The sequence below is a fragment of the Buteo buteo genome, chromosome 12 (assembly GCF_964188355.1).
Source record: "Buteo buteo chromosome 12, bButBut1.hap1.1, whole genome shotgun sequence".
In the NCBI taxonomy this organism is placed as follows: domain Eukaryota; kingdom Metazoa; phylum Chordata; class Aves; order Accipitriformes; family Accipitridae; genus Buteo; species Buteo buteo.
The window spans coordinates 1,768,493-1,909,935 of NC_134182.1; the positions used below are offsets into that span (position 1 = coordinate 1,768,493).

At 49.9% G+C, this 141,443-nt stretch overlaps 3 protein-coding genes and 1 long non-coding RNA gene across 5 annotated transcripts; 1 reads left to right on the forward strand and 3 right to left on the reverse strand.

Moving 5' to 3' along the window:
* Positions 1-40,424: 40,424 nt before the first annotated feature.
* On the reverse strand, positions 40,425-42,942 carry LOC142037820 (cystatin-like). The gene is made up of 3 exons (XM_075042401.1): positions 42,655-42,942; positions 41,957-42,070; positions 40,425-40,830 (listed from the first exon to the last, which is right to left on the reverse strand). Exons 1-3 carry the CDS (start codon positions 42,925-42,927, stop codon positions 40,753-40,755), a joined length of 465 nt encoding a protein of 154 aa, XP_074898502.1. The 5' UTR covers positions 42,928-42,942; the 3' UTR covers positions 40,425-40,752.
* A 15,811-nt stretch (positions 42,943-58,753) lies between these two features.
* Positions 58,754-75,686, reverse strand: LOC142037821 (uncharacterized). Its single transcript, XR_012652439.1, has 5 exons — positions 71,832-75,686; positions 71,025-71,256; positions 67,775-67,859; positions 61,099-61,284; positions 58,754-59,519 (listed from the first exon to the last, which is right to left on the reverse strand). It is a non-coding gene; the product is annotated as an uncharacterized LOC142037821 (long non-coding RNA).
* Positions 75,687-76,494: 808 nt separating this feature from the next.
* On the forward strand, positions 76,495-88,780 carry DSTN (destrin, actin depolymerizing factor). Its single transcript, XM_075042399.1, has 4 exons — positions 76,495-76,652; positions 85,431-85,738; positions 85,979-86,055; positions 87,357-88,780. The coding sequence occupies exons 1-4, from the start codon at positions 76,650-76,652 to the stop codon at positions 87,464-87,466; spliced, it is 498 nt and encodes a 165-aa protein (XP_074898500.1). The 5' UTR covers positions 76,495-76,649; the 3' UTR covers positions 87,467-88,780.
* Positions 88,781-91,839: 3,059 nt separating this feature from the next.
* On the reverse strand, positions 91,840-119,537 carry RRBP1 (ribosome binding protein 1). 2 transcript variants are annotated; one of them, XM_075042402.1, is made up of 24 exons: positions 119,423-119,537; positions 112,113-112,814; positions 108,231-108,379; positions 107,873-107,995; positions 106,735-106,887; positions 106,287-106,405; positions 105,369-105,522; positions 103,347-103,485; positions 102,828-103,015; positions 102,614-102,651; positions 101,342-101,432; positions 100,696-100,788; positions 100,236-100,328; positions 100,053-100,133; positions 99,542-99,631; positions 99,028-99,120; positions 97,477-97,548; positions 97,196-97,291; positions 96,685-96,768; positions 95,340-95,432; positions 94,678-94,761; positions 94,083-94,181; positions 93,435-93,578; positions 91,840-93,195 (listed from the first exon to the last, which is right to left on the reverse strand). In XM_075042402.1, the coding sequence occupies exons 2-24, from the start codon at positions 112,792-112,794 to the stop codon at positions 93,157-93,159; spliced, it is 2,997 nt and encodes a 998-aa protein (XP_074898503.1). In that variant the 5' UTR covers positions 112,795-112,814; positions 119,423-119,537; the 3' UTR covers positions 91,840-93,156. The 2 variants fall into 2 exon arrangements, with proteins under 2 accessions (XP_074898503.1, XP_074898504.1); XM_075042403.1 differs by lacking the exon at positions 95,340-95,432.
* Between the last annotated feature and the right edge of the window lie 21,906 nt (positions 119,538-141,443).

The window sequence follows — 141,443 nt, forward strand, 5'->3', positions numbered from 1 at the left end:
ACAGGACGAGATGCTGCCCGCTTCCATTCTCATTCATCAGGACTTCTGAAACAGCGGCTGTGACAGGGCAGGTACTTTGGAAGGGCAACCTCTTTGCAACGCATTTGGGTACTGCTGAGCGTGTGATGGGAGTGGGAGCGGGAACGTGCTTCGTGCCTCTCCCTGGGAAGCGGTCTCCTTCCTTCAGCAGCACCCTGCATCCCACAGAACGGCTGCCTTCACGCCTTTTTGCTCTGCTTGCTGCCAGCACTGGCTGCAGAGGCACGACAGGCTCCTAAGTCGGGTGAGAGAAGAGAAGAAAAAGGGGAATGAAATTCCAAGTATGCTTACATCCAAGACAGCAAGGAGGTGACTCCAGACTTGAGCCCAGCAACGTTTCACTGACACGCCTGGGATCCAGGCTGTGAAAAAGGAGAGCGAGAAGAGGGTTTCTCCCTCATAGCATGACAGCAGAGCTGCAGAGTGACTCTTTGACCTGTAGAAGATGGTCGCGTGCCCAAAGCCCAGGGTTACGAGCACCAAAGGAGATGGTCTCCATGCTTCATTTACTCTGGACATGTGGTATTTATTGGAAAACGGTCCTCATTCGGGAGTGGACACTTGTGCCCTCTCAGGTAAGTTCTCTTGTCTAAAAAGGACTGAGTACCCACTTGCAGGTACGATTCCCAACAGTGGTACGGATGCTCCCTACGTTATATTAAAAAAAAAGAAAAATTGATCTGTGTGTGGCTCATCTTACTGCAACAGCAAAGACAGACATCCTTGCTGCTCCACCATCATCTCAGGGGCCACCTGGCAGAAGGGTCCCATGGAGCCCACAAATGTAAAAACACCGCCTAGTGATACCTACCGCAGTATCAACCCAGTCTAGCCCATACCTCTCTCCATCAACAGCTCAGAAATCCACCCAAGTGATATTTATCACTGGTGATGGAGACCGTCCCTGCAGGACATCTGCTCAGCCTGATGGAGACCCCAAGGGCTGAGGCTGAAGGGCAGATGAAGCTCGGGGTGGAACAGCTGGGGAGGTTTTGTTCCCTTGCTCAAATACCACCCTGCAAACCTCCTTGGCTTGACGACCCACGTGCCGTCGTGGGTGTCCGTGAAGCAGGGGCACACGGAGCTTTTCGAGTCAGAGCAACACCCTGCCAAGCCCCGTTTCTCTGCTGCCTGCTCCGGTCTCTTTGATTCACTGGCTCAGACCTTTCTCCACTCCTGTCCTCTCATGACAGAAATCACTGTGCTTTCATCTTCAGCCACAGACAGGCGAGAGGAGGAACGTGTTTCAGGGACTAGAGTTTGGAAAAATCCTTCCTTACCTCATCCCGTGCTGGACTGGACATTATAATGGCGTATGTTAAGAGCTTTACCGTGGTTCCTGTGGAAGGTGTTCACTGTTAGAGAGCGTTTGCTCTCTAGCAAGACGGTACTCATAGACCACAGTAAGCATAAATCATATCTGCATACGTTCCAAATCCTTACTGAGGATCGATTCGCTCTGCAGCGGTGACCTCTGTTCTGCTCATGCCAACTGATCTGTGAAAAATCTGTGCTGGGGGCAGAGCTGGTTATACTGCATTTTCAGCCTCAAAACCCAGAGGGCAAATAAAGAGGAACCTCTGATTTATCATCTTTTACAAGAGAATGAGCTTTGTGCCCATCTTACAAATTTGGGGCATTGTCTCCTGATCCTTGAACTCACAAGCTTGGCAGTGCTATGGTAAAAGAAAGTACATTTTAAAAACTCAATGGTATAAGCTCTTTCCAGCATCTGTCACTCATCCTTTCCCCAGAGAGCCAGGAAACTGAGACGAATGTCTCTGCTGGAGTCATCTCGCCTGGGTTAGTGAAGCAGGACTTTTCCCCTGTGCGCTGATTGACTTCGATTCGCCCTGGCTCTCTTTCAATGAGCCTTGTCCAAAGGCAGCCGCCAGCCATCCTCTGGGAAGAAGGAGGGGTAATTAGCTGATGCTTTGGGAACAGTCCTCCAATGAAGGCACAGAGAATGAGCCAAGGGCAAGGAGACATGGTGCCTTCATATATTCATATTGGTATGCCTCTGTGTTTTGGCAAGCAAAGTTCGAACAGTGGCTACCGTCAGTGCTTTGCAGAAGAAAGCCAAGAGCAGTAACAACCTCTAGGAAGCAGCTGTCTGACAACCTGTCTTCAGATGATGTTTCTTCCAGACCTGAGTCCAGCCCTGGACTTCCCAAAACCCAGGCTCCCCATCTGCCTAGCCTTGACTCCTAAATATGTCAAAAACACAGTAGGAGCTAAAAAAATACATGGTTTCGTTCAGATCCTATAGCAATGAATTGACTGTGCTTTTTAAGGAGGAAAAAAAAAGGGGATTAGTTAATTTGCTATCTGCCATCTCCTGCTTTTGATTTCTGCCCGTTGTTCCCATGCCCTGTGGGACAGGATAGGAGCCAGAGCTGATCTCCCACCTCCACCCTGCTGGAAACTTTCAAAGCCCCAATAGTGTCTGCCTCTGAAATAAAAGCTTCCCATGCTTATTTTTTTCTTTTGCATTATGGATGTCTCATTTGCAGCCAAAGGCAGATGTTTACCTCTGCACAACAGGTACCAAGATATATGCCTTCAAGCTGTGCGTGCACCCAGATTTGAGAAGAGACAAAGAATTTGACCTTCTGAGCGTTAGACTGGGCAAACTCGAGATGAAAGCAGTAACTGACAATTCACGTTCCTCTCGTGAAGGTTAAAAATGAATGAGGAACTGGGACAAAGCTCCACTCTGGGAAGGACATCACACACGGGTGTTTCTTCAGAGCCACAGCACATGGGGGGAAGTGCCAGAGGGCTGAACTCAATTTAACGAGCCCCTGGGCAGAGCCCTGCAAAGTGTCCCAGCCAAGACTGCGTGCGTTTGTCCACTGCTGGCAGAGGAATGACGACTGATGGAAAAAACAACGGGTGAGATCGGTGCTGTTAGAGCCACAGTGGGGCTTGTAGAGAAGATACAGAACCAAATATCTCAGCGGTCCTGATGCAAACGGGCACACTCCTGCAGGTCTTGCGGTCCGGCTCCGTGTCACTTTGTCACCCCAGCGCTCGAAGCAGCACACCGATGCCCCCAGCACCTAACTTACAGACCAGGGGTGAACATCCCCAACCGAATCCAAAGCATATCCCACTGGCGTTCTACCTTCTCCACCACAACTGCATTGCTAAGCTTCGTTTCTAAACCTCTTAACCCACTGCAGTTTGTCATTTAATTCTCTCCATCTGAAAAACAACCTCCCAAACCTCCAGTTTATTATGAACGCTAACGCAGAAAGTTCCTTGCCTGACTGCAACATTGGTCCATCTTTTATTCCTTGGAGTCCTGACATTCATTTTCTTGTTCTTCTACTCTAGAAGCCCTCCAGCGATCTACGGAACTTTTTTCCCCAGCACTCTCTGTAACAAATCCCAGGAGACAGGTAAATATTCTCTTACGTAATTTTGTTTGGCACCAGTTCTGATACTCAAGGTCTCTCTTCAGCATTTACCGGCAGGTTTTTGATATTACCCTTGTTCTTATGTACTTCTCTGCTGCATTTCAACTGCAAAAACAAGAAGCACTTTCTTGCCAGAAGGTCTTGGCAATGCAGAATTGAAAGGAATGAAATAAGGCTGGCTGGACAACTTTTATAAGACACAGATGTACTTCCAGAGAGGAGTTTGACATGGAAGCCATCTGTATAATTTGGCATATCTCCCTAATGAGAGGACCATAGATCAGAACAAGGTTTATGGTTTTTCTTAAAGCCAGGGGAAACCTTGGGAGATTTACCCAACTGGTTCCTTTAACAGATGTCGGACCTGGCCATCAGACTGTGGTGCTGTGCTATTCCAGCACCCCAACCCAGGTGCATCTTCCCAGGATCGTGAGGGACTCTCACGAGCTCTGCCAAAATCTAACCGTGCGGATCCAGATTTCTGCAGCTGGTCACAGCATCGACCACAAGCAGGCCAGCGATGCCTCGGTCTGCTCCCGCTGAACCCCCGCAAAAAGATCTTTTGCAGACTGATCTGTCCTTAGGAGAACTCCAAATCAGACCCCTGATGCCCAGCTCAAAGTCTTGTCCCCAGCATTGTCAACCCTTACAGCAGCATTTCAACCCCCAAACTTTTGTGACAGAAAATGGAATTGTGAAAAAACGGGCTTTTCTGAGTTTAAACTTTTCTGTTGTTTCCCTTGGACTTTTTCAAAGATCCTTTGATTCTCCTCTAGCTTTTATTTCAATGTGTTGTGCTTATGGCACAAAATCTTCTCTTCTGGTCTGGGCGAAATGTTTTACTTTGCCCAAAATCATTTCATTTGTATGTGGATACTTTTCAGTTTGCCAAATGCCTTGAGGGAAATCAGGTTCATGTGAAATTCTCTCACCCCACACCCATACTCAGTCCTTTCCAGCAAAATTAATATCAACAAATAATGACCGCACCAGACTTTGCCTTTGAAGGTTGAAGAGACTCTCTTCCAAATTATTTCTTAAGCAGTGCTTAATTTATGCTTGAAAACATGAAGTCTTGGAATAATACAGTACAAAAAAGTTGAATGCAACCTAGATGTTTGAGCAAACTGTGGAAATGAAGACATTTCCAGCGGGATCCAAGATCCCCCACAACTGAGACCCCCCCGGTGCCTCCAGCAGTTGTCTGGGACACCCCTGTCCTCTCCAGTAGCCAACTCCACCAGTCACCTCACCTCCGGGGACGTGCACACACGCCGGGCTCCGGGACCACTTACCCGACTCACCACCTTCAACATCCAGAGACACCCCACGCTCAGTGACGGACATGTTATACTGGAGGTAGCAAAAGCTATATGCCATGAAGACTTCATGGCCTTCTTGGGTTGTGCTGCCTAAGTTGTTCTGCCCAAATTGTCTCGCCATACCAAACGGGTGCCCGTTTTGAACACGCGCCGCAATTAATTGCAAGCAAAGGAGAAAGCTGTGTAAATCATTACTGTCTCCCTGGTACAAGATTTAACAGAAGTTCAGTGTCTTGGCAAAGCATCCTTCAGATGCCTCCACCTGCCAAGACAGCAAAAAGGAGAAAAACACAAACAAAATCTGCAATGTATTTCAATACATTAACTCTTAAGGGCCCAACTCTCTCCCAGAAAGCCAATTTGCAGCCCTAGGTTTCCTAAGCAGTTTTTTTCCATTTTAGCCAGGGGCCAGATTCTGTCTCTTCTCCCCATGCTGGCTACTTTTCTTGATGGAAAGCAGTGCTAAAAATAAAATGGGGGATTATTAGATAAGTTTTTAACACCTAAAAATGACTACATCTCAGAGGAACCCATGGCAGCGTTTTGCTCCCTTCATTGGTCCTGACCTCCCTTCACACTTACACACTTAATTCATGAGTTTACATGGCGTGGGCTGATCAGAAGCCAATGTCATTTTTATGCATCCCATTTATGCTTTATCTAAAGTACTTTCAGGCAAGAGGAAAATGCTTATTCAAATGCAGCCTCTACAACACTGTTCACAAAACCATCTGGACACCAATTAAATTGTATTGTGAGTCCAAGATATATCATCTTCTTTTAGCTGGGGACAATCAGAACAATGCCAGGATAAGGCATTCTGAAAGCACGCAGCTTCTGGTTACAACTTGAGGCTTTCATTAGGAAAAGATTTCACTTGGCCTTTCATTAGCGGTATTTTCAGCTTTTGCTGGAAATCCTCAAATCATTCTTTCTCCTGCCTAATACTGATGGCTCTTTTTAAAACATGATTGATGGCCCATTGTCAATAGCCATCATGCTCCTGCCGGAGAAGTGGGAGACATGAAATAATTTGGTTTTTAATAATTCAAGTGATGTTGCTAAATTTGAAAAACAGGCACTGGGAGGAATGGGGACAAGACAGAACCTTCTGGGGGAAAAAAATGAAGGTTTTTGTCACTGAGTTTTAATTTGATCAGGAGTGCAGTGGCATCGATAGACTTGTACTCCAAACATTACTCAACTACTAGTTTGAGTGTGGCAAATAATCACACAGAGAACACATAACCTATTTAATCTGATAGCTTTTCCAGAGGAGTTTTAGGCGTGTTTAGTCCTTTAGTTCACTTCTGCTGTTCTTGAGTCCACCTGGGACTGCCGTGTAGAGCAGCCACAGCCATCTTACCCAGAACATCAGCCCAGGAACACATCAGATGAAGCAAGTGACCTACCTCTGCCCACCCATGTCTACCAGGAGGTGGTAGGTAAGCGTCAAACTCCCCAATCCAACCCTAGGACCCCTTGGATCAGAGGAACCCCCTTGTTCCATGTGCCAGACCATGGCCAAGGAAGGGGAAAGACAGGAGCAGGAGCTGGCTGGCCTCCAGCCCTAGCTCTTACAGCTTGCTGTGGTCAGTAAGATGGGGATGCAAAGTTGGCTGCAATCCTTTCACAAAGTTCGCCTCAGGACCGATTCGCTCCCTGCACAGAGCCGTGCTTCTCCACCTGAGGGGCAATGGAAACAGACGTCATGCTGCAATTCTCTTCCCTGTCCGTCAGCAATATTTTACTTTCCAGCTGAGTCCTGTGCTGCAGGGCCAGGGCCAGTATTTGAACAGACTACTGATAGGTGTTTTAAAATCAGTGAAGATATGAAATTAACTTTAACAGATGGAGAAAGACCAAAAAAAAAAAAAAAAAAGTCTTTCTCAGCTGGATTTAATAGTCTCTTAGCAGCTGCCATTGTCTCTCCTGGAGGAGATTACACACTGTAGTCAAGCCACCAGTTGATCTCCCAGTGCACCATTCCCACCAGTCCTCAAGTAACGCTCCTACACAGCTCTCCCTTGCTCATCCTTTCCAACACCACAGACTCTGCCCCCAACGGAGGGCATGACACCATACCTCGAGCAAGCTACAAAGGACCAGAAAGGCAAACTCTCTCTCTTAAAATCTCCGTTGATTTTGAGCACCTAGAGAACCCCTTTCTCCATCTGAGACACTTTTTATCACTGGTGGAGAGCTACCCGGTATAGTCCCTGCAGTTCAGTGTGTAATCTTTCTGTGGAAATCAGCTGCATTGAAGACCCCGTGCTGATTCACTCTGACACAGTCATTCAACTCATGCTTCTGCATTTGGTCACCCAGTGTTGCCGCCGGCCCAAGACTTGGTGCACTCTTGTTCCCCTCTGCAGGGCCAATGCTATCTGGTGTCCTTGACTCCAAGCGACTTCTCAGGGACCGACCAACATCACCACTGGTAGCTATGCCTGGAGTGAAACTGCTCTGCGTAGGCATTGTTGTCTAGGCACTTCTACAGCACCCTTAATTTTACCCATGAGGAGCGAAAATTGGGCAGATCAACCATGCTGCCACATAGCACATGTCCCTCCATGGATCAAGGAGGCGTGCTGGGCTAGACGGATCCAGTGGAGGAAGCTATAAGACAAATGTCGACCTCAAGAGACAGCATCACCAGGTGATGAGATATGAGTAAGGCTTTAGACACCTACCATTACTTTTCCTCCCTGTAGAGCCTAAACAGCCTAGCGATGGGGCTTGTCACATCAGTATTGATGGGACGATACTCAAGCGCTGTGCTCTGAAAGGGCAGGAATGACTTGACTGATGACGGCCCTCATGCCACACCAGGTGTGCTGCAGCATTAGGACATAACCAATATTCCTGTAGCCCAAATACCCTCATATGAGCAGAGAGTATGCTATCTCCCATCATTTCTGGTCTTGCTCCCTTTCTCCCAGGGCAAGACCGATTCAAATTCTCCGACAAAGGCTGATCACTCTTGCTAGTTACTGACAAACAGAAGACAGCCTGGGCACCAGGTGCCTCATCTCCATCAGCTCTGTGTATTGTTTCTACAGGCATCAGAAAGGCTGTGTGGGACAATCCACCACGGAAGATTAACAGCTTTGGTTTGGAAGCTCCTTCCCACGGATACTTCTGTAACAACTCTCGCTTGTGCAATTTCTCTCTTCCCCAGTCACATGTTGCATCTTTTCCTTCAGATAACATCAGCAGGGTTGCACTTCTTTAACACCGTGAAAGTCCCTACTATTTTGTCAAATTCTGCTGAAATGAGGCTCAGAGTTACAGAGCTGAGACACACAGCTCTGCTTGTGCAAGTATACACACACGTGATCATCATGAGCTAACCCTCATTTCATAGGAAACTAAGCTAAAAACCTACTCACTAAAACACTAGAGCTGAATTCTGTCCTTGGCAGACAGATGCATAGAAGCTTGATCACAGTTTCATTAAGATCGTGTACACCTAGCTGATGTTCAGGTCCCTAAATGGATACCTTAGGAAAGGAACAAGCCATCTCCTGCTGACCTAACTGATGCAGGGTCATCTTAGCAAGAAGCAATCTGAGCAACGACCGTATAATTGGAAGCAAGCTATCCTCATCTACCACTGGGAGCCAAAGCAGGTGCATGATAGCTTCTCCATCACAGGTCGTGCCTATATATAAGAACCCCCCAAAAAAGAAAAAAAAAATCAATATAATAAATTTCCTCTTCATGGTTCTCTGATCCCATTCCACTTTGATGATGGACAGAAGCACCAGCAGGAAAGTGACTGGCATTTTAAGTGGAAATGGCAGAATTTAGCCAGCTCTCTCCTCTTCAGATACTTCTTGTCTCCCACTAATTCTCTTCTACCCCAGTTTTAGAAGTACCCTTCTTAAGAGGGTATTTCTCAGGAGCTTGAAAGACCCTCAGGCTAGGGTGCAACCTGCTGAGATACCCACGATGGAAGGTCCTCAGGCACCCCCCCTCGGTGCAGTCACCTCCTTCAAACCGGACTGGCAGCACGAAGAGCGAACAGGACCTTCTAGGTGGGAAGCAGGACAGAGCTTAGCTTCAAGATGCTGAGAAAAGCCCGTCTATACAGCCCCCCAAAGCACAGTGTCGATGCCCCTAATCTCTATCCCCAGCATGCTTGTTGGATCAGCGCTGGCAACATACAGAAATACGACATACCGCTTCCAACCCAAGCTGAACAGGGCAGAGAGAGTTTGCGATTTTGTGTGCCACGTGCCCCCTAACCTCTAACATCCAGAGCAAAAGAAGTGACTAAAAATGGAGCTAGCCCAATAACCTTCAGGTGCATACAGAAGATTATAAATCAGGACAAATGTACTCAGGCTCCCTGCCCTCAAGCCGCTCTCCTGACTGTCAGGGATTTTGGCTTCTGGAGAAGAGCATATCCATGTTTACTAGCCCACAATTAACTTTTCTTCTCTGACATGGTCTGAGCACTTTTTGAACGCAAGCAGACATCTGTTGGCTACCATACGAAGCAGCAACAGGTCCCACAGCATAACCATGCACGGTGCAGAGAAGCATCAGCACTTCACGTTTGGAGCCCATCTCCTTCAGGACTTCTGTCCAGCCACATTGTACCTAGGAACATTCAGGCATTTCCCTCACAGCAGAGGAGAGATGCTGCTCTAAAACAAGATGTTCTCTGAAACAAAACCTGACAACCCCCCCAAAAACATACATACCTGGTGTATTACCCCTCCTGCTGCAAATAAGGAAGTATTAATTTATTTGAACAGATTGCCTTGTTTTTTCAGTCTTCCTTCTACTGTAGCTTACTTGCTAAATCTCCCCTCTCCTCTGCTCAACCTTCTTTCACTGCGCAAACACATACTTCAACTTCCAGACAATCTTTCCCTCCCTTTGTGTCTCCCATCTCCCACATTACATTAAGCTCACCCATTCCACCTCTGGAAGAGCTGCTTCTGCCTTGCAGTGGAGGCTGAATTAGAGAGCTTGACTTTTATTCACTATTGCTCCTAAAAAACCAGAGTCCAGGAAAAAAAAAAGGTGATTTTTGAGAGATCTGGGACCACCAGATGGTACCTGGGAGTGACTGGCAAGAACTTCATCAGCACTTCCAGACTCCAACAGCTGTCCATCAGTAAGAAGATTTCTGCTCTGGGGGGCTTGGGCTGGTTTTAATCTGTGCTCACCACTCTGACGACATACTTCATTTAATAATGCAGCAGGGTAGTGGACAACACCCCAGCAATCATTTCGGCTGCCAAAGGTAAAACATCCTCGCTGAAGGTGAGCAGCCTTGAAGGGTGATTTGAGATATAAGAATGAGTAGACCATGATGCTTGCAGAGTACAAACACCTTCAACCTGCCCCAAGGGATGCTGTCAATTGGAAACTGGGAGTGCCCTGCCGGGAAGAAAGCCCAAATCTTTAGAAATTTGTTTTCATTCCATTTTGGAGTGAAATTATGAACGTCACTTTCACAACACAGAAAATTGCAAATAAATTTCGTGTTTAAGCTAATTGTTAAATGTCATTTGCTTTGGTCTGAGGAGGAAAAACTTCATTTTCATGGTGGTGTATTTTAATCCTGCTCAATCTTCCACACATTACGGAGCTGTTTCATTTTAACATCTGTGGAGAAGTCAAGGCCAGAATGTGCAGAATGTGCACACTGCATTGTTTAAAGAAAAACAGCAAATTCAAAATGACTCACTGCAACTTTTTTCCCATTAAAAATATAATCAAAACCACAATGTTCTCATAAAAGCATTTGCTTTCAAAAAAAAAAAAAAAAAAAAGGTAATTTCTGATGGCAAAATCTGCTCTCTGGAAAGCTTCCTGTTTTCCTACAGATGGAATTCACTGTGAGATGCTGTAGTCTGGAAGTGCTGACAGAAAATAACTTGATATCTGCTCCATTCCTCCCGTACGCATAGCATGCTGATCTGTGTTTGACCTCTTTCAAGAACCGTGGGATCATTTAGGAAAGAATTGCACAGATTCCTGTGATCATTTTTTTTATTGATTTTGCAAAGTAAGGCAGGGGGCCTTGCCTATTCTTTCAAGAATAGTAGAAGAGGTATGTGGTAATACAGTCGATACCACCAAGCAGTTTTAGCAGACACAGTAACACGTAGGATGCAGAGTCAATATCTTGCAGGAGAGGTTGGTGGAGTACATACTACTTTTCTCTGGGAAATTCTCTGCTCAGACCTAAGGGGCAGAAATATTACCAAAAAATATGCATGCTCCACTGTTCAGAGCATGTGTCATTTACCCTTGTGCTTGAACAAAAAATTTGCATTTCCTACTTTCTGGTTATAAATTTGCCCCCAGGTGTGAACACTGGAGGTTCACAATGAATAATAGAGGTGTTCGCTGGACCTTAAGGGACACTACTGTGCATTAATGGATGTGTATTGAGATGCTAGACCTGGAGCCCCAAGGCATATGCTGATAAATATTGCCCCTGAATCATGTTGGTACAAAGTATTACTAAACTGGTGGGATTTGCTGTACGAATTGCCTGTGTGTGTCCAGACGCACAATTTTTGTCCTTCATTGATGGGTATTCACCAAATAGGTCTTTTATCTTTTGACGGAAGGAAAAAGGGGGAAATTCAGCACAGTTATCTCTGGGTAGGTCAGTTATACAGATTTAATCAGCTCCCATCAACTGAGCAGCACAACTTCTACCAGGGACACAAATGGTGCGGACTGCAGCATTATGCTTATTAAAGAGCCTGGCTTGGCCTTCATTAGGATTAGTGGTAAGATTGTCAAAGACACCTAAATAATTTAGGAGCACAAGTCATTAAGGATAAGAAATGTCCTTCTAGTAAACCTGAGGCACTTCTGAAAATCCCAGTGAAGATTATTAAGTCTAATGTCCCAGCCAAAGATAGAGTAGCTCTGCTATGTCCCATGAAGAGCATCTTTTTTAAAACTGTGTATTCCTAAAGGCTATTCAGTGGTGCTGTCAAGTCACTTCTCCTTGCCTGTCTGAATGAAGTATTATTATTTTTTTAACAAAACATCTGCTTTCATAACAGTGCATTGCTCCATAAACATGGTGACGTGCACATAAAGGCTGGGTATGTCCCCAAATGCCGTAATAGGTCAGAAGATGTTTTCTAACATATGACCATGCAGTAGCATTGAAGTCAGTGCTCCCTAAACCATCCCATCAACCACGGGGAGCCACGGGATGAGGGACATATTTTTCTCAGGCTGCGGGACATATTTTTCTCAGGCTGCCCAGGGCACAGGTAGAAAAACAAGAACACTGAAGAAGAGACGCTAGATCCAGGATCTCCATCCTCTCCTCTTTCAGAACTCCTAATTTAGAGGCAACGAGGCACCATCCTTTTGTTGTCAGAGTGATGGGGTTTCAGGCAGAGATGTTCTGGCTGTAGGCAACTGAGTGTCTCATATAGCTAATTGACTTTTGCTGTGTTATTGGGTGCTGCTCAGTCCCCCGCTGGTGCCGATACAGGAAAAGCTCCACGAAGAATCTGTCAGCTGCTTAGCTGAGCATAAAAAGAAACGTTAGTGTGGCCTCAGGGATATGGAGGAAAATAACCTGAGAAAATAATTGTTGCAAAGGAAGCAATTCTGCCTGCTGCTAAACCAGCCCTAATAGTAGAGAGGAGTCTTGCTGCATTCAGGGACACATGAATTTCTTCTGGGGGAACCGATATATCCAGGTGTCTCGCAGCAGTGGTAATAGATGGAAGAACTGATCTGTGCCTAGCAGAATTATTTCCTTCCTGCTTGCTTTGCCAAGGCATAAATCTCTTCCCTGTTCCCTGGGGTGTGTTCTCCTCATCGAAGCAGGGAGCCCTCCAGTTCAACACCAACATTCATTTACTCTTCATTTCCATCCGTCTAACACCTCAGGAAGCAGAGTCAGCCTGCGGGTCCCTGCTCCAGCAGCAGTCCCGCATCACGGCGAGCTCTCCGTGTCTGCAGTCCCCTCTTCACAATCAGAGATTTGGGGTGCTGCCTGTTCTAAAAGCGACGATTGCCTCTCCCTTGGACCATTCTCTAGAGGTTTGGTTCAGGCCAGCCAGGCCAAAGAGCCAAAAAAAATAAATTCCTGTGCTGGAGTACTGTTTGGGGGAGACATCAGCTGCGATGGGGTAGCTGCCTGGGCAGATTTTGCAGTTTGCAAACCAGACTCCCCCACACTAACAGCACCAGCGGGGCCAATGGAACTCTTTATTTTTTGCTGGATCAGCCAGTTGATAAACTCAGTGGCATCCAAAACTTCCTAAGCAGCAGAGTCCTTTATAAATAAGTAATGCCAAAGAGATAAGGCTGGATTCTCAACTGATAAAGCTGTAATGATCTTCTTTAGTTGTCAGGGAGGTGGTCTGCACAGCCAGTGGCTGCCTGCCACTGCGTGGGGGGGCAAAGCATCCTCACCTTGCAGCCAGAGTTCTGCATCTTCACTTTGGGATTGCTCTTCAGCCAGCTCCTTGTGTCCTTTTCTGCACAAATATCTGCAAAACCCCTGAAAACCTTTGTATACCTGTTTTTAAAAAGGTAAATAAATGTAAGTGTTATGCAGCTTCCATTACAGAGTGCTTTCTAACAGCAAAGAAGACTTAAGTGCCTTGGGACAGTGCTTAGTACCCATCACTGCCAGGTTTAAGAGCAAGTTAGCTGGAATGGATGTAAAAGAGCTGATGCTGCCCAGAGGCAGGGGGACAGCGAGTGACCTCCTGGATCCCTGCCAGCCCGACTTTCCGTGATTTATCTGCTGCTGGCAATCGGCGCCAATATTAACGGCCATCTGCATGACAGTGATCTACCTGGTCACGAAAGGGACAGGCAGGAGGAAAAAAAGGCAAGAAAAGAAAAGTTGTGGTTAAATTGCCACGGGGTCTTTCTTTGACCTCCTCTGCAAATGTGGGCACAGAAGGGTTTGCCGGGAAGAGTCCTGCCAGGTACGTCCTTGGCAGATGGGACTGTGAACATGGGAAGGGATAATCCCCAGCCCAAAGGGGGGACTCAGGTGTTAGGTAGACCCGGTCTCCTTCTTCAGATGTTTTTCTATCCCCGTTGACTGCCAAGGTAACCCACAGCTACCCTCCTCCAAATGTAGCTTGCTGCCCTGTTTGCAGGGCTCAAGGATGTGCAGCTCTGAAAGGGGTAAAGCCACCACACGACGCTGGTTTCTGTTCCAGGGCTGGTTTGATCCTGCCTGCCCAGGACCACCATCGGTGAGCTGCAGCGATGGAAACTGAGCACCTGCTCTGCCAAGACACCCTCCTTCCACCTGGAGCAGAGGTAGCAGCTGAATATATTTAAAATTTCCTACAGTAAGCCCCCTGGGAACTGCTCCTGCCTTCCAGCCTCCTCACTTCTCACCTTTCAAGTGGGTTTTCAGGCCGGTGATGAAAGGAAACCAGACCACCTTTGGCCACCCCACCACAGCACAAGCCCTCAGGAGCACGTTCATCACCTTTGGACAGACCTTTTTGGTTTTTCAGACCTGGGGAAGAACGGGAAGGTAAGTCTGCTGCAGCGATGTTCCCGAGTCATCCCAATTCCCAAATCCCCCAGGTCCCAGAGGCAGGGTCCCCTCCTCCACTTTTCCCGAGTACAGGGCAGTTGTCATTTCTGAAGGGTGCAAGAACCACCAGTTGCCTGAATTACAGCCAATTACAGCACTTCTTTTTTCTTTTGGCACCTGGACCTACCGGTTTTCCAGTGAAGGTTAAATTATATTGCTGCCTGGGGACGGGTTTTCAAATTATCTGAAAGGTGCCAATAGAATACGGAGAAGCAAATCCTCCTCTCCCCCCTACTTTTTTTTATTTAGCATTTCCAAGTTTCAGCGCATGCCTTCCTCATATAACTGTATTAGGTGTTTCAGTTGCCCCCAGGGTGAAATCAGCTTCTCTTTTTATAAAACCTTCTAGATTGTCTGTGCAATTTCTTCCAAAGACAAAATGCAGTGAGTGAGGGTTTGTTGCTTGTCCTCTTCCCCAGTGATGCACTGATTGATCATCCTTCTCATAAACTTATTTCTGCCTTCAAATGAAGTGAAATAACGTGGGAAATAAGCTGGGATCTATACACTGTTCATAATTGATTTGATACAAATAATTGATAGTTCTGAAACTCAGCCGTTTGAGCAGATTGCAGAGTATTTCTCAATACTCACCCAGAAACTGCCTTTTTTTTTTTTTTCCTACAGAATTGTCCCTCTTGAGAGCCTTTACTTCTAAAGTTTCAGCGAATGGACACAAAACTTTCAGAAAGTAAATTAGCTGGGTTTTTTTTTTCATCTAGTCTGTCTTTCAAGACTTGAATTTCTTATTAAATGGTTTGGGGCTTTTGCCAAGATCTACTTTCTGAAGAAATGCTGCTCATTTGCTCTGTTCTGCTGAAGGGGTTTGTTGTCAGGTTTTTTGCGGGGGGAGAACTATATTAAACTGAGACTACAAAAGAAATATTTTTGTCAATGGTTTCCCAATAGAAATGATATGACAAAGGAGTCTGACTGATGTGGGAAATGAGAGGTGTTCTCCAAATGACAGCTCCCATGTGCCACTCTGGCAGTTTCACCAAATAATTGTATTTCCATATCCTACCAAAAAAAAAAAAAAAAAAAAAAAAAAAATTCATTTTACCAACACTCTCAATTTCTGGACAATTTTCATTATGACAGCTTCCATTCAAAAAAAAAAAAATCAACAATTTCTGTGGGCAAGGCAAACAGGAAATTTTTGAGCAGTCCCTGAGCAACACAGCTGACATGGAAGTAAGTCATGTGAAAACCTCCTGTGACAGGCAGGAATTATTGCCAGCTCCATGGACCTCCAGGTGGGAAATCACCACCTTCTTTCTCTTTAAGTCAAACGGAGAAATGATATCTTTCTGGAAGAACACGGTCTGCAGTGATCACATAAATTCGTAAGGTTACAATGCTCTATTAAAAAGAATAAGATATATGTACTGTAAAAGAACAATATGCGTGTATATATATATATATATAACAATCTTGAAATGAACTCTGTTGCTGGGGAATTACTTCAAATGCAGGAAAGCTAACAATTTATAGACACAGTTAGCAACGGTGTGTATTACTGCAGAGCCTGGAGTGGCTAGCAGTTGTTGTGAAGCTATGCCAGATGTTTCCTGCTCTGAAGACCTTACAGGCAAACAGGGCATTGAACTAGGAATATTGTATGAAGTGTCATCATTATTTAGAGATGAGAAACCTCAATACGGGGAGATGAAGTGATGTGACCAGGAGCACACCAAAAGTCAGTGGCAGAGTAGTGACCCTGGCCCAGAGATAAACGCCGACTTGCCAAAGACACAGCTTGGGTGTCATCAGGACTGATGATGCGGCAGGGTCGGATTCAATCATCAGAAACAGCCCCTTGGGTCTTTAACAATGTTGGAAAACTCAGCAAAGCCTCTGGACAATTTAAAGAGGAAAATATGAACCCTGCCTCATTGGGGTCAGCTTAATTATAGTTGGCCAGAGCAGGAGGGTGAAATTGCTAGTCTGGGGCTATTTCCTGCAATTCACACTTTCTCTTTGAAGAGTATATTCGCTCTTTTCCCTCTCAGTGTGGAGACAGGCAGCTTTTCCCAGCATACATCTAAGCCTGCCTCTCCACAGAGCAGCTCTTCAGCCCATCTGGAAACACATCGCAGCAAAAGGCGGGGAGGAATGGGTCCCCAAGCGCTGTAAATGACCTGCTCTCCTGCCCCGTAGCACCAGACCAGACAGCCTCCCCACCCAGGGTGATGGATAACACCTTCCAATCTGTAAATCAGAGTTGCAACACCCCTGGCTAGCTCTTGAGCAGCCCTCCTCCCTCCCATCCAGAGGATGATGGATGGGCTGGGGTGCTCTCGCGTACAGAAGCTTCTCATGGGAAGCCATGGGAAAACGCTAGTCGTTGTGGCATGGTGAGAAGCTAAGGCGCTCTTTTTTTCGGCAATGTGGAGGAGAAAAGGGAATCACAGCCGAGTGGGGACAGACTAGAGGTATGCACGCTCGGAGTAGAGAAGGGCAGCGTATTCAGAAATGTCCTGGAAAGGACACGGGCAGCGAGGTGATAAAGTTTGCTGGTAATTCTGCTTTCAAAATATTTTGGATGTTTGGCATTCGTGGCTAAAATTACACCTCGTTGCTGTTGAGAAACAAACACCAAGCAAGAGTATGGGCTCCTCCGCGGTGTCTACCGGCAGAGGGTGCAAGAAGGATGGGAGCCTGCCAGAGGCTTGTGCCAAATTCGGATCAGCTTGCTTAAACTCATGCAAAGGACTGTCTGTCATTGCCACTTGCACGGCAGGGGACTGGAGACGTTACCCCATCCCTGTGCCTTGGAAAGGGGCGGCATTTCCAAGGAACTGTGCTGAGGACTGGAAGCATTTCACCCCCAGCCCAGCCCCAAGGCACTGCATGGTTGTGGCTCTCTTAAAACATGATGCCTTTTTGTTTCTTAGGGTCAAGGTAAGTTAGGGGTGTAAGTGAGGAATCCAAGACTCTAGAGGAACAATTCTGAATTACAAACTGGGTGGCGAAACACAAAGAAAGAGGCAGCTGTCCTAGGAGAGAAAGCTGAAGATGTTCAGGATCAGATCCTCGACCCACCGAGACACTGACTTCCCAAAGCCTAGCTCAGCCTGTGCCAGCTGAAGGAGCTGTTATCAGGGTGAAAACCCCACGTGGACATTGCTTTTGCTGCTAAAAGACTCCCACCAGCTTTGACCTCAATGCAAAGAGACCAAACTCTTGCCACGGGTCTTGTTCCTCCAGCCTTCGAGTAGGAGGAATGTTCTCCATCCAGCTTTCCTCCAAGCTCCGTTTTCTACGTTATCACCTGGATGAGCTGTAGACGATTCGCAGTCAAGTTTGGCCCCACTTCTTTAAGAGATGTGTTACTAATCCTGTCTCTGGATCTCAGGGGTCTTCTGGGTCTTTCTTGCCTGTTGACCTGTTTGAGCTCCCTCACGATGCTGAACCCCTAAATATTTCACAGAGAGAGGTGGCTGAAGAGAGGAGACGGAAACCTGAATTACTGCGCCCACAGACAAAAAAGCTTCTGCCTGTCATTAAACATTAGGGAGACTGCCAGAGAGAGAGCCAATATGTGTAAAATCCATGGGAAGTCTATCTTCATAAGCCTAGTGGCTCACAGTTTTGCTTGTTGCTTTTTACAATTTACAAATTCATTTATAAACACATCTGACTTTAAGAATGAAATTCTTGAATTGCACTCAAGCCAACTCACCTGGAGAAAAAAAGGTGTGGCAGAAAGAAAGGTCAACCAAAAGCTACCATATCTGTGATAACCGAATAGATATTTCAGAGCCCACCTTTGCACTTCGAGTGCTGTGCCTGATGATTGCTGAAGGTGCAGAGAGTCCAGAAATTAGTCTGTAAATTACTAACGTGGGTTATAAAGAAAAAGGGTAGGAGAAAAATGTTTGGGAATAGCTGAGATAGGGTACAGGGGCTTTCAATTGTATCAGAACCGAACCCTAGGAAGTCCATCATCCTGCCTCCATCAGTCCCCTCACTCGGATGCAGGAGAAAGGCAGGAGAGACTCAGCAGATAATTCCAGCGTGCAGAGAGCACGGCTTCCCAGAGCTGGCATTATGCCGATAGCCAGGGTTGTTTGTATCCCTTCTTTATCTGTTGGCTTCGAAGCGAAGCAATTTTTCTGGAGAGTGTAATCAGCGTTCCGGGTGTCAGTGCACAACCACCTGCGGAATTTATCATTCTTGAAAGGAAAACTTTGCCTCCAATACCATGAGGGAAAAAAGCAAAAAATTGCCATTCTCCCTAGGGCAAAGTTTAAAAAGAAATGTAAGACAACCAGCTTCCTTTCCTATTTTCTAGTGCTTCTGAGAAATAATTTGTATTTTTAAAATTTGTATGTTTAAAATCCTCAGTATAAGCTAACACCAGTTCTCTCCTTTCTGTTTATGTATTTAGTGCCAGCTATTGGGAGCAAGAGAAGCAGTACTGGTATGGATATTGGTAGTACCCACACACTGCATGGTCGCAATGCACATACAGGCAATGACATGCCATACCGTCCCTTTTCAAAATGCATTTATTGGTAGTTGTCACAAATCAGTTATGTTGCGTAATGACTTTTAGCCATTACGTCCACATGTGCACAAAGTAAATCATATTGTGTTTTGTTGTGGGGTTTTTTTCCCAAAATCAACTCTTAAATCTTTCATGAACTGCTGGCACACCAGTATTATTGACCTACAGAGGTGAGAAAAGTCTGGCTGGATTTACCAAGGGATGGGCTCAAACAGGAACTGCGGGAAGTTTAAATATTTGTAGGAGGATTAAATTAAATGGAGTTTAAGATATTCAACCATTTCTGACAAAGTTTAAGAATTAGCAAAAAGAAAAAAATCTCTTCTTGCCCAATCCTTGGGGAAAGCAGGAATAAATCAATTATTGATAATTGATAATAGGATTTCCCCATATTTCTTCCTCTTAGAAAATCTCATATTATCTAAAAAGCACCAAACAAATCATAAAATCATAGAACAGTCCAGGTTGGAAGGGATCTCAAAAGATCATCTGGTCCAACCTCTTGCAGCCTAGATGAGATTACCTAGCACCCTGTCCAATTGCATCTTGAAAACCTCCAGCAATGCGGACTCTACCACATCCCTGGGGAGGTTGTTCCAGTGAATGATTGTTCTTACTGTAAAAAAATTCTTTCTTATGTTGAGATGTCTTTTCCTCCTTTACCACTGAGCCATCTGAAGTTGAATTATACTGAATAAGTTTTGCCCCTACCTCTAGTTTAGTAGACCTTTCTGCCTCAACTCCCCACCATATGAAATCTAATTTATTCCCAAAATATTTTTTTAAAAATCCACAACCCAGACTCATCACCCTTGGGCTGTATCTGGTTGCATAGTCCACTCTATTACAATACTACAAAGGGAAACGATGGGATCATGGATTACTTGCCAACTCTGTGTCCAGCTGTCAAAAACCATGCAGCAGTTCAGCAGCAGGACCAAGCAAAAAGCTGCTGTCTGCGCCTTCCTACCAACGCTCGTCCTGTGTCCCCAAAAATCTTGCTGGCATCGTTGAGACAAGAATGACACAGAGACCCCAAACGTACCAGGTATCGGTGACCTAGAGAGGAGAAAGTAGGAAATCTAGTAGAGCAGCAAGAGTGGATGCCAAAGCAAACCTGTGTCACTGGGAGAGTCAAGGCATTCAATCCCAACCAAGCCTGCAGCAAATTTGTAGCAATGAGTTTTTCTGACTGTATTTTCCTCCAGCCATTAAGACTGTCTGGGGCTGAAGCACTTGCCCTTTGAGGAGGCACTGAAGGAGCTGGGTTTGTTCAACCTGGCGAAGAGATGGCTTAAGGGTACCTAACAGCATGTCCTCGGTACCTTCGAGGAGGCTGTTGAGAAGACAGAGCCCAACTTCATGCTGGTTCATGGAGGCAACAGGAATAAGTTGATTTATCCAGATGGATTTAAGGAAAAAAGACTTTATTATAAGCATAGTCAAGCACTGGATTGGGTTGTGCAGAGAGTTGGTCAAATCTCCATCCATGGAGAATTTCAAGACCCAAAAGGACAAAGCCCAAAGCACTCTGATCTGAATTCACTGTTGACCCATTCTGCGCTCCAGACCTCCAGAGATCTCCGAACGATCTTCTGATCTTGTGCCATATGCTAACCTCACTGCTCTCCTGGATAAAAAGGTTTTTTTCCTGGTTTTGTTTGTGTCTGTGCTCTTGGGTATACAAACCTGTGAGCTGGTGAGCAAGTTGCTGTCAAATGGGTTTGCACCGTCAGGACTCAAATCCTCCAGCTACCTGCTGCAGGGGAGGGGGCACAGCACTGTTTAAAAGTTACATCACTTTAAAAGACATCACTCCAAAGTCAAGCAGAGAAAAATACCAATTTTAAAGCGTTGGGGGACTTTGTGTTGAACTATGGTGTAAATCCAGATAGGAACACTCCTGAAAGTCATAGCAGTAACTGCTTATTTCCCCCTAATAAAGTGATTATGGCTGTGATTGATGAGTTGATGAATTCTGCTCATAAAATTGAGACAGCTTTTACTAAGTACATGCATCACAGGCATCTCATCACCCTACGCATCGTCCAGGGCGTTATGAACTGCAGCAAAGGCAAGCTTTATACCACTGCTCGGCCAAAGTGCTTGACTTGCATGAAGCCAGGGAAAAGAAGGAAAATAATGCTCATTCTACTGGGACAAAACCGAAGAGGAGAGGTGGGAAAAGGCATCCCTTAACGATGGGTCTGCCAGGAGGGGATGGTCCCAGAGAGGTTCAGGGTGGGTTTGGTTGAAGGTGGCACATTAAGGAGATGCCCTTGTATTTTGAGGTGAGGGGGCTTTGCCACTCTTCATGCCAGGCGGTGCGCCCGGTGGGAGTGCTCAGCCGAGCTCTGCAAGGACAAGGCTATGCCTAGGAGGTTTCTGTTCCCTAATCAACGACCTGCAATTTCCCAGTGCAGCATACGCTGCAAATCTTGCAATCAAACCCATCGCTCGCAACAGGCTTTTTGCGAAATAGTCATGCTGAAGTTGACTTTCCGTGAATATTCAGCCCAGCGTGCTGGTGGCTTTTGCAATAAGTGAGCGAATGACTATGGCTGGTATGTTCAAATGAAATTCAGCTTTTGCACTTAGAACATTTGCAGGAAGAAACCAGAGGCGGCTGAACCGCTCGGGAGCACTCTAGCACGCTTGAATCCAGTCCCTGCGGTCCAGGTTGAAGGGACCTAAAGGTCCCTAAAGGGCATCAGGGGTAGGACTAAGTGGATCTGGGTAACTGCAGCTATGGAAATAACCGTAACGGCACGGATCAGCAATGCTCACCCATCCACGTGGAACCCATCATCTGCTGATGGGGAAAATCAACCAAACCCCAACCCTTTGCCATGTGAAGCTGGTGACTGCTGTAAGATTTTATCCTCCACAGATGGGACGTAGCGTATTGTTTACAGCTGCAGCTTCTGCTTTCAGTGCTACAAACACACGTTGGACAGTGGTAATGCCGTGGGTGTGAATATAGGAACGTGTCAGGAGCACATTGCACAGTCAGCTGTGGGAGGTGGGTTTATGATTCAAAGACCCTGGATAGCTGAGGCTATAAAATACCATGGGTTCATTGTTTCTAATCTGAAGATCCGTATCTGATCTTAAATGTCTTTTTAGACATGCTCCGTGGGTCCTTTCCAAAATAAGGAAGAAGCCTTTTTTATCTTCACAGAGAGGCTGCACGGCAAAGGAGCTGCTGCAAGACTGAGTTTGGGGCTGAAAGACAGAGATAAGCTGCATCCCCACAGAAGATGACCTGAAATACTCACAGCTTTTTTATCTACATCAGTCCTTCCCCTCCTTCTCCAGCCTTGGGGCTTTCCTGATGAGCTCTCCAGGAGGAAAACTTGGGTTTGAGTGTTATTGTTTCTGCCCTATTTCCCCCTGGGGAGGAGATGGAAATGGACATTTCTGGCTTGGCCTTTGGACTTTTTCTTACAGTAAGCTCAACAGAAGCCACGTCGTACCCTGTTCACCAGTGCTGCAGGAGGGATGCAAAAAGGAGGCACCCGTGGAAGCGAGGGGTGCAAAAAGCCGAAGCAGCGCCCAGCAGCAAACATTGCACGGGGAGAGAAATGGCAGCAGGGGGGTACACGAGGGGAGAAATGTTAGCAAGCAACGGGAGAGCGGCAAGGGAACGTGTAAAGGCACGGTGCAGATATTTGGCCGTGGGAGGAAAGTCGGAGGAAGCTCAGGGCTGTACGGAGAGCTGCAAGAGCAGAACAACTCACGCCTTCATTTAGCTGGGGAACACATCGGTGGCCTGCTAGTGGGAGGGTGGATGATACAATTTGCAGTGAGAATGTAATTCATTAGATGTAGGAAGAAAAAAGGACACATCATAAATTTGCTGGAAATGATGCAGTTTTGAAGCTGCTGGCATGAGTCACAAATTGCATGAAATTTGTTCAATAGAAATGGGTAGCTCAGAGTAGTTGAGATGTTTCATTTCACCTTTTCTTTGTGCATATGCTTCCATTCTTCTTTCTGAAGAGTGTCCTTTCAGGAGACTTTTATTTCATTTTCATATTTTAAAGGAATAGTAGAAAGAGTTAAATAACGTAAAAGTTATATGAACTGTTTTATCACAAGCCAGGTGTTGCAAAATGAGCGAAGCAGGATTTTCTTTCCTTATAGTTGTTAATTTTATCTGTGAACATGGGCACTTTTTCAAACCCAGATATCAGCTGGCCAAGGATACCCTTAGCTGACTTCTGCAGGACTCTGTGGGCCAAACTGACTCAAGTCAGCAGCATGCCTACAAATGACAAAAGCTTGTTATTTAGAAAAGAAAACCAAGGGGTCCAAGGTATAATGAGCACTTGAATAAGAGCACTGCTGAAGAAAATGGGTCTATGGTCTCTTCTACACCATATGCCCTCATGGAACAGCTACCACGGCTGCAAAGTTGATGCAAATTGTGTTTTCCACCAGAAAGGAAGGTCCTCAAGCAGTTAAGTCCTCTTGAAACACCAGAGTAGGAACCAAAAAGGTCAATGGCAGACTTTTCACAGGAGCACCCAAGAAGCCAAAACTGTTGCTCAAAACAGAAAGCACTTATTTAACCCCAGCACGCCAGGTTCCCCACAGCAACATGGAACATAGCCCTGAAGGACCCTGTGCTGCAAAAAAAGTCCTGGTTTGTGCCGATAAAATCTAAGCATTGATGCATAAAGTTTGCAGAGACAGAGAAAAAAAAAAAAAAACCTCAGAAGGATGAACGTTGCACGACTGCCAGAGGCAGGGCAAAATCTCATTCCCTGTTCATCAGTATGGGACTATTTTCTATGAGCTAATGCTGGTTCAGGTAATAATTGAAGGAAGTGGGAAGAACAGCAAAGCCAAGGCATCGTGGGGAGCGGAGCGCTGTGCTGTATTCAGCCTCATATCCTTCTTGTAGCCCAGCACTCAGGTGTAAAAGTCCAAGACTGGCTTTGGCACGACACTCTACGATTTTGTGAGCGTAATTTATACACGGAGAGGGCCAAAACTGAGGTGCCTTTGAGTTTGCTCCCAAATATCCTAACCAAAGCCAGTTTTTTGTCCAGGACTGTATTAGCCATATGGTACCTCCATATCCTCTGGATGTGAATTGTGAATTCTCACACACACACACACACACATACATCCCCCTCCTGGCCCCAAATCTGTGCACGGCATTAAACTGAGCATCTACTGCACCTCATGCCTGTGCTCCTGAGGGTATTACCTGGTGAGAGCAATCCTGGCCTTCTGTATGGGGCTTTTCTTTTTTTGAATGGAATAACTTTGGGCCTTTCAATAGAGGCACTTCTCCCTCCGCTCTACTCCTTAGAAATGTTTTAAAAGGAGTTTTTCCCCTCTACAATACTCAGCACATATAAAGGCTGAAAAGTGACAGCCCAGGCCAATAACAGAAGTGAACGGTCACAGCAGCTATTCTCTGAAAACATTAGCAGCACAGGTTATCGCTTCCTCCGTCTTAATTAACCAGAACTGGCCAAAAGTGGTTTTACTCCTTTCTGCCTCTTCTTTCCCTTCCCAAAGTAAAAAAGTTTATTAATTATGGGATGTCAGTTTGTAACAAAAGTGGCACCTTAGGTCTGTGATCCCCTGAAATCAGTATTTTGAAGGACAACACAATTTTCATTTTAAAATCTAATTAAACAGGAAACATTTATCATTGCAAATCATTCATGTGCAATTAAAATGTTGAAGTTATTTTTCACTTCGGTGTCTCACTTCAGAACAAAAAGCAATTGCAAGCCGCCTGCCTTCCACTCGCAACTCTTGGAAATAACTCCCTGAGGCCTGAAAGGAACAACGCTTTCAAACCCATCTCAGCTGATACCCTGACTGCCCTCTGCATTGGGGAGACTTAAGAACACCATAATCCAAAGGCCTATCGCTTTTATTAAGATGAAAATTAAATAACATTAAATCAATTCTGTAACATCAAACTTCTGCCTCCAAGAAGACTTCTGCCATTACCGAATTTCCATCCTGAACAACCCGAGAGGAACAGTTAGTTTTTCCCCAAGCCAGTGATCCATGATGGACATCTCTCCTGCCGGAGCTGCTCTGCTGTACGGGAGTGACGTGGAGACAACCAAGGAGCAGAGAGGGAAAAGCAAGAGCTGGGCAGGCTGCGAGTTCCTGCTCCCATCTACCACCCTGCGAGGGTGCAGGGGCATGGCCAGGTTGTATTTTCCAGGAATCCTGACGGAAAGGTCATTTCTCCCCATAAGCACGGCCGTTGTGCCGAGAAGGATGCGTTCGGGGAGCGGGGAAAGTCAATGTTAGAGAGCGGTGAAGCACGCTGCCATTTTTCAACAATTTCTTCATTCGATAGTCTCTGCTATCAACCAGAAAAAAACATTCCAACTACAGCTCTCCTCTGCACAAGCATCTTTAAGAATTCTGCCAACTGTCAGCATGTCTGGCTCGTCAAGGAGAAGCAGCAAAACTTCTAAGGAAAGAGATCAAGCGATCCAATCCCCTAAACATTTAACTTCTCTGATTAAACACTCGAGGCTGAGGTTCTGAAGGTTTATTTATCCTGGGGTGAAGCAGCCAATTAAACACCCGAACTTCTGCGGGCTGTCGGGGAGGTGTCACTGCCAGCCTGCCTTTGTTGCCAACATTTGGCGGCAACAAAAGGAATGAATAATGCGCTCTTTGAAAAGCAAGGCGGAAAATGATCGTCAGCTGGAGGGGAAATGACAGGCTGGCAGCAGCCTGTCCTCTCTACCTATCTGCGTGGGGCTGCGAAAAAATGGGGGTAGAGCGATACCGGCTTTGCTGTAAGGGGACAGCCAGCCCCATCGAGCAACAGGAGATCACAGCTCTTGGCTTTCCCCGATTTTCACTCCTGTTCGTTCATCCCATACGCAGCCAGGCTGGTGGCCTTTGCTGCCGCTGTCCCCTGGTCCCTTTGCCAGGCTGCAGCCTTAAATCCCAAATTCCCAGCTCCCGGCTCCTGGCCGAGCCTCAGCCGGGCAGCAGAAAGCAGACCTGCACCCCACGTCAAGGTCTTGCAGCGCCCAAGCCATATCCATCCCGGTGTCACCCCCCGCGGCCGTGCATTGCTCTGCCTCGAAATGTTTGCATTGGGTGCATTTTGCATACATTTTCTGTATGTCTGCCCTTCTCCGACATGCGTGTGCCGGGGCAGCTCTGGCCCGTCTGTCAGAGATCTGGGTGTACTCAGCACCCCTTGGTGGTGCTGCCAAGCGTACACGATCCAAAACATCTGCACGCACAGCAAAGCCAGCGTGGCCAAGCCTTGCTTTGCTGTCCTTATAACCCCTCCAACAGCATCTCTTGGCTGGAGGGACCTTCCCAAAATTGTACTAGCATCCAAACCAGATCAGGTGGAAGGCGAAGCCTCGCTAGCTCTTATTGCTTCCTCACTATTCGAACCTCTTTAGAGCAGGTTTTCAGAAGCACAGACTTACTTGGGGTAATGACATGCATGTTTTCATGTGCACAGCAGATGTTGGTAACTTGTTCAGTGGAAAACTTTGAAACAAAACAAAACTGCAATACAAAAAAAACAATTCTACATTCTTGCACCAGTTTATGGAAAATGGAGATCCTGCTCTGCCTGAAAGGATTCTTTTCCTTTAAGGGGAATGAATAAAGCCTATCTACTAATCATTTTTTAATTTACTGAGAACTGAGAAAGCTTAAACAGGAAAATTAGGCAAGCATCTCAGCAATTTATAGTCAAATATTCATTGAAAATTGTCCAAGCATCAGCAGCACTACCTAACAAAAATAATCCTAAAATTTCAACTCTACAGGTGGGTTTGCTTCAAGGGAAACTTAATATCATCATGTTCCAATGCTTCTTTCCAGAACTTCATACATAATCATAGCATTTTGTACATTAGCATGAAAGTGTGTAAGCAGAAAGATGCTGATGCTGTACAGCACAATTAATTTCTCCGAGTAGTAAACTGACCCATGTGTCATGAGGGTCAGATCGAGAGAGTTAGAAAATGTTCCTCTGCAAAAATTGAAAATTGCTTGTATTATGATGAGGCTGTTTATTCTGCGGGTGCCAAAACAAATTAAAAATTACATATTGAGAAAATTACCCCAACAAAAAAGAGCTCAGCTCCTGTGTAACCACAGCTGTGAATGTTTATATCTACTAGTAGGTCTCAAATGGGTTTGGAAATCTTTTTTTTTTTGCAGGGGGGGAGCGCCTCATTATTATCACCATTTTACAGACTAGGGAAACTGAGGCACAAAGAGGAAGCGACACGACAGCCCGAAGCCATGCAACAGAAAAACCACGAGACCGACGATCACATCCTTGGAAACATGGCATTCACAGCTGGAGACACAGATCTGTAGTACTGGGAATCTGCTTTAGGTCTCCTTGTACCGTCCCTTCTCCAGCCCGAACCTCACAGGGCAAGTGCTCCAGCCCAACCACCTCTCCGGTATGCGTGGCCTGGGGTCGTATCACAGCACCACAGAAATGTGCAAAAGACAAAATTCTTCCCCTGAAGCAAAAGGGCTGAGCCAGGATTTGTCCTGCGCCGTGAATATCACTGTGCATGCAATCCATTTTCTCCTGATTCGTCCACCACCCCACCGTCCCAGTTACTCTGCAGCAGCTAGATTAATGTGGAACGAGTTTCCCTTTAGGATCAGCAATTCATCTTTCCTTGGCAGTACCCCAGCTCCTGCCAAAACACTTTGTTCAGGCCTGCAGGGCTGGAAGATTTTACTCCAGCTCCAGCGCAGCCCAGTAAATGTGATTTGCGCCATTGCCAGTAAAAGGCCATGAGCTTTCTACTGCCCTGACAGTGCAAGATCTCAGGGCATGCCTCAGTCCAGGCTAATTTTGCCTTCTTTTAGCTGTGAGTTTAGATGCGAGGCCAAGTGCATGTAAGGATGATACCTGAGGGCTCAGTCCACAAACACAACCCACAGACAAAGAGCGGTCACTACTGGAGTGAGCATGTAAGTGCGTGTAAGCAGCCAATGTTAAGAAAATATATAAAAAATAAACCCACCACTACTCTCAGACTCCTCCGTGCCAAGATCTCAGGATAACTCGCTATGAACACCCAGTTTCTCGATGTGACTCAGACTGAAGTCCCAGTCGAAGGACCCAGAGGTGGAAGGGTGAGTGTGACACCCACGAAAAGGGACAAATACTGGAAACCTCTTGCATACAGTGTTAACTGTTTCATTGACAAGGCTTTTCTGATTGAATTAGGGCAAAGCCCATTAATACAAGTGGAAGTGCAATAATAATAATAATAATAATAATAATGTTTTGTGATACATGAATTAGTAGGGGTTTACGAAGGACTACAAATAAATAAAGTTCAGGCAACAGTTTGTGCATCCTTGCAGAAGTGGTGGCAGTCAGTCAGGGAGAAAAAATGGCACGGCCACCCCTGCTCTAACCTCTGCCAAATTTGTGTAAACGTCCCCAGAACCCCGCTGCCTCCTTTTCCATCCCTCACAGCACAATGGCAGGGTCTGAGCTTTAGTCACCTGTGGTGGCTGGGAGCATCCCAGTTTGCAAGAACAAATCCTCACGTAAAGTACCATCTGACGTGTCCCTCCAGATAAGGTGCTACTTTAATACACAGAGGGCTTCTGCCTTGGAAGCCACCGGTACCTGTGTTGGGTTCTACCTCGCAAGGGAAAGCCAAGAGCTTAGGAGAACCAAGTAACCATCCTTCATTCTCAAAACTGTTTGGTTTTGGGTGCAGTCTGAAGGTCCTACCCACTTTTTTATGGTACTTTATAATAATAAATAAAAACATATCAGTAAAACTGACCTATGATAACATTAAACACATTAAGAGGAAAACAGACGATTAAAGTCAAGTTACTTCTGAGATGAACTCAAATTAAGTGTTGTCTCAGATCTCCAAATCCTCCAAAATTGGCAGCTGGTAATCAAAGCTAAAAGGGGACAAAAACCTCCGTTTGCTGCTCCAGTCTTAGTCTCCAGATGGGTGTGAAAAGATGCTTTCCCTCTGCTCCAGCGATGGCCTCAGAGTACAGCGTTAGCTTGGACCAAGTGCCGAGCCATTCTGGTCTTAAGCAAGAGAAGTCGCCCACGTCAGGCACAAAACAAACCAGAAGGTTTCCTTCAATCTCACCGTATTGTTTTCTCCGTAAATCAAAGAGTAGCTAAAATAACCATCGGTCTGCCTGCTCTTATGGAAGTTTTCTTTCCAAACCCAGTAACTTAGGGTTGAGATGCAGCTGATGACAAGACAACCCTCGGTATAAACTTTCGGTAGCTGTTTAGTAGCTATTTTGCTGCCAGGGAAGTAAGCGATTTAAGCCTTCCACCTCCCCAAGTAGGTGCCAAAGAGAGCAGAACCTTGCGGCAGAGCTCTCCGGGGACTCCAAAAATGCAAATACTTTTCCCAAATGACCGTGGGAGGGCTCAGAGGGGACGTCCTGGCTCCCCCCGACACTGCCTTCATAGCACCGCAGCCGGCACCGTGTCATGCTACGAGAAGCCCCATGTCCCTTACCCAAAATCAGTCTCATTAAACTCTGGCTGGCCGTTAGGAGAAAACCGTGCCTGACCTGGGCACAGCCAAGACCATCCCCAGGACGCTGAACCAAGCACTCCCAATTAATATTTGTACCTTTGCAACCTTTTCCATTTGATACAAGACAATTTGCAGTTTTCCCAGTCTTGCCTCAAAGAGGGGTCTGTCACCCTCGCAGGGAAGAAATAAGCTCTTAATTGATGGCACAATATCCCAGGAGCAGGAAAGCAAGCAGCAAGAAAACAAAAAATGATCCTGATTTGAATTTCTTCCGTGCAATGATCCCAATTATACCATATATCACATCATTTGCATTGCCACAACACAGCCTTTTATATCTGCTTGAGTTGCAAGCCATTTAATCTCAGCCTACCTTTAAAGAAAAGGCTTGTAGAGAACAAGACACTTGCTTTATGCTGATGCAGTTAAGGGAGCTAATTTCAATTCCGAAGCAAACAAGATTTATGCAAGTTAATAGCCTGAGGGGTCCAGGATCCAACGAGGGTAAGGCTCTCGTCGTTCTGTTTTAATAATCCATGGGACAATCCCAGGTATTTACATAAATTGAATCCTCCAGTTCTCATCTAATTTCCAGGCAATAATTTCCTGGAGGGGAGGATATTTACCACTAATTTCAGAAGTGTGCATATGACTTTTGCTGGCTTTGCACGCGGCCCTGAAGCATATTTGGGGCAGCAAAAAGACAGTTTCCCACTTGGCGCTTATTTGCCAGGATGAAATTCCACCGGTATCGAAAAAAAGGTGGTTTCAGTGTCTGCAGAGTCAATGGTTACTCCCTGCCGTCGCAGGGTCTGCCGGTACAAGAAGCTGGTATTCAGCAGCTCCAATATTTACAAGCAATGCAGTGGTATGTGTCAGCGGCTGTTCTTGGGCAAGCGATGCAAAGTTCTACGAGAGCATAATAGACCGCATTTCGATTAGGCCACAGATCTGAAGAATCACTAAATTCATTTAATCTGTCATTAATATATTATAACTCCTGCAGTTTATTGAACATGCTGGAGAAACATCCAGTTTCTGCCTCTTTTCTTCCGTCAACATATTGAAAAACAGCCAATTGTTTCACCAACAGAAGGGAATATTTTCTTATGCAGAGCCTGGTTTTCCTGAGGAGCTAATCACAATGAAATATCTCCAGAGTAACACTTTTAGCAGAACTCAGGAAAGTTCATAGCCCTTCCCCACAAACATTTATGTTGGTATCTGTATAAAATTTGTAACAGCCGCAGATGCAATTTGTCAATCTTTGTGTTTGATTGCTTCTCCACGCACCTGCCAGGTATGAGGGTAGTGGAGGATCTGTGGTCGAGGATGCACGTATTTCAATATCCCAGTTCTCATGCTTGCTTACACAGCCTTAGGACCTGTGCTCGCAGAGGCATGATTGAAGCTCTGCCACTAGTTTCATCACATCTGGGCTATCTAGCAAAACACATTTTCCACTGCAAAATGAACAGAAATCACAAAGCAAAAAAAAAAAAAAAAAAAAATCCACGTACAATCACTCAACAATGCAGCACCAAAAAATGAGTGTACCAATCCTTCTGCCACTGAGCAATGGGGAGGTGGAGGACAAGACATTTCCCTGCTCCTTTTTTCCATCCCTCTGTCCCATCCAGCTACAGCATCAGTGTAAATCCGGTGGTTCACGGCACACAGCCCTTTGCCCAGTGCTGGCTCTGGCCACTGTCGCAGCCAAAGGTGCCGCTGCGGCAATCGGACGGGTTTTGGCAGAACGGGGAAGCCCTGTGTTTGCTCCTGGGCTGCTTCTGGAGTCTTAATGCATGCCAGGGAAGGAGTTTGCTGGCTGCGTTGGCATTTGGTGTCCCTCAGATAAACCATGGCTCTGAACCAGCAAGCGTGGCTGATTGTGCCTGCCTGGAATGTAAATGGGGAGATGTTTCCTCCTTGCTCCTGTCTGAGCGGACAAACAAGAACGTGCTTACAACACACCACGGGTTTTTGAGGGCTGCTCCATGCTAAGCCCAAGATCACAAGTGCAGAACATGTTTCGGGGCATACAGAGCAGCAGCGGTGGAAGACAAGCATGTTCACATCAGTGTTCCTCAAAAGGCAGGCAGAAAACTCAGAAGCACTGAAGAATCAAGAAATACCTTATCTAGATCTCAAGGAATGTGATAACTGCTCTTCCCCACCTAGGGGCAGATACATGTGGGTTTGCCCTTCACGCTTGCACAAACAGCTTAATTATCCTCCGAAGTATGACAAGATGATGGGGTGAAATTAAAAAAAATTCCTTCAGTCTAAGGACCACCTGGAACCAGATGCTGAGAGGTATCTGTTTGCAATAGAAAGATCCAGGCATCGAGCTGCAAAAAATGGGTGCTGACGGTGCAGGAGAGCATCTGTTTGGGACATCCAGGATTTTGAGGGCCTGCCCGAGGCAGCGTCAGTCCCTCTTGTGCCCTTGTGCCTGGATGATCAAAGCAAAATGTCTGATACAGGCTGTATCCGACCTTCCTCCAGGAGCACCTGGAAGGAGGTGACCGTGTTCCTGCTGGGATAAGGGACAGGGTTGGGGCAGATGCCTGGCTCTGCCTTGCTTGTCCTGAGGATAAGAAACCAGCCTTCTCGTGTCCCCAGCCCAGTCCTGCATCCCCTGTGAGATGGTGACCCCCTGTGGAAAGCTTTTAGCTTACACATACGAGGCTGCAAGAGGTGGGAGCGTTAGCTCAGCACTGGGGAAAGGAAGGCTTTACTTAGCCCCAGGTATCCGGGAGCACTTTTCCCTGCTGGAAATTCATCCATTACTTTCACTTGCCCTGCTCCTACCTGCTAACCATGGCAGGTCACCTTTCTGAAGATCAGTAGGGACACAAGAGTGGGTGAAGGACCCCAGCATCACCTTCCACTCATGACCCATCCCATACGGAGGCAAAAGCCACCAAACCAGTCCCATCCCAAGCTCCGTGTCTCCCCGGAGCTGACCTCTTCAGGGTAGACAACTCTGCAAGCGAGACCTTGCCGTGCTGTGCCTGCACAGGGGTCTGCTCGCAGGCAGCATCCCACCCCCAGGAGGAACCACAGATGGCCCTGGTGCAGAGCAGAGCCCAGGCTGGACCACCAAAAAAAAAAAAAAAAAAAGGAATGAGTGGGGTTTCCTCCAGTCTTTGGGCAGCAGTGGTGCCTTTGTCTCTTTTCCAGTCCTGGGAGACACAAGTGCGATGGTCAGACATCATCTGTCTTTCAGGAGGGCTTGTGAGATGGCATGTTCCACGAGACAACACGGACGCCCCAGGAAAATGCAGATGATGATGATGAAGCCCAGGAAAGAGCAGCCCAAATGTCAGCAGAGGGACGTTCTGGTCACATCTGCACCTTATGGGCTGGTTTCAGACCCCATCACACAGAACCTTCCCCAAGAGTAGCTATTCCCTCAACAATCCCTATAAAACAAAAATAAAATTTTAAAAAGTAAAAACAAAAATATAAACCTTGCTTGCCTGTGTCAGTATTTCGGACCAAGGTCCAGCCTATCCCTCTCTGTTGGCTAAAGCAGGGTTTGTGCAGTGCCCTGCTTCCCTCGCAGCAGGAACTTTGGCACCACGTGAAAGGTTCAGAGGTGCTTGAACAACCAAAATGCTTAGGGACAGCCCATCAGATGATGTACAGCCCCTCGTAGGGGGCATCGCCTGGCCCAGCGGTGGATACCAGACACAAGATTCAGTGAAGGGCCGAGAAACACTCTGTGACTTCAGGGGGATTTGGGAGCCCATCTCAGTGCGAGACCCTTTGCGATCTGCCCTGCCAGCCCCCATAGACAGCAAAGGCTGAAGACAAAAAGGCTAATTTCAGCACGCTCAGTATAAAATGTAGTCGGTATCTGAAATGTGCCCAAAACACATCAGTCTGGGGCCAATGTTTAATTTCTCACTCGCTACTTCCCGATCAAATTGGCTGTGTTGATAGCCAGAGGATGCTGGGCTTTTTCTAATTACCAGCACCGCAAACTCGGCGGAGGGTCCAAAAACCTGCCAGGCATTTTCCCTCCCGCCTTCCCCCCCTGCTATCAGCCGAGAAGCTCTGCGGTTAGTACTGAGCTGACAATCTTTGTGGAAAAAATTGGTTTATGGCAGCCACGGCTCTCCCCTGGCGAACCTTACCCCACCAGACCCAAGCACAGACCAGCCCTTTTTCCTACAAATCCTGCCTGCACGTCACAGTGTCCCACAAACCCCACTGGATCCCCCCGTGCAGCTCCAGGCACAGTGATCCCAATGACATCGGCTCGGTGGATTAAAAATCTAGCTCTACCCTCCCGTGCTGCAAACTGGGTTTCTCTACAGCAGCTGCTTCCCCCAGTGAGTGCAGGCTTTGGCTTTTCTTTATTCCCATTAGAGATGGGAATCAGGGGGTCAAACCGAGATTTTTCTGAGAGCTCTTGATTTGTGCTGGATTGCTGAAAGCGTGGCTGTGCTCCTTTTCCTCTAATGTCTGAACTCCGCTGCTTTTTGCCGTCCCAGTGCAAGCATCTGCAAGAAGTATTTGCTATATTTGGGAGCGAGTAGTTTAAAACGGCACAGAGCAAAAAAGCCTCTTGCCAGTTCTCCAACTTCCTATCAAACTGAGATCCCAGAGCCAGTTTTATTTGAAAGCCTCTGAGCAAGCCGGCTGGGCAAAAAGCATGTCAGAGCTGTGGAAACATTATGTTTCATTATTCTCTCAACATTTCGCAGAAGAAATAATTGTCACTGGGCCACCCGGGGCGTGCAGGAGACGGACAAAGTGTCAGATTGAATAGGAAAAACATTTCCAACTATGTTATCTGGCTAACACAGAAAGAAGTGAAAAGACCTACTATTCAGGGAGGAAGAATAGATCATTAAAAATCCGTAGCCGTCTTAACAAGTCCCATGAGTTTTAACAAGGGAAGGTCAGTGTAATTAGCCAACCTGCCCAGCCAAGCCATGCTCAGAGGTCCAAAGCTAATTTCATTTTATAAGCTACCGCTCTTCCTGAGGGGAGCCGGTTCCCGAGGAGTTCCCAGATATCCCTTCTGGGACCAGCCCTGCGACCCCCAAGTTCACCAAATCGCACTTCTGCACAACCGGTGCTTGGTCCCTCCAGCTTCAACGGGACAAGCTGCAACATGGTACGTGAAGAGCATCTTTTTGAACGGCTCTGGTGCCCCCTCTCCTCCAGAGAAGATGTGCTCAGAACTAGCACGGCTGCGTTTGCAAACCAAAGACACCCAAAAAGCTCAGCCAAACTTTTCTCTGGCCTCTTCCTCATCAGCACGGTTGGCTTCATCCAGCTTGGTTGACCAGCAACAAGCTAACGCCAGGCTTGCTAACCACAGATGTCTCCCGATGCTCCTGCGTGGGGAAAAATCACTGTGCTTTCCTCCTCGGCCCCATAAGGAGGGAAGAAAACCGCTGCTCACCTATACAGAGGGACTTAACCTAGGACAAGGGAGAGGGGTATGCTTAGCGTAAACATCGCTACTTCACCTGAAACCACTCTTTTCTTGCTAACTTTTATATTCAAGCTATAAAATCAATTCCCTGGCCAGGCCTGAGTCCCAGTTTCTTCTGCAGCTGGGGGTAGTGCCCTTTGTGGTACCTGAACTCCACGGGACAAGAGAGGATCCTGCTGGATTTGGCTTATCTATGGGATCATCTCGCATCTGAGTACACGCACACACTTCAGAAGAGTCCCTTAGGGAGAAAGTTTCACTTTTTAGCACTCATATTTGTTCCTATCTGCTTACGTGATTATTTTTTGAATTAACATGTACACGCCTAGATTTTATTTTAAGCTTCTTTTGGATTTTTCCCCCATCATTCTCCAGGTTAAGGGGAGAGGATGAAGTGATGTTGCCACACAGTGTCCCCTACGGACTGCGGCAGCAAACAGCCAGGATGCCTGTTTGCAAGGTGGGTGGCAAAAGCCACCTCCAGCCCTACCCGCCTGCGGAGATGGGCCAGGAGGTCAGTTCGGGGAGGAGATGACTTTTGCCTCACCCCAGCTACAGCCAGATCACCCCTGGGTGCTTAAAAGAAAAGGGGTGGAGACGGCATGACAAAAAGTATTGACGTTTCTCAGCTGGTGGGGAAGAGGGGACAGTGCCTCCCAGCAAGGCACGGTACAACGAGGACATGGTGATTCACTGGTGGGTTTTCTCCAGCTGGAAGCAGAGAAAGGTTTCCCCATCATCAGTCCTACGCACACATCTACCCACACCCACCTCCGGCAAGGTCAGAAATAGCACCCAGCACACCCCAACACTCACGCACCGGCTTATCGTGGAGACGAGCAGCTGAGCTTCTCCTTTCCTTCCCTGTTGCAAAATCCTACAGCAGGAGCCTACCGTCTCACAGAGGTTGAGCAATGCCATGTGAGAGAGTGACGACACAGAAGAGAAGCTTTAGCAAGTGTGGCCTCGAGCCCCCGGTCCTGGCCCAGGGTCCAGCGCCACGCTGAGCTGTGCCCCGTGTCAGAGGGGGACGGCAGGGACACGCTCGTGAGGGATTTGCACTGCGGAGCCTGCAGGTTGGCTGCTCTTCTCACTCAAGGCAGGTGGGGGCCAAGAGTCCTCTTCACCCCTCCTTGCCAAGCCTGGGATCATGGAGAGAAGAACCAGGCACCTGCCTTCCCACCTTCTCACCAGTGGGCCACCACCAAATCTGGGCGACGAGAGTCATGGTGGGGCCCAGCATCGTCAGCAGTGACCTAACTTAGGACACCTTCCCGCTCCGCTCTGCAGAAATTATTTCCAGATCACTGTTGCATCCCACGAGGAAAGGGATCTGAAAGTCTTGCCTCTCCGGTGTCGTCATCAAGAGATAAAGCACCAAGATTCAAAATGGGATGTGGGCTGGATCAGTAAATTTGATCTCCTGAAGGATCCACACTACAGTGATTCTAAGGCATTGCACGTTAACGATGAATACAAACAACGAAGCATCTTCAAACACTCACTAAGAGGTCTCCATGCCTTAGGCTAAGCAATATTGTACATCCCGAGCCCACGCACGCTGGCAACAGCACCGGGCAGCCCAGCCCTAGGGCTGCAGGGTGACCTGCGTCCTCACATGGTCATTTGCTTTCATAATTACAGGAAATTGCAATTTAGGCTGTGTGCAGAGGGAAGCATCCGCACCTGGCAGGAGTGCTGGTATAGCTTCAAGGATCTCAGAAAGACCCTGCCACAGGGAGCAGCACGAGGAGGGGATGAGCCAGGAGCCCCAGCGCTGGCCATGCCCTCCCCAACGGGGCACAGACCGGTGGGGTCTCAGCACGGCTGGTAGAGCCAAGGGGGGGACAGGGTCCATCAACAGCCCCAGACACAGCGAGGGGACGTACCAGGGCCAGGGTCCCTCCGGAGAGCCCGGTCCGGAGCAGGAGAAGGGGCTGGAGACAAAGCTACGAGGCAGGTCCGTGGTCCATGCAGCAGCCAGGGCTGGAGATAGGGACACATCTAACGCAGCTCGGACAGGGATGGGAGACCCATGCCTGAGCTTAAACAGTGACCTATACCATGTTTCTCAACACTGTCTGGGCTCTTCAGTTCTTATGGCAAAAGCTGCTTTTTATCACAAAATCTCACACGTATAAGGTGCCCTTCAAAAAAGCCAGATAGGTTGCCAGCCTGATCAGGTGGGATCAATACTTCTGCTTGTTGATGCTAAGGAGGATAACATAGTCCCGTTGTCTTCAGCTGAGCATGTCATAGTGGTGGCACACCAGGAACGCCCACTGGCTCCAAAAACATCATGACTTTCACAGTTCTGTGTCTCAGCTGTGCTTTGCAGAGCTGAGAGCTACAGGTCCAGGTGAGTCCGGGTCTGCAGGTGCAGGCACTGCTAAGGAGAGCTACACTTCTCAGCCGGTCAGCCCTAAATCTCTCCCTGAGTCCCAGAGCCAGGAAAAAGTTTTGGGTTCATGAACTGTAGCAGCAGCATCGCTCTGACCCCCGTGAGTTTGAGGAAGCGTGACCCCAGAATTGATCCGTCAGATGCAAGCAAACCATAACGAGAGATAAAATGAAATAAACACTTCCCCGGTCACTCGTTCACATCTGTCACTGACATTTGAAAAAGCCAGGCAGCGACTGCAGCTAAAAACAGGGGCTCAGTTTTCAGCTGACCAAGCTACAACGAGCCAGCCAAGGAGAAAGACCTGCCAAGCAAAATGCCCTTGGCAGGGGAACTTCCACTAATGCTCTTAGCCTGTTGCAAATGCAAAGTAACACAGGCCACAGTGGAAGGTGCTTAAATTAGGTCAGGCTTTTTTGGCATTTTCTCTGAGCGGAGAGCACGTAGGGACAATCACCAAGGCTGACACTCAGCAGCTTGTGAGGATGGGGTGATCTGTGCCATTCATTCGTGCCCTTAGTCATTGGCATTTCAACATGAAAATGTAATACCTTTGAATTCGGGAGCTCGTAACACTCAAACTGTCATTTTCTCTGGCACGGCCACTATTTTTCCTGCATGCTGTTCAGAGCTGCTGGCTAGTAAGTACAGCTAAAGTGGTGGAAATGCCTGGCTACGTCCATCTGCATCCTCATTTCTTGCCTAGTCTCCTTACTAAGGAGACCAGCGCAATCACCCACCCAGGCCTCAAGCCAAGACAATAAAAGGAAAACGCAGGCCAAACCCACCAAAAGCACGATGGAGCCCCTTCACCACTGCCTAGTGCTTGTATGGATAGACTGGAAAACCGGGAATAAGCATGTACAAAGGGAGTAGTTAGAAAAATGACCAGTGAAGGCACTTGAGCGGCTTGGCACCAGGATTTTCTCGGTCAGCAGGGTTACTGACCCAACGACACAGCTGATGGACACCTGGACGGTCACTGACCTGGCTGGCAAGAGAAATGGGCCATCTTCGTGTATGGCACTCAGAGGGAATGGGGCAATGATGGTGGGGAAGCAGGGGGAGTAATTCCTATCACATCTGAACACATCCTGGATGGAGATCCTTGGTGTTGGGCAACCAACTCATCCCCCTGACAACGTGAATTAAGGTTTGGCCTTGTGCTCACCGCAAGCTCATCAAACCCCAGCAATGATGGGAAGAGGCATTTCCCTTGGGAGCAAGAGCAACCCACAGAAGATGCACTCCTAGGGAGCTGTATTTCTCGCTAGAAGCTTGTTTTCTGGTTACTCCCTGGTTTTGCTCTCCTTCATCAGATCTGAGCCATCCCCCTCCCATGCCCAAAGATGTGGTTGCATTGGCTTTCGTCGAGATACCATTTTTTAGGCAAAGAATAACAGCATCCTTACACTTCTCACCTCAAGCTGCTTTCTCCAGCCATCAGATCACTTCTGCAGCTCTTCTCTGCACCTCTCCCACCTTCCTTTCAAAACAGGACCACCAGACCTGGACACAGGACTCCTGGGCTTGAGGATTAACACAGGGCACGACAGAACACCGGACTCACTTTATCCCTGGGTGAGATTTACACCAAAAGGAGTATGTTCATTCAAAACACAGAAAAGCAAAGACACAAGATAAAGTATGAACTGCACTATTAGGACTATGCAAAACAAGAAGCATCCCCATTGTTCACCTCAGCACCTTCACCCACTCCCAAGACTCATTCTCTTGACCTGGCACCTTCCCCTATTACCTGAAGATAAAATTTCTTTCAAGGGGATCCCGCTCCTTCCTTCCAGCCTTCCCCCAGGAGTAAAAACCAAAAGACCCCTCCTATGCACGATCCCAAGCTCCAGTCTCACTTGCCTTCTGCCCAGGGAAGCTTCCTTGCCTCTTTTGCTTGGGTTCTAAGACATCACATCACAAGAGATTTAAAAGCTACTGGGTTTTCCTGGATCTGGTTTTTCCTAGATCTGGAGCTGTCTTTCCCTGTGTTGCTCACACCAACCCCAAACATGGTGCCACATTTACCGAAACTAGCAGCAATGTGCCTGACTGAGCGAAAGACCCCACCAGGCTTGTACGTGCACTTGGATTTAGAGGGTTGCTTCTGGGGAACACTCACACTCGCAGAACAAAGCCAGGTTTTGTAGACAATACCCGTTTGCTATAAAACTACACTGGCTGATAACAGTTCCTTTCTTATCAGCTATCCACTTAACACCAATTACTAACTTTCCCATTCTTTTTGCACTAGGCTGCCCTCAGGCTAAATAGATTAGGGGTATCAGGGTCATCTGCCCTTTCCCATGCAGGCAGAGTATCCCCAATTTCCCTGCAATACAAATTCAGCACAGTTTAACAGGAAACACCTCAGCCAGTTCTCTTAAGAGTTCCTGCATGCTGATCCTCTCTGCCTGCTGATTTAAAGGTATTTGCCCAGATCAGGCAGCGTTCAAATTCCCCCCAGTTAATACGCAGCCAGAGTACAGTTCAGTCTCCCCCACAAGAAAGGCTTGTCACTGATCCGCCCCAGGCATCTCTGCACCCACCTCTGCTTTTAAGCAGAAGCTGTCACGGTTCAGGCACACATGCCAAAGCTGTTCCTCCAACAGTCATAGTTTAGGTTATAAATGATATAAGCCATGCTACCGCTTGGACTGGAAGGGAAGCCCTGGGACTTTCCGCTCAGAGCAAGCTGGGGATACAACCTGCGAAGACCAGATGCCGTAGGAAGCAAGAGCTCCTAAAACACCTCAAAGGCAGCGCAGGAAGACACTAGAGTGGTTAATCCTTACGCAACACAACTGCACAGATCTGTGTAGCCTTGCAACAGAAGAGCACAGCAGCCAGGACCTGAAACAATCCCAGCCTTAACACAAGCTTTGGCTCATCTTGCCACAGTCGGGTGTTGCATACTGCAGTGTTTTCAAAAGCAGAGTGTTTCTTCAGTGAAGACCGCTAAGGGCTTCCACCTCTTACTCAACACCAGAGGTCAGGTTAAGGGACAAGGAGGCAGGGTTTACCTCCCATAAGATCAGGGTCCCCCATTCCTTCTCACCCCGTTCTTTGGGCACAACAGACAAGGTCACAAATAAAAGCAGACCCTCCCTCTAAAACAGAAGCAGCTCAAAAAGAAAGCCACACACCACAGCAATTATGAATTAGGATTTTATGTTTACAGTAGACACTTAACAGGGATACCGAGGGGGTTTTTTTAATCAGAATTCTGATGTTGGAGTTGCTTTATTGGGAAAGCTGTAGGAAGACCAAAACAGCTGCTCTAAAATGGAATTGCAAAGAAGAAAAAGTTGAGATCATACTGTGGTTTAAAGGAAAGTTACATAGTTTAACTTGCATAGCACAAGCATACATAAGTAGTTAAAAGGCATTGATAAAGCCCATCACAATTTGTGTTATTGCTTGATTTTTTTCTTTTCAATCTGAGCAACTGGTTGCTGGTCTCTTCTGGAACCAAGGTAGGCTTATTTGCAGTTACTGGTCAGTAGTTTAATTACATTTTGCCAAGGAATGGTGTACACTACAAAGTCACAGGTGGTGTGCTAAGGAAAGAAAAAAAAAAGCAGTTATCAGATTAAGAGCATAAAACAGTGTCATTGACTACTGCTCTACACTGAATTACCACCCCACATGATCCAGAAACTATGCCAATTCCATGGCTGTCTAGATTTACCCTCTCCTGACAAGTATTCTGGAACACGACTCTTGTTAGTACCTGCTCAGGATGAATCTTTTTTTTTTTTCCAATAAACACTAACAGAGAAGCTGAGCAGTCAGCAGTTCTGAAGATCAGGTTACCTCCTTTACCCATTCACACAGAGGAAAGCTTTCAGCATGGGTAATACTCCAACATAAGCTCTCAGGCACAGGTAAGCACACCTGCACAGCTAATCTGTATGTGCATGTGTCAAATCACAGCAGCTTTCATAATGGTACACACAAGCTTCTAGCTAGGTGCTTAATGGATCACTTGCGTGCAGTTACACCTCTTGTACATGTAGGCAGAAAGGGCATGTACACAGAGAAGCTAAGCCTATCACTGTGATTAAGAGAAGTAATGAAGTACTATGAAAGATCTAGACTCAGACCAGATCAAGGCAGACGTATTTGGTGCTCTTATCTGAAAAGTTAAAGTACTCCTTAAAGAGCATTGTCATTAGACAAAACTCATGTGTAACAGCTTGGTAGACACAGAGAACAGGGGTAATCTGCCTCTTGTGATCAGTGCTTAGCCCAAAGTGCTATTCACAGTAATAAGTCCCCCAGGAAAGTGTGTCAAGTCAAGCATGTTTACATCAAAGGAGCAGAAAATGGTATGGGGACTCAGGACCCTGGACCAAGAGCCAGGAGACCTGTAGGCTTGGCAGAGTTTCCCCCATATATCCTTGTGATCCAGACCATGAGCACTTTTTAGGAGTATTGAGGCACACACAGTCCTCCACGTACTACAGCCTCAGATCCCCATTTACAAAACAGGCGAAAAGGCCCTGCCTTCTCCGTCACCATCACCTGGCAAGACAAGTTCTGCATGGGCAGTGTCTCGTTAAGTGTAAAGGCATGAAGTCTCTGATTCTGGCTGGGGCAGACAAGGGACACTGCCCATACCTCTCTGTACTAAGCCAGCCGGAGGGATGGGGTTGGAAACGCATGCCGTGCTCCGAAGCCTACCTTAGCCATCTGCGGCGCGTCATGGAAAGCACAGCTCTGGAGATCAGTTGCCGGCTTTGGGCAAGTTGTCCGGCCAATCTCAACTGTCATTATGTACTTGATTCCAGACACAATCTGCAACAAGACAAGTGGGCAGAAGCAGCTTTATTTGGAGCCCATACAGAAGGGCTCTCTGATGAAAGAAGCCCAGCAGAAAGGCAGTTTTCTGGTTACGCAATGGCCCAGAAGTACAGAGGGGATTGCGTGCGGCAACCTCCACGGAAGAGGCACTTGGCACCCTTTCAAAAACAGGAAACAAAATCCAAATAAACAAGCCTCACAGTGCAGCTTCCTTGGTCAGTAAACAGAGACGTGTGTTAACTCAGCACCGTAAGGAAGTTACAGCTTCTTCAATAACACACAGCGCCCAAGGGCATTCAGACTGACAAGACCCAAGCCTCGGAGAAAAAAAAAACAAAACCAACCAAACAAAAACAACAACAAGGAGAGGCTTTTATTCACCTTCTGAGGAAAAAACCAGCTTGAACAACCCCCTCAAGCGTGAGGCCTGCTCTTTCTCCACAGAAATCCCACAGGCCTCCTTTTCAGCTGCTCCCCGGAGGGTGCCGGGACCGACCCCAACACCCCCCACCCTCCCCGGCCCAGGGAAGGGACGGCCACCCGGCCGCCGCCGTTCCCGAGCCCGTCCCGTCACCCACCTGCCTCTTGGCGCTGAGGATCCGCACCACCCGGCTGGAGTACATATCGTTGCTGGCCTTGTTGTACTCCGTCACGGCGAACTGCAGGGCCCGCTGCAGCCCCTCATCGTTGTCGGTGTTATCGATGTCCACCGGGGCTCCCAAAAGCCGCGGGCGGTCTTCACGGGCCAGCACGGCGCCGGCCAACATCAGCGCCGCGACGAGCAGCGTCAGGCAAACCCTCGCTCCCGCCATCACTCCGCGCTCTGCCGCCCTCCTTCCAGCCGCCGCCATTTTAAGGGCGGCGGGGCGGGTCGCCTCCCCAAACACACCGCCCCGGCCCGCCTTCTCCCTCCGGCACGGAGCCGTCCCGCAGCGGTAGAGCTGCCCGGTGACTCCCCTCCTCGCCTCGGCAGGCGTCTGCCGTGGGGATGGGCAGTGTCAGACACCCCGACGGGGGGGCTTCTCTGTGAGGGAACTCGGGGTGCCCTGGGACAGAAGCTTCCCCCTCCGAAACCTCTCTTGGCGCTGCTCCTTTTTCTCTTCAGAAAGGCCAGCGCTGGGAGGGGGAAAGGGTTTTGGTAACCCCTGAAGTCTCTCTGTGCTGGGGAAAGGCTTGTGCCCTAAAGCCATGTTGCTTGTGGAAACACACCTGTGTCCCCTGTCCCTCGGGGAAGGGACAGGAGGAAGGCGAGGGGGTGGCACTGCCATTTTGCTGCCCGTGACCCTCCACAGGGGCACGGGTGGAGGAGGATGTTTTCCCACACGGGTCCGGGAAGTCGGAGACTTTTTCCAGGCTCTGCCTCCTCACGGGTTATTCTAGCACTTCTTTGCCTCTGCTGCGGAGGGAAAATAAAAACCACAGAGCGTTTTAGGCTACAAGCGTGGCTCCCAGCACAAAACACCATGTATCATTTCCTATAGCTGCCTCCGCAGCATCGGTGTTACCTCATCCACACTAATTGCTCTGCTGAAGGCCAGAGGGGCATCTGCGGCCGGGGCGGCTTCCCAGACAGATCGCTTCACTTCCAGTCTCCTCTCGTAACCACAAGCCTATCTCCCCCATCCCGTCAGGAATCCTAAGTTTGGAAAGACGGGACCCAATATAGCATGAGGGAGCTAGCTCCAGTGGGATTTAAGGCCTCGTGGAGTTGTTAGGCTAAGGGAGGGCAAAGTTTTCCGCCTGAATATCCGCAGCACGCCTTGTAATGAAAAGGAAAGGGCATGGGCGCTGACTGGAAAGGCCGCCTGCATGCCAGCAATACCCAGCATGAGAGTTATCGCTGGAAAAATCCCCGCAGTTGGCAACAAGCTGTGCGACTAATTCAACAACGACAGGGCGTTGGGGTAGTTTTTACAGCTAGAGAAAGGCACGAGCACCACCGAAAGCACCAGAGAGGGGACCGGGGTGTGCGTATTGGGACGCGAGCCAAAGCTGCTAGCGGCCGCAGGAGTCTGTCTCCATTTATCTTTTCCCTAACTGGCCTTGGATCCAGACTGGATCAGTTTAAAACTCAAGGTTAGAGCTCGCCTTCGTGTCTTCGGAGGCGAAGGCTCTCTTTTGCACTGTCAGTGACTGCTGCCAGCGGGAACAGCCGGCTCTGGCCTCAATCAGTCACTGCACCTCCAACGTACCTGCCAGCTCTCTCCCCACCGCCCTGTGCAGACCCTGCCAGCTCAGGCCTCCATCGAGCAGTGCCCCGGCTCCCAGCCGCTGGAGATGCTCACCAGCCCCACGCGGCACACGCAGGGATCTGTGCCTCACGCTATCACACGAGGGAAGCGCCGTGAGAGGGAAAACCAGTGCCTTTGGGATTCAGGGAGCTTTCACCTTGCAGGCAAACAAGCAAGCAAAGTCTTAGCTCTGCTTGGGTCACCTCATGGGAGTGAAGGTATTCAGTGTGGCTTAAATTCACACTGGCAGGCAGTAAGTCAGCTCTCGGTACAGTCCTGGTGATCTCATGGTTATTTCTGCAAGCGGACATCGTGCGTGGTACAGCATGACACAGCTGCGTTCCCTCTTCACCTCTGCTTCAGCACCACAGCATGCCCATTCAGCCGGCCTTGTTCTGCCTCAGAAACCCAGGGTTTCAGTGTCTTCTCACATGCTAGTCTGTCACTGGCCCAATGAATAATTGATGCCACAAAGCCACTCAAGCAGAAAAGGCTGAGGAAGCAAAGGAGACTTGCTTCAGTAATGTGAGGGGTGGTGACACTTTTTTGGAGGAAAAGGTTCATTCTCCTCCTCAGGCAGATAATCATTCACACAGTATGGAAGAGGCTCAACACAAAGCGGAACCATCCTCTCCAAGACAGAGACCATCTTGCCCCCAGAGAGGCAACAGCCTGGGCACAGATGTGGAAAAGTTTCTGTCTTGAGTTTTATGAAGCAGAGCCTTCAGGCTGGGTTTCCTCTCTCCCTGGGAATTACCCTATGTACTGGCTTCTCACAGGTGGAGAAGTATCTCTATGAAGTTTCAACCAAAAGTTTCCTCCTCATCAAACCACTGCCTACAGCTTCCCCAAGCTGCAGCTGAGGCAAAAGAATGTTTTCCAAGGAGTAATTCCTAACCCCTTCCCGCACACTGCAGACAGGCTTTCCAGAAACACTCTCTGCCCTCCTGCTCACACCACCAACTTTCGAACCTAGAGGCAAAGTTTACATTTGGTTTCAGAAAGCGGGAGAGGTCTCAAAGACCGGAGCTTGCCTGCCACAAGCACTGCATGGTAGGGGAGAGCAATCCCATTGCCAGCAGCGGCCGTGCCCAGTCTGCCACATCCTGCTTTTTCCCCCCAAAAAGTGCACAGGGCACTTCAACATTCTATCACAGTGATAATTAAGGTTTCCTCCCCACGTACACAAGCAGAGGAGTCTGCTGGATTTGCAGCTCAGAAGTCAGCTTGGCCCCTTTCTGCCAAGTGACTTAAGCCAGGTGCTAGAGGTCCCCAGCACTGATGGTCCTCGAGCATCAAATATCAAAATTTCCTGTTCTCTTCCCTGGTCCTTCGGCATTCCTGCTCCCTCCCACAGAAAACAGAGACATATCTGGATTCCTGTTGGATGCCTGACAGCTTTTCTAAATGTCTGAAAGGAGTTGCACATTGGTCAATGTCATGTTGTCCTCTTCCTTGGTCAGCAACACTTCAATCAGTTGAACACATATAACTGCAGAAAGCAAAGCTGCTCAGCAGTGTCAGTCCCTGGAGTTTCTTTGGTGCCAGGATTTCACTTTGTCTTTCCTAATTGATGCACCAACATTTATTCTGCAAAAGGGTAGCTGACAGAGTCCCTCTTTGACACAGTTCATGCCTTGCTTCACTGTGCAGAATGGCTAAAAAGGTAAACTTGCCCTTCAGAGTTCCTGGTTCTCCAGCTTGGGCAGTGCCAGACGGACCCTGCAGACCCACAATGAAAACAGAAGGAAGCTGCATTTGTTGACTATTGCCCGTTCAAACCTCACAAAATCAGGACTTGAACCAAGGCAATTTGGGGAAAGAAAAGGCTTAGCAAAAAAAATTATGCTCTACAATCAATGAATAAAGGGGACCTTGTTCATGAAATAAAACTGCATTTTGTGCTTTTGTTTCTGAAAGGCACAACCATTTTTCTCTATCAGAGGTGCTTTTTTTAACATAAATAAAACATAAATTCTCAAATAACCAGATGCCCAAAGGAGCCAGTAATTTAAGGAATGTACCAAGCAGCAGGAAACTCATGATAACATTGCAAAAGTTTGTAATACTGTGTGCTATCAGTATGACTGGAAGAAATAAGAGTTTTAGGGTCTTCTTACATGGTTGGTTCAACAGCATTTGTGCAATATCCAGTATATTTTCATCTACCTTTTTGCCTATGTTTCCATTTCACTCAGGACTGGTGAGCTTTTTATGTTACCAGGCATACTTGTTTCTCCAGATAACTGCTGCATTCCTTGTCCTTGCTGTTGACATCCCTCATCTCTCTTTTAACATCCAAAGGAACAATTATAGATGTCTCTACTCGGTAGCTAACTGAAAAGCTCTGCAATACTGTGACATGTCTTTCAAAGTACAATTAGACAAGGATGTTTGAAAAAGCAGCTAGTCCTTTAATCAAGAACAACAGTTTCTCCACAAAGCTGAACTCTGAACGACCCTCAAGAGAGAGTAATTACTGTGATAGAGGCAGGAACAATGGGAAAAGCATGATATAACACTAAACATCTGGTTTCAATTTCTCTTAACCGAGGGACAGCAGGCCAAATCTATGCTGGGGTCAGGGCTTTGCATCCTGCTAAGTCAATCTAGAGCAGCAAAGGGTGGGGTGCTGGCATGGCTCCCCGTTTTCCTCCCACCACGCTGCGTAACTAACACAAGGTAATGGAAGGGAGGCGTTTCGTAAAAGGATTGCTTTCAAAAAGCTGAAAGCCTCTTGAGCAAGATAGTCAGCAGTTTATGAGATGGGGCTGAAAGTGATTCAATACCAAAGGCAAAGCCGTTTCACTGCTGTTGAAGAGTGCCCTCTGCTTACGGAAATGAACCCATCCCATACCAGCTCACATTCAGTGATGGTGGGAGAAGTAGGGATCCTCTGCCTTCCTTCGAAACTCATGACCACCTCTGTCCACTCCCTGCTCTGGCATGCAGAGGCATTTATTTTTTCAGGAGAGGAACGGAGGCAATGCCATGACTTGTCCACACAAGGAAAATCAGGGCCCTATCTTCGCTCTCAGCTTCAAAAGGGGGGTCTCTGAAATCTAGGCAGCTGATTTCAAAGTGCCCAGGCTACATCTCTTCTGCATGTACATATGCCTTCACATGCTGGCAAGCTCTTGCCACAAGCAGCCAGGGGTGGCTTTTCTGGATAGACTGCAAGGCGATTCTTCAGCTGAAAAACACTATGTACCAGGACAGGCTTCAAAAGCACCGAAGGGCTGCTCTGAACATACTTCAGTCCTGGCAGTACAACTGGATTAGTAGAGACCCTCCCTCCAGTCCCTCTGACATAACCACGCTTCCTTTGCTCTTCAGAGTAGCCTGGAAGGAGCTAATGACTGTCTACTTTAAATAAGCTTAGTACTCAGCACTGAGCGCACCTTGCAGGCAATTCAGTGGGAACAGAGCTATTAGGAAACATAGGGCCCCAATCTAGGTGCTGAGCTCTCTTGAAAGCACAGCTCTAGATTTCTTGGGAACAGGAAAAAAAAACCAAAACAAACCAACAGGAAGCAAGTGCAAGTAGCACTGAGCCCTGTTCAGTCACTGGCAGTCACTTTTAGGAATCAAATGCCAACAACTCCCAGGACTGATCTCAATAAGGTCAACAATTATCACCTGGCAGAGAGCAATTCCTGCGAGATGGACGCGAGGCGGGGGGAGCTACCCAGCTCTCTCTGCTGAGTCCCACGCTGCTCCCATCACTTGTGGGATGACAGCATCGCCCGATTTGAATCCCTTTCCCTTATGCTAGTGCAGAAGACACTCTGCCTCTAAGAAATGGGTATTCGCATACAAACATCTGCTTTAGTAATTACTGATGTTAATCTGCCTTTGTGCCCACAAGGGAAGGCATTATTGTTTTACAGGCAAGCAGTAAATAAAGTAATTGCCAGCAGAAAAGCTGCATTTCAAATAACTGCAAGCAATCAGTTATGGTCAGATTGTGCAACTGAAGCAATGAAGCCACAGTATTGGTAGTGAATGCTGATTTAAGTGAAGTACTGGTGCACTTGGGATGTTAGCAAAAAAAACCCCTACACCAGCATCCTTTTTTACTCTGAGAAACATAAATGCTGGCATAGCGATAGCATATATTCAAAATTATCGCCAGAGATTTTATGCAATCTGGTGCCTTTGACAGCTGCATTAGCTTGTATTTACTAAGAATAATTCGGCCATTCCCTTTGCTTCAGTATTCTTCTTCTTATGTGTTTGTTCACCTCAGCCTGCAGGAGAAATAGCTTTACTGCTTAAGATTTATCCTTACTAGATGTTTTTTTTTATTTCCCCAGGAATTGTTTGGTTCAGAGCTGGCAAGAAAATGAGTTCTGTCCTCAGTCTCCAATCCAATCAGAAGCACAAAGCGCATGTTTAAGCTTAGCGTGTTTATACCAGCGACTTCGCATGGCTAAAAATAAGCCTAAAATTAAGTGTGTGTTCACGTGCTGTGCTGAAACTCGCCCTCCAGCAGCCTGCCAAGGTACTGTCCACTCCTGTCCCTTGCAGCAGCAAGCTCTAAAGTTGAAGTGAAGCGGTCAGATGTTTCAGCAGAAGTTTGCTTAGTGGAGAAGAAAAGCCAGGCGATAAAGGAGTATTTCTTCAAGTTTGGGCCACAGTCTGCACACAGCAGAGAAACAAAGTGTAGTGGAGAAGCCTGCAAAGACTAGAGCTCATGCTCTGAGGCTTCACAGGTCCCAGGAAGCCCAGAGGGGAAAGAGTTTCCCCTATGGTAGCATCGTGTCTGTGCAGAGTTCCTCCAAGCTCCCCAGGAGAAGGTGGTTCACTAGCCACACCACTTTTGTCCTCTCTATAAATCAAATCACTCCTGTCCTCCCTTGACAACAGCTCATAGCCATAACTTCACTACTGCTAAGTCCAAGGGGTTTAGGACATAGCACAAATTTGGGTGTTCACTAAGCATGATACCACCCCTTAACTATATGTACACATGTTTATGATGAAGGCCCTTTGTGTGGAGCAAGACTACAAATCCCTAATGCTTGCAAGAACCCACAATCAAAGGGCCATCCAGAACCTCAAGTTTTTGTCCGTTTAAGTGAGCCCCTCTGCTATGTTCCTAGGAGAGCCAAGCCAGCTGGCAGCCAGATGCCAGACTGCTTTGGGTTGCATGGCACTGCGCAGACACAACAGTCACAACTGGTTTTGGGGGTTTGGGTTGGGTTTTTTTGAAGAGACAACTGTTGTGCTGTCAAGTAATTGCATTGATTTCTTGTTGAAAGAGAAACCAATGGTGCACAGCCTGGATGTATTCACAGTCCCCATATATGTACAACCTCTGTGCTAAGTTTTGAAGTGGTTACGGCCTCTGTCTGCTCAGCATTTCAGAGCCACAAATTCTGCCTGGTTAAGGCTTTTTTTTGGTATGGGGAAGCAAAACTCAGGTCCATGAAACATCTGAGTGCAGAGAACAGCCTGTTCTCAAGGGGTTGATTTGCCAGCATGACTCCCGGCTGCTTCTCATTAGAAAGGATTTAAGCTCTTTTCTACATCGTGCTTGTTGGATTTGAAGCACTGGGAAGGGACAGGGACATTTGTTACGTTTAACAACTGCAAAAGCAAAATCCTTAGGTAGCCAAGGTAGCTTGCAAACAAAACCAGACAGTCACCCATATCAGACAAACTGGTATACTTGGCCACTGAGATTTTCCCCTCAAGAGGGAAGTGAAATTGTGAGCAACCCCAAAATTCACCCAGCTAGCTGTTCACACGCTGCTCTACGCGCATACATTCAGCAAAAAGACCAGCCCACTCCAAAACATGAAAGTATCTTTCAGAAGAGTACATATTGTTATACATAGAGTACCACATCTATTATCATTAATTAAACTAATACATAGAAAGTCCCCACAGTTAATCCTTAGGCCATGCTGCATCCCACATTTATAGCTAGCCATCCTTCACGTTTCAGTAAGGTCAAGCGCACAAGCAAAGACTCACTTTCAGAGCAGTACTTTTACACAAACAAGAATATGGTTATTTGTGAGTGAGCAAGACTGCTTCATATCCAGTGGCTGGCAGTCAGTTCGCTCCAGTTCAAAAGTTTCAGTCATCCAAGCCAGTAGACAGAAAGCCAGATCACAGCACGCAATGCAGCTGATGACACAGAGCTGTAAAATGCCACAGCACGAACCTTGAAGAGGAACCTTAGAAGGGTGCAGGGAATAGCAAAGAATGGGGCTCAGCACCAAGGAGGCCAACACCTACCTGTGAAGTTGTTAACAACAAAAACTTGCACAACCTTTTCCCAGCAATCTGCGTAACACTTACTTCTGTAAAAATGGGACCAAACACACTTGACTGCTTAGCTTCCAAGGATTCATTTGAGCAGGAAGAATTAAACTGTGTGAACATATCCCTTCTCAGATTGCCAGCTGGATAATAATTAGGCTTTTATGAACATGACAGCAGGGCAGGGACAAGGATGCTTTAGTTTCATCGCAATTTATTGGGGGGTCAAGTGGTTCCTGTAGGAAGAGCTGCATGGATCAGGCCTTCCACTTAAGATTTTAAGAGCTCAGCCACAATGCTACGGTGTTGGTGGACCCCAGTTCCACCCTGGCTGGATATTTTGGCCTCCTCACAAACTCCAGTGCACAGATTTGACACAGTCGCAGTTCTTTGTTCAGCAAATGCCTTCCACTAAAATAAGTAAGATCAGGATTAAGGAGCTTTGGCATAGCTTTGCAAGGATACGTGCAGAGACCCGCTGCAGGATCCTCTCCATTGTCTCTGGCATGCTGCTGGTTTTATGAGTATTAAGTCTTTCACAAGCATTCAGTAATAAATTAGGTAACATTTTCTTCATCCCCTACCACTCAAAAAATGTATTTCTCAAACATGAAAGCTTTGCTTTCACAAGTCCAGCTATTAGAATATGTTCATATTTGCAAAAAATCCTTCAAATAAATGTCCTTTAGCCTCTAGCCAAAGTCTCTTGCCATCTGTATGGGCACAGAGAATCCTGTGAAATACAGTCAGCCAGACCATTTTCCAGCTACATAGTTATATGGGCAGCTCTGTCTCAGTTGGACTGAAAGATAAAATCCCCAGTTTAATTCAACAGTAAGATTCATAGGATCAAGCTCATAAAGACATGGACACTAGAAATGGCAGGTGAAAGTATGATGGCACACGGCAATAGGTAGTGCTGCTATGGGCCACGTTCCTTAGTTTGTTTTCACAGTATGAAAATAAATACAGAGGCATGTGTTCTTTTGGGAAGGAATATATTTAAGTGTGGGAGATTTTGTCATCTGCTCTCAGCTTTGGCAATTCCTAACGTGTACGCAGAGCTATTCTCTGGGCACAGAGTTTTAGAGTTTGGCTGCACTTCCCAGAAAAATCACCATTATTGCAGTCCCTTGCACGTTATCTAAGTACCTCCACTCCAGGCCTGCTATCTGCATTTGTCTAAAGATAATTACATTTAGCACAGCCCCACACTGGTTCCTGCAGGATTGGAACGCCAGCCGGCAAATCTCTAATCTCTGCACAGCACTCAGGACAGAAACCAGGGCCTGCAAGAGGGACAACGGGTTTTGCCGTCACTAAGCAACGAGATAGCAAACCTCAGATGTTGAAAAATGAGTAATCATGCTCCCTAAAGCTAGGAGATTACCTCTGAAAGATCTCAAAACCAATACAATCTAAATGCCTTTTTTTTTTAGTCTGCTTTCTGATTGCTTTTTTAAATATATCAGTCATAAATCAGGGTTAGATTTCCCTGTTTTCCTCTGCCAACCTGGCAGCCAGAACCAAATGCAATGTAATGAATAACAAGGTTTGCATACGTTCACGTGAGTCCAGGGGCTGGAACTTGTAAAAAAATCTGCAAATTACTGTGAGATCTCTGAGAGGAAACCAAAACCATAAGGGTTAGCAAGGCTGTGATGATACATCATTGCACCAAACCAGCAGCAACATGTAGTACTCAGAGATATTTATTAGGGAAAAGATGTTTCTTACTAGACTAAGAATAAACTAATAAAACCACTCACATATGAACACACACACACAGAGACACCTACCCAATAAACAAATAACTACCTGAATAACTGAGAGCAGCACAGGGAATAAAAATGATGCATGAGCCTATATTCTTGAGAAATCACTGTTTTTAAAAGCTAAATTGCCACTCAGATGTTTGAACAATTACATCCCGATCAGGCAGGCAGTCTCATTTGGAGAATGCACTGCCATTATACGTTCAACCCTTCCTCTTTTTAAATGCCAGGGACCTCTAAAATCAGCGGGGACAGAATAAAGAGAAGTTAGGCAGCTGGATGTGGAATTAATTAACCACACTGACACTTGATATTTTCTTTCCAGTTATTCTGAATCATTTTGTGTCAGGTCAAAGTATTCCACCAGGCACTTAGATACTGGCCATTAAACTTCAGGACTCCATCTGAACAGATTTTTACCTAGTAGGAAATCACTCGACAACAAAAAGGCCTTATTTACCACGGCTGCACTTCACTACGAAAATAGAGAGCAACTGAGCATGCCTTAAGGCAGTCATCACAAATAAGCCACGGCCACTTCAGCATCAAGCAGCATTATCTACCTAGAAGTCCCACTGTGCTGAGCAAAGCAAGGACAGTCCCACTGTGCCGAGTCTGCACGAAGCAAGAAGCCTGGAGGGTTTACAGTCTGGCACTCCAATTCTGGGCTTGAGAACACACCGGCAACCAAATAATAATGTCACTCTGCCCGGTGGGGTGATGCTTTCTTGATGCAAACAGCAGAAGCAGGACTAACGCCTTAGCTATCCCTAACTTTTAAAGATGAGGACATATCTCCTGAACCCTTTGTTGGCTTCCCAAGGAAAAATGCAATTCTCCTCCAAAAGTATTCATCTAAACTACTCCCAAATTCCTTCAAATTCCAGAATAAAACTTTGCTTTGATGGGGGGGGGGACAGCGGACAAGAAGGTAGCGCATTAAAGTCTTGTCATTCTGCTGCTTGCCACTGGCTCCCTCTGCCTAGATCTCGCTGTTCATGTTACACAGTAGTTCAAAGCTCTGAGGGGTAGGAGCTGCTTTCCTTCTCCTGTACTACTGGTACAGCATCTGCAGACACAAGCATGGAGTTCAGTGCTTAAGCGCCACAATACCACAAATCATTTGGAGTTCACTGGACTGAAGTCAGCTTGCACAGGGTGAAGACCTGTCCTGTATGACCTTTCTGCATCTTTCTTGAAGGTCAGATCTTTCCTGGAGAAGTAAACCGTGAATTTGGGGAGCTGTCAATATGGCTATTAATTGAACTTCTAGTACAACTGATGGCTTGCAAAACCAGCACAAGCAAGGTTGTTGCTCAAGAACACACAACATAGCTGAATACATTGAATGAGATTTAAATCAAGGCCCAGAATCAGGAGTGGGAGATCGAAAACATGCCTTAATACCTCTCATTTAATTGCATTATTATTTTTTTCTTTCTTCCCTCAGCATATTTCCTTTCAACCATAGAGGGAAAGTCCCTCCAGGAGGTCATTATTAATAAAGAAAAAGGCATATTCCTTGTACTTCTGATTGATTAACATTAATGACTCGTTGCATGGCACGCAGTAATCCACCCTCAAACATAATTAACAATGTCCACTTTAATAATGTCAGGAATGCAGGCTCTCTTCCCCCCACCCCAAAGGATTTTGGCTGTAAAAGGGTCCAATATTTCAAGGTCACCCCAGCAGTCTTAGTTTTGGACGTAATTCACCCCTTTGCTTATATAGACTTGCACAAGGAAAAGAGGTGGTTCTAACCTAGGCCAAAACCAGGACATCCTCTCCCCACTGCCAGATGAAGGCACCTGCTAGGGGCCTAGTTTCCAGAATCACAAAAGAAACTAAAACAGTCTCAACTTTCCTATTATGAATGCTAGTTCGCAGGCTGCTTTAGGAGAGAAAAAGAAGGTTGCAGACCTCTTACCATGATATAGATTATAGCAGAAAAGATGCAGAGAACATCTACATAGTACCTCAGCTGTCTGAAACCCACGGGCTCTAAAATCAGCTTCTAAAAGTCCACTAAGAGACAATTTAGGCTTCTTAGAAACCCCATCTGCTTCACCATGAGCAACACTGGGGGCCTTCTAAGGGGGTTTCCTTAGCCAATATGGGTGAGGGAACATCATGTCAAGGGCAGGTGGAACAATGTGGATGATCAGTGAATTAAAGCAAGAGGCTGTCCATAAGACACTGTGTCTGTGTAATTGGCCATTCCCTCGCAGAGGGTACAGGGAAGAAAGAGCACAGAGGGTTCTCACTATGAGAGCAACAGTACCGGTGGAAGCTCAGCCCTTCGCACGAGGCAGAAGCTGGGGTTTGCAGGGAATCCACAGAACAGAGGAGGCTGAGAGAGTGGTCATGGGAAAAAGGAAACGCGAGGGACCTCTAAGCTGCCCCTGTTCTGCTTCCCTCCTGACTCCAGCCTGGGGATCAGGCAGGGTCTGGAGATGCCTCCAGCTCTGATCCCTTGCTGTTCTCCCTTCCCTGCCTGTGCCTAACCAGCTCAGTCACAAGGTGTGACTCACTGCTGGGGTGAGACAAGTTGAAGCCTGTGGGAAGCGGGGCTGATCCCACTGAAGACAGGGTAATTGCCTCTGCAGTCCTCTCTGACCCTGACCCCACATGAAAGCTGCTTTCCCAAAACCCTCTCACCCATGCGCAAGAGAACAACAGCCCAACCGGTCCCCACAAGAAGCCATCCTCTGCTGTGAAGCCCACGCTGTTGGATTTAAGTGGTGAAACTGTCCTGCCACTCTAGGAGTCATTCAGTCGCCAGACAGTTGAGATTAGAGATTAGAGATTCCGGAAAGAAAAAAACAAGCAGAAGTAAACCAAGGGTTGGTCTCAGGATCAGAGAGGAGTTCCAGGCCATGTGGGCATTTGGGGACATGGCCCATAAGATGAGGGTGGTTAGCTAGCTCTCAACTTCATGAGACAATCCTTGGCTCAGGGAGCTCCCAGTAAAAGCAAATGGAGAGAACAAGTAGAAAGAAGTGAGGTGATTTACCTAGGGCTCTCAGTCAACCGTTAGCAGGGCTGAGACCTGGAACCCAACTGCTGAATCCCAGCCTCATGCATTTTCTTCGTCTTGGGTGTACCACGGTCTTGATAAACAAGTAACACTTGTTTCTGCAGCTGCTGCTTCTGGGCTGGCAGCAGTTCTCATCTATCTCTCCCCATGTGTCTATTCCCATTAATATCAATTTAAAAAGAACCTCACTGCTTTTTCATTGACATCCTCGCTGCCAGCCATACTCAATTAAACAGAAGAAATAAGAGGCTTTAGCTGTAATTATGGTTTTGCCTATTTTGTAGAGAAGTCATCCTGTGAAGACTGACACAGCTGAATACCTGCCCTGGTCACCAACCTCACCAATTCTCAGTGGGAGTTTTAAGAGGGAAAAATTAAATTGGAGCTGTATAATACATAAAGCACTCAGAGGCAGGCAATACCAGTGATTATCCAGCAAAATGACATCAAAAAGCAGAGGCACCAACAGTGATAACTTCCGAGGGGGCATAAAGTATTCTGAAGAGTTACCCTGCAAAGGACAACAAGGCCCTTCAAGAACATTGTCCAAATCTAACCACTGTCCTTATGCCAGTCAGCAAAATCTGCCAAGCCACTGAAACAAAACAGTACCTACCACAAGCTCTGTGCTTCATATGCAGGAGTACTGCGCTTCCAGTAGACAGAGAAGTGGCGAGGGTGTGTACAGAACCACACATACATTTCATTCCCTTTACTCTTTGGCTTCTCTGTGAGACCTATAGGACCTATAAAACTTTGCAGACACATTTGCTTGCAGGTTACACATACTCGACACAAGCTGGCAAGTCCCTCCTTTTCCTCTCTTTCCCAAGCCATGAAAACACACTGGCCAACCTCGCAGTTCAGTCCCTGCCTTAATTCTGTTCACCCCAGTGCACACGCACCAATCCTACCCTTCCTCTGGCTGCATAACAAGGGAGCAGTCCTTGGAACTCCACTGCCCGAGCGTCTCACTGAATGGAAGCTTGTCACCCCCCCTTCCCAAAGCCCCACATATGTATCTTTTCTCTAAAATTTACAGCATGGCCAGGAAATTGCCTTCTTCCCTTCCTGCCCACCCTAGCAATCAGGCAACCCTCCTCACTGTTGCAAGCAGCCAGGTGTGAGATGATATGTAAGCCGTGTGGCTCAGCTAAACTCAGTGCACCTCCTCAGCTGGGATCAGGCTGAGCAACGTCCCAGGGAGGCTTGTTATTTATGTGGAGCTGCAAGCCCACGGCAAAGAGTGTGATGTGAAGCAATGCTAGAAGGCAGCAATGGATCTACAGCAACAAACGCAAACCAGGAAACGTGAAGCTGGTCTGGTAACCAGCCACACCTTGACTTGGGGCATGGCTGTGAGGAAGTGCAGAAATGTTCTCCAGTGAGATATCTTTGCAATACAATATCCCCAATGCCAAGTACAGAGGAGTCAAGATGAACCAGGCACAGAAGGGGAGGTAGTGCAGGGAGATACCAGATTCTGTAAAGGCATCTGGGGTCATGGGTGAGATCACATTGCTTGCAAACCCCCCACAACCACAGTCCTGTCCGCGGTTGTGCCAAGGTCAACGTTTTCTCAGTCTCTCCTTGGCACCTGTGGGAAAACGAGGGAACATAAGACCCATATGATTATCCTATGGCAGAAGTCCAGGCGTGAGGATGCTTCAAAAGCATGTCCCACAGCAAGTAAACGACCCAGCCAGTGCAGACGCCAGAGCACTACGCACTAATCTCCATTGCAAGAATCCACTGCCTGTTTAATCAAAGGCCCTGGCTTATAAAAGAAGGGTCTTCACCACCACCACCACCAGCCCCCACTCTTAAATAATAAGCTTTTATCATCCATTTGCCATATACACTTTGCCAAAGGCAGAGGCCTAGCCTGGAAGTTCCCCAGATGCTGACAGGTCACATCCAGCCAGTGTCCGAGACACAGTTGAGGAAATAAGCAGAGCCAATTCTCCTTCATCTGGGGAGTATCTTCTTGACGCTCCTGGATGCTTCAGGGATATACCTCCAAAAATACATGTGCACTGGAGGGGCTACCAGGAGATATAAAAGCTAGGGAGCCATCTGCTCTTTCCAAGCTTCCTTCCCATCTGGCCTGACACATCTCCTGGCCCAAAGTTCAGCACTGTTCCTGTGTTCCTACTTGGCTCCATCCATTTCAGCTGTCGAGTTCACAGACTTCCCAGGATGCATATTACCCCAAAGACTTTTATGGGAGGTGAGAGGTGGAAATAGATTTCTAACAGTTACGTCTTCCCCACTTTTTCCTTTCCTGGTACAAATCAAACCATCTGCCTGTTTTTCGCAGGCTCCTTAGACTTCAGAAGATTCAGAACAATCTTCATATCCACTGATGCATACCGAAGGACAACAGAAACACCCTGGAATGCAAAAATCATTGCATTACATCTCATTTAGCAGAGGACAGGAAGCCGAAAGCCCTGGCTTCACCTCCCTCAACTACTTTCTGCCTCTGCCCAGGGTCACGGGCCCTTCGCACCAACTCTCCACACCAGGTGACACACAGTCTCCAGGTCTATAGCAACCCAAAACTGCGGTCTTCCAGCTCATCAGCCTCCTGATGTTTCAGTGTCAAAGTTTCTCCCCACCTGCTGTCCCTAGGACAAAGTCAGCACCTAGCTCCAAAAGCACATCAGTAAGTAAGCCTACCAGTTAGGACTCATTTCTTAGGCCCAGGGCACACTGCATATGAAGTACATGGGCCAACTCTAAGCTTAATGAACTGAAGAGGGGCTTATAAAGATAGCAGAGGGGGGTGCGGGGGACAGGTAGAAGGATGGTGGAGACATCATGAAGAACAAGGCAATGCCTTAGCTATGCGTGTATTTTGTAGGACAGGAAGCCTTCTCCTAGCTTTAGGAAGGAGAAGGCTAACCTTCCCTCCTTTTGCACAGCACAAAACTTGCAAAAACTAGGGCTTACAAAAGCAATCTAGACAAGGAATGGGGACATAAATGTAAATTTTCCCAGTATTATACTGGGAAAATAAATCATGAGTTTTCACCTGAGCATCTTTGCAGTAAAAAAACCCTGCCAAACCATTCAGTAACTCTCCAAAAGTGTTCTGCAGCTCTTACTGCATTCCCAGGTCAGACAAACTTTCCCTCAGCTCATTAGGACAGAGATGTAGTGCCCCAAAGAACAATTGCTCACAAACCCAAAAATTCTAGGAATGCAGAGAAAGGAGGGCAGCACCACGAGGCAATCGCTCAAGCAAGGTTTTGGAAGCACAAACATGCACACAAATAAACCAGATGCATGCTCAGTTTATTCTGGAATGAATTAATGCCTTTCAGCATGCAATGAAACAACAGATCCAGATTCCCTACAAACACAGCAGGAATAGGCACATCTAATTTATCCTGTTCAGATGTGTAGCCGTTTGCCAGAAGAGGGGACAGACTCCATGCCACTGGACAGACAAATGGCTATTATGAAATTTTACTCAAGTTAACTGTGCATGTAGACAGGGATATGGACAAAATGGACACTCAGGGGCTCTTCTACCTCTGATATCTAGGAGCTGTATTTTATCTGTTCTGTCCCACCCATATTCTAACAAGAAACTAGACATTTTCGTAGATCCTACCCCAATGCTGAAAAATTTTCTTACTATACCACACAACAGAGCTTCGCTCTCTCTGTTGATACTCTCAAGTTTATTGGCAAGAGTATTTACAGGATCAGACAATTTCAAGCAAATTACAGAACATGGCCAAAATACAAATCTTCTGCATGCTCTTACATGGCAAACCTGTTTTTAAAAGAAAAGGAAAATCCAAACTCCTCTCAGAGAACAAATATCCGACAGAAAATGTTTCTCAGATAAGAGAATTCCAGCTAGCCACTCCCAAACACATCCAGCAACCAGGCACAGGCATTACTGGCAAATATAAGAAACACTGCTGAGCAACATCACAGACACCTTGCAACAATACCCTGGCTGGGCAAGGAGAAGGAAGGAGAAATACGCACTGAAGGCATCAGATCTCTCCGAAACCACTTTTCTTAGATCTACCACAGCTCATGGATTTGGGCTCCGATGGTCAAAATCCAACACACTTTGGAGTTTGAGGAGGGGCTTAGAAAGCCTGTAGAGAAAAATAAAATTTGGGATTTTTTTCACTTGTTCTGCTACTGCATCTTGTTCCAGCAAGCATGCTGATTCCCACCAGCCCCATTCTAAGGTCATGCTTTCTGCAAAGTCCTCACTTAGGAATTTTAAGTAGCAGTTCAGGAATGAGTGTTTTGAGAAGTGGGTAACCAGTTGCTCTGGAGACCAGCAGTGCCACTGTATCTTCATAGACCTGACCATGCCACTTCTAATTTTCTCTACCTCTCTGTGCCTGCTCAAGCGCTTCTAATCACTATATGCTATCCAACAGCTTCCTCTGAAATGTGTGTACACACCACTTATTAAAGGCTGGCAAACACAGATAAGTCAGTCCATGCTATGAGGCACGACCTGATGTGTGGCTCAAAGGAATGCCTCTCCCCACTTCTCTCTCCTCCCAGCTATGCCACTCTTGCTTTTATTGATTCGAGCTGGGATACCCTGGGGCCTGCCACAGCCTCACTCGGTGGCAGGATGCAGGGACTGTTACCAGATGCACTGGTTCTGTTACAGATTTCCTACATGGTCTCTAGCAAATCCCCTGCAATATAACACTGCTGAATTTATCAGAGTAATATAGGTTGGAAGAGATTTCTGCAGGTCATCAAGTCCAGCTCCCTGCTCAAAGCAGATCCGGCTTGATCAAGTTACTCAGGGTCTTGTCCAGTCCATGGCAGCTAAACCTTACAGGCACCTCTCTTTGTTGGTTTAAAATGGGAGTAAAGCTACCCCTACCTTCTGGTAGCCTGTTGTATACATTGCTTAATGTATGGATTGGCTCTTGCCTTGCACCCAGCACATACAGGGCCATCTGGGGTTAATAATACTGGGAAAGGCCTGAATTAGATGGAATATAAGAGCTTGACTGCTAATTACCCATAAGGCCTCGAAGCCCTGGACAGCCATGGGTCTACTACAGGATAAACTGCAGGATGATAGATACAAATGCTTAAGCTCTGAGGACAAGGACTCTGACAAATAAGCTCTAGCAAGCCTGTCTATGGTTAAGACATTTCTATCTCATATATATGATGCTCAGAGCTGCAGATCTTATTCTGTGGATTTCTAACCTTAACAAAATAACGAAAGACATCTGGAAAAGAAAAATGACACCAGGGATAGCACTTCGTCTTATCCTAAACACTGGATGGTCCAGGTCTAAAAACATCATTTCACCTAGATGAAATTTCCCCAGAGGGGAAATGGTTCCAAAAGCTGGGAGCCTGACTGCCGGAGAAGCTGAGATCACAGTCTGCAAGGGTTGTTGCAGAGTTCAACACTGTGTGGAAGCACTAATGCCCACCCTAAATACATTTCTTCCCTAAATGCAGACACATGGGAAGTAATCTGCCTCCCACGATCTAGGAGAGAAACCATACCCTTTCCAAAACAGTCCAGGACAGGTTTAGAGCTGGATAATTGCCTCTGGAAAAGAGCCGCTAGCTGCACTGGCTCCAAAGAAACTATTTCATCTGCAGCTGGGTCACGCAGAGATATACTAAGTTCACACCATCATGCCTTTCTTTCATTCATGCACCCACACCTGTCACACATACCTCAGGACCCTCTTCAGATGGGCTGTCAGCCTTGGACAGTGCTATATGATGGTTCCTCGCCTTCCCTGGACCAGGACTTCCCCAATATACACTCCTGCCATGAGCTTCCCACGTAGGTCATACTCATCCTGCTGCTGTTCCTTGGGACTCCAATAACCAGGGCTTTGCAGACCCTTTATTTTCATTCTGCAAACAGGGAATACAGTTCACAACATAAAACCTGGAGTCAGTCAGTCAGGTCAGAAAAGGGAACTCTTCCGCAAGACAAAGGGCAGGGTTAAGCCCTGGGATACAACAGGGTTTCTGTTCTCATTGACGGCTGCTATCTTGAGTTCTCATTATTCATGCTGGAAGGACTAAGCTCAGGCTAGCTGCTGTGGATGGGGCTGTGCCCAATCCAGCCAGCTCCTATGAACAAGATCTTAGGCCCACAGCAATTGCGTTTAGACCGCCATCTTCCAACTTTCAGAAAGTACCACAGTTTGGGCCAAGGCAGCATCTGAGCTGGAATTTGCCTGTTATCTCCAGGAAGCGGAGTGCAAGAACAACCTGATCTGAAGGCAGCAGCATGGATGAAGATACACTATCATCACTCCCATGTCACACAAGTGGGGGATAGGAGAGAGAAGGACCTCTTTGTTTTTCATCCTCCAACTTTTCTCACACCACCCAACAGCTTCACCAGCAGTACGGACACAAAGTTTGCCACTGCAGACCCTCAGGGCCAGTTCTGCTTGGAGAACTGAAATTCCCTCTCCATGAATTCCTGCATTGTGCATGTTTTTCACCAAAAATTCAGTCACCTCCTCTGGAAAAACAAAACGAGCCAACATCTTCCCCAGTCATGAGAAGATGAGCTCAAATGTGACTTTGAGTGGCTGCATTGAGCCACTTGGAAACACCACGCGCTCAGCCGATAAAAGGCAATATCCAGGTGCAGCCTTACCCACCACCCAAGGTGGAATTTTCCAGCACCAGCTCAAAACAAAGTTGGATAGCAAAGAACAAGATGAAGAAGCCAAAATGAGGAAAGGAAGAAAACACCAAATCCAAGGTCAATATCAAAACCTAAGCAAATGGAAACCTCCAGATAGAAGCATTAAAGTCAAGAGGGAAAGAAGCTTGAACCAAAAGAGATTCAGGATGAAATTCTCAACTCGGAACAAAACAAAATTAGTTGAGAAACAAAACAAGAGCCAAAAGGAGACTCAGGCAATGCTAAAGAAAGTTTTGAAAAAGAAGTGTTCTCACCAGAGGAATATTAAAAAAATATTTTATTTTACAGAAATATTTACTTTTTATAAAAATCAGTATTGCCTAACCAAAAAGAGACTAAATTCTGATTCCAAAATCACATGTGCCCTCATGCCAGCAGTCAGGTCCCAAATGTCAAATATTGATACATTTCCACACTGCAGAATTTCTAAGCCAACCTAAGGCTGTTTATTTGCCGTCTAGATTTTAAAGCTATGAATGATGTTTTCCATTGTGTTTGGTTTTGATTTCAACATCCTATCTGGAACATTCAGCTCATGTTTTCATGTTTTTCTAAGCAACAACGAGGGTTAGAAACCTCCTTTTTTAAAATGAGAAAACGGAGATTCTTATGCAATATCTTCCTTCCAGCATCTGGGACTTTAAGAAAAAGAAATATATACAACATCCTGAGACTGCTGACAAAACCATAAGGCTTGGTAACCACTGCACTATGCCATAAAAAAATGCCGTCCATTTCCCCTCCACACATAACTCTCTTATTTGTATAATTCGGTCTCTCTTCCAAAGAGTTTACTGCAGTGTTTGCTGAACCAGTGTACTAAAATGAACTATTTGTAACTTCTTTAAAGAATTTCCATTAAAGCATGACTTGGATGGCTCAATGAGCAAATATTGATAGTACACCTGTCACAGACAAACAAACCACATCTGTGCTTAGATGTGATCAAGACATTGTTTTATGGAGAAGCAGTGCTCCCAAGACCATCACAAATCCACATGGCGCCTGTGAGTGCCAGAGTTTATGTTCACGTCTCCAAGTAAACTCAAAGAAGTGCAAAATCACTAGTAGACATGGAGCTCCTTAATGATTTCATCAACAGCTTAGAAGAGTCCTGTGCTGTGTTTGTTCTGGCAAATACAAGAAATATCTAAGCCTCATAAAAATGCAAGTGTTGGAGCATGTAAATAAATGATGAAACAAGTTCTCCAACTCTGGAAGAGCCCTGGCTCTTTTTTGCCTGTGGATATTCACACACAGATGCACGCTAGCATACGCTGATCTTCCAATATGTATGCCCCCAAACTCACCCTAAGTTTTGAAACATTTCTCCTGACCTGCACAGGGTTTACAACTGCAGGAGTCTTGCTGCGTTGAAGCACGCTTACAGGTCAGACAGCCTTCCAGGATGCGTATGTACATCCAGGGTTTTGGTGATGTGACGCAGTTGTGCTGCAGCTCTGTTACAAAAGCAGGATTCCTCCAGGATAAGAAGCTGTTCTCATGATCACTGAAGATATACATTTTTTACATATAAGTTTTAAGTTAAAATCTGGATAGCAAAAATGCTTCAGTCAAAATGCAACCTTATTTCAGCTAAAAGTGGAACTCGCTTCGCAGCTGCTGCGACATTGGAGCCAATTCTCATTCATACTAAAAATCCTTTACGCTGCTCAGGAGAAAGACAGGACACTTCATATGGCACCTGCATTAATTCACACCCCATTTAAAATCCCTGCATGCTGGAGTGAGAATCAGGCTCTGCACCCAGAGCAGGGAGCTCAGCAGGAGGGAGAGGGTGTTTTGCGGATGAGATCTCTGTCTCTGAGCTGGCCGTTCAGTTCTGCTGGTTTGCTTCTCAGCAAGACAGAGCTCACTGCATATGTCAGAAAGCACAAGCAGAGCTTCTGGCTGGCCTTGGCAATTCTGTCTAACCCAGCACTCCCAGGAATGAAACCAATGCCCTGGGGGCCTCCTGCAAACTACCTAGAGCTGCTGCAGTCTCTTGTTGCAAACAGGGACAGATCTGTACTTAGGACTGCTACAAACTTCTATTTCTAGCTTGGGGCAATCTTGTTTGATCTAACACTACTGCCCAGTGCAGCCAGAGCTGGTCGTGACCAGAGAAGGGATAATGTTACAGAACAGGCTTGTCTCCCCAGGCTAGGATAATATTTCTGGACCGCTAACTCCAGCCAGTGTAAGAAAGAAGCCACATTAGACTGAAAAGTGCCAGAGATGTGTCCTGAGTTTCCTGGGGTAAAATTATTATCCTGGTAATAAGTTTGGGTTTTGAAGGACTTCATTCTCCTCTTCCCTGGCACTATGTGACTCAGTTTCCAACAAACACTGCACACAACCTTTCTGGATCCACTACAGGAAAGATCCTAGGCCTAAGAAGAGGGGACCTGCCAGGCATGCCTCTGGTGGTGTGCTTCCACTCTCCTCTCTCTATGCTGCAGAAACTTTTGCTGAGGAGGTCCTTTGCTCTGACAGACCAGCTGAGGACATGGACAGAACTTATGCTGTTCTTGATACTGCTTTTTAAGAACCTCCAAGAAAGGACATTCATTTCTCTCCCAAGTAACCTAGTCCACAGGTTTGCTATCCTTACCCTTGGAAAGATTTTTCTGATCCCAAATGCTGATGTCCCTTGCTATGATCTAAGACTAATCAGCTTGTCTTCAGCTAGCGGGAACACAAAGAACACATTACCCTTCCGCAGCTGACCTCACATATGTTTGGAGAATGCTATAACCTCTTAAGTCCTCTCTTCCTTAAACTAAGCAGCCTTCCAATTCCCTCTATCTTCCCTTGAAGATCATGCTTTCTGGACTAACACGAGCTTTTACCTTTACCTATGGCCCCATTTGTCCCCTATCCTGTGACTGCATGTCAGCGCTCAGCATAACAAAACCTGCAGGTAACCTACCTCCCAAGACAACCTGCAGGACTCCAAGCAAGAAGAAAAGACAAGCAGTGAAAAACAAGCCTACGTCTCCACCAGACCCTTTTCAGAGCACAATAAACTGCAATAAGAACTCCCACAACACTCAGCTGTGGCACAATATGCTGCTCCAGGAAGCAGGGAGCCTGGTGATTCTGCACTGTCTTCCTCAAGAGAACACCCTGGCTTTGAACAGGATTGCCCCTCAGCCACAGCTACAGCCAAGCGTGGCCCTCACTCACCATCTCCAGCCAACAAGGCGAGGAGGCGAGGGAGCCAATCTTTGAGGCACACTTGCACAGCTAACACCCACTGGTCTGAAGCTTTAGGGGTAAGGGCTTTTTAAATATCAGGCTACTGCTGCTTTTTTGAGGTATGGACTTTAGGTACTGCTGGCAGATAGGTCCTTTGTTGAAGTGGCTCTAAAGCAGGACAAGATGTGATTGTTTTGACCTCTAGTGCCTTATGCTCCCCAACCCTCAATTCCTTTAGAATTTCTGTCAGGTATAGGGCACCACAGAAAAGGGGTGTCTAAACAAAAATGGAGGAGATTGAGCAAATTGAGAGCAGTTGCAAGGATGGGGCCTTCAATCTCTGCTGGATCCAGGAGCTGAGACTATTAGTTTGCAGATTCATCTCTGCCAAGATGCCACAGGGGTGGAGACAAAGGGAAGAACTGCTCCTTGGCTGATGTCTCACAGGCTCCAGGTGAGCCAGGGCTTCCTCAGGCTCTCAGCACAGGTAAGGGGCAGGGAGGAGAGGCACAGAAGGAAGGCAAGACATCACTTTGGCCCCCAAAAAAGGGAGCACAGTCATTTTTCCAAACTCACTGTAGCGTTCAGACTGCTCATCCAGGACTAATTTTTCAGTTATCAGTTTCACATACTCAATGAACTAAACCAATTACCCATCTTTTCCTCCAAGTGTGGAAGACTTGTCTCCTCAACAAAGCAGAAATGTGGGAGGATGGAATATGTGTTTGTGAAAGTGCCAGGTAAGAGCGGGGAAAGGAGCCAGGCATTGGAAGGGAGGAGAGTGGATAGAAAAGGCCAGAATTACATTGTTCTGGGGAGTTAATGCTTCAAGCCTGTAATTAAACAGGAAAAGTGATATCACTAGTGATTACAAACTCAGACTAGTACAAAAATAAACCTACTGCATGTGCCAACACTCTTTCTAGAACCGTAAGTCACAGATGCAAGCAGAAGTGCCGTGTTCTGCAGGACTACTAGCAGCAAGGCTAGTGCTTCAGGCAGACCCTCTCAAGCCCTACTATTCCATCAACAAGACTGTCCAAACCACCAGAGACAGGAAAACTGTACGCTGCCACGAGATTTCCACCTGCTCACTGTGTTTTCTCTGGTTAGCCAGCCTCAATACTCCCTCTTTCATAAGAAACCTGCAATGAAGGGGCAAAACTCATCCAAGCACTAAAAGAATAATAATTTTTTTTGAAACGCAGAGCAAGCACCACAGAGTTTGGCTCTTACAATGAAAGCTGGGATGCAGTGGAGACTGAGGGACTTTTTTGCCATGCTGACCATTACTTCCTCGCCCTTGAACTGGTGTGAAGGATGGGAGCTCTCTGGTGGCAAAATGTGAATTTGCAAAGATGGACTTTCCGTGGCCTCACTGCTTTTCCCTGCTTATGTGGAAGGCACAAGAGCATAACAGAAAACCAGTCCTGTGCTGCCCTCTCCTAGAGCACCGAGAGCAGTCAGATCTAAACACTGGACAAGATGCTTTTTTAGTGCAGGGGTGCCTGTTTCAGAGCCTGGCACAACTCCAAGCTCGCAGCCTGCTCCTCACTACCCTGCAGCCCTTTCTCCAGCCCAGGCAGGCAAGCTGTGCTGGGACACACATTCACAGGCCAGGAGGTACTTGCATTTGGTTACATGACAAAAGCAACAGCAACCAGCCAGATGAGTGTTTTCTAGGGGCTGCTGTGGCTCCAGTCCAAAGAAAACAGGGGACAGCACTGCTCTGGAAATCCAGGACACTAGTGAGAAAACAGGAAAGCTGATGGGATGTCTCTCAGGGGAGACCTGAAAGGAGGTTGTAGCAAGGTGGGTTACTTCTCCCAAGTAACAAGCAATAGGACAAGAGGAGATAGCCTCAAGTTGCGCCAGGGGAGGCTTAGACTGGTTATTAGGAAAAATTTCTTCATTCAAAGAATTATCAAGCATTAGAACAGGCTGCCCAGGGAAGTGGTTGAGTCACTATCACTGGAGGTATTTAAAAGACATGTAGATGTGGTGCATAGGGACATGGTTTAGTGGTGGACTTGGCAGTGTTAGGTTTACAGTTGGACTCAATGATCTTAAGGGTCTTTTCCAACCTAAACGATTCTATGGGAAGCAAACAGCAAAATGAAAGGGAAGTGCGTGAAATTGGTCTGCTTGGAGAAACACCAGCAGCTGGCTAACCTGCCAGCCAAGGGGAGAAATACCTCAATCCTCACCATCGAGGTTTCAGGAGACCCCAAAGCAGAAGCAAAACCCAGCCAAAAACCAGGAGAATGAGTCAGAAAGAGCTTGGATTGCCATGATTTTCACAAAACAACAGGCCTCCACTCTTCTCTAACTGATTTTTGGCACTGCCTTCTTAGTGAACACTCAAGCTCAAGTGTCCAGTAGCCCTCAGACAGTTGGGGTCTCAGGGGATCTGGAGGAGCCAAACCACCCCATCTCATACAGACAGCTTACGTACAAGGCTTGCTCCTTAGGGCCCACCTTGACATCTGGTTCTCAGCTGTGTGCCAGGGCTCCTCTCTGCTTGAAGATCAGCAGACCCACAATCTGGATGCATCTGGCGTATCTGGAAAAGAGAGACAGGAGGGACATACCACCAATCCTTTCTGGTATGTGCTCTGAGCCACAAGCCCCCGCACGCAGATGAACAACGCCCATGCAACCTCAAGACAGCTGTTCCCACCTCCTGGCCCAGGGCAGAAGCCTCCTGCCCAGCTGCCCCTCCACAAGGTGTAGCGAACACTAGGAGGTTCAAATGGTGATGAGTGAAAATCAGGAAGGATGAAAGCCACAGAAGGTTATTCAAAATAGAGGCACAATGTCAAACTCAAGACATTCCTGCCTACACATTGGAGGCTGGCAGACCATCTAGCTGATCTCCTGCTGCCAGCTCACTGCCTTCATCTGTCCTTCCCCAGGCATCTGCTGTCAGGAAGAGGACAGTAGGTTAGACAGAGCCCTGATCCAACCTAGGACAGCTCTAGTGGGAATGGAGCTCTCACATCTCAGGCCCTAGCAGAGCCTGTCCTCAGGCAGTTCCCTCTGCAGCTGTGTAACGCTCCTTCCCAGAGTGAGAAACTGTGGGAACTCCAGGAACAACCCAGAGCTGGCCAAGTTTGTCAGCTTAAGCGTCTCTGCAAGAGGTGGTTGCAGCAGCTGGGAGAAACAAGAGCATCAGGCAGGTAGGGAAAGCCACAGAGGGACTTAAGGCCACAGAAGAGAAAAAAAAAGGGGGGGGGGGAAGTTGGAAACTACTAGTTTGTGTATGGCTGAGAAAGTCAGGACTGCTCTCCTACAGACAGGCGGACAAATTCCTTTCATGCCACCAGATGGTGCCCTGCCTTCAGTCACCAGCAGGCAGCTGGCCTGGCAGGGGACAACAGCCCTCCACTCTCCAGCTCCACCTGCGTTTGATGGGTGGGCACTGTCCTCAAAACTGCAGGGAGAGGGAAACACCAGCCTTGCTTTGCCCTAGGGCCATCTCATGGTTGCAGGGCCACCTCCACCCTGAACTGGGGTGAAGCTGACTTTGAATCCAGGACTGAGAGACTTGGGAACAAGGAGAGGAGGGTAAATCAACCGCCTGCCTGGAGGTGAGGCTCCTGGAGCTGGAACGAAGGTCAGAAGTGCCTTTTTGAGCACTGCAAGAGCAAAGCATTCTATGTTGGCAGAAAGACTTCCGTGACAGGGGATCTGACAGGGGAAGCACTGCCCAGGAGTTGTGTTTTGGCTACATTCAAGTCTTTTTGAACCAGCAGAAGCATCAGAGCCCTGGGGAAGGATTGCAGGGCAGCCTGCACAAGGAAGAAGTTGTTCTGGCAGGCCACATTCAGCCCATACACCACCGACTGGCAACCCATGCTTCCTGGTCTCCTTCAGAAATGCAGCTGCAGTCATGCTCCTTGCCAGCACCCACGTACGTCTTGTTGGGTGACTTCCCATCAAGAGATCTGAGCTGTGCTACTCTGGCATCGCAATGGCTCAGAAAGATACCATTGGCTGCTGAAGACTGGAAACACATGGGCTCACCAAGCTGGTTTGTCCCACTAGACCAGCTAGCCTTCCTCCAGGCAGTGTGCCCGAGGAGAGCCAGCACACCGAGCACAGGCCACTGTCACAGATCCAAGCGCAGAACAGATCTAAAGAGAGGGGTGGGAAAGGGCTGCTTTTCCTGTTTGTCAGTGCAGTCTTCCCCACTTCCTTGGACAAGACCAACCGCAGCAGGAATATATAGCTCACTGTGGCCCAGCTATCAGCCCAGTGGCTAGCAGAGCCACTCTTGACTCCATTATTGATCTACGCCTAAAGACCACATCCTGCTGAGATCGCACCCACAACACAGATAGGAGAGAGGTCGGGATACTGTCAGAGGTTCCCATCTATAGCTGTGTCTGCTGTCTGCCTGCACACTTACAGGAAACACAGCGAGACCCTCCTCTTTTCCAGTTTGCCTCTCTGCAATATCCTCCTACTCCTCCACCTCACCTCACACAGTCCACGTGGCAGAAGCGGTAGTGGTGTTGCCTATATGCATGAGGCAGGTTCACCAGGAAAGCAACACCCTTTTTTGTACTACCAGATACATTGGAAGGCAAAAAAATAAGCGAGCACAACCTGGCGTGCTTGCTCTCCCTAGCAGCCATTTGTAATGCCGTCCAGTCCCAGGCTGTGGGCAGGTTTGTCCTGCTGCCCGCCCCAGTTGTGCTCCACAGGCACAGTGCTGTGCAGTCTGTGGCTTCTCACTAGTGTCAGGCCAGGACTGTGCCAGTTTTGAAGGGGCTTTCACTACCGTCTAGCAAATCCTTCACAACCATCAGGCTGCTGTTGATGAACACCTGTCATGCTGACTAATACAGTCTCATTGATTCCTTTTTTACTACGCCAAGCATTTCCTATCTTATGGTTAGACAGTAAGCAGATTAGGGTGGGATTTTCCAGTCTATGCCTGGACAGCACCTTGCACAATTGGTGGTATGTGTGGTAGGGCTAATGCACACGCTATCTAATCTTACCCTTGGAAGCCCTCCTTATAATGAACTCCCAATTTTAACCACCCCAGTAACAAGAGCCAAGCTCGCTCCATTCCTGAGAGCTAAACCTAGACAGGTTCAACAAGTGGTCACAGCCCCACCAAACACAAACAGGCCTGCAGTTCCCAAGCCAGAAGAACGAGCCATCCTGCAGAAGTAACACACCACCAAGGGGTTTCTTCATTATTCTGATGCAGCTAAGCGCAAACCCTATCATAAAAAAACCAACCTGCTACAACAACCTTCTGTCTGGGTCGCAGTGTGAGAGGAGTGGGGGTTAATTTAGTCAGGAAATAAAAAGTTATTAACAGCATTGCAGATAGATAGATCTCAGCAGCAACCACCTCCACACCTGGAACAAAGCCCACATAAGGCACAAGTGCTTATTCTCCAAGAAATTCATGCAGCCATGCTGCATTCAATGTAGTAGTGTTATCATCTTACATGCGCAGAGAAGAGATGGCCTAAAGGTTAGGGTGTTACCCTGTAAAGGCAGCGAAGACTTCATTAAGACTTACCACAGATTTCCTGCCTGAGGCTGGGAGAGTCATGCAGCCTCTCTCCCTTCAGCCCTCCCCCTCTATAGAAAGGGTTGCTCACACAGCCCTGTCTCACAGCAAAAGCTCAGGAGCCTAACCAAACTAAACACTGCAAAGCATTTGAGTAATACAGCCAGAGATGCTGCTTAAAGCTTTACTCACTGCTTAAAAGGAGTTCAAGGTCCCAGTGTGCTCTACATGAGCCTCCCTTCTCAGACTGACCAGGATTTAAGATCCAATTCACGTGTACGCAAGGAAATCAACACATCATTGTAAGTTTTGCTCGTTGCCTGTTTTGAGGATTTAAGCCAGAGTTGAGCAGTGGCTAGTCTTTAAGCTGATTCTGGGGCAAGATGCATTTCATTCTCATCATACAAAGTACTTCGGAAAGGCACTTTAGTGGCAACAAAAGCGAAGAAAAAAAAAGGGGGGGGAATTAAACAAGCCAGGTAGGAGAGTAGCTTGATGACATTCTTGCATATTTAAATTAACATGGGGCTGTTCCATTCCCGAGCTGCCGCCCTCGCCTGGTGTCACTTCCTCCTTCGTCCTTCTAGTGGTGAACATGCCCTAGGGGTAATGGAAGCATCGGGGCTACCTTCCCCATCCCACTCAATCCAGAATGGTTCTGATGAGGCTGATAAAATTAGCCTGGTTTTACAGCAGCAAGCAGGGTCAGATTTTGGTCCAGTTGTTCATAGCCTGCAGAGTTTTTACCGTATGGAAATTAAAAGGACTGCAACCTGCAGCAATCGTGGAAGTTGAGAGCAAATTAAAAATAATACAAGTTCTGGCATTCATCCCCTAGCAATTTAGGACAGCCTTTTCATTACTGTAAAAATAGCAAGTATTTATAAGCAACATCCAGCTCTGATCTCTACCAAATCTCAAATTGCATTATAGAAAAGACAGTAACAATGTTAACACTTCACAAGGTAAAGGGGAAAAAAAGAGCTTGCCCAGCCTCACCTCACAGGCTAGGGCAGGGGTTTGGACTGGACTCTGGGGTCTTGGTTCCTGCAGGCTGCCTCCTGTGCCACACGACCTCCTCGGAAAAGGAACAGAGCATCACAGCAGTTTCTGGAAATCACCTTTAGGTTCTCCATCTCCCCCCAAATTTCCCTTTAAATTTTTACTCCAGTGCATCTACTAAGCAGAATGTTTCAGCAATGCACAGCAATGGCTTTGTTTCTGCCAGTGAAATAGCTATGACTGTATGGTTTACAGAGACTTTCTGTTCCTGGCTAAAATTATCTTTGCTGAGCCTTGCGACGCCAAGAGCACAGAGCCAATATTCCGTAAACCCTGAGAAAAACGGACTACATTTCAGGCACACTCAGCTAGTGTGGTTACAGTAGCATCCATCAGCCATGACCAAAGCTCAGGGCCACCACCACATCAGGCCTCGCACAAGGGGACACCACCTGTTCTTCTTTGCTGCATGAGACAGCACATAAAGTCAGGGCCTGATCCTGCCATCAGAGTGCTCCGTGTTTGGGGGGGGGTTGTCCAGGCAAAGAGGAGTCTCTGCAATCCCTGCTCAACTGCGAGATCAGGGTGAAAGAGTATGAAAAGACAGCAGGTGGATGCAGACAGATGGGGGTAGCGGGGGCTAAGAGGGAGACAACAGCAATTAGCATAAGCAGCGGCAGTCTCAGCTCACCAGCTGCTTCACCGATTGTCTGCCTCCCTGATTTCCAACAGCAAAGAAGCAATTTGCTCAAGCGCACAGTCAGTAGCTAAAACTGCCCCTCAGAACTGAAAGTATCGGGGAAAAAAACACAATTTCTGTGGTACAAAAGCAAGGCTCGCAGGGCTGTCATGTAGGAGTTTGCCTAAGTAAGGCATGGAGCAGGCAGCTCAAAACAGCCACCAAATACTTCAGAGTGAAAGGCTAAAAAAGGAAGGTTTTAGAGGAGGAAATGAGTCAGTAGCTTGGAGGACGGGAGAGGGAGTTCAAATAGCTGAGGCATATAAAGTAAGCAAGTAGTCACCATCTCAAATGCTAGAAAGTCAGTGAGGTGGATGTATTGATCTTTGGTTTCTGTTGATGCAGAGTCTCATTCGCAAACTGGAGTCCATGGGCGACTTTTTATATTGACCATGCTGAGTTTTGAAGCAGTCCTTCACTGGGCAGACGCTTGTCGGCTGCAATTCATGCTGGTGTTTCAAACAGGAGCCAAAGCAGTCACCATCAGCTACAGGACTGCTGAAATTTCTTGGGCTCCCCCATAGCTGGGGGACAGATTTTGGGGGGGGGAATTTTGAGGTTAATTGCAAATGCCATTTGCCTTAAGAGAGGGAGGGGGATTCACCTTTTGAGATGGTTCATCCAAACATCCAGCTTGAGCTTTCAGCCTAGCTTATTTATAGCACTGACAAGAGGAAAAAAAGGACAAAGCTTATTCAGTGTTGAAAAGCAGCAAAGCTAGTAAAAAAACCCTCCATCTCCACAATGCTGTAGCTATCCACAGCGTTCATTTTTTTCTTCCTAACAACCCTGTATTGCACTTAAACCCTGGGGGCAAAGGGGTAAGTCTCACCCTGAGCAGCTTTTAACCCTGCTCGCTCGTACACCACCACAGCAGCTGGCCACAGCAGTTGGCCCTAACGGAGTATGCATTAGCAGAGCAGTAAGCCACGAGAGGGTTAATGTCAGTGTAGCAATAAGCCACAAGGCACAACTTCCTCACCTCTGCCCCAGGTCCCTGGCTGTCAAAAGGACAGGACTGATGGAAAGGGAGCTCGTAAAAAGAAGCACCAACTTTCCCTCCTGCCCTGCCCAAAGCAGGGAGCTTCCCCTCTGTTCAGGCACCGAGATGACAGCTACGTAGCTGCCACACGAGGACCCTGCTGCAAGCCTTCTCTGAGGGAAACCGCAGCACTGCAAACGGTTGGGGTGATGCTTTAGGTCACAGGCACGTGAGGAGCGGGCTGTCGAGTCAGGGAGCAGCACAGGACTGGAAAAAGACCCCCTTTCCCCTACAGAAGCAGCAGCACAGTATTTACATACAGTAGGGATTCCCTAACCGTGACATACGCACTGCTAATCACCATCAGGCAGCCCCCAGTGCGGAGATGGAGCTCCCAGTGCCCACGCTGATACAGCACGCAGAGTCCATGGAGCCCTATGCTAAGGCAGGCTGGTCCCACACCATAAGCCATGCACTTGTCAGTGCATCTTGGTGCACAGCTCCTGCCTCTAGCTTCCGCAAAACAGCACAGGTGCTGTGTTTATGCCTCACCTGGCTATGCTGTTTTGCCTTTGGGGGAATGAAACCTTTCAAAAAGCCATCGTGGTGCTCAGTCGGTGCCCTTCCCAGAGCAAGCACATCTTTCCCATGAGACAGAAACAAGTGAGAGAGATATCCCCTACTTTGCTGGTGAAGGAGCTCCTGTCCTTGCTGAGGTTCCTTTAACTAGTTACATACCTACTCAACCCACTGCAGTGTTTCCAAAAACACAAGGCCTCTTAAAACAGGCTGAGCCAACAGGCCAGTTCCAACTCATTTTCCCTTATAAGTATACAACATGAAACAGCCCCAGCCCTGTTCTCATGGTCTTACATCATCCCTTCCCCTCCTCCCCAGGATGTCTTACTTCTGTACCCCACTTTCATAGCGAAACCGATCTATGAAGAGCAAGCTTGGAACAATAACAGACAAATTACCACATCAATTCAGACTAAAAAGCACAGCTGCCCCAGGTCTCCGTTACATGCCACTGGAGATGGAGGTCTGCTACAGCACCACGCAGGGAGGCCCCCATCGCCAAACAGTGCCCGCCTTGAGTTCTCTCCCAGCCATGCAGCACGCACTGGCACCAGGCTAACGATTACAGCAGACAGACAGGACCACAAGTTGTCCAGAGAGATATATATGTAGGACCGAAGCTCTACTATTACACAGGCATTTTATCTGACTTGTTTTAGAACAATATGTTTAAAAACCAAAAACCAAACATGTACCCACTCAATTCTTGTTATTACTTCCAAAGTCAGTTAAGACTTTGGTCCAAATTTAGGCATTCCTTGATTAAATACATCAGAAAACAGCCTAGGGAAGAACTACCCACCCACCCCAATTTAAGTCTAAGTCGTACTGGTAGGTCTTTTGGTAGTGTCACCCCAAATCTGATGCAAATGCTCTTGCAGGAGGGACCCCTGGCCAACATAAGGCACCCAACACATGTGCCTAACGCAATAGGACTCCTTTTTCAATACAAGCATCTTCAATATGGGGTCTTTTGGGAAATTCTATCTAATGTGAACAGGCCTAACAGCATCTAAGGAGGGCATTTACTGGGGTATGCTGCAAGAAGGGGAAAAAACATCAAAAGGTAACACCCTTATTTAGAAGAGCAATATGGATAAAAACTGTAAGGTATGGCTCACACCTTTAGTATTGAGGCTTCATACTAGCTGTAACCTGGTATGAAGTATTGCTGCCTCATACCCCAGCCCTGAAAACACGCAATCAAGCCTTGGTTTTGTTTTCTGCTTTACAAGCAGGCACAGAGACTTGACAAATAAGCTTTATGTCAGGGACTTTTTGCTCATCGATTCATGCAGAAAACATCACTGCAGTCAGGACCCAGTAATGAAACCTAACTGTCTATACATTTTTTAACGTTAGCAGGTGCTTCTGTAATCTGATCACAAAAAGCCCAAGCTTCACTGCCCAGAAACATTAAGGAAATAGTATTTTCGCAGCATTTCGGAGTGAGCGGTACTGCAACAAACACGAAACCAGCAGCTTTTCCGAGCCCCCCGGTCTCAGCAGCAGCGCTTTCTCAGCGGCCAGCTTTGTGCCGAGGACAAACCGTTCATTGTTTCAGCCACCTGAAACAGACGCCGCTCTGATTCACGGGGGGACGCTGCTGCTGCTGTGTGGTGGTGATGGTGGTGCTGGGAAGCAATGCACAGGGTTTCCTGCAGCACGCAGCCGGCCTGAGCCAATCAGGAGTGCCTGACTGAGATCGCACCAAAGTAGGTATTAAAAAAAACCCTCAAAAAAAAAAAAAAAAAAGAGAGAGAGAGAAAGAAAGGAAAGCCCCGCACTTCCTCCTCGCCAGCTCTTCCGACGGACCGCCCCCATCTGCTCCCTTTCGGGCCGCCTCCCCTCCTGCTTGCCTCAGGGCCATGACCGCCCCACAGCCGCCCCCCCCTCGGATGCCTCCCGGCCGCGGTACCCCCCCAAACCGCTCCCCTACCCCCTCACGACTGCCTCAATCCCATTCAACCCCCCCCTCCCAGCAGCCCCAATCCTCTCATTTTTTTGCCCGGCGGCCGCCCTCCCGCCTTTTTCCCCTCACAGCCCCCGACTCTCCCCTCAGCGCCTCCCCTACCCTCACCCCCCGCGGCACACCTTGGGGCAGGTAATCCCGCCCCACCTAGCAGAAGGGATGCTGCCATTGGCCGACCGCCGTCCATCAGCCGGGGGCTCCCCCTGTGATTGGGCAGCCCACCCAAGCCGGGGTGGGGTGGGGGGGGGGGGGGGAGAAAAACTGCGGGGTGCATGGGTTCCCCCCCCCACACACACCCGTAGGGCGGGGACGCGCATGCGCACTGGAGCCGGGGGTCCGGGGCGTTGCCACGCAGGGCTCCCACCATAGCAACCGCTTCCTCCTCCGGGCACGGCGGACCGTGACGTCGGCAGCGTTTCCGCCCGGCTCGCGCCCTCGCCGCTTCCCTTCCTGCTGCCGGAGCCCGCGCCGCGCCCAGCATCCGAGGGGAGAAGCCGCTGCTCCCGCACCGCGTTCCGCCACCCGCCGTGCCCCGCCGACGCCATGGTAGGGAGCCGGGAGCTGCCCCGGGGGGGAGCGGGCCGTTACGCTTCCCCTCCCCCCTCTGCCTCTTCTTCCTCCTCCCCCGCCTTCATCCCCGGGGAAAGGGGGGGATGGGGGGCGGGAGGTACCGCCCGCCCGCCGGCCGCATCCCGGCCTGCGCCGCCGCTGTGCCCGGCGGCATCGCGCCCCTCTTTTCCTTCTCCTTCCCTCCCCTCGGTCCTTTCCGCTCGCCTTTGAACTTGAGGCGGCGGATCCGTTCTCCTCCCTTTTTGCCCCCCCCCCCCGCCCCCATCCCGCCATGAGGCGGCGGAAGGTTACTCCCCCCCCCCTTGAGGCGATGGAACTGTCCTCTCCTTCGTCCTCCCCCCCCCGGGAGGCGATGGTACGTTCCGCGCCGCACACAGGCGCTAGGGGCAGGCGCGTCCATTTCGCCCCTGGGGGGGGGAAGCGGTGAGGAGAGCGAGGCGGGAAGAGCCGGGGGGGGCAGCGGCCCCTCCCCGTGCCGCAGGGCGCGGCCGGGGGGGGGGAGGGGCGGCATCCCCCCACCCCACCCGAGGGGCTGCGTGGGGAGTGGGAACCCCCCCACACACCCCCCCCCTTCACGGGGGGCTGCCCCGCTCGGGAGGAAACGCGGCCTCAGCCGCATCCGCCCCCGACGAGCGGCCCAGGGCGGGAGCCATCTTCCCCAAAACTGAGGGGTTTTCGGGCCTGGCCTAGAAAAAAAGGCGACGGCTCTTCGGTCGAGGGTGATGGGGGGGGGGGAACCCGTCCTACCGCCAGCCCGGGGGCCCCAGTTCCAACCATCCCCGGTGCGCAGTCGCCGGGGACCGGGCCGGCCTTGCATCAGGCCCGGCTGGAGTCAGCAGTCCTGGGAGCAGACAAAAGGGAGGGGGGGATGGGATGGGGGATGGGGGGGGGTTGGAGCAAAACCCGCGGAAGGAAGACGGTATTCGTAACAAACACGTTTTTGCAGCGACTGCTCGAAGAAGCTTGAATTTTGAAGGTGCTTGCCGCAAGGGCTTGGGAGATTTTTGTGTTGCTTCTCCGCACAGGGAAGGTCTAATGCTGGAAAGGGAGGGAATACGGAAAAGTATTCACCATAACACACCGATTTGCCCGTTTTCTCTGGCTTTCAGAAAAGCGCCAGGGGACTCCTTTCACAAATGGGGCGGAATAGACCAAACGGCTGTCATGCTTCATGGTGGTTCGTTTTCAATTGGTTTGCCTACACTAAAAGTTTGCATCCCCGTTTAACTCGGGCTACTGCAACTGACAAATTCACTTGAATTACTAGCTCACACAGTTTTAACTGCTGTCCCGTTTTTGCTTGAGTCATGCACAAGCACTTGTCCAGCAACAAACGCTTGTGTGTTTTGATGCACTTGCCTAGGTTATTTGCCGTTAGTAGAGGGGTTACATCTTGAGGCCTCCCCATGGTGTTTACCATTAGTTTCTTAAGCATGTGGTATATCCAGTAAATAAACTTTTAGCCTGTATAGACCTGGCAGACAGGATGTGCTACTAATCTCCCTGCTTCCTATAACACCCGAGTTGAAGCATCTATGGCTGGTCTGCAGCATGGAGCAGAGCTAATGGGAGTTGCAGATGAAGCTGCTAAAAGTCTGACGAGACTTGCAGCTCTTGTTTAAAATAGGCTTGTCTGAACAAGCTAGCTACCACCTCTGCAGTACGCAAACCTAGTTTAGAATGACTACTCAGTGTGTCAGGCTTCACCTTGCTTCAGAACCAGAGAATTCCCCAGTCAGTCAAAACTAGTATTTCTCATAATGATCTCCTTTTTGGAACAGGGTCTGGGTTGGCTTTTTTAAGATGCTTTCCAGTTGCTGCAAATCAGCTTGCCTTTGGGCAAAGAGTGTAGGCCTTCTGGCAAAGCACAGTAATGCCAGCAGGAGGGCATCATTTGGTATCAAAAGAGCATTGGATTTTCTGCTTTTGTGTCTTGCCACAAGGTTCAGTTTCTTTGCTACTGGATTAAATGAGTCCATGGTCTTTGGAGGACCGTGCAAATTATTTTTCTTGGTTGTTAGTCAATACTATTTCCAAATCTGTGTAATTACAAGGTACATATGCCTCATATACTAGATGACAGCCTCATGACAATTGGTAGTGTGGGTGTCTGGCATGTTCCTACTTGTCTTGTCAGAATATCGCTATCAAGAGGCTCCTGCTGGGAGCAAGGGCTGACCTAAGCGATCTCATGTGGGAGAGCCTGCGGACAGCCAGAACTTGCATGTAAAGCTGTTCAGAGCCTTTCGCTTGCCTGACTGTTCAGCATTCACAGCGATCTCCAGGACGGATACTTCAGTAACAAGTATCTGGGATGTCCAGAGCAGGCCTTCAAAGCCTGTTTTTAAGGGTGAAGTTTAAGCTTTAGGTTGCCATAGGCGCCTGGAGAGCCACAAGAAAATTCTTACAGACACTTGGGCTCACAATAGCTGATTTCTGTGCTGGATGTGTTTCTAAGAGGCTTTGCTTTCCTGTAAGATTTCTGCTGCATACCAGCTTACACCCACATTACCTTAAAAACATGTGTTTCAACACAGGAACGGGTACTGCTCAAAACTTCTGTCCTGCTACTGGCTACCACAGTTCCTGTTTTTCAGCAGCATTGCTGGGATTGCCTTTTGTGGGTATTGCTTGTTATACCTACCTTGATAATTATATCAGGAGTGAAATTCATGGTAGCTTGGACAAGGTGATGATTTCCTCTTTGGCTGAAAGCTGAGGAAATGACCTCCAGGAATTCAGGGGATACTTTTTTCCTTCTCCCCCCCCCCCCCCCCCAGTAATTGCTTTCTTACTCATCTCTCCTTGTCTAGTCGATAACCTTTCTTATTGGTAGCAGGAAAAAAAAAGCTGAATAGAGTTTTGATTCCTTCCCCCATGCCTTCTCCCCCAAAAAGAGACCAACTAATGCAAAATAAAAAACTTGAGTCTACCTGGTAAGATCTGCCTACAAGTGATATGCAAATAACTATGTACTTCTTGCTGGTTTATGGTTTGCAAATAATGGCCTCTTGCACAACAGCAGTAAAAAGGCAGTTAGTTATGTTTCCTATCATGCTTCAGATCTGAACTGAAGCTTTGGACTTTCACATGCGTGGGCTGCCTGGTGCAAATGGAGGTGTCTGTCTGTCCGGCTGTAGGTAGTAGCAGAGGACATGGGCCTATTGGGACTTGGGAAGTCACTGGTGTTCCCACACTGGTGCTGGTCTTTGGAGCGAAGTTAAACTAGTCACTCCATGCATTGCCTTCTTTCCTTCTCAGTAAAGTGTGGATGGTCATATCAGATAGGGGTTTTTGAGTGCTCGAATAACAGATTAAAAGCAAAGCAGTATTTAAGATCCTTATATTTTTAACCACCTACATTTTCAGTCCGCTTGTCGGCCGTAGCTGGTATCTTTTCAGAGGCCTGATTTGGTAAAATCTTCTCGCAGTCTGTTAGCTGCAGCCAGGCTGTGTGACCCTCCCTTGCTGCTAGGTGCTCTCCCAACCAACTTGGCTTAGTTTTCCCTTGAAGGTCTCCGTGCTGATGGTGTCCCAGGGTATTGTGTGGCAATGTAAGGGACAGCTTCGTGAAGGCTGCTGTCCCAGAAGAGTTGGGTGGTAATAGGTTTAATTGAAAAAATATTTGTCGCAGAGATGTACTATGACACATTACTGAGTCAGATGGAAATGCCACATAATTACACAGGCAGTTCTGGCAGTGGTAGGGGATTTTGAAGGTAGATAGGAGCAATGGTATGCCAAGCATAGGGGAAACAAGGTGCTAGCTGAAGAAACTGAGAACCAGATGTGTGGCAGTAGTGTGACTAGCAAACATGGGAGCACAGTGTTCTCAAATCTGCCTTTGCAATTAAACAAGGCATACTTCAGTAAGTTCTTGGTGTCAAATTCTGGAAAAATCGATGACGGTTTTCCAAGGAGCAAAAGTTTCCACTTGAGTAGCTGTGGATAGTCCACACTGGTGTATACAATGTGTGTGCATGATTCCCAAACTAAACAGGTCGAGAACTGGTTCTTGAAATGTCTCTGTAGGTAACACATGCACAGGCACCACTATGGAGGGTTCTTAGGTTCTGATCACGGGGAAGAAAACCCACGCTGTAAAATTGTCAATACATAAAAACAAATTTTGTCCTTCAAACTTGTCTTGAGGCAAACTAAGTCGTTAGTTAAAGTTGTCTTGGCTGTCTTACAGTTGAGGAGGGAACAAAGACTTTTCTTAGGTAAAATACTTTAAATAATTGAGGAAAATGCTGGAGTTCACAGCTCTTCCTAACAAAAGAGAAGGCAAATTTCATTGTGTCAGAGTTGCATTTCAGTGCATGCTTGCTACAAATCCAGTTTACCAGGCGTCTGGCATGTGTGTCGCTCCTGAAATGGCTTTCTGTATATGGGGATTTTCTTGAGAAAGCTCTGGATTATTCTTTAGTCTTCCCCCATTTAGATTAAATTTCAGTTGTAGAGTACTTGGCGATGGAGGCAAAATGTTGGAAGCTATTAGTGGAGGCAGCTGGGGACAGCTCTTGCAGTTGGAAGCCTGCTAGACAGAAGGCTCTCTCTTTGGACTGCCCTGTGTAGGGACGGCATTCTGCTCTCACAAGACTTCTGCAGTGCTTTGCACTTAAGGCAGGAACGATGGCTTTGTGTAGGGAATAAGAGCTGCTGTGTTACTGCAGCGCATGCTGACAAGGCATTTAATGCAACCATTACCTCATGTGCCTACAGCAGTCTATATGAAAATACAATGGGGATACTGGTATAAGTGCCCCAGAATAATGTATGAGGCAATGCTGCCCACAAGACATGCCGCCTTTGCAATAGTTGCATGGAGGTACTGGGGGAGAACTCATTTTTGCTGATTCCCTCAGAGAAACTTACTCTGTCCATTCTCGCCTGAACGTCTCCCTGAGTATGCTGTACTGGTGTCATTTGTCATTTTTCTATCTGATGATTAGGTGGCTTGCCTCCTGGCTGCTGCCTTGTTTCAGTGAGGTTAACAGGCCCCACAGTTAAGGTTCTCGACACCTATAGAAACAGGCTGGCTACTTGAATGTAGTCTTTCCTCTGTAGCTGAGTCCCGAGAATGGTTTTAAGTTGGCATTGCCTGTGTTACAGCGTTGATCTGTCCCCTGCAACAAAATGTCACCAGCTGATGGTCGTGTATCCCACAAGTACCTGCAACATGCACTGCTCAATGAACAGCCAGCCACCTGTGTACCGGTCCAGAGTTGGATAACTGCTTTCATACTGAAAAAGGAACAGAACCAGGCTAGCTGTTGTAGCCCTGCAGCGTTCAAGCCAGAATGCACAAAATAATAATGAGTGTGCTGTATTGAATCCTCTGAGCAGAGCGGTTTTGGGCCAAAGAGAGAAAATCCAGACTAACAAATAAACGTTTATTCTGTCATTACTGATGGGGTGGAGGCTTCTCACCAGCTATGCTTCTGGACAAATCAGAAGAGACACAGTTAAAATGTCAATTGAGGACATGTATTTAGGAGTGTGCTCTTAACAGTCATGCTGTTGCTGCCCTACACAGAATGGTTGCAACCACCTTACAACAAAAGCTGCCTTGGGTTTGGGGGTTTTTTTATTATTTTTTAAGTATGTTTGTGAAGCCAGTTGTGGCTGGTACAAGCCCAGGGTTGAAGAGGGAGTCCTACAGTTACAGAAGTAGATCCTCTCTTTGGAAGCAGTTAGTTGCACCGGGAGTTTATGGGTTCATTTCAGCCCATACTGTGACACAGCTATAGGGTTTTCTCAGATGGAACAAATCTGTGTTGTGCCTAGCAATATAGTGGCTGCTAATGTCAGCCTGTGTGATGAATCCAGGGGTTGAGAAGTAGCACCAGCTACTAACAGCCTTTTGGTTTGGAAAGCTAGAAAATCCAGTTCTTACTATTGTCTCTTCAGCTTCTGATCAGTGCCAGTTATCAGCTGCAGTTTAACAGTGAATTTTGAGTTTCCAGACTAAATACTCTCAACATTTGTGGAATCTGAACTGACTTGCCAGCAGTGCTCAGTTTCTTTATAAGGAAACAACTTGTCTCCCGACTTGGAGACATGTTTCTGGCGGTGCAGTAGCACAAGCATATGCTCTTTAACTGCACAGTTTGCATTAACCTGCAGCTCTGTTGCTGCTGCTTGCTTATGGCTCTCTGCTGAGCATTAACCTCTTCTTTCAAAGTTAACTTCTTGCCAACAGGAATTGGTGGGTGTGGGTGATTGAGAATTGACAAAGGCTGAGCTAGGTGACATGAACCACTTTTATGCTATTAGTAGACTCATTCCCATGTTAGTTCAGGCTTTCTGAGGATTTTCTACTTAGAATCTTGAGGTTTTTGTGACTAAAACCTGAGTCTTAACACCTGTTGTCAGCTACTGAAGTGCCATTAGTTAGAAGACAAACCTCAGGGGAAAAAACAATTGTCATGAGTTCACTGTGGATTTGTCCTTAGTGAATGATGCAATAGTTCTAGTCGCTGTACTGTTTGCTTTATTAGGGCGACCTTGTATTATTTAGAGTCTTCCCAGAGAGTTCTTGCCTACACCAACCGCAGGGATGGGAGGAGAAAGACCTTTATTCCTCATTAGTTCTCCATCACACTCTGACAAAGTGCAGCCTCTCCATATGGAGGAGGTGACATAGGAATGAGTCAGTTTGAGTCGATGTTTGCACTTTTGCTCGAATTTATCCTGGAATAGGCTTTCTCCACTTACTTTCCTTGCCTTATTGGTGATATGCAGAAGGGTGGCTGCCTGCCAGGCAGCTGAGGCACAGTGACTTACTCCCTGTTCTTCTATCCCAAAGTGGGTGCAAGGGATTCTGGGTAGATTACCCCTAATAGATAAGCCATGCATTGCAAATCTTGAGGGAGGTCCCCTTGTATTTGAGTAAACCCCTAAAGAGCATTGTTCTTCACGCTAGAGAAAAGCTTCTGTCTCGGATTCACTGCTGTATGAGATTGCCCTGGTTTTGCATGACCAGCACTTGGGAGATCTAGGTGCCAGACTCCATGGTAATAGATTCTGCCAGCTGTGCCACCTTTCTTCACTGGGTTAGCAAAGCTATGCCAGCTGCTAGAAGTTACAGAAGGAGAGATGTTGGTAGAAAAAGGAGAGTCTGGGCTCATCTGAGGTCCTGCGTGGTAGGCGTTGGTCAGGGCTTTAAAAAAAATACACGTTAAGTAGTTGTTCAATGAATAACCATCTCAAGGACAGCCTGTTTGAAAGCTAGCACTAAGCAGTTCTCCTTCACCACTGATACCCCAGGTTTTGCAGCTGAACTCTGCTGTTTCTCTAGAACACTGCCACTCTGACAAGGTACAGTGTCCCCCACAAAATGAATCCGTCAAGCACATGTTTTGGGGCTGAGCTTAAGGAAAAACAAAATGAAGAACAACCTTTAGTCTTTCTCAGTTGGTATATCTCACCTCATGGTTTACCTGACTGTTAGTACTGCTGACTGTGCTTATAACAGTGATGTGTGGCAGTTTACACAGAGGGAGGAGGGCAGTTTTCCTTCTGAGATATGAATTGCCATATCTGAGGATATGTCATTTGAATTTGGAAGGCCAAAAACCAACAGGGGGAGAAGCAGCATTAGAAAGGAATCTCGCTGTTTACACTGCATGCAGCATTTTGAACAGATAGATGAGTGTTGGACAGGCTTCAATTTGGTCTTCACTGCTCTGGCCATGATGTCCTTCCGGCAGTGTCTGCTGGCCAGTATGTCTTCCCATATTTGCAATATTCGCTATTGCACTGCTGCTTTTAAGCTCTCCAACTTTGCTGCACTCTGAGAACAAAAGTCAGATACAAATGCTTCTACCTTGCCACCTCTTTTTTTTTTTTTTTTTTTTGTCTCATTCCCAAAAAAGCAGCAGACTGAAAATGCAGTTCAGCCTCTTGTCATTCTTGCTAGGTCTTGTCCTCTTTATTCTGTGCAGCTGCCTTTAACATTAGATTGGTAATGCTGCATCTGCACCTCCTATTACAGCTAGTGCAGGGCGATACCACTAAGTAACTAGAATTTCCCATCAGACTTAAAGGGGAAAACAAAAAAAAAAGTTGATGAGGCAGGCAGCTTGCTTTAAAAAGTGATGGAGGAGCTGCTGGGAGGTAGATACTTTAACTGTTAGACTTGCGAGTTCTCCCTTTAAAACGCTGCATTCAGAGCAACTTCTGAAAGTTGGCTTGTTCAGCTAAAAACTGTACCACTACAGTCCCAGTACCCCACTACATGTCTCTTGATCTCTAAACCAAATCCATGTGACAAGCATGGAATTTGGCCATGTTTTACGTCTGGTCCTAAAGCTGCTAGCAAGCATGGTAGAAATGGCTAGGAAACTTTGAACAGAAGATCCTCGTGGACTTGATTGTCTAGCCAGCCTGAAATGGGTAACAAAATTAAGCTGCTGTAATGCCAAAGGATCTGCCGCAACTGAATCTCGGAGGACAAGGGGTGGACATACATGTAAAACTACCTCAAAACAGTTTTCTAATATAAGAAGGATTGCGCCTTCTTCAGAATAGTTTTGGTTTGGCAGCTGGCTGTGGGCAGCATCAAGACTCCAGATTCTTTATTTGGCCTGGAAAAAGAGGGCCTGCAGCCTTTTCTGACAAGACTCTCAGGCCGCTGGTGACTATTGCCAGTAGTGGTTGTCTTCTAGCCTCACGTTTCAGGCAGTGCAGTAATGTAGTTGTGAAAATTTGCGGCGGTAGCCCTAAGGGTCTTTGCTCTTGTCTTTGCAGGCATCTGGAGTACAAGTTGCCGATGAGGTATGCCGTATCTTCTACGACATGAAAGTGCGGAAGTGCTCTACGCCCGAGGAAATTAAGAAGAGGAAGAAGGCTGTCATCTTCTGCCTCAGTCCAGACAAAAAGTGCATTATTGTGGAAGAAGGCAAAGAGATTCTGGTGGGAGATGTCGGTGTGACAGTTACCGACCCTTTCAAGCACTTTGTGCAGATGCTTCCCGAGAAGGATTGCCGTTATGCCTTGTATGATGCAAGCTTTGAGACCAAGGAATCCAAAAAAGAAGAGCTGATGTTTTTCTTGTGGTAAGCTGTCTTCCCAACTCACTCATTCCTAATATGCAGTCCAAGTGCTGTGGGTGAGGTCTCCGAGTGTTTGTGTTGCCCAGGCTGGCAAGATGGCAGGCTTAAAGTGAGCCAGACAGCCTGATGCCTGTCGTCTGAGCCATGAGACATTTCACTTGTTCGTAATCGGTAGGATACTGCTTCTGTCTGTGCTGGATAATAAATGTCACTAATTGCACTCTTTTTGGTGTGTCCCATTAGGGCACCAGAACAAGCACCTCTCAAAAGTAAGATGATCTACGCAAGCTCCAAGGATGCAATCAAAAAGAAGTTTCAAGGTACGTAATACAGCTAACGCTCCTAGCTGTGCCATGTCCCTAAGATGCTTACGCAGCAAGGCTTAACCTTTGGCTAATTGGTTTGGTTTGGGGTGGTTTTTTTTTGAGATACCAGTGAGACATGAGAACTTCACAGGTGAAATGCCCTGTGACAGAGCTAAAATGAGCTCTGGCTAAAACTTACACTGTCTGACTTTGAATTTTAGAGGCACTAGAACTGTGCTCAGGACAAGAGCAGGCTTTGCGATCTGACACCATAGCTGTACTGTACAGAGCAGCACATCTGCACAATACAGGCTAGAAACCATTAGATTCATAACACGGAGCTGGATTTTGTGCAGAGCTGCTCCTGTGGCAGAGGACTTTCAGCCCTGTGTCTGTTGAAATACACAATCTCATAAGCTTACTGTGGTGTAATAATAGTAATTAATTCACTTGGTTTAGAGATGCAGTTGTGATTACTCATTTTAAAAGGCATTGCATCTCCAAGTGGAGAAGCGGAGTACTGTTCAGCCTGTCGGGCACCATTAACCAAGGAGTAAACACCTTGCTGCAGCATTCAGAAATTTCATGCTAAGTCGGTCATTACGATGGCTCGTAGCCAGATAGCACTGCCTCCCCCCCCCGCCGCCCCCCTTCAGTTCCTCATGCCTCGCTGGGCCAAAATCTTGCAGCATGCAAGACTGACAGGATCATTGTGCAGCAGTGCCAGCCTTCACAGGACAACTCTCCAGTGGATTGGAACTATGCAGGGAGACTGTTCTGTGCTGCACATGTCAAAGTTGAAAAAAAGAAATCCTGAAAAAATTCTGCTTTTCTCCGCATAAGACAGGCTCCCCCGCCCTCAAAAAAAAGAAACCACTGTTGATTCCTTAGACCAGCGAAGTCTTTCTGGTCTCTACATCTCAGGTTCTCACTCTGATTCTTTCACCCACCTCTCCAGAGGGGGAGCTGAGTCAGCCATCTTAGTGTGCTTGCATGTAGCTCCCTCATCTGCCACATCCAGGGTAGCACTAGAAACGAGAGATTTGCTTGTAAGATAGCCTGCAATGAAAAGGCTAACAGTCTGAGCACTGATCTAGTGAAAACTTTCTCCCTGATATTTCTATGTTGATATTTGGCGTGTAGCCAGGTGTCTCCTCTGACACATCAGGGGAAAACCATCCAAATTCCTAAGCTAAAGCAGGACTTACCTGCTTGACTGACCGGATTGCCTCTTCTAATGTTACTACCAAGTATGTTTCTTTGATTACTAGCATGTTGAAATACTGCATTATTGAGTGTTTTGCCTCTTCTTTTAGGCATAAAGCATGAATGCCAAGCAAATGGGCCAGAGGACCTCAACCGAGCTTGCATTGCTGAGAAGCTAGGAGGCTCCCTAGTCGTAGCTTTTGAAGGAAGTCCCGTGTAGATGTCATACAGTGCCACAACTCTACAAGCATTCCATGTTTTAATATATCAGTTATGTAAAGCAACCATTCTAGGCAAGGGTTTCACTAACTGTAGGGAAGCTGTCTTGTAGAATAAAGTAGATTTTGGAGATGTAGCTCGTATGTACAAATGACCCTAAATAAATCGAATCTAAGGATTTATCTTGGTGTATTAATATTTGCATTGGTTGTCCAGCCCAATACTGTCCCCAATGGATTAACACTAAAGGTCTCCAAAAATTTTGGTCCAATGCAGCAGTGTATCATGGGATGAAAGGGGGGGGAGGTGAGAACAATCTGGTTCCTGTTCTTACTTTTCTAAATTGTAACAAGCAAAATTCAGTCAGTCTTTTTGAGGCTACTGGCCAAATTGCCAAACTCAAAATCTTTTCCCCTGTAACTGTTTAATGCAAAACTTAAAACCTGTAGTTAAAGTTAGGCTAAAGCAGCCTGTTGGCACCAAAACGGGGTTAAATTCTTAGTGCTTGCAGTTGCAGAGCAGTACTAATAAGGCTAATTCTGAAGTTAAATAGAGATAAAATAGACACACTTTTCTGGAGAAATAGTCCTAATCCACTCTCTTGTAAACTCACGGTGCAGTAATAATATTTAAAGGTTCACTTGTTCTGTAGGTTCAATTTTCTTGTTATGAAGTGTCTTGAGGTCTCTTCCAGCCTGAGTGATTCTATAAAAATTGCTTTTCTGTTGATATAGTTTAATTTAGAACTACCTTAGTTTCTCTAATACACACGTGCTAGCGGATCGGATGCTTCTGAGGCTTTTACAAATGCAGATTCTTATATTGGAGCTCTCCAGTTATGGGTAGTACAATGAGAAACAACCACATCTTAAAAAGTGGTGGTTTTCAGCCCCAGTCTTTGGTCACTTGGTCCATTTGTCCATAATTACTATTGATTTAACTTAGTAGAACCAATCAGCCTGACTAATATGGCTTGATCTGGGCTTTTTGTCTGTTAGCTTCTTTAATTCTGTAGAAATGCATGGAAATATCACCTACTAGAAAGTTTGACCTGAAATGCCTTTTGTATGGGGGGTAGAGAACATTCCTGTGCCAGCTACAGAGATCTTAAAAGCTTCCATGTTTCACCAGTGGTTGATTAAAGCTGTTTCCTTTGTGTAATGTGTACATGGGAGTTGCATAGAGTTTTCCTGTATGTCTGTAGAGAAAAAGAAAAAAAAAAAAACAAAACCCTTAGCCTCCAGTGCGTTACTGTGATATGTTCTGTGCGTGCCAAATTCAAATAGCCTAAATAAATGGGGTTTCCCTCCCCTGGGTCAGTGACTGATTCCTCTCCAGCCTCCGGATTAGCCCTCCTGCAGCAGAGCCGGTGCTGCTGGCTGAGAACGCCGGAGCCCTGCGTAAGCGCCTTCCGCAGCTACTGCCCTGTGCTGTTCGTGGGGGAGAAAGGATCGGGGGGGGGAGAAATAGGCTGGAAGGAGGAGCTGGTGGAGGCAGAGGGAGTTGGGGGGAAAGCTAGAGCCAGCCTGCTGCAGGCTCTAGCTCCCTAACAGTACCTGCTCTCTACCTTTTAGGCTTCGGACCCAAATTTCCGTGGGTTGGGGAGCTTCCTGGGAAATATATTTGCAGTCTGAGCAAGAGAAGCCCAGCGCGTGTGGGTTATTTTGTGCTGCTTTCCCTGTAAGAACTGAGGGAGCTTTCTCCGGCCAGCCCGATGAAGCCCAGGCAGTTACAGGCTGCCCCTTCCTCTGCGAGCTCTTGCCAGCTGTGCAGGGACAGAAGGCTGTACTGTCCCCGCAGCCTCTCGGCAAAGCGGTGCGCTGGTTTATCTGCGGGGCCAGGGACATAATGGTCCATTACCTAACTCAGCATGTGCCCTCTCTGGCCACGCTGCATGGTTAAAACCTTTAATTAAAAGGCGGGCATTGACCACTTGCTCTAACTTGGCACCCGCACGGGTCACAGGGTTGGGAGCACAAGGTTTTCTGATGTAAAGAGATCCACCGGAGCGAAGCTTTCTGATTTGGAGAAAAGCGAACCGGCCTGGTTTCTGCTGGTGCTTTTTAGCCTGTGTTTCGGTCAACTCTGAGCCTGCCCAAGTGGGTAATCGTCCTCATCAACAGCTCCTCCTCGCCGAGGTGTCTGCAGTACTGGTCTCCGTCCAAAGTCCAGGTTGAGATAAAGAAACCAGAGTGACACAGCGGGAGTGGTGCTGCCTGACAAACAAAGGGAACTCCCAGCCGAGATCCAGCTGATAACTAATGCCTCCAGACTTCAGGCATCTTTGAAGAGATATCCAGCCCACGTGACACCGTGGTGGACTTCTGCCTGGGATGTCCTTCCTTGGTTAGAAAATGGAGCAGGAGTCCCTGCAACGGGGGAAGGATGTCAGCCCTGGAAGGTAGGAGGGCACCTCCCACAGCGTGAAAGCCCTCGGGTCGGGGACTTGGGTACAAAATGCCTTAGTCCCAGGACTCTGAGGGACGGGAGGTCTGAGGTGGCACTTCGGGCCTTGGCTAGGTGCGATCCCACAGCTTCAGCTGATCTAAGAGGCTTTGGCTGCTTTTAGGACCCTCGCAGTAAGTCCTGAGGTGTTATACTGGCCTCTCTGGAACAGTACTCCTGCGCTCCAGGGCTGGCAGTAACTCCTGACCTTCGCAGCTATAACGCTTCAGGCTTGTCCACATCGTGGAGTTAGTGGGCCAAACTTCACCACCTCCCTAGGCTGGTTGTCCTTCTGCGGTCGGAGGGGATGAAAAAGCACGGGAAGATGTTTCCTCTTCTGACTGTTTCAAGTCCTTTCAGTTAAGGTTTCTCCCAAATCACCCAGACCTTCTGAAAAGGCAAGGCGACCAGGGAGAGACAACACGAGGAATGCTTCTATAACAGGACCGCATGAAGAGAAGAAAAAGGTGAAGGGGGTTCGGCTGGACACAGCTCAGAGACACGCAAGCTCAGCAGGACCGCAGCCCAGGTACTGCACCTTGGCTGCCGCAAGAGCAGAGCTACTAGAAACCTTTTCAACTCCACGTGCAGGCAAGGGTTTCCCAAAAGCCGTTTTTTTGTCCGTTACACTGGGGAGAAGATGGGGATGGGAGATGGGGACTGGTAATTCAGGCCTGAGCTTGAGCAGCAGGTGGTGTAAATGTAATTTAGCTGCTCCAGCAAAGGCAAACTTAGTGTCTAAGCTGCGGCTTGATAAACCCAGGCTGAAAAGTAACTCCAGCCATGACTGAAATCAGCCAAAGGCTCCAGCCTTCCCATCAAAAATCACTCCAGCCGGGTGATTGCTTGATCTTTATCAATAAAGTGCCTGCCTGCAGCACCCGGGCGCCTGCCTGTCGATCGTACCTGCCCAGTCACAGGCTGACAAGTTAGAAGCCGACAGCGTGGCTTACCTGGAGGAAAGGAGATGATAACCCTCGGCAAAGCCCACGTTGTGAAATCCCACCAGCTCCTGGGAGAGCAGGGGCTGGCCGGTCCTCAGCCCTGCGTGCTGGTGGGCAAGGCTTGGGTTTCTCCTCGGGATGTCCTTCCCTTTCCACCAAGGAGGGAAGAAAAAAATCCCAGCCGTACCACTCCAGGTATCGAAAATTAAGCTAAATGTCTTTTCCCCTAAAAGATGTGGGTTTTTTTCAGCTTTGCTTAACAAGATCAGCTCCTCTCTTTCTTTCTAAAACAGCCAGCTCGGTGATGTGTCCTGGAAGGACACCATGTCCTCCGACTCTGGGGACATCGAATTTACTCTTGGGTGACTTTGGGAGCCCCATCAGAGCCCCCCTGCCCGGGATGCCGGCTGCTCTCCTTGCGTTGTGCTGGTTTTGGGGAAGGGCTTTGTTACTGCTCCTGCGTTAACGCCTGGGTATCCGCTCTGTTTTGCGCAAGAGCTGACAATAAAGGAAATCGTTGTTGCAAAAGCAAAAAAAAAACAAAAAACCACCAAACCTGAAAAAACGATGGATTGCACTCACTTCGCTGTACCTGCTGCTCTGGGGCTCTTCCTACCGGATGGCTCTCGGGGGGGTCACCCCTGATACACTCAATGGGTTGGTTTTTTTTTTGCAATCCTGGTAAAATTCCTCACTTTTGGGGATCTTTAAAAGCCAGAATGTGACAGGCCAGGTCTGCTGCTCTGCGGCAGGAGGTGATGGGGGGGGCATCAGGGCTTGTAATGAGTGTGTGAGGTCTCAGCTTGGTCAAAGATGGGGGACAGACACACACACCCCCTTGTGTGATTTGCACATCCCTTCTCCACCACGGCCCTAAAAGCCACAGTGCTGGGGGTGGGGACAGGACACGTGTCTGCCCAGTTCTGCCTGCCTGGATTCTCTGGTGTCTAATATAGAGGTTGAGCGCACACTGCCTTCCCCAGTAACAAAATGGAGGCAGGTCTGACCCTCATCCCTCTTCCTGGGCTTGACTTTTTGGACACTCTGGAGGGAACAAGTGCTTCGGGGGCCTTTTTCCAGCCCCCTTAAATCCTGCTGATGTCAGCATTGGGCTCAGCAGCTTTATTGTGGGGAGACAGGCACCGAGCTGTCACGTGGCCTCTGCCATTTCCTAAGAAACCAGCTTAAAAAAAGAAAAACAAAGAAAAAAAAAAGAAAAAAAAGAGGAAGAAAAAGAGAGAAAAAAAAGAGAACAAAAAAAGGAAAAAAAATTAAAACAGAAACCCACAAGAAGGGGAGAGCAGAGGGCTGGAGAGCCCGGCAGTGACTGAGCACGACCACCACACAACAAACACCCAGAGGGACGAAATTCCTGGGGAGCGCGGAGGTTAAAGCAAGCAGGAGGAACGGTCCCCACTGGGCTGGCGTGGGTCACCCCACTGTGCCCCGTCCCCATGCTCGGTGGGACCCCACGGCAATGACACCCTCCGCGGCGTGCGATGCTCCCTCGAGGAGCTCGGCGTGCACCGCCAGCGTGAAAACACAGGCGTCTGGAAGGAAAAGTTTCTCTCCTTTTATATTGGAAAAAAAAAAACCCAGAGGGGGATGGCTGTTGCAGCACAGCAAGGAAGGGGGAGAATAAAGGATCTGCTCCTGGGCAAAGCAGGGTCCTTCTTCAGTGACCCCAAAGACCTGCCTGGCCTGCAAACTTTAAAAAAAAACCAAACAAAAAAACCACCACAAAAACCCCAAACCCCAGAAAACTAAAGCAAAGACAAGCTCTTTTCACTACGTCATTTTAATTGTACTGACACCCAGAAGTACACAAAAGGATACGTGCCAAGAGCCACCCATCAAAGAGAGGCTTCCTTCCATGGTGGGTCTTGCTTTCACACTTCTTTCACTCCAAAAAAAAAAAAAAAAAAAAGAAAAATATAATAATAATTGCACCGGTTGATGTACAAACACAGTCTTCCCTTTTCACACATTCGTGGGTTCTGCCGCGACAGGAGGGTGAAGCCCCAGCGCCTGCCCCGACGCAGCCGGAGCGGCTCCCCGGGGAAACGAACGGTTGTACAAAACAGTATGAAGATTTTCTTACAAACGTACGCCTGCAGTGTTTACTGATTGGGGTTTGGGGTTTTTTTGTATTTTTTTTTTTTTTTTTAAGTTTCAAAACTAGGTTTTGGGTCACTAATGTCTTGTATCTTTTATCTACAGTAAATTCAGCATATATTTTTATTTTTAGGAATGTGTAAGGCATTTTGGTAAGTTGAACGGCAAGGTCTAGGTCACAGACTTGTCAAACTGAGGTCCCTTCCTTCGAACTGTCCTCTTCCCCCTGGAGAAGGAAAACACACGTGGGTTATTCAACGGGGTCTCAACCTTATTCTCACCATCAAAGCATTTCACAGATGGGCTGGGTCCTGCCTTCTGGGCAGGGAGAACCATCTCGCGTGGTCCCAGGGCTTCCCAAAAACCACGCAGATGGTTTCTGGCAGCAAGGGCCACCTTGCCTCTGGTTTTAAACCACTGCCCGACAGCGTCAAGGGGAGGGATGGCCGTGGCCACCGCAAGTACCGTTTCTTGAAGCTGTTCTTTCAACTTCTTCACCGTTTCTCTCTCTTTGGCCAGTTGGTCCTGGGTAACCTTCAGTAGCTCCTGTAGTTTGGTTGCTGCCTGGCCCAGGTCCTTTGTTAATTTTTTTTCTTTTTCAAGTCTTTCCTACGTGGGAGTCAAAAGAAGGCATCTGCCTGAGCCTCCCTTTGCCATCTGGTGACCTTCACCCCCCTCCAAAACGTCACCTCGGGTCTGCACCCAACCGCTTCGGTGGCCACGACCCAGAGGAGCACCCAGCTCCCTCCCCAGGGTCACCAAGCGTCACCCCATCAGCTACAGCTCCCCAGCGATGCCACGGGCCGAGACGACCTCACGGGAGCAGAACGGTTTCCCAAGAGGTGAAAAGCCCAGCCTGGGAGAGCGTTTGCTCAGAGCATCGCCCTTACCTTGGCCAACAAGGCTGAAGGGGCTGTGACTCGCACCCTGTTGTCCTTTAGCCACGTTGGAGCTCACGGCCAGCCCCAGGTAAGGAGCTACAGGCAGGGGAACCATCCACCTTACCCCTCCATCCCCCCAAAACGATAAATCACGCCCTTAGCCCCGCTCGGACGCATCTTTTGCTGTCTCGGCTGAACACCAAAGCACAAGACAGCAGGGCAGCCAAATCACCTTGAGATGCTGGGCCTCCTCCGTGTCTGAAGCTGCTGCGTTTTCAGCCAGTCTCAGCTTTTCCAGCTCTGCTTGCAAACCGCACGCTGACCTTTGGGCCTGGAAGGGGGGGACATAGTCAAAAAAATCACACGAGCTAACAGCGACAGGCATCTCCCGCATCCTTTCCCGTACAGCCCGTGGTCCCCAGTGGGTTTGCCTCCGGTGAAGAGTTAGGTTATAGAGATGCTGTCGGTCGGGTGGATGCTAAACACAACGCGTTGCTTTTGCTGAGCCAGCTTGCACCGGGGAGATGGCATTTCTCACCAGAAGCAGGATGAAACCCAGCTAAAACCCTCAAGGGAAAGAGCTTGTAAAAAATACGGGGGGACTGGGAGAGGGGCAACGCGAGGGGCCAGCAATGCCTCGTGGCTTTAGCACAGCTGCTGCAAGAAGTTCTTCAGATGGGTGAGGGAATGCGACGATGTCCGAGATGCGGACAGGGATGGGGAAAAAACCTTCAAATTAATTCTTCAAATTAATTCTTGGGCTTCACTAGCAGCCAAGAACCCATAAAAGCTTTGCGAACCCTTGTATCCTCCTCACCCGCACCTACCTCCTCCAGCTCCAGCGCCAGCTTTTGCCGCAGCACTTGCTCCTTCTCCACCAGCATTTCATTTTGCTCCAGCTGGGTTTTCAACTGTGTTGAGAAAAGGGGAAAACACCCAGAAATAAAATTTAAAAAAAGACCCAAGAGAGGCGCTAGCAGGGACATCGCCAAGAAAGATGGGCTAGGCAGAAGAAATGAAACCCAAAGCTTTCCCCAGGGCACCAAAGGGCAAGAGGTACCGGCATCCCCTCTCCGCACAAAAGCCGGGAGGATGCCGATGGTGAGCCCGGGGCTTGCCAAATTTTGCCTGCTCCTCGGGCAGCGCCAGTTGGGACTTGGGATGAGAAGCCTCGTCTCGTGGCCACGTTGCAGCATCCCCTGCCTGCCTCCCCCAAAATCCTGCCGGCCCGATGCCGCGGCGGAGGGCTCCCAAGGGGAACAGCCTGGCGAAATTCCCGTTCCCAGTGGGAATAGGATGCACGGTTGAAGGGATGGGGGGGGGGCTGGCTTCCCCCACCACCACCACACACAGGACGGGAGACGACACGGCCGCGACAGCCCTGAGCAAAGCCACGTGCGGTTCTCCATGCGGTTAGAGACGGCGAGACGGGACAAGGGACACGGTTAAGGGTCAGTGCCTCCACGGGCAGCGGTCTCACCACCCTAACCTCGAGGGGCGCAGGCTCGCTTGGGTCAGCTTGTAACCCCACTACTTCTCCATCCCGTACACGGCTCTTCATCTCACTCAACTGCTGCCTGACCTGGAAGGAGGAGGACCAGCAAGCCTGGCTCAGTTACACATCCCCGCACCGCAGCCATTGCAAGACCCACAAGGACCCGTAGATAAAGTTTGCCGGCCTTTTCTGCTTGCACGCAAGCTGAAATGTTTGGAAAACCGCCTCGTTTTCTGCTGGATGTGGGATGGTGGTACCTAACCTGGGCAGCTTGAGGCACGACAGCTCGTGCCTCGTCTGCTCTTCTTCGATCGCTCGGCACCTGGGCTTAAAGCCACCGCTGAGGGTTTGCGCTGCCATAGCCCAGGTGTTCGATAAAGCGATCGAGGCAGGCTGGCAGACCCCATTTTGCCATCGATCACAGCTGGGATGGCTGGGGAGGCAGTTCCTTGAACACCACCCCAATTAAATCCCCCCCACTCCATCTACCAGGGCTCCATCCTGCATCGCAGCAGCAGCAGCAGTCAAGCTGCAAGCTAACGGCGTCCCTTGGCCAGAAGAAAGGGAAGGTCGCTGGAGGAACACAAATATCTTCCACACTTACAACCGCCTGCCCGTCTAATGAGATTAAGGCTAATGATGACCCTGCGCCACGTTCCCTCGAGAGCGAGGGGCTGCATCGTAGCAGCTGCAAGGCTGGGAAGAGTCACAGCACCCATGGGAAACCGTACTCCCGGCTTGCTCCGCTCCGAGCGGCTCTGCGAGCCAGCGGTGCTGCCGAGGATTTTAAAAGCAATCTCCTGAGCCTCTCACAATCAAAGTATGGATTTAAAAACAAAAGCCCTCATGCTCTTGGCAGGTCTGTTAGCTCTCCGGGCGCTATATCCCAGTCTTCTCCCCCACTTACCTGCAGAAACCTAGCCCCATCCTTCGGGTCCCTGAGCAACCCCTACACATGGGCTGCACAGCCTCCGTCCTCCCATCGGAGGTGGATGGATGGATGGATGGATGCTTAAGGCCCCCAAACCCATACACCAGTGTCCAGCGGTGGGACAGCTGGGTTTTTCAGCCACACGCCAGCTTGTGCAAGCCTTGCTCCCTTCTTTCCCATCACGGGAGGAAAGGCAAGTGAATAAAAATCTCCTCCTGGGTCTCAAATGTCCCCTCGGAAAGCCGGATCAGTCTGGTGCCTGGCAGCACCAGGTTTCCCCGTGCGCTGGCTGTGCCTTCCTCTCCTCCCCGAACTGGTGGGGAGGATGCCAGCCCCGCAGCTGGGTTTGCAAACTGGCCCCAGACCCAGTGAGGTCCCAGCAGGGCAGCTCCAGGGGTTCCCCCTTACCAAGGCCAGCTCTTTGCTCTGCTTCTGCGTTTCTGTCTTCGCTGCCTCCAGCTGCTCCTGGGACTCTGATAAGAGCTGCCTCAACTGTCGAGGAGGAACAGAAAGAAAAAAAAAGTCCATTTATGCACTTGGTTTTGGAGCCCTTTGGCCCAAGGAAGTATTTTTAGGGTGCAACATCTTCTCAAAGAGGCCACGATGGCATCACTTGCTAACCTGCCTGCTGATGCCTGCTCAGAGAGACAACCGTGAGACAGCTCCATCCCACCTGCATTACAGAAATCCCACAGGCTACCGAGGAGCAGTGGGCAGCATCTCCATACGCATCTCCCTGTCCCATCTCCTGACTTTCGGTGTCTACAACCCAGACCGGAGCAAACACTTCTGTGTGTTTTCTCCTGCTTTGCAAAGCTACGGATCCCCGGGGCGCTCCCCAAATCCCCAAAACGCGGATGGGGTGGTAAGTCAGGCTCAGAAGAAAAGCGTTTAAGAAGGTAACGGCCGCCACACTTACGACTTCAACTTCTTTTGTGTAGTTTTGGCGTTCGGAGCTGGCTGTCTCCAAGTGATTTTCCAGTTGCGTTTCCAGAAGAGAGGTGTATTCCTTTAGCTGGATTAAAAGGGAGGAAAGCAGGAGGGGGTTGAGATCGAGGTCCACCACATCCCAAACATCCCCTGGTCCAAGGCTGCCTTCCCCAGGGCAAGTCGGGAGATGGGTCCCGACTCAGCCCAAGCACAGCGCGCATCCCTCTGGCCCCTGCGCGGGGACCTTCCCCCGTACCCAAAACCCCTTACCTGATCTGTGCTCTGCAGATCTGCTTTCAACTTCTCCACCATGTCTTCAAGGGATTTCAGCTGAAGTTGCGACTAAGCCAGAAAGGATTAGAGAAGGTCGGTGAACGGCGTCTCACGTGGAGACTGAGCATCTTTCGTTCAACTAAAAACCGGCCAGTATTTCACTCCCACCTCATCCCGTACCCGAGTGCGGAAAAGACCTGACACCAAAGCGGAGCTCCACAGCCTGCAGGGCAGGAGCTCCTCTTCCCCGGGAGGACGAGTCCAACAAGCCCAGGCTGTAAATCGTGGAGCAAGGTAACGGCTTTTGCCTGCTGGACTTCAGCTGGCTGCAGTCAGCTTTCAACACCCGAGAAACTGGCATCAGACTCGCTGCAAGTTTCCTACCGAAAGCGCCTTTGGTTTGGAAGCAGCAAGGTAGACTTTCCGACGAGGCGTCATGGGCTTTGCTATGAAGCGAAGCCAAGCTATCAGAAAAAGCTTGGGGTTTAGCATTTAAACCCGGACTGCTTTTTGAAGAGGGCTCCACGGTTGCTGCATTTTTCAGAAAGGAGGAATTCATCTCTTCTCCACAGAGAGGCAGGACTGCTCTGGGACCTGCCCTAGCCACCAGACGTTCATCCCATCACGCACACCCTGCTGCCAGCACACCACCGGCAGCCACGTCATCCCAGCGCAAACCTACACCGGCCCCAGCAACGGGCCGAGAAATCAAAGATCTCTTGTACCAGAGCTCCCCCACCTCCCTGCAGCCCCAGTTAACTTCAAAAACCCATCTGATGGACGGGGAGTAGCCAGACTGGGGAAAGAAAGTAGCTTCATCTCAGTTCTGCATTCAAGAGGGGGGAGATAATTTAAGTCCGCTGCGCAGAAAAGGCACGGCCAGCCAAGTTCTCCCAGGCTCCAGCTAAGTCACGAGAGCTCACGAAACACGCTCCTCACCAAAATCCTGGGCAACCACGGCTGTCTGGCAGCTGCCGGCTGGCTTTTTAACTAGGAAGAGCAGTACCCAGAGCTAGACAGACAGCTGGACCCCAAACTATGTGCAGTACGTGCCTTGGACCTCAGCTCCTTTCTGAAGGCTCAAGGAACGCCAAGGTTAACCCGGGTTTTGAGAGCAAGCCAAGTTCTTCTGAAAATGGGAGTCCGAGAGCCCCGCACGTGCTCTCGTCCCGTCAAGCCAGCGCCCACCAGGAGGGCTCAGCCCGATTGCCAAGGATCGGAGCTCGGATTGCTGAAGCCGTGACGTGGTTTCCCAACGAGCGCGCCTGAACCGGGGAGCTGCAAGTATTCCTCCTGCTCCACTGGCAGGGTCTAGGCACACATCAGGTGGGAAAGGGGGCTCGAGGAGGAGAGAGGCTTAGCTCCTGTCTGAGGTGGGCTTGTCTGCTGGTTTAGTGACGGGGGGGGGGTGGATTTTGGGAGGAAGGGAGAGTCCCCGTGTCTCAGAGTTCCAGGTTGGCAGGAACAGCAAAGGTTGCCATCCGATTTATAGCCAACACCAGCCTTTTGCACACAAGCGACAAAGCCAGGCGTGCCCCGAACACTCACCTTTTGGAGCTCCTCTTCGGACGCCGTGAGCTTTGCTTTCCATACCTGCTCCTCCTCCTCCACGCTCTTCTGCAGGTCTCGCAGCATCCCCTCCTGTCGGCAAAACCTCAGCTGGGTCCAAACCTCCTCCAGCCCTCCCGAGCCGAGCACCGTCAGGGCTGGAAGCTTTCGCATACCCGACGCCTCTCCAAGGCTTTGGGCCAAAGCATTGGTGACAGAATTAGGTGCCCCAGGTAGGTCTAGGGGCTTCTGGTTCCCTGCTCAGCAGAGCCCTTACTGTTCCACATCCCACCACCACCAGGAAGGTTTCCAACACAATTAGGCTGACGAAGAGCTCTAGAAATTCAGGTTTTTCCACTTCTCCTGTCTCACTGGCAAATAATCTACACGGCAGCCCCCCCAACATACTGTGGGATGCCCACCGCGAGCCCACAGGCAGCCTTGGGCTGCACGGAGACCTCTCACAATATATTTCTAGTAGAAGACCGATGCAGCACCAAGGGCTGCAACTTACCGTCTCTGCAAGGATAGCTCTGTACTGCTCGCATTCTGCTTGTAAAGTGCTTTGCGCTTCCTCCGCCTCTTTTAATTTAAGTGCTGAATCCTGAAAGGAGAGGGAAGCGATGGAGAGAGAGGTGAGGAAAAGAAACGCGGAAACCACAGCCATGGCAATGCTGGAGTGGGATCTAGTTTTCTAGTGGCTTATCAGCAATAACAAGCAAGCGAGTAGCTGGCTGGCTGCATACCCAGGACAAAAGGAAGAAGTAACCTGATTCAAACGCCAAAATTCTGGCTTACGCAACTGGGACTGCTCCTGACACACTGCCATCCACGGTTTGTTAGGCTGAGATAGCCCACAGCTCTGCATTTTGAAAGCATCATCCTACTACCTTGAGTAACCATAAATCAGGGCTGCTGACTAGATGCCCAAGAGCCTGCAGCTTCCCTCCGCACCCTCAGATCCACCACCCGTCCTGAAGGGAGCCTCAAGGACTCCCTCAACGCTTTCCAGCCCCTTCACTTACTGGTGCCTCTGTTGTAATGGTGTGCTGCTTTAGCACGTACATGGTCTTCTCCTTAAACTCTTGTAGCCACGTGTCATAATCCTGAGTTTGAAAAAAGAGGACAGGGAAGAAGAAGGACACTTAGATGCCTGTCCTTCCCGCACGGCCGAGGCTCTCCAGGGGTCTGAGAAAGCCCGTGCCCACCTGCTGCGAGGACACGGTGACTCCGGGCAGGGCAGAGAGCAGCGTCTGCTTGGTTCGCGTCTGGAGTGCGTCCAGCTGTTGGGCCAGCTCCTCCTGTGAGAGGGATAAACTGGCATGGGATGGAGGTTTTGGGTGCCTGCTGGCCTCCCAGTCCTGCTTTACCGTGCCTAAGAGGGTGAGCTGGCACGGGGAAACCAGCCAACAGAGAAAACTGCTGCCGCTGAGAACCACAAAAACGTCCCTCCCGAGTCACCCATCCTCCTGCTTCCCCGACCATGACCTGTACCGTGGATACACGGCACCTCAAGACAAACTTTGGAGAAGCTGGCAGGAGGGTTGGGTCAGCACTGCGCCCAGGAGGAGGCAGACAACCCAGGGCAAACATCTCTGGTGGCGTGGGGAGGCTGAACGTTTCCCCTACAACACGGGCATCACCGACGGAGAGAAACGCCGGTCTCACCTTTGCTTTTGTAGCAGCAAGTAGTTTTTCCTCGCACGCCTTCTCCACTGCGGTCAACGCTTCCATCGTTTTCCAGTTCTTCTCACGAAGGTCCTGCCGAGACCACACACAGAGGGCAATAAGCCGAAGGCCACCAAGCTGCTTGTTGGCACTGCAGAGGATTTCAAAGCCTCCGCTCAGGAAAACGGGCGGCAGCCCGTTGCTTGTGTCGAGGGTCTTCCATCCCACCGCCCACGCGCGCCCCTTTCCCCTCCATCCTCGCAGCGGCCCGGCGCATCGCATCGCTCAGGCGGTGGCCTCGAGGGAGCAGAGCAGAGCGGGATGGAGGCAGGAGCTCCAGAAGCAGCCATCAGGATGCTTAGAGCTTCCGAGAGAGGACACAGGCCAAGTGGAGGGCTGCAAGGTTGCCTCCTTGATACTCAACTGATACCACCTTGTAGTAGAGGGATAAGGAGCAGAGAGCAGCCTGCCGGGGGGCATTCCTGCTCTCCGGCAGAGAAAGCAATGCCTCCGGTGCTCCACAGGCCTGGAAGAGCCTCTGGCCGCACCACGGAGCCGTCAGTAGCCGACGACGATGGGTTGTCGTTCAAACCCCAGAGGTCTGGGTTTTGGAGGAAAAAATTGTGAGCCCAGTTCACTCACGTACGTTGTTTTTCGTCTTCTGTTGCTCCACCGCCTCCCGCAGCTCTGTGGCTTCCCTTTCCAAGGACGAGAGCTGGTCCGTCTTCTCCTGGAGCCTGGAAGGGCAGGATGCAGGAGTGAGTCTCAGCATCCACCTCCCTCCCGGGTAGCGAGCTGTCGAGAAGGGGATCACAGCCCTTCCTATCCCGGTCTGCTCCAGGATCTACACACAGCGGGAGGAGGAGGGAGTGGGACTAAAAACCACAGCCATGGCAATGCTGGAGTGGGATCTAGTTTTCTAGTGGCTTATCAGCAATAACAAGCAAGCGAGTAGCTGGCTGGCTGCATACCCAGGACAAAAGGAAGAAGTAACCTGATTCAAACGCCAAAATTCTGGCTTACGCAACTGGGACTGCTCCCGACACACTGCCATCCACGGTTTGTTAGGCTGAGATAGCCCACAGCTCTGCATTTTGAAAGCATCATCCTACTACCTTGAGTAACCATAAATCAGGGCTGCTGACTAGATGCCCGAGAGCCTGCAGCTTCCCTCCGCACCCTCAGAGCCACCATCCGCCCTAAAGGGAGCCTCAGCTTGAGCAGACCAAGGAAGGTTCAGGTCCTTGACAAGAACCACCCAAGACTCTTGGGGTACCAGCACAACTGAACAGCTGCCCTCCTTTAGAGGAATGCTGGATGCCCGCTGGCAGTGGGGGCATCTGAGAAATCCTCCCCCAATGCAGAGCCTTCTCCTTCTCCGAGGTGCCCAGAACATGGAGAAGGGGCACCAGGCACAAGTCATGACCTGGGAAACTCCAACTAAACGCCAGGAAACCTTTTGGCACCGGGAGGGGGGAAGAGATTGTCAAACACTGGAACGGGGACCCAGAGAGGCGGTGAATCTCCATCCTTGGAGATACCTGGAAACATCCCCCAAAAGCCTCCTTTGGTTGGCCCAGCTTTGAGCAACAGCTTGGCTCAGAGACATCCCACCCCCAGCACCAGCACGACCAGAACCTCCTGTTCTACAGGACCAGTCAGCCTCCACATGCCTGCCAGCAATTACAGTCTCACTTTCAGAACGGACTGGCTGTTATTTGGGGCCAGCGCTGGAGTCAATTAATATTTGAAACAGCTGTGTTGGCTAGGATTGACCTTGTCTTCCCAGCTTTCTAGTCCCCAAGCCTGCTTAATGGAGAGGGCAGGAAGCCCTCAACCACAGCACCCGGGGAAGCCCGGGACACACGGACAGCAAGCTGGAGGTGCCGTAGCGGTCTCCACGTGCACCTAGACCCACCTGGACTGCAGCTGCTTCATTTCTGCTTCATTGGCTGCCTGGAAGAGAAAAAGCACTTTCGTTACCTGTCCTAGGCACGTGATGCAGGTCAGCCCTTTCTGTGGCATCCCACAGCAAAGATAACTCAGGTACTGTGTTAACACAGTGCAAAAACACTTGCTTGAGCGGCGTAACCCCCTCTCCTCCTCCCGCCCCAAATAAACGAGCACGCGACCTGCAAGTCTCTGGTTTTTTCCGCCTCCCTCATCTGGCCTGCCTCCAGCAGAGCTTCGATGGATTTAATCCTCTCCAGGAGCTTCGTATTCTCCGAGCTGGCATCCTGCAGTTTTCCCTTCATGTTGTCCAGCTCCAGCAACTTGCTTTTAACCTCCGCTTCGGAGCTCAGCAGCTTGGCCTGCAGTTCTGTCGGAGGCAAGGGTAAGAAACGTGGTAAGGTAGGTGCAAACAAATTTGGAGACTCCCCACCCTGCCCTGCCCAAGCGGGACTCTTGGCCAAAGAAGCCTTGGCCGCGGATGCTTTCAGGAGGCATAGAAAGGGCAGGCAGGGATGCAGGACAGCACAGGAGAGAGGCATTGGAGCGGCATCCTAGGACCGCGGACCGGTCCCACGTCTTGCTCACACCGACACCAGGCAGCCTAATTCATCCCCGGGTCTCCTTGTCCTGCCCCGACCAGCCCCACCAAGCACCCCACCCGCCCCACAGCTCTCCCTGCGCCCACCCAAGGTCCTCACCAGAAATGCTCTGCTGCTGGCCTTTGGCCTTTTCGGCGTCTGCTAGCAAGGTTTTGTAGCTGGTCTGGGTTTTGCGGAGCTCGTCGCTTACTTCGTCCAGCCTCTTCTGCAGCGTCGCCTCTATCTCCCTTTGGGAAGCCTGCACGGCAGGAAAAGAAAGTTTTCCGTGGCGTGCCAGGCACCCCGGCCAACTTGAAGCAAAGCTCCGTATGTCACATAACGTTACTCTTAAGCTGTGCTTTGGGGGGGCTTAAGTCATTCTTCCCCCACGCTCCCCCTGTGCATGAAGCATCTTGCCTCGTGCTCACGTTTTATCATTTGCCAGCCCTCAAGTGGGAAGCAGACAACACCCGAACGTCTCGGTTCTGGGCCAAGACCACGGCCATCCTCTTCTCCGGAGAGCTAAGCTCTGAAAAACCTCTTAAAGCTCTGGTCCTAACGCACAGCCCCAGCCCAGCAGGCAGAGGTACTGCCACGGTGCTTAGCAGGACGGAGACACCCAACCACGTGTTTCCACACGCGGAGGAATTTTCTGTGCGGTTTGGGCCAGGGAAGAATTTTTTTTTTTTTTTTTTTTTTTTTCCATCTTAGAAAGTAGCGAGGAAGAGGCCTGGCCAAGGCAGGCGCTTCGAAGGGGAAGGCAGAGGAGGAGGATGAGGAGGGTGCTGCAAAGCAGCAGCATTACGGCTACGAGTCGCACCCTTGCAGAGGGAGAAACGTGGCTTTGCGTGGAGGGGACAGAAGAAGGTGAATCAGCAGCCCTGCCTCTGTCTGAGTTATGCTTCCAAAACCACCAAGAAAGCAGGACTTCTCCATTTTTTGAGGATTTGACCCCGTATTGTCAGCTCAGAGCTCCAGGTGTTACTATGGAGCACGATCTCCCTAGCTTCTTAAACACATCACTGGCTTTAAAGTCCTCCAGTTAGTATGATTCATTTAATTAGTATTAAGGTGTGCAGCAAGCTGACAGCCCTGGAGAAGTTCTCCTAAAAGCATGCCTAGAAGCTGGTGTTTTGAGACAGGAAGGCGGCTTCACGCCGGCTGTGTGCCCGCATCACCCCCCTTACTTCTCACCCGCAAAAGCAGCAGGGGCCAAAACCAGCCCACCAAAAGGAGATCTGCATCCTCAAGCACCCAAAAAATTAAAAGCAAGGATATCAAAGGCCCCTTGCTCTAGTAGCACCTCTACAAAACCATTTTGGCATGCGCAGATGAAGTCCTCCGCCACCGTAGCCCTTTCGTAAAGAGGCCAGAGCAATTCGGATACCACAGCGCGTGAGGGAGGGATCCATCATATCCCTCACCCTTGTCTGCCACCCCTGGGGGAAAAAAATGCAAGTTCCCGGGTCGGGGGTACCCGGGATCCATGTTCCCAGCCCCTGGCTTAGCCGAATCGCAGCAGGAGCGCTGCATCCCCCCTCCTAGAAGATGCTCTTCCCTGCGCGGGTACAGCCTGCCTTGAATCGCCGCTCCTCTGCCAACAGCGCGCTCAGAGGTTCTGCTTGGGACGTGTCCTTTAACACCCCCAAAAACCCCAAACCCAGCCACACCGCGGTGACAACAAAAAAGCCACAAGCTCTACCTGCTGCACCAAGGAGGGAGAGCCAACGGGCTTAAAAACCAGTTTTTAAGCTGAGTCGAGAGAGAGCACCCACCCACGTCTGGCGGGGGCCAGCGCGTTGTCTCTCTCGCCTTCGGGTACCACCCAGCAGCGTTCAGCATCTCGCCTTCCCCCCCAATCCTTCCCACCAGGCTCGTCAGCCTCACAGGTAGAGAGAGAAAAACAGCTTCAACCAGGGCATCGTGCTCCCCGGGCGTTGCTGGTGATGCTCCACAAAAAGCGCATCGCGTGCGACGAACTAACGGAGGGGGAGGCAATTAAGAGGTCCGCAAGGCAAGCTTGCTTTCCAGCCACGGATGCTCATATCCCTCCGAGCTCTTCCCATGGCCAAAAGTCCATGGATCCCACGCGATTTAGCCACCCACCCCACCTCTGCGAGGGTTTGCCGGCGCCTGCCTGACCTGCAGCTGCTCGATCTGTTTCTCGGATGCTGCCGCTTTGATCTCCCAGCTCTTTTTCTGTTGCTCCTCTTGCTGCAGCACCTCTGATTTCTCAGACAGCTCTTTCATCAGCTTGTTGCACTCTTGCCGTAACTTGGCCAGCTCAGCGTTTTGCCTGCACCAACAGAAGCCGGGTTATTTTAGCCCGCAGGCCAGTCGAGCATCTCTGATATTACCTAGGGGGGAAACCTCGATACAGGACTTGAAACATCTCAATGGCTGTGTTCGCCTGTTTCTGGGACACGGCTGGTCCTTCAGGGAGGGGGTGGAAAGAGCTGACAAATCACTTTACAAAAGCCGCGTTTCAGTCACAGGAGACATTCCTTTCTCATGAAGTACAGGACGCGAGGATCTGTGTTCCCAGACACAAGAGGAAGCGCTCTAAGCAGCTGGAGTCCGCTCTGTAATTATTGGAGCGCCGTTAATCACCAGCCATTTCAGACTTTCTATAAAAAGGAGTGTGAAATTCTTCTACCTAGCTCCTATTTGCTCTGCAGGCACCGGGCAGGTCTCGGTTCTCTGCAGCATCGCTCCCATCTGCATTTCTTCTGCACTTTGAGAGTACGAGCTCCCCTAAGGGGGTGGAAGTGCCACGGCACCTTCTGGTCCTTTCTCCCCCCCCCTCCGCTGTCTGCTGGCTCTAGCATCAGCACAGGTGACCCCAAAGCAGAGAGGGTCCCCCCTGCCCTTCCACTTGGGAAGAACATCCTTATTTCCCCTGCCAGCCCCCCGCAAAAGCCATTTGGCAAGCTCTTCCTCGCTCCCTCCTCTGTCTGGAGAAGCACCTTCAAGAAAAGGGGTGGCCAAACCCGACGGACAGCCAACCCCAGGGTTTTCCAGTGGGCAGCCCCGGGTTCTTTCCCCCCGCTCCGGTCTTACTTGCTCTCTGTCTGGCTGGTGGCCTGGTTGAGGGCATCCCTCAGGATGGAGTTCTCCTGCTGCAGGCGAGCCAGCTGCGTGTTGGGACCATTCTCCAGCTGCTCCTGCAGGGTTCGGATCTAAAGGAACCCCACAGGGGTTAATGCCGCCGCCGGCCCCTTTGCTCTCCCCGTGAAGCCCACGCGATGAGCGAGAGGGACTGGCAGCACCGGAGGGGGTGTCTGGTGGTACCGACAGCCCCCAGGGATGCGACGTTCCCTGAGGATGCTCCCGTCTGCCTCTTCTCCCTTGAGGACCACAGTCCAGGAGCATCGCGGGGTCTCACCCCCCTCCCCGAGGTTCTGGTCCCCCTCACCCATCTCGGTCTTCTCCAAAAGACCACACGACTGCCACCAAAACCCGCCCCACGGCCAGAGGGGGAAGCTGCGGAGCAGAACGTGGGGCTCACCTTGCCCTGGAGCTGCTGCGTTTCGCTGACGTGGTCCTGGTAGCTGGCCTGCATGCGTGCCTGCACCGCCGCAATCTCCCGCTCCCGGGCGAGCAGCTGCTCCTTCAACTTGCCCTCCACGGCCACCGCTTTGGCTCGCTCGGCGGCCAGTTCCTTCGAGGAGACAAGTCACCCAGTTAGTCCCCAGTATACGAGTTTTGCTGCCTTAAGGGGATGCGAAACCAGTGGCCTCCCAGCTCAGAAGACTTAGAAGTTCAGCCCTTTCGGAGCTGCCTCCATGCCCGTTTAGCGCTTACGTTTCCTCCGGCATTTTGTTTTGGGCTCTGCGGCCACTGGATGCCACTGTTGTTCTACATTGAGCCAGCTAAGAGAAAGGAGTAAGACAGCCTGGGATTTTACTTCCCCCCCTCCTAGGATCAATAATATCACATAAAGTTTGGGGCAAAGCAGGAAAATAATTAAAAAAACAAACCAAAACCCAAACCAAAACCATCCTCCGCCCCCCACCAAGGCAGGGATGCTCTTTTAGCCGGCTGAGCCACACCGTGCTCCTGCTCCGTGCAGTCTGCACAGGCAAGGATTTAAGCACAGCACCTGAGTGCATGGGCCGGCTTCGCCCTCTCCTCTCCTGCCTGCAGGCAGACGGACGGGCTGCGAGGCAGGAGGTGCCAAGTCCAGCGTGGCAGGGGTCTGTTCCGACCTCAGCATCCAAAAAAAAGGTGGAGGCAGGGGGCCAAGTTGGGGAGCAGGGGCTGGAAGTAGGATCAAGCTCCTTAAAAAGGGACTGATCATCACCTTCTTGGCTCAAGGGATCCGGGCAGAGACGGGAAGGGATTTGTTTTCCTCCCTAAAGCAGCAGAAAGCTGCAATTTCTTACAAGAAGGGTTTTCCCCTGCTTGCCCTGCGGCTGCCAACAGGCACTACCCTGCGGTTCTTTGGGCTGGTGCTTCCCTGGGCTGGATCAGGCCCAGGCGAGGAGGTCAGGCGGGGCTCTCCTCCCCTTTTTGGGGAGAAAACAGCAAAAGGCTGAAGGGCCCAGAGAACCCCTGGCCTTCACCTCCAAGGGGGACGAGATACGGGGAGCCACGACGAGCGGAGCCCACGCCGGGGATGCCGGGAGGGCTGCGCGGTGCTTTACCTTGCTCAGCTCCCGCAGCTTGTTTCTGGCAGCGGCTGCATCCTCCTGCTCGGCGGCGAGCTGCTTCTCCTTCTCTTCCAGCTGGCGTTTCAGGACGGCAACCGGGTCACCCTTCTGCGTAGCCTGCCAGCACGGGGCGGCACATCAGTGGGGACCACCATCACCGGACCCATCCCCTCCAACCCCACGCGGGTGGGATCCTGCCCTCTGCTCCAGGGGAAAAATTCAGCTCCGGTCCCCAAGAGTGACCTTTGGGGCCAGCCTACCCAAAACCAGGGTACCTTCCCTCCCCTCCGCACCTCCCGAGGCTCGGTAGAGCCCCGGCGGCAGGCGGCCACGTCGGCGTCGGCAGCCCTACCGTGTGCCAGGTATCCTGGACGATGCCCGCTTTCTCCGTCAGGATCTCGATGAGCTGTTGGGCTTCCCCCTCGCTGAACACCATGCTGCTGACGGTGGACACAAGCGTCTTGTAGGGCAGGTAGAGGGGCCCGTCCGAGTCCGCGGGTGCTAGGGAGGAGAGAGGAAGGGTTGGGACCGCTCAAGCTGGCGGCAGAGCTGAGTAGCATCATCTCGGTCGGCTTCAACCCCACGACCGCCGTTTCAAAGCAGCGCCCACTGAGATTTCCACGGTCAAGGTTGAGACCTCGCTAATTGAAAGCAATAGGAGAAGTGCTGGAGGTGACACCCACCGCACACGTCTGCTTCTTGAGCCAGCTCTCACCTCTGCCTGGCTCTACTCCTGGTCCCACCACCTTGCCTCCATCCTCCATCAAACTGAGTGATTCCCAGCAGGAGCTGGGCGTGCTTTGCCAATGCCCGGGAGCGGAGCATCAGAAGCTGGACCGCGCTGTGATACGACCTTGCTGGGGGACGTCACCCCATGCAGCGGTGCCAGTGATGCAGAACGCAGCACGGTCATCTCCCGCCTTTCACCAGGAAGGTTTGTTCCAGCTCTTTGCTAAGGGAATGACACGACTCCAACCCTTCCCCTACCCCTCTGCTAACCCGGGAAAGCCGAGGAGCACCAGGGACCATGATGCTGTTTGTAGGACAACAGTGCACACGGTCACAACGGATAGAGGGTGGCAGCAGTGGTTTAGGTGTTCCTGCACAGTATCTATGGCCCAGTGGGCTTATTTTCCTAAAAAAAATCTCAGAAGAAAAAGCAGTTTGGACTCCAGTAGCTCCAAAGCCTCTAAAGCTGTTAACACCAGGATCTCTTGAACAGAGAGCTTGGACCCCCCCCAAGCAGCAAGGCCAGGGAAGAAGGAGGAGGAGGAGGGAGCAGGGAGAGGAGCCCACACTGGAGCAGACTCTTCCTGAAGGACTGCAGCCCATGGAAGGGGAACGGTGTGAAGAGGAAGGAGAGGCCGAGAGGAGCTGTTACAGACTGACCACAGCCCCCAGCCCCCTGCGCCGCTCAGGGAGGGGAAATAGAGGAGTCGGGAGGGAAGGAGTGAAGTTGAGCCTGGGAAGAAGGGCGGGGGGGAAGGTGTTGTTTTAATTTTATCTCTGTTTCTCATCTGTTTTAATTGGAAATAAATTAAAGTTGTTTTCCCCAAGTCAAGTCTGGTTTGCCTGTAACAGTAATTGCTAAGTAATCGCCCTGTCTCTATCTCGACCCACGAGCTTCCCCATCTTATTTTCTCCCCCATCCCATCGAGGAGGGGAGTGAGAGAGCGGCTGGGTAGGCGTCTGGCAGCCAGCCACGGTCAACCCACCACACCAACAGAGCAGCAAAGCCCTGGAAAGCCTAGCAGCTCCAGCACACGCCGTTTGCTCTTGGCTTCTGGTTCAGGACAGCAGCGCTAAGCCCTGGCAGCAGCAGAGTCTGTCTCACCAGCAGCAACCACTTCCCAGCAGCGCAGCTGGGGCAGCCCCACCGTCTTGTGCAACCAGGGCCCAAGAGCTTGGCTTTTTTAATTTTTTTTTTTTTTTTTTTTTGCTTTTTTCATGGATGCAGGACAGTGTATCACATCCCCTGGCCCGGTCCCACTGGGTGGAGGAACCCACCGAGCGAAATTTCGCCCGTCTCCCGCGCGGCGTTGCGCAAGCGAGCCTCGCGCAAAGGCGGGCACGGCGCAAACCCCACCTCGCAGCTGGCAAAGGGAGCCGGGGCGACCTGCCAAGCCGTGGCAAAAGGAAGCGTACGCTGCCGCCGAGCCCGTTTGCGAGGTCGGAAACTTCGCGCCTCGCCGAGGGAAGAGACGAAACGAGAAGCAGCTGCGCGGCAAAGCTGCCGTGGGAAAGCACAGCGAGGGCGAGGGGTCTGAAGAGCCGCTTCTCAAACCCGAGGGGACACGGGAGGCATGGATGGTCCTTGCGTGGAGCCCCACACCACGTTTCCCACGCGTGTTTCACGGGAGAGCGTGGCTCCCGCTATCACAGGTAACGACCTGGGATCCCAGCACGCGTCAACCACTTGCAAGTAAGTTTTTGTGTGATGCAGGAGGCTAAAACCGAACCACACGAGACAGAAACACCCCAAGCCGCTCTTGTCAGGTTTGCCATCTGTTTCAGTGCCGAGCACGTGTCTTTGAACATTTTGAACACCCATTTTTATCTGCCACGGGATAATTTGTTGCTTCTGCCTTTGAGGAGGAGAGACCACAGCTGCCGAAAGGCTGTCCGCAATACCTTGGTCAAACTGCAGCCAGATTCATGGAGCAAATACCGCCGAGAGCTTTCCTTTGAAAAATCCCACAGGAGCAGCTAAGACATCACTCTTGGCTTTTAAGACATGCAGGATCGGCACTTCATACCCAAAGGGGTGGATGTTCGGAGCAGCCAGAAAAACTCCCAACTTAACAAGTGCTAAAAGTTCATCTCCCGTCCACATTCCCTCAGCTGTTACAGCTTGGATTTAGGGCCGTGTTTTTCAGCGTTAGAGAAGTGCATCCCCGCGTGCACATGCGAAACCAGCCACCTCCAGCTTCCCCAACACCATCGCTGCGATACCCTCCAGCGGCGGCTGCTTAAACCGTTTCAAACCTCGTCACTACCTGGAGATGGCCTTCAGAAAAATCCTTTCCTCAGAGGAGCAGACACAAGGGTTTTAACCCAACCTCGGAGGCCAGCGGCCGCAAAATGTCCTGCTAAGTAGCAGACCCTCTTCCAAAACATGGGTGTGGAAACTGCCAGGTTACCCAGCAGCCCAGGTTTGGATGTGCTGGAGAAGGCTAGCAAGTAGGGGTGTCTTTTTGTTTGGTTGGGTTTTTTGTAAATAAAGAAAGAAATGACACCTATGCACCCCACGTCACGCCTTTGCGAACACCTGAGGGATTTCTCCCATGTGTCCATATGGGAACACTTCTACAGGGCTGAAAGCACTCGCATTTTTAGTGCCTGTAATTATCACTTAACTAAAAATAAAACCCAGACTGTTCACGTTGGTGCAACGAGAGGCAAGAGTGCAGCTACAGAGCTGTTTCTCCCCTCCCTACCCTTATTTACACCCCGGAGAGTTCAGGGCCACCTTCTTTAATCTCTTCCATCTCCGAGTCAATCAAGTGAGGCATGAACGATGACGGGCAAGCTTCCCCTTCCCTGTGACATATCCAAGGTTACTTCCCTCTAACTATCCTATGATCAATCCCCTGCAGTATAAAATACCTTCAAGCCTCTCTCCTCCAACAGGCTGGTTTTCACCTCCACTGAAGAAGGAGGAAACTCTAGCAGTGACCCACCTCCCCATAGAAGAAGAGCGGTAGAGCTCCTGTGTGCTTTTAATAATCAGGGCTGCAGGGGGAAAACACCTTGTCTTGGCTTTCCACCCAGATGTCCAGCACCTTGGCAGCCGCCCCCTCTCCCAGGACAGGTACCTGCACCTCCCGTTCATTCTCGGCGTGCAGATCGGCTCAGAGACCCACAACGCAAGAGCAAATCTGAGAAGAACCTGTAACTCTCCAACGTCTGTGTGCTGGACCAAGGAGCTAAGCACCAAGCAGGGGTACCCGATGCAGGAGGCAACACATTACAGAGTGAAAACAAGTCAAGAAAATCTTGACTTCAACTCTGCTTCCCCCTGGGGAGAACTACAGTCCGGTACAGGCTTTTTCAGCCCACCCTTTCCTTGGCGCACATGGTCCATCTCACCAGAGACAGCCTTTCTACAGCTGCCCCGTTTCCAACGCTGAAGAAGAACGAAGAGATCTCAAAATGGGATAGCTCTGTTTTAACAGCACCAAGATGCCCTGCTGGCTTTCTCGATGGGGATACATGCAGAGGAATTTGGCCTTACCTGGCTCGCTCTTCTTCTTGGACGCAGCCTTCTTCTTGACAGGTCCATCATGCTTCTGCTCCTCATGGGTTGGAAGAGCATCGGTTTTCTTGATGGCGACGGAGCTGATGACCGGAGCGCTTTGCTGCGTGCCAACCGGCGGCACGGCCACAACGGGCACCTCCTTAGGGGTCACCTCCAAGACGGGAGAACTTTTAGGGACACTGACAGGAGGCGAAGCCAACACCGGGCTAGGAGCAGGCTCTACCTTTGCCACCTTCTTCTCCTTCTTCCTCTTCTCCTTAGGTGACGGAGCAGGTTTCTCCTTTTCCTGGGGGGCCACTGAGACCGCTGCGATCGGAGACTCAACAGTTACAGGCTCAGGCACCGCAGGAGGCTCGAGAACCACATCCTTGGGAGAGTCCGTCACTTCCTGAGCCACCTGCTGCTCTGGGATTTTTCCGTTAGGTTTCTCTTCCTTTTTCTTCGCTTTTCCTTTTTTCTCAACAGGTTTCTCTTTCTTCTTTTTCTCTACTTTCTGCTGCTGGGTCTTCTCAAGCTCTTTGCGTTGCTTGGCCAAGGCTTCCTCGTATGATGTCTCCTTCATGGAGAAGGTGGACACCAGGAAGATCCCGATGGCTGATATCACCATAAAACCTCCAAAGACCATAACACCCAGCGTCTGAGGGTCATACACATCCATCCTGCCTTATTCTTCTGTGCCTGCAAGACACCAGAACAACAGTTAGTGGGGAGGAAAAAAAAAAACGATGCAACAGCCTCTCTGAGCAGGGATTTTCATATAGACATTTTTGTCGCCAAATGGCACCACCACGCACCGAAAAGACAAACGTTCAAGATTCACACACCCCTGGTGAGGGCCATTTACCTACACCCCCCCCCAAGTTTGTGCTCCTCCACTACGTTGCCGATGCGGTCCAGTCATACCGCAGCGACTAATTTCACTGGCCGTAGCAACCTCCAGAAGAACCAAAGAGGGGGGGAAGGCAAAAAAAAGGGATGCGATCGGAGACAGCCATGAGCGACTACCCATTATATGCCCAATGAGATGGTTTTACGTGACCGTTGCGTGATGCTGCGTCCCCGGGCTCTCCCTGGAGCACCTGGCCTTTTCATTGCACCCAGCCGCACGTTCAGCTATCAACTTCGGAATAAAACATCCTCCTGGAAGGAGAAAGCACGCACAGGAGAGCTTTCCCCGGCCTTGCAGCAGCCTTGGCTTTTTCCCTTCGCCACCTGCACCCTGTGGCACCGCTGGTTTCTGCCCAGCCCGGCGAGGAGGACGCACGGTGACCACGTCCTGCTGGGTAGCTGCTCCCAGCGATGAGAACCAGCTCAGCGACAACGCTGCGTGGACAGACGCCACACAGAGAACCAAGTCACAACCATTTCCTTGAGATGCAAACACCAATAAAAGTCATAAGTTCAAGCTACAAAAAAAAAAAAAAAAAAAAAAAAAAAAAGCCTGGTCATTAATTATCTCCCCAACAGGTGCCCGCAGGAAGAAGTGAGACTTGCAAAGGGAGCGCTGGATGTGGCATTTCTGCTACTAGCTGACGGGCAAAGCGGGCACAGGGTCCTTCCCACCTTCCTCTCCAGCCTCAGTTTCTCCACCTGGAACACACGGAGCAGCAGCGGAGACCGTCCCGCCTGCTCTGAGATCTGGCAGGCAGGGTGCGACCGCGCGCAGAGAAAGATGCTGCTATCTGCATTCTCCTTAATTGCTAATTGAACCCTGTCCTCAGTTTCGAAGCCAATCTCTTCCCTGCTGTCCCGCTCACGCGTTGCTCCCATCGAGGCATCACCTCCACGTGTCGCTCCGAGGCGGCTCACGAACCCCCGGATGCTGAAGTCGGGCAGTTCATCTGCAAAGGGGCACTTTCCAGGAGGTGCCAGGCTGCGGTTTCTCATCACTGTGCTTCAAAACGTAATCAGGAAAATGCAGAAAGTCCTCAGCTATCAGAAGTTCCCATCCCCACGCTTAACTGTAAACATTATCAAATTTCCTCTTTAAGAGGTTGTGGGTTGAGGAGGGAGGGAGGGGCTAGAATGGGAGGAGGCAAAAATAAGAATAAAACTAAGGAGATCAGCATCTTTTCAAAACCTCAGTGCTCCCAGGGAGAGACCTCGGAGCCTTTTCCTTTCGAACAGCCGGCGCAGCGAACGCGCAGCCGAATCTGCAGCTCAAAGCTCCTCGTCCAGCGAAGGGGGGGGTGACAGTGCAATGAAAAAAAATCTCCTCCAACACCCGAGCTGGATGGAGCCGCAAAAGCGGCCATCTCCCACCCACCGGAGACACCCACCTGCCTGGGGCAGGATGTTTTCCCCAGCAGCCCAGCTTTCCCTGCCTACCTCTCCAAGCATCCCAGGCAAAGCAGGAGAGAGCTGGCAGGCAGGAGGTTCTGCCAACGCCAGCTGGAACCAGCTTCTCCTGGCAGGGCCAACCTTCTACCCCGGGGCACCGTTCGAGATCCCAGCTGATACTACAGGCATCACTATTTCACATCCACCCCGGCCGTTTCGGATTTGAACGGCCTCAGCCCGCTCTATCCCAGCGTAAGCGGTGCCAAGTCATTCCCTTCTGACGAGGCAGCATGGCTTTGGGATGGTTCCCCACCGGGACAGACAGATTATTCCTAACCCGCAGGGTGAAAAGGGCTGGATTTTCTCTCCCTGGCAGCAAATAAAAAGTAGGGCTGGAGAACACATACCCACGACCTTGTGCTGGTTTTAGGGCTACACCGAAACACCCAGGAGCCGGTTTAGGGGCAGAACAAGGTGATCCACGTTCCTCGCCCAGCAACCCCAACACATCGGTAAAAATAAACATTTCCTGACCTCACGCCGCCACGGCTTCATATTTAGATAAAAATTTGCCGCTCCAGCATAGGGCAAGGGCATCACCGAGCGCTGGCAAACGCACTCCAACCGCACCGGCTGCCACTGCCACCTCCAAAAGCAGCTGGAGGGAGCCCACGGAGGATGGAAACGGAGGCAAAAAACCCAAACCTCCGCTACAGAGCCATCCAGCACGCAGAGGATGGCTGAGAGAGGACGGCGTTATTACACAGAGACCGGTGAGGTGGGCGAGACGGCGGTACTGGACGCGGTGCCAGAGCCCTCTGTCTGACCCACATCCCACCCTGCGTTGCTGTCCCCCCCCCCAAAATCCTTACAGGCAGGGGTATTTGAGCCCCCCGCTCCCTCTCCCCCGCAGGCAGCCTCACCCAGCCCCGCTGCAGTAAAAACTGCCTGTACCTTGCCTCCTCTCAGGCTTTACAGCCAGGGTGAGATAACGACGCAGATTAGCATTAAAGTCCTTCCTAGGTAAAGAAAAAAAACCCCAACAAGCCCCTGCAAAACAAAACCAACACGAGAAAAAAGCAGCCCAGAGCACTAACCTAGAGGAGCTGTGGACCTGCTGGAAGAGCCGTCGCAGCAGCCGGAGCTCATGAAAGCAGCTCGAGATGCTCGCACGGGCCATTCGCAAGCTCCCAACGGTGGACGGGAGAAATCCCCAAGGACAGGCGTGCCGGGAGAAAATCCAAAATGAAGAGTGAGAAATACCAACCAGGCAGCGATAACTCCCTGCAGTGCTATCACGGCACGGGGAAACTTTGGTCTCCCTGTCTCAAGGCTCGTGTCCCACAGCCTGTGGCGCGGACCGGTCCTGGCAGACCCGGCGCTGACTCCAAGGAGCAAGTTCTACCAGTAGAGTTCCTCCTGCGGTCGAGACTTGGCACGGACCGGTCCAACAACTGGGTTCAGGGAAGAGCCTATCGCTCCGACGGCGCGAAGACGGCGCGGGCAGGCTGTAACGCTACCACCAAATCAAACCAGGCTGGCTTTGGCATTCGGGGGGATAAGGAAAAGTCTTTCTCCGGGAACTTCCTGATGCATAAATGCAAGAAGCGCCGCGCCGCAGCGTTAGCGTCGGGAGCAAAGCTCTGCTTTGGCATTTCCTGACCTTGCCGTCTTCGCTCTTCGACGGGCTGAAAGTTTGCTCCTGGATTCCCACAGCAAGACCCAGTCCCCCTCGCGAGCGCGGCGGCAGGAGCGTGCCTGCCTTGCCCTTGGGCAGGGAAGCCCTCCGCACTCCCCCCCCGGCACAAAACCTTAGCCAGGACACGGAAAAACAGGGCACCGAAGGTATCGCTGCTTGTCGGCTCGTGGATGCCTAGGGGATAGTTTCATACATAGAGGTTCTGCTCGAGAGCCTCGAAGAGGCTTGAAGACTTCAGCATTCTCCTCTCTGTACCTTCTGGTCCTCCACGGGACTTCGTCCCTACAACAGCGTTTTCCAATCTGATGCCCGGGCTGCTTTGGGAGAGGGTTGTGTGCCTAAGGGGTGCAGGGACACCACCAGCTATCAGAGTCCGTGTTCGAAAAATCAAGTTCACGTCTGACACTGAGCACGTTTACCTGCGTGAAGCTTCTTGAGCAGGATCATCCTCTACTCCTCATCCAGCCAAAACAGTGGAAATCACCAAAGATCTCCATACGCAAACTCCTTCCCCGAAATAGCTTGCGCAGATAAAGCTTTTCACCACCGCCAGAACAGGAATAAGATGGACAACTGGTATTTCACTTGGCCTTCTCCTGTAAAGGAGCCAGATGAAACGCTGTGCTCCGACTCTTCCATTCCTGTGGCTTCTTCTCATTATCCATCAAACTTCCCAACATCCCAGGTAACAGCCCAGGAGACCTGACCTCCCTCGCCACCCCGCACGTGCAGTCGCCTCTGTTTGCCCCGAGCAAAAGTCCAACTCGCCCTAAGGAAGCAAAACCAGTAAAGCACTCAGCCTTGCTGGTTTTTCAACACCAAACAATTTCCAGGACAAACCAACCCCCACACACGCAGCGTGACGGCACCGGGTGCATTTGCCAGAGACAGCTAAGTGTCAAAAATCAGGTTAGAGCCTTCCCACCTCTCCAGCCTTGCCTGCCCTCTGCGATCACGTCCATGAAATCCTCGGGAATTCAGTATCTTTGCGACTCGGCCCTCCACCGACCCTGGTTTAAATCAGCCAGGTCAAGCGTCAGCTGGGCAGGAGCAAAGGAAGAGACAGGTTTTGTAAGAACTACAGAAACCTTATTTCTTTACGCAGCCAAAGGAAAATATATCTGTTATCGCCTCCTGGTCTGGATAAGTGCTGCAGATGGGAAAAGATGCTCTTTGCAAGCAGGACGCTGTTCCCCCTGCAATCCAAGGCTTGCGCTTTGCCGTGGTGTCAAGGTGGCATCTCAGGTTAGAGCAATACAGAAGAAGAGGTGATGGGATGTCGGAGGGCAGAGAAAGAGAGAACTGGGTTCATGCAGCCGGGCTTTGCATAGCCTGCAGCAACGCCTGCTTGCAAAGCACCTGCAGCTCCTTTTCCTCTACAGCACCTCCCAGCAGGTTAAAAAAAAATAATAAAACCCAGTAAAAAGCTCTCCCCGCCCTAAACACACACACACAAGTCAGTCGAAGCTGGCTGACCCAACACACAAGTTTCCAGGCTGAGATTTCGGCTATTTCCGAAACGCAAAACTATCTCCGGGGCCATCAGGGTGAGAAGCAGGCAGCACCTACGGGTTCAAAGAAATAAAAGTCTCGTCTCTTCGCCTGCCCCTGGTCTGCAGCTTCCCTTGCCAAAAAGCGGCACGAGGACAGGGACGTGGCCGGGGACAGTGTTCTGCCAGCACAAAGGAGGGAGAGGGTGAGGGTGAGGGAACGGGGAGGCCTGATCCTGCCGATAGCAGGGCAGCCCGGCAGCGGGAGAAGGCAGCAGCACCGCCAGCAGATAAAAGACAATCACCAGATACTTTTCCTGGAGTTTCTCTCTCCGCCTTGTTGCGATAGAGAGAGACAAAAATTAAAAACAAACGAGAAAAGCCCGCGTGCCGCCAGCAGATCCTGCCCGCGTCCCCGGCAGCCTCTGTTTAAATACATTTTCCACGTAAGTGACTGTGCATTTCCAGCCTCCCGGCAGCATGTGTTACTCCACGCAGCAACTCCAGATCAGCCACCGGTCGTCAACAGTTATAGCTCGACTTAATTGAACGTGTCTTAGCGCTCCATTAGCTCTTGCGGTGCGGTGGGAACAGCAGCCGAGGCCCTTGGCGGTGCTGCCAGCTCCCTTCCTAAGCCTTGGAATTAAAAAAAAAAGGCCGAAAAAATACATATATACACGAGAAGAGCATAATAGCACCGTAAAGCAGCTGCGGCTTGACTTAATCTCCGCAGCGGCTATTAAAAATTTTCTCTCCCCTCCTCGGCCGGCCCTCGTCAGCTTCTGCTCGGGGTTCGCATCCCAGGGTCGCATCCTCGCCCGCCTCGCCCAATTCCTTCCAGCCATTTCCCGGCGATGCGGGCGAGGGGAGGCCGCTGCCATCGCTTCTGCGAAGAGGAAAGCTGACATTTCAGGCGGAGACGTTCCTCCGTCGTGCCCGGCCACGTGTGCAGGCGCACGCTCTCCTCGCCGGACCGATTTCCCCGGCGGGGCGAGAAACGGGGCGTCCTGCCGGTAAACCCACCGGGAAGTTGGTGACATCCAGTTTGGAAAAACCTCAGGGTTGTTGCGAGGCGGAGGGGGGGACGTCCGGAGGTTTATGGGGTCGCCGACCTGTTTCCGAATTCTTTGGGTATTGCAGTATTGCAGTATTCTTTGGGGGGGGTCTCGTAGTGCTGGGAGGGATTTATTTTTTTGTTGCAAAGGAGGGGGGGGGGGGCGGCTTAGTGAAGGAAAAATAAAAATAAATAAGGAACAACCGCCCGCGAGCGGTGACCTTTTGTAACCGCGCTTAATGAGATTAATGAATTTCGTCAGGCCGCCGCTCGGAGGGCTGGGGGGGGGGGGGGGGGGGCGATGTCCCGGGTGGGGGGGGTTGGCGGTCGAGGACCGAGAACCGGGGAAAAAGGGACCGGGGGGCGGACCGGGCGCCCTCCCCTCCCTTCCCCTCCCCTCCCCGGCCGCACACGCCGCCATTCCGCACCGCCCTCGCCTCGCCGCGGGCCATTCATCCCCCCCCCCCCCACCCGCAAACGTGGCCAGACCCCAAACCCGGGATCCCATTCCCCCCCCCCCCCCCTTTTTCCCCGCTTCCACGCGGGACACCCTTTTTCCACGCGTGGGCGGCGGGGACGCGTGTGGGTGTCCCCGCTCCACGTCTGCTGACAGTAGCAGGAGTGCGGGGGGGTGGGAGCCGCGGGTGGGGGGTGTTGGGGGGGGGGTCCCCCTGGTAGTGGGGGTCTCCCACGGGGCGACTCCCCCCCCCCCCGCGTGGAAGTGGAAGGGGAGAGGGGAGGGTGGCCGCCGCCTCCTACCCACCCGTGCCGGGTCGCGGTCCCTCCTCGCCGCCGCGGCCGTGTGTGGAGTCGTGGCACTTTTTCCGCCGCTTGTCTCGCCGGGTTCGGCCGTCCCGCTCCGCCCCGCCCTAGGCTCCGCCCCGCGGGGCCACGCCCCCTTGGCTCCACCCCGCCCCGCCCAGCCCCGCCCCGCGGAGCGCACTCACCGCGAACGGGGATACCCCGGTGCTGGGTTTGGGGGGGTGTAGAGGTTTTTTTTCTTCCCCCCCGAGTCCTTCTCCCACTCGCCGTGGAACCTCGCCCGGAGCCGGAGGGGGTGGCTTGGGCAGCGGGGGAGCTGCGAGCCGGACAGACAGACCGGAGGGTCGGTACCGAGGGCTCCGAGCTGGGGAAAATTCGTAGAGATTTGACCCCCGTGGGTTGAACGGGGCGGGGATCGGCCGTGGGTGTCGGCACAAGTCCTAAGGCACGGCTGGGAGGGGATGGGTGGGAAAACCCTGCAAGGGGTGAGGGTGCCGGTTCCCACTCCGGACCCTCCTCGAGGGACATCGTAAAACGGATCAAACCCTAAAAATGCCCCCATCCCTGCGGGAGCTTTTTTTCAAGGTTGGCAAACGTCGTGTGGTTAAACAACGCTGGGGCTCGGCTTGTGGGGCTGGGGCTGGTCCGTCACCCACCAGCTTGTGGGTCCCAGGGTGGGGGCAAAACCATGCCCAGAGTGGCCCACGGTGGCCAGTGCCACCCAGCGTGGTGGCTGTCCTCTGCGTGCCTCCTCGCCTGGCCGTGACCTCCCACAGCCGGACAGAAGAAATCGGAGGGAGTTAGCTGTCTGGAAGTGATTTGGATGCCCCGGTTCCTTGGAAATGAAAAGGGAAGGGTTGGAAGGGATTCCCTTCACATCGGAAGGGACCAACTATTAGGCTGAAGTGCTGGAGAAGAACCAGGGCACTCTTGGGGAGATGCCGTACCCTGCCCGTCTGGGCCATAAGAAGGTGAGAACCATCTCGGCCCAAAGGTCCGTCTCCCCCAAGAACGTGCCTCCAAAACCAACCGACCACCCAGACACCCAACCAAACGGGAGCCATAGGCTGATAGAGCAGAGGTTTGCTGCCTGCTCTGTAATACACACATTGCACTGGCTACGCTTTTCACCCAAAATCGCACAAAAGGGGATATGTGTCCCATGCCTCCGCATCTTCAGCCGAGCTGAAAGCCATCTCTCTCCCTTTCCTGCGCCTCCCTGGCCACTTTGTGGTGCGCACTCTGGCTTCTGCGCTTGCTAGGCACTGACCGTGGAGTAAGAAATGGATTTATTATAAAAGCGGCTGGGAGGGAGCCATAATTTGACATCACAGCGCAGGCTGTCGGGATCTTCCAGCCTCCTGCCACCTCTCTCCTTGCAGCTGTAGATGCTTGGGGCACCAATGTTACTGTATTTCAGTGGCCAGACCTTCTCACGGGGCGGCAGTTGGCAAATCCCTGGGATTTACATCGGCTGCCACCGCATCGTCACCCCTTGCGCAGAGAACAAGTCGTGCTATTGAGGCCGGGCTGGGGACAAGCAGCAGGTCCTGCCCGCAGCCTGGTACATCTCGACACAACGGCAAGGAGAATAAGTGACTGTTTCATGCAGGCTGATGTGACGGAAGAAGAGAAAAAATATGCTAATGGGGAAAAGTTTTGGCTAATTATGATAATATGGCTTCTGCAGAGGGACCTGAAATAGGCACTTCTATTCTCAGCACTCATGAGAACTTGGAGACTTGTGGGGTTTTTCTACAGACTGCAGACAAATCGGGCAGGGCCGGGCTCCCCGCTTCAGGCAGGACCTGGACCGGGAAGACCCATGAATGTAAAGGATGGCCATGGGCAGAGAGTGGCCCAACATTCAGCCCTCCCAGTTTGGGATCCAGCCCTGCCCCAGTCACCCTGGGATCCTCAGCTCGTTAAACCCACCCAGGACCTTCTCCAAACCGAAACACTCGGAAGCAGGAAAGCAGGGTTTGAACAGCACCGACGTCCCAAGCCCCACGGGTTCCCATTTCCCCAGCTACAGCCACAGTGGAGCAGGCAGCCGTGAGCATCCCGGGGGACTGGGGGGGTTATCTCATACCGGCCGCGTGTGGGAGATGTGGGGCTGGGCTCTCTCGAGCTTTTTCAGCAAAGCTTTTGCTGTTTGTCCCGTGTACTTCATTAGTCACCGGGGCAGGGACTGGCACGCGCTGCCCCAGCCAAGCACCCGGGGCGCAGGGTGGTGGGCTCACTCTCATCGTCTCCGGCCAAATGAATAATGGAGTGTCCGCTTCAGCGTGGAACGGCAGTGAGGGCACAGCAAGGGACACGTGTGGGGGGAAATGCACGGCGTGGGGTGAAACCCCGGGCAGGCGGAGCTGGGATGTGAACCTGGGCGTTCTCTGCCACCGTGGCACAGATGTGCTCAGAGGACGGCTCCCTCTGCTCCTTCCCCAGCTGCGTTTCGGGGCTGCAGACAGATGTCTGAAACCCTCGCTTGCCCTCTGCTCACCGATACTCACGTGGCTCAAAGCTGGTTCAGCCCACAGCACCCCTCCCAGCATCCGCGGTCTCCAGCTGGCCTATTCTTGGGTCTTTCTCCCCACTCTTTTGAGATGTCAAGCCCACACCTCCCACCATGGTGTTTCCCTTTGGTTCTTGAAGCGCCTACTGATCCAGGCTGCTGGCTCCTATATTATCAGTATAATTTGCTTTCACCCCATATCGAAGGAGTTCTCCCTAACTACTAGTTCTCCCAGCTCCTGCCCAGAGGCAGCATCCAGCCCAAATCCAGTGGTCTGTGTACCCTGTTGTTAAAACAACCAAAGTGCTGGCGATTATCCACGGTCGTCCTCACCGCTAGAAAGTTTTTCTTGGGTTTGATTTGAAAATCCCTTGCTCCAAGTTTTTCAGTTCCTAGTTATTTTTGCATCCACAAGTCTTTGGCCGTTGGTGAAGAAGCTGTTGTTTAGCCCTGGAACGGCTCCAAATCTTTCCACTGGATGTATTAGTTATCCTAAATTCATAACCATCGCCGGGGTATTTTTAGCTCTGCGCAGCAGTCGTCAAACAAGCCCTGCCGCAAGGTCCGCAGGACTCCCTGAGGTCCCTCACAGCCCTGCTCCTTCTGAAGGTCCGAGCTCAATCGTGCAGAGACGACCACGAAATCTTACCTGGGGAGCCAGCCGGGACTGCGACCAAGCGCCTCGTCCCGTTCCCATGCAATCTGCGTCCAGGCTGCAGCTGAGCACGCAGACAGGCACGGCTTGTGTTTTCTTACAGGAGAGCGGTCAGCTTGGCCCGGGTTCAGTGGTGCATTTCGATCCTGAGCCCATGGGGAGGTGGGGAGGTGCCTGCCACCCTCGCTCCCACTGTGGGATACTTACTGCTATAGAAATACGCCCAAAAAACTGGTAGGAATGAGAGCAGAGGAGTCCTTTGCTAAAGATTTGGCTGCTGCCTGCACTATGGACATGATGCTGCGTTGTCTACCAGCCGGGCTGATCCTCCAAACAACGCCACATCCATGCTCAATCCCTTCGGAGACTCTGGAAGCAGCCTCCCTTTTTTTTTTTTTACAAAAGCAGGAATCGGTCTGTCTGGCCTCCCCTCGGCTCCCTGGCGTTCCCTCCCGGCCCGTGTGCCTTGCCAAGCACTCGCTGGTCTGGGTTTAATAAGCGGCGGCTTTGCTCCAGCGATGGAAACTGGAGGTGGATGCTGCAGCGGAGCACGACGCGGGGCCGCGGTGCGACCGCAGGGAGGCGGTGGCAAAAGCTTCTGGATCGTTCCTCTCCCTCCTCGCCCATGTTTCTGCGGTGACAACGGCTGAGGTTTGGATTAGAAAATGCACCACGCCACAGCTGTGCCTGCTTCTGGAGCAGGGTACGCCCTGGCCTCCCCTGTTTTCAACCCAACCCTATGTGGGATTGGAAAATACCGCCTGAATATGAAATATGAACCAGGACCTGCAGGATTACCCCCACTTTGGTGGACTGGCAGCCAGAGACCAGCTGGACAGCCCTCCAAGACGGGGTCCAGGAATGGCCATCTCTCTCCCAGGTCAGAGAAGGAGTGGATATCTCATGAGCAGAGCGGGCAGACCCTGAGGACAAGATGACCTGGTGTAGGAGTCCCTGGTTGCACGAGCTGGTGGCTGCCGGTCAGCCCCCGCTCTCGTACTAACACCTCCACCTCTAGTCACGAGGAGCACATTTGTACTTAAGCTTATTCTTTCCCTCCCCTTTCCAGCCACCCCAGCCTGCACAAATGGCAACCAGAAGCCAAAAGCTCCAATGACTTTGTCTTTGGGCCCGCTGACGATCAAACTATTACAGAAGTAGATGGCATTGATGAGGAGCTTGGAGTTAAAGTAGCTGATGAAGGTTTTGAGAAGGTAACCTCTTTCTTTCCTCCCCAGCTACCTCCCGCATTGCCCACTGGCCTCATCAAGAACATCATGTTCTTGCAGCACCCTTTCTTCTCCCCTCCTGGCCATAACAGGGCTCCCACTGTGTAAGTCCATCTGAAATCTGGTGGAAGATTGCTCTGGGCCATTTCAAGGCATGATGACATGCGCTTTGCAATGGGGCAAAGCCAAATATCCATGTGGCTCATCAGTTCCTCCATCCCTCTTCAGAGCTGTTTTAAGCAGAACTTAAACCTGTCCTGTCAGAGAATTTACTTAAACAGATTTATCTCCACAGAGGGAGGGTTGTGAAGCTACACCACCTCCCGTGGCTCAGCTGGCAGTGAATGAGTGTTAACCAGCTGATTTTGGACCCCTGGACACATCTTCTGGGAATAAGGCTTGACACACAAACAGATGTGCCAACCGGTAACTTCAGCTTCTCAGTTGTGTGCCCGACTAGACCCGCTCTGCAAGCAGCTCCTGATTAATCACGCTCTGTGTGTTTGTGTCTATCTTGTTGGTACTTGGGAAATATTTCACGTTCTACTCTTAATTTTCTCCCAGAACTTTGCATTGCTTCAGTTCAGAATGATGCTTGGCGGGAGGAAAACAGAAGTGGGCAAGTGACTGGCAGAGGGATGTGTTAGATGGGCTCGGACCCATCTAGCCAGGATGGCTTGAGATACCAGAGGTGTGCGCCTTAGCCTGTGCCAGAAGTTAACGTTCTCTTTGCCGCGATGGCAGGGAAGGAGACACACCGTTGTCCCGGCTGCTCCTGGTGTCGGTCCAGCACATGCCACCGTCCCACAAGCTTCACGTGAAAACCTGGGCTGTTTGAAAGGTTCCACGCAGTTATCCCAGGTATGGGAGAGCTGCAGGGCTGTAGGACCAGCTCTCCGTAGTCCCAGCATCAGCCTGAGGTCACTCAGGAAGGGCAGCTGGTAGACTGAGCGTAGCCGGATCCATCCCAACGTAAGCTGTGCGGTGCCTGGAAAGCTGTATCACTGTGCCAGAGCAGGCTTGTAACAGGAAAAGCCAGCCTAAGGGCAAAGCCAGGAACACTGAGCTAATTTGGGAACACAATGGTTATGCTAATCAAAACACCTTCCAGAAGAGAAGGGAAGGAAATTATCTAATCCTTCACCATGCAACCTGGCCTCCCGCTGCTGTCCAGTCCACACCATCAGGGCTATATACAGCTTGGAAGAAAGGGCATTCCCATCTGGGCAAGGAAAGAAGCATAGGGACCTCTTTCCTCCAGACCCTCTTCATCCACACTGGATGCAGGAGAGTCCCCCTCTTCCCATCCCCAAACTGGCTTTTAGGTCCAGATAACATGGTTCAGAACATGGTTTAGTGGGCATGGTTGATGGTTGGACTCGATGATCTTGAAGGTCTTTTCCAATCTAAGTGATTCTATGATTCTACGATTCTATAACTTCATGCCTCTCTTGAAAGTTTGGCTGGACACAAACTCACGTGACTCCAGGAGCTGGGGCTTAACAAGCAACTTCTTCAGGGCTTAGAAAATCTGGTGAGATGGGTTGCAGGGATTCAGGGACAGCAGCTTCAGAGGCGTCGCAGATTTCGCTGAGGCAATCGCTGGTTATATCAAGGGAACTCTTCTCACTTTCCGTGTATGATCTTAGCAGGGTTCATGCTCGTTGCCTGACTCAACATCTGGAAATTATAAATCCAACTGAAAACAGCCCAGGAAGGACCTCCTAACACGCCAGAAACAAACACAGCTCCCAGCTTTGAGAAATCCCAGGGCATGGCCCCAGATGGAGAATTTAAGGTATTTTGGGGATGCTAGCGTTACAGAGAACAAGAGGACACGAATGCACTTGTGGGATTAAATAAAAGGCCACAAAATACCTCTGGCTTAAAAGAAACGTGCTTCTTCTGGGAGCAGGCTTCTCTGGTTGAAGCTCTCCCATGTTCACAAGCCTCATCTGCCTATTGCCACCACACCTCAGACGTGAAACCGGTGCAAAACCTCTCCTCCCCTGGTCGAAGCACCTTTTGGGGAGAGCAGAGGCATCTGCTTCTGCAGGTACCTTTTGCCTGGTGCAACCTGCATAAAGCACCGGGGTAGGAAGAGACAGCCCATCTCTTCAGCTGTGCACACGAGAGAGAGCGTGTCCACACCGGTTATTGTGCACAGATGGCAACGCCAGTCGGGGACGGAGTCAGACGGGTGACTCTGGCTGGTGACACCAAGAAATTGCCGGCATGGACACCGCAGGGGTAGACACGCTGCCAAAAACTAGGCTTACGTGACCCATGCCTCTAATTCCCATTAGCAGCTGATCTCCAACCAATCTAGCAAGGGGCCGTAAGCTTCCAAGATGCTGATGCACACAGGGGAGGTACCCAGAGAGCCCACGAGGGCTTTGGCTGGGTGAAAACCACAACAAGCGGTCGGGAGATTGTGGAGGAGAGCTGAACACTTCATGGGAAGAGCAGCAGAGCAAAGCCTGAGGGCCACCAGATACTCATAACCCCGAAAGCCAAAACGAAGAGGTTGCTCAAAGCATGGCAGCCAGCACCCTGCCACACCAGCTCCTCTTCTTTCTGGGCTGGTTTTGCTGGGAACCAATTTGGGGGGGGGGGGGAAGTGTGAACTGTGTCTATGGTTGGAGGTTTGGATGAACCCGGAGGGACTGCAAAATCTTGGCACGGGAGCCGGGAAGGGAGATCAAAGACCTGAAGGGGTTTCTTCTGCTCCACGGTGCAATCAAAGCTGCAGACAGAGATAATGCCTTCTGCCCGGACGCTCGCCTCCGGACAGGTAATTTGGTTTTATGTATTTATTTATAACCACCACGTCGCCCCAGCACACAGCAATTATCACGCATGAGTCTCTCTCACCTCAGGTTCTGCCCGGTGATGAGAAGCAGGAAAAGCAACCAGTGCCTTTCTAAAGTCATCCTCCTGGGCTGCTCCGTGGGACTTCAGCACAACCCCACAGGGGGGAAAAAGAAAAAAAAAATCTCCCTGTGGCTTTGCATCAAGTCTTTATGGACGTGCTACTAATAGCAGTTTCCAGTATTTCATAACAAGCCACCACGAAGGACTTTTTGGATAGAAAGGCAGTACCATCAGCTCCACTTTTCAGGAGGAGAAACGCAGGCAGAGGAATGATGCAGCTTTTCCCAGGTCTCTCCTGGCAGGAGGCATCTCCTTGCCTCCTAGCCGAACGTGCTAACTCCCCAGCAAACACAGCAACATCCCACCCTTCATGTCTGTTGATGCACAGTGGCTCCTCCCCAAAAAAATCACATTCCACGCTCATGTAAAAAAAATACACCCTATAAGTGGCATATTTTTCTGGAGGAGAAAAACTCCCATTTTCAAGATGGAATTCCCTTCCCGCCTTACCACCCCGAATTTTAAGGGGCTTTCTATGGGAAAAAAAATTAACTTGCAATTTTTTTTTCCCTTTGATTTTCTCCTGTTTGAATGTTTCTTCAGCTGATGGGCACCAAAGGGAGCGTGGAACTGATCTGTGAGCCAGCAGTGGGGGGGAGATGGGGAGTCGGTGGATGCCTGTGTCGGAGGGAAGACCAGGGGACCCTCTCCTCCAGCACAGGACACGAGTTCTCCATCGGCTCCCAGGATGCAGAAAAGGGCCATGGCGGGATCCCTCTTGGTCCAGGGCAGGACGGGCAGGTGAGCAGACGTGCTGTGGGTGCAGGAGTGGGGTCGTACCGGGTGCTGGGTGTGCTTGGGAGAGTTCCTTTCTGCCCCTGCCATCCCTCGGGTATTCCTCTGTTCCTGCGCTTTAGCAAAAAGCAGCCAATCCCTCCACCTGCATTTTGTTAAATCTCTTTATTTCTGTGTCACTTCAAGCCCCCTCCCCTCCACGCACGCCTTAGGATGAATTTCTCTCGCTGGGCACAGGCATCCAGGACGTACCCGCTATTGCAGGGGGGGCTTTGCCAAGGGCCAGCGGCACCTCTCCGTGTCTGCTGGAAAAACTTTGCTTTAGACGGCCTGGGATCTGCCACATCAGCATTGAAACGCATCGGAAGGTCTCTAAACCAGACACACCTAGGAATGGTTATTTACCCAGAGAAGCTGAACCGGTGTAAAGGGAGTGCTCTGAATGTACTGACTCTGTAATGGGACCGGTGAACCAAATCCTGAGTGGAAGAAGGGGAAGAAGGAGAAAAAGAAAAGAAGAAGAAAAGAAAGAAAAGGAGCAAAGAAAAATTTTTTTTTAAAAAAAGAAGGAAATAATTTTTTAAGCAGCTTTCCTTCCAAAAAACATAGCAGGAAACCTCAGGCTTGGGAAGAGGTTAAATCTGGGTGTGAGGTGGCACTGCATAATGCCATAGTAAATCCTAACTCTGAATTACTCTTCTTAGGGCAGAGCCGTGTACCTGCACGCTGCCGTCCAAGAACACGCTGTGCTCGCTGCCTGCACGTAACACTTTGTGCTCAGGATCCTGTCTCTTAGCAGAGCAGCAGGGATTTTTATATTAGCAAATAAAATAAAAAAAAAGACCTCTCTGAGTACATATATGATTACACCCAGGTGCCACGCTGACATTTCAGCCAGGTGAGGGGTTTGAACCAACGCGTGTGTCAGCAGCACCGGACCACGCGAGCCCCAGCCTTCGCTGCACCAGCACAGGATGATGGCTTACGTTGGGGTGTCAAAACATCAGGGGTTTGGGGCTTGGGGGAAATTATTGGGGGTGCAGGGGGGAACTGAGAGTTGTGGGAGAAATTCAAAGTACAGTTTCAGGTTTGCTGGCGGTATCTCACTTGTCCTCTCACCCCAAGGCAACAGACCGGTATTGAATTAACACACCAGGGCGGCTGCTTGTGTCAGCCCTGTGAGAGCGGCGTTGAACTCTGGCAAGGACAAGGCACCCCAAAATCCTAAAATTCCCTGCTAGGCTTTTCCCTCTGTCTCCGGGGGCGGCTCTAAGGGATGCTTCCAAACCACCTCTTCCCTTGGACGCGCTGTCACTCATCCCCTGCTGTTTGCCAGCCTCACCCACTCACATTTTAAGTTCCCCGGAGATTCATGCATCACCTACCACCCCAGTGACTCCAACCCAGCCCGAAACCTCAGTGCCATCGCCTTGTCCTTCAGCTGTGCTGAAACCAAAACCTCTCCGGAGGGGGAGGCACGTCCCCAGCCGCTCGCCCTTCGGGTCCGCTCTCCTGGCGCGGCCGCGAGCTCTCCGAAGCCTGCGGTTCGTATCCCACAAGGACTTCTGGCCAGCGATCGCCTTGGGGCAGCGTTTTTCGGTACTTGACAAGGGCCGTCAAAATAAAAACCAGAGCGAAAGGAGATGGAATGGGAGAAAGCTGGGGACATCACATAGGTCATCACGACACCGGTCTGTTTGAAGCGCTCTGACACAGCAGAGATGTCCCGTGGGCTCATAGCCCCCGGGGAGCCGAGCACCTAAACCCGAGCACCCAAACCCGAGCACCCGAACCCTCTGAGCGTGCAGACGCAGCGTGGATCTGTCCCAGCCAGCAGAAGCGGTTCCCGTTTCCGCTGCCGGGGGCGGTGACTCTCGTAAAGTTAATTAATCTCTTCATACAGCATAATTAACCTGTGGGAATCGCTCATAAAGAGCAACGTGTTGTAAAATCCGAGCGTTAAGATGTGACATAAATATCAAGATTATCTTAAAAAACCTTCAAATAATACATTTTGGGGACTTTCTGAGCCAGCAGCACGTGCTTAAAACTTAACAGAGGGCAGGGGGTCACGCTCTCCGGACTTTTTCCCAGCTGTCCTGGTTAGAAACGATCACACACGCTGTAATTTCACGTGGCCGCGTGCTGCTGGAAGAGCAGACTTCCAGCCGAGCTTCCCAGCGGCAGCCACCTGTGCTAGAACTGCGAGAGGTCCCAGCGGCACAGCAGAAGAGGACGGGGCGAGCATTGACCCAGAATAAAGCTGGCATACTCACTGCTGGAAAGCTGCGGTTTGTCCCTGGCTATATATATATCTATACCTTTTTTTTTTTTTTTTCCAAGCTGTACTTTGACCCTGTGTACTCAAGGGAAATATTTACCTTGAGAGCGACAATGTAAAGCTTGTCTGCGAAGGTACCTCTGCTCCTAATTGTATACTACCTCGTCAACCTTTGAATTGCGAATCGCCACACTCGCACACCAGCACCTTCTCCAGGAAATAAATGGTATACGCAAAAAGGCTGTCCCTCACATGGGAGTGCGGGTCTACTTAGAGGATTCAGAAATGCTCGTGGGGGAGAGGGGCCTGGTTTAAAAGCTGGGGGTTTTCCCATCTGGTTCCCAAAATCAAAGGACTAGCTTGACTTCTGGATGCGATGCGTTTTTCTAAAAGAGTCGAGTTTCCATTAACACCTAAAAAAGCAAGATAGACACTTGTCAACCTGCCCTAGTCCAAGTCGAAAAGCAAGTTACATCCTTGTTTGCATGTGTCTAGATATTACTGAGGGCACTTTGTTCCAAAGAGCAGCTTTGGGATTAAATGCGCTTTGGTAGCAAATTCAGGGAGGATCATCAAAGCTCAACCACCAGCACCTGCGCTCCTGGGTGAGAGGCTGGAGGTGACACAACCACCCACCTCCTGGGACACGCGGTGGGGTGGGCTGTCTGCGCTGACGGCTCTCCATCATCCGCTGGGGCTCCAAGGAGGAGGATCCACGGGCAACGCAGTGGCTCAGCCCCGCTCCTCGCCACCCTCTGCTCTCCAAACCACCCCCTCGCTTTGGGTTCCTCTCTTTTTCAATGTCAGGCCACGTTGTTCTTCAGAAGGTGCTAAACGCTTACAGCCAGGGCTTTTACTAGAAAATGTTCTTCATTTATTAGTATTATGTTAGTACTAGAAAAGGGAGGGAAGGGCTTGTAGTGTGAGCTGTGCAAACTCAGATCCTCGTTGCCCATAAAATGGCTTTTCGCCCTTACCTGATCAAAAAGCTGTCACTCCAAGAGGGCAGCAGACAGGTCTCCACGCCTGCACTGCCGCTGAAAACCGCAGCACCCAGCTGTACACGAGGTCAGAGGAGGGTCCGACACGAACCCCCGTCTCCCAGCCCAAAGGGCAGGTTTGTGACCGCAAGGCTACGCTTCCTCCCCGGTCACCAAGAAAAAATACACCGTCACCCCAAAATTTATCTGCATCACGCTGCATTAATTCAAATAAACCCTAGCCGAGCCAATCGGAACGTTTGAGTTATCCATGATCGTTTATTAATTGAGTGGATGATGAAGCCACATTCATTAATCCACCTAATTAAACGTTCTGCCCTACTGATGCCGCTGCTCAGGAACAAGGAGTTTTGTGCTCAGGTCTTCCCGTCTTCCCAGAAGAAATGCCTCCCGTTATGTGGGAAGAGGCAAAGCTCACGCGGAGATCAAGGGGCAATTATAGGTGCAGGCAGGGATCAGGCGCAGGCAGCACCGAGGAGGCTCCGGCTGGTGCTGTGCCTGACTGCGACCGAGCCAATGCACAAGTAATAAAGGCAAAGCAAACGTGTCTTCTGGGGAGCCTTTGCGAAAGAGTGTCTGAGGCTCAAAAAGAAAGGAAAAAAAATTAATAAATGCTGCCCGACGCTTCTGAATCTTCTGTAACTGCGCCGAATGGTTTGCAAGAGGCAAGCTCGTAGTGGAGCTTGTGCTGTTTTTAAGAGTTACACGTGGCCAGCCAGCGAAGGGGACACCCAGGGACGTGCGTGGCCAATTTTGAGAGAACAACACCGCTCCTGTAACCAGCAGCTGCCAGGAACTTTTTGCAATCAAACGGCAGGAGTTAAAGAAAAAAGCAGCCTGGCAGTAAATATACTTAGCAAATTCAAACAGCGAACGAGTTCCAGGAAATTGAGATAACCCTGTAGGCACAAAGATCCTGATCCAAAGCCCATGGAAGCCAGTGGAAAAGAAAATCATGTTAGCTTTTAGCAGGCTTTGGCTGAAGCTCAAGGAAAGTCAAATAAGCGATCCGGTCCCAATGACTCTGTGATTCTTCCCAATTAAACAGCCACTCAAATCTAACACACCTTCCCTGGCAGCAATTCCCTTGCAGCTTGGCCCCCATGCTGGGAGTTTGTACTGAGGGTTACCTATACGTGCCCTTTTTTATTCACTAACCGCTCTCCTCTTCTCCTGGCAGCTCTCCGGTGTCTGTGGCTTTGTCACGAGACTGAGCATTTGGTGTTTCTCCTTGAGCCTCCTGTAGTTACAAGGATATTTGAAGATTTCAAAAGGCAGCAAACAAAAACTGAGCAGCCCCAAAGCGGCGAATTTCCACGTCACCTCACACGGCGCTCAAACGCAGGGTGTGGGATCCACGCGTCACCCAGCCGGGACCGGCATCCCACAGCATGGAGAGGACACGGGACAGGGGCAGCCAGTCCCTTGCCAGGCTGAAGAAGAGCTGGGAAGAGCATCGCATGCAAGCTGGCCACCGTCCAGAGGTCCACAATCCAGCAGGCAAAGGAGAAGACCCAACATCTCCCCTTTTCCAAAACCATTTAACCAATCCGCCAGTTTTTAAGCCCGCCGGCCCTGACTCAACCACGCCGAACGCCAACGGTTGATGACGGTGAATCACGTCGTGTCGTCCACCCTCCAAGATAACGACGTGGCCGTGAGTCAGATCCTGAGCCGAGGTGTGAACCCGGTGCCCCATCCACATCTGGAGAGCTGCACCCTTCGCCGCGCTGGATCTGGCCCTCTCTGCCTGGGGACTCACCCAACCTTCAGCCATCCCAAAATGCTGCAGCTCTCGTCTAACCTCGCCGCTCGGCTCCTGTTGCTAGCAGGCAGATATCAGCTCCGCCAAATAATAGCCCCTCATCTTTAGGGGGGATCTTACGGTCAGATTTCCCACAGCCACGTGGCAAATGAGGTTCAGCCCCCCCTGTAATGCACCCACGCCATATGGGGTTGCAAAGCAGGAATTTGGGTCTCTCAGTAGAAACGTCCTTTGGAGAGTTTTGCTGAATTTTCTCCGCTGAACCCAGTCCTGGTGGCATGCACCAACCTACGTGCATGGTGCAGAAACACCTCCGCTGGAGCAACTGCTTCTAGGAATATTGAAATTACTCCAAAAAGTAGGAATAACTCGCAACTAGGAATAACTCGCAACCCCTCCTCCTCCTAGGAATACTCCCAGCTGATAAAACATAGCAATTTCTGTAAACCACTGGCCTCTCTTGGAGGCACAATCTTGGCTACTGCTCACGGTATGGACATTATGGGTTGTGCTGTGCTCTCCTTCCATGGGCTCAGGCAATGCTGGCATAGCCAGACCTTACAGAGGTTCATGATCGGCTGGATGTATTGCAGATTCCTGACGCGTTCACCGTAAGGTCATTGGGTTTTAATTTTTCCTTCCTTCTCTTTGCAAAGCCCTTCATTTGTTTAGAAAGCAAAATCCAAAGAGAGAAAGTAAAATCTCTCCTTTAAAGAGCATAGCCTCATTTTTCCCAAGGCGGGAGCAATTCGGTGTATCTCTCTCTGCTTTGGGGTGTCTGGTGCAATACCCTGGTTTAAAGCAGGATCCTTCTTTCAGCTGCTCAGCAGCCAGTAGCCCTGGCCTGAGCGCTTTACTTTTAAAATAAAATGCGAGGTTTTTTTTTCTTCGCTCCCTTTAACTGTAATTGTCTGGATAAAAAAACAGCAGTTACACAGTGCCTGCTCCAGAGACCACTGACATCAACAGCAAATTGCTCCTGCCTTCAGTGGGCTTTGAATCAGATCCTAAAAATGCAGCCCAGCCCATCCACATCAGCAATACCACAGTCAGAAATGAGTTCAAGCATCCTAGAAATCCAGAAAGGCGGGGGGGGGAAAAAAACCCCAAGGTGACATCTAGGAAAAGAAATGTGCCGCAAGTCAGCAGCTGCGTTAGAGCTTGAGGGGGGATCACGGGGAGCGGGGGGATCACTCGGCACCACTGCCGTGGAGTTAGAGGGATAATTGCCCTGTTAATACGAATGTTATCCCACCCCGGCCAGGCCACTCAGTTTCTCCATGCTGACAAGTTTTACTGTCCCTGGGCTGTCAGGGCAAAGCTAAGCAACCGTTTTCCAACAGAAAGATCATTGTCAAAGAAGAAAGTGTCTTCCTAAGAAATATCTGTTTATATGAGAAAATACAGACATTTTTTTCTCGGCAAAACCTTATTTTATTTCTGAGTGCCACCTTCCCCCACTGAATTTATAACATTAAAATGAATTGGAGGAAAAATAAGACTGTTGGGTTTTTTAATTACAGTTATTTATCAAAGAGTGGCTTTCATGACGCTGGAAAGGAAATCAACTTGAGACCTTGGAATACTTTTCCTGGAAACAACTCCTTTTTTTTTTTTTAACCTGGTTTTAGTATGGTTTCTTAAGGCCATTAAAACTTAAGCAAGAGCTACATCTGCTCATCATTGCCCCTTTTTTAACATTTTAACCCACTGAGCCCTTTCAAACAGATGTGATAGAGGGTGAGAGCTTCTAAAGATAGTAAGTTCCCATGAGTTTTCTGAGGACAGGAGAGAGCTGGAGAAGAGCTCCTACGAAACCTTCCCTCCCCACCGGAGAGGCTGGAGCACAAACAAAACCATCATCAGCCATCAGAGAAGCCATCGCAAGGCACAGATCCACAGACCCAGGCATCGGATGGACATAACCATTTGGGATGGGTCCTTGTTGCAAGGGACGTGAGCCTGGAGGGGTTCGGAAGCAACTGGGAGGCAGTTTGGTTGCAAGGGCACCCGATGCTATAGGGCTGTGCAGCTTTGCCACCCATGAGACCTATGGGCAAGGAAAAAAGTTAAGGCTGGATGACACCGCCTGCTTCAAGGCAGAGGTATTTCAGGTTTTCCGTGCCTACCATCCACTCCCTGGAGGTCACGTCCTCGGTGAATGAGGCAGGCAGTGGGTCGTGACCTGCTCACCATGCCATCAACAGCACGGGTCCAGAGCCCAGACCAAAAATCAGCCCTGTTCAGGATCTCTGCTGCACCCCACCACTGTGGCACGACCTCTGTGGATATCTGACAAGGGATGGACCATGCCTTGTCTTCTCCCTCCTGGAAGGGTTTGGGCTTAGGCCAGGTCTTTGTGCGACAGCGTGAAGGTCTAGGTTGGGTTCTGCTAATGATGTGGACTTAGCCCTTGACTCCAGAGGAACGTCCCTTCATTATGGCTCGTATTTGCTATTGTAACCAGCTCTAGATGCAGCTTAGATTTACAGGGTTTCAGCTTTGACTCTCCCTGTATCTGCATGGAAGAGTCTTGGGCTCCCTCTATATGAAGATGAGGACCTATGCAGAGTCCTTCTCCTTGAGTGAAAGCTTTAGAACTCTGCAGATCCCAGTGAGTGCAAATGTCCTGCAGAGACAGAAGGGGAGTGCTGTCACCCACTACCTCAAAAGTCTTTAAAAGGAAAAGCAAAAGAAACCATCCCCACACCGAAGCAACCTGCCTCCAGAGGGCTAAAGCAACCCATACCTTGGGAACTGGGTGGCATTGAGTCAAGTCTCAAGCCTAGCTCCATCAGGCCAGGCTTTTGAGCTCTTGCATTTATAAGCGAGAGCCATCATCACCACGCTCTCAGCTCTGCAGCGAGCATGCACTCACCCTCTTCAGTCAAGAAATCCTATCCTTCAACAAACTGGACCCCGCATTCCCAGGAAAAGGTAGGCATCCACAGTTATTTGGACATCTTCTGGCCAGTTAAAGCATCCACACACAGAGTAAGGTTTTCCTGCAAAGCCTCTGCATCCCTCCCCTTCCAGCAAGGGCTGGATGGCAGGTCTAACGGGAGAGGAAAGGAACAACACTGTGCAGTTTCCAAGGCTTGCTTGCTTTTTGAGCACGTTCCTGCTTGAAAACAAAGGTTTCCAGCTCCTTGCAGCGTTTCAGGGAGCCACACCAGTAGCTGTTGGAAGACCTCGGGCCAGACCGCCTGCAGCTACATCTCTGCTGCTCTGTAAGCTGCTGTGCTTCTGCTCATCCACCAGAGCACCAGAAGAAGACCTGGTCTGCTCTATTTTCTTACAGTTATTTCCTCTCTCCCATAGCATTTGGAAGTGTCAGGAGGTTTCCTCCATATACAAAATAATGCTTTTTCCCCCATCCTTGGCCAGCTCAATACCTAAGAGTAATCCTTTTACAGTGGTTTAAATTCCGTCATGTCTGTTCCGATTGTCATTAATAATATTGGATTAGCTGCTCTGCAGCCAGACGTGTAATGAGGAGAAGGTCCCATTGTGCCCAGTGCTGTCCAGATGCGTGGGCAGACACAGGACCCTTCACATTTCACTCCTTGGGAAGCTGATCCGAACCGAGGACCCATCCCACAGCAGCTGGAAACTGCTGTTAATACCCTCCGAAGCAGCATAAGCTGTGTCCCCTCCAGCCCCAGCCACGGAGGTTTGTTTTCTCTAGCAGCCGAGTTATTGCGGCTGAAGCTGCCGATCTTGCAGAGAGAGCACAGGCGTTGTTCGCTGCTCCTTGCAGCGATGTCAGGAGAGAGTTGAGTAAATAACACAAGATATCTCTCAGCATTAACATCCTGGGCAGAAGCTGCAGGGGAGAAGTGGTGTGTAGGAGTACGCTGGAGACCAAATCATCACGGGAAGGTACACTCATTTATTTTTCCAGCACGGCTCTCGTGACCTCTCCATCTCCTGGGGCTTTCCTGGCCAGCCTGGAAGGTCTCCGTGCTGATGTGCGTTAGCCAGCACACGCTCTTGGGTTCAACACAGGGCAGCGTGTCACTGCGGCATATTAACAAGGGCCTGTCCCTCCGATGCTGCGGGCTTTTCTGGCTTCCATGGGCACCCAGGGGATGCCACAGCAGCCGTGCCGGCTCCAGGAGCCTCCGCTGCTTGGGGAGCATCAGTTAGTATTTTTGGTGCTGATTTTCCCAAGAGATTGTAGGAGCTCGTGCCAGGGGTGAAAGATACCACCTCCTCCCCGCACGGACAGCTTGGACCAGCTCCTGTTGCCGTAGCCGTGATGGGGAGAGCAAGGCAGCTGCAACTGGGATGGACTGGGGATGCAGGAGAGAGCGCGATGACTCGCGAAGCCAACTGGAGAAGAGCCATCGCCCGTCCCTGCCTGAGTCTGGCAGTGCTTTTGGTAGCAAAACCTACCAGGAGATCCTCTGGTGCCTGGCTGTCCACAGCCACGGGCAGCGCATCCCTTTCCCCGCTCCCGGCCACCCGCCACAGCTCTCCCTGTCACCGTCTGCGGGAACAGCCTCATTCGGGGGAATGGGTCCAGCTTTAAAAAAAAAAAAATCAATACCGGGGAGAGAGGAGCAGGGATGACTTTCAGAGGCAGGACCTTCCCCAGGTCACGGCGCTGCAGTGGCGTTACCCCCGACCCGCCTGCAGCGACGGGAACCGGGGAGAGACAGGCTGGGTTGAGGAGAGGGGAAGGAATTTGTGAAGCAGCCGAGCGATGCCAAGCGCGCCGTGAGGACGTGCGTGTCCTACCCCGGCCGCCAGCTTCGCACCCTGCCAGCCACACGCCACTCCGGAGATTCCCGTTCCCCGGGGCTCTGCTTAACTCGTGCGCTCACAATTTCCTATTGGGAAAAAAAAAAAAAAAAAAGAGAGAGGGATGTAAAATAGTTCTGAGGGAAACATCCTCTCCTCCTCGCCGACTAGCCAAGAAGAGCTGGCAATAAAAGGCCAGTTCTGCCTGCTCCCTGGTGCTCTGTTTTATTTGGTTTTCCAACACGTGGAAAGAGAGTTTTGGCTGGCATGGAAGTATTTTGAAAGGCTGAACTTACCGCCTTTCCTAGCTTTCCACAGCAGGGAAACACTCAAACCATCCCTGGCATCAGCGTGTGCGTGGACATCCCCCCCCATCTGTGTTGGGTCAGATTTGCACATCATCCTTCTCCTTTGCAGCTAGAAGTACTTACCCAAACATCTCCCTAAACCCCACCAAGCTCATTTTTATCTTGGATTTCAGCTCACAAGCTGACACAATACCAGAAACTGCGATACTAGTCCTGAAAGTGAAGCCCCACGTGGTATGTCCTGGATGAAAAGGGCTTCGGAGCTGAATGAGAGCAGCGCTGACCTGCAGATGTGGCAGGAGACGACAGCGCAAGGCTCAGGCTCAGCATGGACACGCTGCAGGACAGGTGTCACTGCTCACTTTTTGCATGTTTTCATGAAAATTGGCACTTAGTAGAGTGTTTCAGGTGTTTTTTGATGGGAAAAGGAAATTCCCCAAACCTATTTTGGCTAACGCTCCCAAGCAGGTGGAGACAAAACATACTGCAACGGTGATTTACAAGATACATGGTCCGATGCTCCCTTATCCGTGTTCTCCACAGATACCTCATCTCCCAGGATGGACTCTTACGAGCAACTTCATGGTAGTGCTGCACCTTCTCCAGAGATAAAAGCAAAGCACCTCATGGAAGATGTGGTCATCCAGAGGAATTCAGCCACCTGGAAAGACAGGGAGAAGACGACACCTACGCTGCAACTCCTGAAAGGCATGAAAAGTATGAATCAAAACTATTTTTGTAAATCTTTTGGTAAGTTGCTTGCACTAGCCAGGGAGCTGCCTTCAGTTGCCAGCAGGAGCTTCCCTTAGGGCAAGAGTCGCTTTTCTCCTCCCTTGCCCAGGAGGGACTGACCGAAGTCAAGCCGCAGCACGTAGCTTAAGAAGGGGAGTAGGAGAGGGAGAAGAGCTGCGTTTTCAAATACAGAGAAATACTTGTCTGTGGACTGTACATTGCTGTGTCAAATTGTGTCATTTAAGCCATTGCCCAAAACAAATCACTTCCGAAGGTCCTGTGGCAGGTTCTCCAGATTCAGGTCCAGCCTGTGCCCAGCACGGACCCTTGTTCTTGTATACCAGAAAACACTGCAGTGCATCGTTGCCCTTTTCTCTGCCCAGCTGCTGTATTAAATGTAAGTCCTGGGGAAAAGGTGCACCCTCCAGGAGTGGTAAAGTTATTTATATGAGAGCAGCACCTCAACAGCAGAGCACAAAACCAACTGAATGCTGGTCAACACTGCCAGAAGTCTTGACTACCAGAGATTTGTAGCACTGTTGCTGATATTTCCATGAGGAACTGGCACATAGAACAAGAGCCTTCATACAGTCACACAGCCAGCCCAAATCTTGGCCTCTGCCCATAGTCACTGACAGCCCAGTTATAGCAGTTTGCCTTTCTGGAAAGAGGAAACAGGAGTTGAAACAAGAACCACATCACTGCCGGTAGCCGCAGCCATCACCAGCTGCTGAGCTCGTTCCCTTTCTGTGCTACAAAGGAACAGGCAAACCCAGAGTGGCCAAGAAAGATGTGACCCTGTTCAAAGAAGCCTGCAAGCAAGCAGGTTACCAAATCAGCAAGGCTACTCTGCAAGAGAGCTGGGGCATCCTGCCCAGGGGCAAGAGCAAGCCAGGCTGGGGAAGGGAGCCCTGAGCTAGGAAGAAGAGAAGTCTAGGATAAGGGGAAGCTTCCTCAGAAACACAGAAAAAAAAATATTAACAGGAAATAGTCCAGTTGGCAATGCAGCATTTAGCTAGTGAAAAGTGCAGAAATGGTTCTGCCCAAATATCTGTGAGCAGCAGGGAATATTGCTGTAATTAGTAAGAATTGCAGGTTACACTTGGTAAACACGAAAGGAAGCAGGCACACACACAGTGAGGATCGGTCAGCTCCTAAGAGAAGCCACTGCCGAGAAAAGCCTGTCCCGTACCTTGCCGCTACCTCTGCATAGCGGAGCCATGTCCCTGAGGTGTGAAAGTCTGAAGCTCGGTTTCAAAAAGCACAATAATCTGTGTGAGGGGAAGACACCTTTTTCCTACGTGTCAGTGAGAGGACCTTTACCATAACAGCTCCGTCCCACTTACCCCAAATTCTCCCTCAGGGGCAAGCAAAACATCCGAAGGGAGTAGAGGTGTTCGCTGGCCCATAAAGCATCATGAGAGGGTTTGTGCTTTTGTTGCCCTGAACTGACCGAGAGGACTTTGGCCACCACGTTGCATCAGTAAGGAGAGTCTGCCCTCTGCTTGCTTGGAGAAAGACGGGGTGCCTAGCAGGGGTAAATCACTGCTCCCCACTGATGTTCAGAGCAGCAGTGATTTCTCCCAGCTGGCAATAGGGATGGCCAAGCCTGGATCACATAGGTGCAGAGGTTCCCCTGGCACCACCTTTGCTTAGGAAAAACTTTGGGGAAAAAAAAAAAAAAGTGTGGTGAGAGCCTTGCCCCTGGGGCAGGGGTGAGTTTTATCAGGGCCTGGCACCGGGTACAGCTGGAATTAAACCTTGCGAGAGGAATGTCCATCCTGCCCTGCTCACAGGCCCGTGCTGAAATTCCAAGTGGCTGCCAGCACGCCTGCAGCCGAAATCACCCCCATGATGGGAATGTCTGAAGGTCACAGATGCAAACAAATATTTGACGAGTCGATACAAGGCAGCCTTGAACACTGCACCTCCAGCGTCGGGGAGGAACCCCCTCCGCCATGTCGGTGTGTGAATGCCCTTCAGCATACCACCCACGCTTTGTGTTTGAGCCGCCCCGCTGTGTGCACACCGCTTGCTTTGTTAATGTTTAGACTTTCCCCGAAAGGCCTGTCTAGGGTCAGCGAGCGGGAATCAGCGACATAAATCAGCTGGAGACAAAGTGTTTACCTCAAATACTGCTATCATCTCTCTTTTCTGTAGGCGGAGGAGCCACGTTCCTCCTGGGCTTCTCTAGGTGACCTTTCCACCACCACAGCCCACCTTCTCCTGGCATCGTCTGACCTACATCTCACCCGCTCCGGGGATGGCCACCAGAAACCCGCCTGGCCACGTTCCTTCCAACCCTCCTTCCGACCCTGACCGGGCTCAGCCCAGCTCCTTAAAGCATCTGAAGGATGTTGAGGAGCAAACGCATCTTCTGGCTAGCACTCTCGCAGCAGATAAGGGGAACTAGTTGAGTGAGCGACTCAGGACCGAGCCTTTGGGTGAAACCCCTGGTCCATATGGCAGAAGGACATGAGGTTGCTCATGGGATGCCAGCCCTGCTTTGACGGACCTGCTCTGCTGATGCACGTCTGACTTCACCCTCGGGATGCGTGAGGCTGTGTTCATAGGAGCACGAGGGACCAGAGCAGTCCCAGGGTCGTACTTAAACTGCTGTTGCTGATAAACCGTGGATATAGTCCCTGTAAAATCGTGGGAAGTTTATACAGGATGCCAAGAAACATGATTTTGACACAATCAATAGCCTGTTCAACATCTCAAACAGCCTCTCTGTCTCTCTCCATCTTCTCTTTGCCTCCTCCCTCCCTGTCTCCTTCCAAGTCCTGTGGTATCTCTTCCAGCCCAGCTCCAAGGAAAACCAGCAGCCTTGGATCCTGATGCAGGAATATCATCCCTTTGGGTTGTAGACCTTTTGCTCCATCAGGACCTGTGAAACACGAGGGATTTTCCTTCCCTCTAAATTTTGTTGCGGGAGGCCTGCAAAATTGCATGGCACAGTGTTCTCACCTGAGGGAAACGTCCTTCGTGACATGAAGAAGAAGAAGAAGAAGAAGAAGAAAGCGTTTTACTGAAACCTGAGACTTGGTGGGATGGAGTTGATGTCTTGTCTCCTGACTCAGCAAACCTGGGTGGACCACCTGCATATGCCCCAAGTGAC

What these genes read in the sequence shown, in the direction of transcription:
- LOC142037820 (XM_075042401.1), bottom strand. Translation starts at nt 42,927, where the DNA reads ATGGCGGCGGCTGGAAGGAGGGCGGCAGAGCGCGGAGTGATGGCGGGA. An exon ending in TCCTCAGCGCCAAGAGGCAG is followed by an intron (nt 42,071 to 42,654) that starts GTGGGTGACGGG and finishes GTCTTGTTGCAG; the next exon opens with ATTGTGTCTGGAATCAAGTA. An exon ending in ACGCGCCGCAGATGGCTAAG is followed by an intron (nt 40,831 to 41,956) that starts GTAGGCTTCGGA and finishes TTCTTTCCTTAG; the next exon opens with CACACCACCTGTGACTTTGT.
- RRBP1 (XM_075042402.1), bottom strand. Translation starts at nt 112,794, where the DNA reads ATGGATGTGTATGACCCTCAGACGCTGGGTGTTATGGTCTTTGGAGGT. An exon ending in TTGCTGCTACAAAAGCAAAG is followed by an intron (nt 100,329 to 100,695) that starts GTGAGACCGGCG and finishes TCCCTCTCACAG; the next exon opens with GAGGAGCTGGCCCAACAGCT. An exon ending in ATCTGCAGAGCACAGATCAG is followed by an intron (nt 97,292 to 97,476) that starts GTAAGGGGTTTT and finishes CTTTTAATCCAG; the next exon opens with CTAAAGGAATACACCTCTCT.
- DSTN (XM_075042399.1), top strand. An exon ending in GAGCTGATGTTTTTCTTGTG is followed by an intron (nt 85,739 to 85,978) that starts GTAAGCTGTCTT and finishes GTGTCCCATTAG; the next exon opens with GGCACCAGAACAAGCACCTC. An exon ending in AATCAAAAAGAAGTTTCAAG is followed by an intron (nt 86,056 to 87,356) that starts GTACGTAATACA and finishes CTCTTCTTTTAG; the next exon opens with GCATAAAGCATGAATGCCAA.